The sequence below is a fragment of the Epinephelus moara genome, chromosome 20, assembly GCF_006386435.1.
Source record: "Epinephelus moara isolate mb chromosome 20, YSFRI_EMoa_1.0, whole genome shotgun sequence".
NCBI classification, from domain to species: Eukaryota; Metazoa; Chordata; class Actinopteri; order Perciformes; family Serranidae; genus Epinephelus; species Epinephelus moara.
The window spans coordinates 26713407-26822617 of record NC_065525.1 but is presented as its reverse complement, the minus strand read 5'-3'; the positions used below and the strand labels follow the sequence as shown (position 1 = coordinate 26822617).

Genomic DNA, 109211 nt, shown 5'->3' with positions numbered 1-109211 from the left:
TGCATTTGAACTCTGCTCAAGCGGTACTCAGGGCACACTACTCATAGACTGGGGTGTTTAAATAGCATGTTTTTAGCGAAAATGCATGTGTTTTGGAAGTACTTTGCATACAACCAGACAAAAGAGACATGGATTATACTGCATGAGGTGTGTGAGAGTTTGTGAGCGGGTGTTTTGATACAGTTTTGCTGTGTTTTTAACACGATCCCCACTTATTTCAATTCATGAAGTTGTTCGCCTGTGTTTGGATTCTCCGTTCAGTGTGGTGGCATGCCAGGACAATGAAGTTTTCTTCGTGAATTAAACAAAACACAGGGGGTGTAATTGTTACACAAATGGTCATTTTTGGGTCAGGTATCCTTTTGAGGTAGTCTTTAATTTCCTGTCTAACAAATGTGCAATTGACAACACTGTATTTGATTTCAAACATTTTTTTAAATTGTTGAGCTCTGAATTAGATTGTGCACTGTGCAAACATAAAACAGCCACATAGACAAGACATGATAGAAACAGAAGCATATTGTATTGAGCATTTAATATGTATGTGAGCTCAGGTATGTTTTGACTTCAGCCGCAACACCAACACCACCTGTAATCATGAAAACATGTATCTTATGTAGATTAAACAATGTGTTAAGTTGAACCCAAACAAGGTCTGATACATAAAGAGATGTTGTGGAATAGTGGACAGTTAATAAGAAAGTTGTTTTCACTGAAATGGGAAGTGGGAGAAGTTGCAGTGAGCCGGCTCACTACAGTAGAGGAGTCTTGATTGTTCCTCAATTGTAAGAAACAGGTTTTCTGGGCTCCGCAGACGATGGACATGCTGCCCACCTGACAGCCAACAAGCCCTGAGCGATGCCCCACTGAAAGGAAATGCAGCCAGTAAGTCAAGAAGCTAATGGACCAAATACAACCGAGCACTTCAGAGAGAGCCAGATAGAGAGAGAAGCATGAAAAGACGAGGTCACACTGCAGCAAGGTGAGCACTCGAGAAAGATTTCGATTTTGCAGCTTGTTGAATACCCTCTCAACAATTAATGTGATTTCTCGCAGCTCAGAGGGGGCAGAGAGTGGAAGACAGCAACAAACCAGAGATTTTATTTAACTTATTATTCGATGTCAGATGGAGTGCAGGGCAGACACTGGAAGGCGAAAAGCTCAAACTGTGTGAAAACCAAATGTCTTCCAGTGCAACCTTTTACTAAAAAGGTGCTAAAACTACCACTTGTGTTTAAATGCAGGCGCTGCTGCCTTTCAACTGAGTCACTGTGACAGGAAAATGAGAGATTTCTGAGTTATTGACACTTCTCAGCCATTCTGGACCAATCATTATGGACTGAGGTTCAATGCAAAGCACATTAGATTAATAGATTTCCACAGACACATCAACGTCTGAACACGACCACTCTCCATCCTTTCTAATTTAACAGCATCAACTGTTGCAGAGGAAGGACTTGTTTTCTTTTCTTGCACATTTACATTTTAGGTACAAAATTAATCCTCAAAGTAGAAAAAAACCCTTCCTTCTGTTTACGCTCTCATTTCAGTGTGATGTCTCGAATACTGAAGTTCTACAGTTTGTCACATATTTTCACTTAATTAACTCACTATTTACATACCGAACCATCGCCGTAATGAGGCAAGACAACTCAGCACATTTCATCAAATAAACTCAACTTGCTTTTACAGTGAAATACTCAAAGCAACAAGTGACATGTACGGGACAATATAACACGTAAAATAGGAGAAACTTCAACTGTAAGAAATAAGAAAAGTGAACCCCACATCCACACACATAAAGTAGCACAGCAAACAGTGTGAATCTGCAATTTACATATCAATAAACCCTCATTCTTTCAAGAGGATTTTTAAAAGTGGAAGTTGGTATGTGTTAAATTCCCAAACAAGTATTTATTTATATATATGATATAAAAAATAAGCTTAAAAAGCCCAGAATTAACTAAAGGTCATTCTTAATATGAGTCCAAGAACTTGTATTAGCCCAGTCCATTTTAAGGAGTTGACGTGGCCCCCTGTTGAAGGCAGCACACAGGTGTATTGCATACAGCCAGTGATTAGACTGAGATTGGTTATTTTCACCAGCTTGTCCATTGTTGCCTCATGTCTGCTCTGATGAAGGTCTAATAATCTAGCTCAACAATAAAGTGAAATACTGCATAGATGTAAGTGTGTGGGAATCTTTTTCTACCAATCTGGACTTATTTGTGTTTCCAGCACCTTGCCAAGACCGAGCTGGGTGAAGCGGTGGCTATTCTGCATCAGAATTCAAAGCTAAAATGTATTATCAATATTAGTATTTAAGATTTTACAAGGTCTGTGTCCATTTTCAGTGTGTTCATGACTCTGTTGTCCTGAATACGAGGCCTAGTGTATATTATCTGAAACAACCCAGTGTAAAAAGTTAAACAGGGAGAAGCATATTCCTCTACACAGAGCGGGAGGAGTGGAATAAAATCCCAAATGAAATTAAATCTGCTCATTTTCTGATTTTCTTTTTTTTTTTTAACCCTAAAACTGAATGCTGAGTAGCCAGTATATAGTGAAACATCCTTTACAGAACAGTTTAAAGATTTTGGTCTGGTTTCCAAATTTGAGTGTTTTTTTATTGTCTGTCTTTTATGACTGTGTTTTTATTAGTTGTATTAGTGTAAAATTGGATATTAATAGCTTATAGCCAACATGTCATTCGCTTTTCCTGCCTGCCTGCCTCCCTGCCTAGACTTCAGGACCCACAATGGAAATAAGTTGTGTGACTTTACTGCAACACTCTGAATTTTAGTGCTGTATGCACAGTACTAGATATATGTACATAAAATAAATCAGTATGTATTTGAATGGTTTGCATGGAAATAAGTGCTTAAAGTCTTTACCATATAAATGTCTACCAAACTGTAGTATCAATCTGAAGCACAATAATCAACATTAGCACAAAGTTTCCTGGTTTCTGATCAGACCAAGTCCTGAAGAGACTTGGTCTCATATGAAAATATGATTCGATGGGTTCATACAGCAGAGGTGCAACACACTGAATGAAAACAACCTGCACAATGTATCAATTCAAAGTAGGACTGTCTCCAGGCTGATTATTAAAATGTTGTAAAATATTGCCGAGGCAAAGAAGAACTGCGGGGACTTTCCCTTACTAATGCAGGCCCTGGGCATAATCCTTTCTGCTGCAGTCAGCCTGTCAGCTATATCTTTCAGCCGAAGCTGTTTTTCACAGAGGCTGCCACTGGGAAGAGGCTATACCTCTAAATGCTCTGACAGAGTTGCACCTTTGGTTTATCCTCAAGAGGCTGCACCTGGATGCTGACCACACTGCTGCTGGGTAACCTGTCACTTTCACTTCAGTCTGACATCGACTGTTTAGAGCCGGGGGATGGTAGAATTATGTGGGGTGAGGAAAAATGAAGACAAAATGTTTTTTAAAATGACTGACACATGACTAACCCTGTTAAAGTTTATATTTTCCAGATGCATTACTGTCATCAGGGGTTTAATCAGTGTTTAGTTTAACAGTGCTTTTATTTAAACATGTACCTTTTGACTGCACTTTGCTGTGGATGAGTCCATAGCAGAGCTCAGCTGCAGATCTTTATTGCGGTCACGTCCCGCTACAGGAACTGTGAGGATCCATCACACCAGAGCCGGATCTTTACTTAGCCACTCTTAATGCATAATCAGTATTCATCCCAGTCAGGCTGATCATTTTCACTTCTCCTGTGTCTATAACTGCTCCCATATTCACATCAAAATGTACCTTGACACACATAATAATCAGCCCTCTAACAAAGCACGTATGGAGCAGTTTTATGAAGAAAAGATTTGTCTAAATCAGACTAATTACAGAGGTCAGTTTCCACATTAGTTCAAAGCTGAGACAGACATTTATCTGAAAAGCCTCTTTTAAAATTGATAATGAGTGGTGTTTTACATGTTAAAAAATCTGATTAATACTTAGCTTGTCACAAGTTTTGGAGGAATTTAGCAATGTCATCTCCTATTTATAAACTCACAGTGGTGGGCCAAGTTACTGAGGTGAAGTTTTCAGGGAGAGACTGATGATTAATTCACAGAGGCGTAGCCGTCCTTTTTGAAGAGCAGGGCATAGACTCAGTTTGTACAAACTAAATGTTCCTTTTTAAATTTTAATCAGCAACATTACCTGATACAGACCAACTGAATGCTTATTTGGCTCATTTGAGTTTGACTTGTTCGCCCACTTTGTAGGCCAAAGTTTATCCTGTACCAAGTCATATTATTAATACAGTCTAAATTTAGTCATCATCAGGTAAAGCTCACTGTACAGGCTGTAGCCCTTAATGACATATCATTCATTATAAGGAGTTATGAAACTCCTTATAATGAATGGCGTTCATTAATCATTACACCCTCCATTAATTATACAATTAAAAGTCCTGCACAGAGTTACTGGAAATAAGTGGACTGAAACAAAAGAAAAAGGAAATATGTTGAGATAATCATTGCTGTTCTCCCTACTGACCGCCAGGGGGCAGACTGAGTGTAAGAGTTGGTAATGAAATCAAACCATTGGCAAGTCAGTACAAGTGAGTTTTCTTTCTTTATGGGTGCCTCTCCATGATCGCCTCCTAAAATCATAGAACATGGTGTGTCTGTGGTGTGGTGTGTTTTGATTGACATTACTTAAGTAGTGGTTTCATGGTGTAATAGTTAGCACTCTGGACTCTGAATCGAGCAGTCTGTTTTCAAATTTTGGGGAGACCTATATTGTGAAAATCAGCTGTTTTCAAACTTTTTAAGTGACTGATATTTCTGATATCTGGCTGCCAAAACTTAGAAGAGTAATGCTCATATTTATTTTGGTGCAAACACAAAAGCAAGTTCATGCACAGGGTAATATAAAACAAGATAAAAATCTATCCTGAGCTAAATTGCTGTGCAGCAGTTGCAAGTTAAAGGAGTGCAGATAAAAAGAGAGCAGAAAACTCATGTAACAGAAGGTGTAAATTCACACATACCAACGTTTAATTAAGAAATATTCTCGGTACATGTACAGAGTTCACACACTTAGCAAAGTTTGATTGAAAAATATTTATAATATATACAGAAAGAGGCCTGTAGTATACTCAAAATTTATTTTAGGGGCACTCGCGATGAAGGCTGAAATGACTTTATGACTGCATGACTGAATAACTGACTTTGTTTTCACAAGATTAAACTTGAGGGCAGCAGCAAGGACGCTGATATTATGGATGAAACTAGCTTTATTATTTATGAAATGGTGAATTCCTCGGTGCACCAGTCTTGCATGACTCAGTCTTATATGACCCTTGGGTCAAGACCAACTGCGGTCACACTTTCAAAAATAATGCACTCTTGAAAACTTTTAAGCCATCATAAAGCTGGTGCGGCCTGCATGACATATTGTCAGCACTTTTGTATGTTGTCAGCACTTTTGTATTTTGTGATGATGATATGATATTTTCAGCTGCTCACATCAGACTAACTGATAAATGTTCAGCAGCTTTATTGGAGCTCATTTCAACAGTTTAAATGACATTTTTTGATTCTTCTTGACCATGTCATTACCATCAACAATAGACTCATACGATTCATGGTGTAGTCCCCATTATAAGGTTTATTTATCTGTATTTTTCAGCGAGGATATTGACTAAATCTTTATGTATAATTCATAGAGTTATATAAATCATAACTAATGACAGGTTGGCTCACACCTCAAAGATGACAAATTGTATTTACTGTACAAATAAAGTTACCCAGCAATCACCACTGCGTATCTGACAAAAATATCAAAGAAAGTTAGAAATTAATCATTTAATTGAATAGGTTTAATAGTATAAATAATAAATTTAAAAATTCAAATTCAAAAATAAACAGGTTTATTTCCAAGGTGGTGATCTGAATCACTTGCAAGGGCCCGCTCTCTCCACAGGCCCCTCCACCACAGGTGCCCCAGTGCAATCGCCCTGCCTGCACTATCTATATTTACGCCCCTGGGGTCTCATTTATAAAACAATGCGTAGGATCCATACTGAAAATGTACGTATGGACAAAAGCCAAAAATGGCTTGCACCAAAAATATGTCTCCAACATGTTAGTAAGCATAAGTAAAAGTTTCCGCCATCAAGTCTGTTTTTATAGATCACAAGTTTTGCGTGGGAAGTGGCGTACGCCTCTTTCAGGCGTGATTTTGTGCGTACACAGTGTTTTTAGATGAGACCCCTGGTCCAGTATTGGTCTGATTTTAAATCTCAGAATAACCCCCAACACAACTGGTTCTTCCTTCTTCCATGTAGCCCCTTGTGAATATCCTGTGTGAGAACAGAAGATGATGTTCCTGTAAAAACTCCCTCTCTCCGTCTGTCACGTTTGAGAAGGAGGCTCGGACTGTTCAGATTACCCTCTTTAACTGGTCCTTCTTTCCTTCGCAATTGGCACTCTGTATTTTCAAAAAGGGCTGTTGCCATGGATGCATTGTTTCCCCCTTTTTGACAGCGCAAGTATTGACAAGCCTTCATCAGAGGCTTCATCTGTATTCTCCTCCTTGTTATGTGATGGAGTGAAACGCCTACAGAAGATCTCCAGCTCTTGAGCGAGATCAAAACTAGTCAAATGATGTGTCATATATTCATGTTTCTGCAGGGGTAGTCACGTCATTGCTCATGTTTTAGATCAAAACCAATGCAGAATATTTTGCACTTACTATAGGAAGTCAGAGATCATGAATGACTAAATATTGGTATAATCACCTTTTCTTGCTGTAATCTTTCCCCCTCTTCATTAGAGCTCTCTTATTAACCTGCTTCTAGTGTAAGTGCTGGGGGACAAAACACACCCCTCATTTCATGCGATAGTGTATTTAAAAGTTTATGTGAAGTGAATATGAAGCTTCAATCGTCAGAGTGAGACGAATCAAGTTAAGTCTTTTTGGTACAAAATTCCCTCTTTGTGTTTTTACCCCTCCAGTGCAGCTCGGCAAAGAAAAACTGTCCTGGGAAACACAAAGAAGGAAAAAGACTTTAACGCTGGAACATTCCCACCTGATTTGTCTGACTTTATATTACCTTCAGATAGACTTTTGAATGTACTTTTGCACGTCATTTGCACAGAATTGTCCCTCATCGCCTACACTGGAAGTGCTTTAGGAGGGAATGCTGTAAAGTGAATATTGTTGTAAGACAGACTGGTCTTTTAGGTCGTATAGAAAGGCAGGCAGCCCTTCATTTTTCATATACCTTCAAATTATTTATCTAGCTTCTCAGTTAAGCTGCGGTCTCTTTTTCAGTAATATCAAATGTGATTTTTATCCATCCATTATGTGTAACTGCTTCAGAGTCACAGGGGGGACTGGAGCCTATTCCAGCTGACATTGTGAAAGAGGCAAGGTACACCTTGGACAGGTCGCCAGACTATCACAAGGCTGACACATCCATTCACAACCATTCATACTCATGTTCACACCTATGGACAATTTAGAGTCACCAATTAACCTGCATGTCTTTGGACTGTGGGAGGAAGCTGGTGAACATCCTCACAGAAGGCCCCAAAGTAGATGATGGGCTCGAATCCTGAACCCTCTTGCTGTGTGGCGACAGTGCTAAGCATTACATCACGATGTCACCCGAAATGTGATGTCTTTTAGTTGCAGATTATTTGTTATTTTGGCACAAAATCATTCTGATCTTGACATAATGGAAGAGAAGAACACTCCATTCAAACGTGACAGCTGTCAGCTAATGGACATACATATCAAATAAACAAATTGCTTCTTTCTTGAGTTTATTTATTTGTTTATTCAGACAACATTATTGTGGTAGATTTGGAGACCTCTGCTGAATTGCTATCTTGGTCAAAACTGAACCTGATTCACCACACAGACCCAATAGTTTTGCATTTAAAGCAATGGTACAATCATAAAAGTCTTGGAATATCACAAATGATACACGGGAGCAAAAAGATACAGATATCCATTTCCACATTTGGATTTTCTAACGGTCTGCCATCATATATTGGTGTTTGAGGTTGTTTTTAATAGAGACATATGACAGGTCATTGTGATTTGGTAGTCAGGCTTCTGCTTCTCAGAGTTGCTCTTATCTAATTAGTGGCACCAGCTGATCGATTTAACACTGAGAAGTAATCTGTCTGTGTCTTTATCTGTTCTGTGAAGCACTCATGTAAGTAGCACTGATGATAGTCAAGGACTGAAATATTTGCTCCTCTTTTTTTGCATTCTTTATCATTTTTTGCACTTCGAGCACCTTTTTCTATCTTAAATAAATTTTTGCATTTATCAAGTGTGGATCTCTTTGTGTCTTTCTAGCCCAGTTACATTGGTGTGCAGATACCTCCTCTGCCGTCCCTTCTTGTTTGTCTATTGTACCAATGCACCCAAGACAAACTTATGACTTATGACTTCATTTTCCAGACACCACTATCAAGGTAGATTTGGAGGCCTGTCTGACTGGATGTGAGATCAAGTGGGATGTTGGGACATTTCTGTAAAGTAGAAGCAAAGCACACCCCTGCGCATGATGAGCAAATAGTGTAAACCCCATATAAATCTTTGTAGCGTCAGAGATTGGACCTGTCTATCACCTTGTCTCACTTCCTGTGAACACCTTTGCATCTGAAATCCCAGGTGACATCTCTGTCTGATGAGTAAGCCTCAGATGATGATTTCTCTTTCTGCACAGATATGGACTCGAGTCAGGGGCTTTCAATCTGTGTATGATTCAATCTCACACAGACAAATGGAAAAGCCTAGACACTGTCTGTTGCTGCTGACTAGGCAATCAATTTGGAGTATTCAAGCTGTCATTCAGACTCTCCTGTTAATTTCTTGGGCCCATATTTTTCATACTTTTCTTTATTCAACCAGAACTTATCAGCTGAAATGGAACAATTTGAAAAGTGAGGGCATGATTCATAGATTCATTCCACTTACATCTCTTTAAATCTCTGTCTTTTACTTAGCGATTGTCGTGACCACAAACCTGAAGTGTCAATATGATGCTGATTTCATATCATAAAAATATAACCACAGCACTAGAGATGACACAGCAGAATCTCTGGAGACAGAGCAGGACTACTTCCAAGCTGTCTGCGATCTTCCGGTATACAAATATGGTCATTTGTAAATTTCATCAGAACTGTATGTCTTGGTGATCACCACACAAGGGCAGTAGAGGGCAAGACAATAGGCCATGTTGCCTCTGGCCACAGGCACTGTGCACCGATCCAACCATGAGTCATGCTGGGTTTATTGACTGCAACTAACAAAGAGGTTTATGTGAAAGTTTAGTTGTATTTCTTATGCTCTGTACCTCTAACATTTCACAGATGAGACCACCACATTACTAAATCATTTCAGTAATGTCGGGAGGATTCTGCTACTTGCAGACTGTAGATGTCAATAATAAATCTTTCTTCATTGTCCCAGAGCAGGGATTTGGAGACCAATTACAATAAGCATGTGCATGTTGTTTGGGCAGAAAGATAGATAGAAAGGAACTCTGCTACTGACATCATGACTGAAGTCTTTGACAAGAATACAAAGTTAATGATAACGTCGCACAGAGGCTCTGACAGAGGGGACTCCAGAGCCCTTAGGCCCCTGGACCTTGGCCTGGTAGGCTCGGTCCATAATATACCCCTGGCACCATCATATTAAGTCATTTATTATAAGCAATATTATTATTATTATTAAATCAAACAGTATCTTAGCTACCATTGAAAACACTGTGCTTATGTCCTCTACTTTTACTGGAACTTTAGGGGAAGTTTGTGATCTGGGCATGTTTACATTATAGAATAACAAAGTAACACTTGGTGGGATATTTAATAGTCTGACTGCAGTATTATTTATTATTAGGTCACCAAAAACCAATCAGAACTTGTTAGGGAGAAGGCTTCAAAATAAAGCTGAAACACTTAATCAGACAAATGATTGAAAATTGATCAATAACTGTTATGATAACCGAAAAATCATGTTTTTTATGTTAAAAAAGCTTCTAAGATGTGAGGATATGGTTCTTTTTGTCACTGATGAAAGTAAATTTAATACAATTTTGGTTTTGAACCATCAGCTGAACAAAACAAGACATTTGAAGACATCACTTTGGACCGTGGGAAATTATAACAGGCCTATTTCACGCTTGAATTTTACAGACAAAGCAAAAAGTGCGAAAATAATTGTCAGATTAATCAGTTATAAGTTATTATTAGACATAAGTTGCAGCCCTAGTATAAAGATTTTCATTTCTATGGCCAAAGAAAATGTAATTAAACAGGCAGCTGAACAAATTAAATATAAAATGCTGATAATATTGTTATTCTCAAGTAAGATGGAATTTATAACATTTATATTAATAATAATAGCAATAATATTTAAGTGTTATTATTATTACCACAGGCTTTACTTTTTACTCTTCCTGTGCTCAGTTACTGCACTTCAGTGTAAACTTGCACATCAGTCCAAATGTTGTTTCCTCACAGCTTCAGACGTTGATAACAGTGTCATCAGTGACGTCAACGATGGTTGTAATCAGTCACGTGAGCCGCGCAGGTCTGGATAAAGCGCTGCTCGGGACTACACAGGCTATTCGGGTTCGTCCATCCCAGTGTGAATTATTATTTTTTTATAATAACAAATTTAGACAGAGGTAAAATAAAAACAAACAGACGGAGCCAGCACTGAGGAATAATATTTCTAATCAACAGAAATCTCGGTTTTTGTCTCGACTCATACTCGACAGATCATCTTTCAATCGAGATGTGAGTAGATTCTTCTTTTATTGAGAATAAAAACAAACGACGCCCACACACCCAGTTTTTATAATTCAGCTGTTTCACGTGTTTATTTTATTTTTATATGTTGTGATCTTATTCGTGATTGTGTGTGTGAGCGCTACAAACGGAAACCTTTGATGTAACCTGTTATTTTGATGTCGGGTGGTTTATTAGGACAATTGACCGACACGGATAATATGTTATATAATAATATTGTCGTCTTGCTGGATGCATCACAAGCGTAACTGAATGCTTTATAGTGAGCATCGCAGCCTGTGCGTGATTCCCAGTATTTACAGTGCGCCCATTGGTTACAAAGAAGTCATATGGAGGCTTATTTTATTGCATCCCGAGTAGATGTTCCATAAGATGGCTCCTTGTGGTGTGGGCATATGAGAAACCCCCTCTGTACTATTGTGGTTGCTATGGTCAGTTGTGTTTTTCAAAGGAACATATCCTGGCTTTGTGGTGAGCTAAACCAAATATTCCCTATGCACAAAATGCAAGCGTTGCAAGCTTATCATGCAGGGTTCCTTAGTATTTTTCCAGCACCACCTCAGAGTATTTTTCTCCTTCATCTTTCTGCTCTATTTATCTTGGGCGTGTGTGGTTTCCTCGTCAAGCAGCCAGGGTCCCCCCCTGTCAAACATAAGGAATGCAAATGGCTGATGAGGGTGAGGGTTGTCTTCATGGCTAAGAGGGAACAGATGCTGAGTGAAATGTTGTGGTGGTTCCCTCCCCAGATCAGACTGCCCATCCTCCCTGCCCTCCTGCTGTTAACACAGCCCTCTAATCCTTGCACAGCCTGAGACTGACTGTCCAGCAGCGGCTGCCTCTGTCTCTGGGGCCGTAATTATAACAACACTGTGGTGCTCAAAGCAAAAGTCAAAAGGCCTTTATTTCACATCACAAAATAACATGCAGTGTGGAGAGAGGGTCAATTATTTTTGACGGTTTCATGTCAAAATCCTGCCTTACTGTGAGGAGGAAAATGTTGAAAAATAAATGTTCCTTGCAAGAAATATCAAACGGCGTGGATGAAAAAATGATAAAAGCTCCCATCATAGCTCCAATATGGTGTTTAATCTTATTCCAGCCAGCATTTTGACATATTCTGTCACAGTTCAAGTTTTAAACAACTATTATTTGTACCATTATTTGTAATTTTGTCAAAATTCCACCTGGCAGTCCTGTCTTTACAAACTAGTTCTGTGTGGACAAGTAGTGATAAAAATCCAGAGAAGTGTGTTTTAGATTACAGTCAAGACTCAAAGGTTTCCCTACATACCAAATATGACAGCTCCAAGGAAAATAGTATAAAGTGATGAACAGTTTTTATCAATGGTGCACCCAATAAAGGCATATTGCAGTATTTTAAATGAAGTCCTGGGGCTAGCAGATACAAAATGTGAGGTGTGATGTTCTCAGACTGTGTGGGGAAAATCTGCTGCCCAAGTGGTAAACAAATTTCTGACAAATCTGTCATTTCTGCGAAGCTGTTGATTGGACTTGACTCATAAAAACAATAGTGGATGTGAACAGGGAAGTTGGCCCGTTCCCTAGTAAGAAGAGGAAATCCGCTATGTCCTTATTTGTGTGGCTTTTATGAAGAAAGCTGTGGTGAATGAAAAAAATTGCAGTTTCTGGGGAGACCGTGTGTGACTCACTTCCAGTCCTGGGCGAACACAGGATTGCCTGCAATAAGTGAGGTAGTAGGAGGAGAGTTGAAATTATGTGGAAAATGAAATATCATGTGTATTGGAGCCAGGTTTATTTATAGGCTTTTTTTTGCCACTGAAGCAGGTCTCACAGGATTTTATAAGTCTTTCTAGACTGATGTACTGAACAATCAAAGTGATGCAACACTGTGTGCAAACAAACAAATCAAAGCACAGAACACATGACAGCAAAGGGCTCGTAACTAATCGTCTAATCTAGTGCGGCCTGCCCAGTAACATCAACCTTAGACACTAATGGAAAACAAAGTGGAAATTCACAAACACATTGCCAGGGAAAGACTGTGAGATGAGCTGCCAGGTCAGAACAAAAAGAAAACAATATGAGAGACAAAACGAAAGCTTTAGTTCATTTTTCGTTTCACATTTTACACTCTGTCTCAGACACTCTCTGAACAGAGTACTTCTGTGGTACAGACACAGGCCATTAGCCGACTTGTATTCAACTAGAGCAATGTTTCCAACTTGTTTCAGCATCAGAGTGAGAAACGTTCAGTCTTTCAGTTCAGCGTTCACTTTCAATCTTGTTGCTATGGTGAGGATTAGATATAATTTTAGGCCTCTACGTCCTGTTGAGTGGGAGGAATAGACGCAGTGGATGCACTGTGGTTGGAACTGGAGATTACATTTATATTTAATCCAGAACCTTCCAAGTATTATACGACACATCTGCCATGGCATCAGCTGTACATATTTAGGAACATTCACGTAACACCACTTAGAGCAGGTGATTTACGGACTGGCTTAAGTGTGTGTCATGTTAAAAAAGAGGTGGAGCCACTGAAAAATGATCAACTTTCTTTGGCTGTTAGGTCAGTAAATGATATGGATCGTAAACGTATAACAAAAAATATCCTTCTTGATTTTCATTCTTTATCATAATCACTGTGTTTATGAGCAGCCTGGTGGAAGCTTAACATTCGAGCAAAGTGGTTCCCAACTAGTAGGTTGTGGTCCAAAATGGGGTCATGGGAGCAGTCAGAATGGACCACAAGTGGAAAAAAAACACCCTTTATTTTTAAGTGCAGTACTTTTCAGCAGAGAGCTTTTTTGAAGTGTAATTTTCTGCTGTAGAGTGAGTGACTAATCAACAGCAACCTGACCGAGACCGCAAACTAGCTTGATGACGTAGCCAAACACAAGTATACCACTGAATATACTCAACTGTGTGGACCTTGAACTAATGACTAAGGAGAAATCTGGACGCTGTGGCTGGACCAGTTGGGATTCTGGATAGTATGCCGCCTCAAAATCATAATTGCCAATTCTGTACTACATTATTATTGTGACACTTGTCTTAATGAGTGACCTCAGTCTGCAATAAGATCTGATTGGTCCATTCAAGCCATTTCTCCCACTGTCTTGTAAGATATCCTGATTAAATGTACTATTATTGCAAGTGTAGCACACAGTGTTCAGGAGTTCTTTGTTCTATGATAGTCAGGCCCATGGTCTTCTCCTGTGCCCCTGTTGACCCTGAAGCGTGCAAAAGTTTTGCTTTTTGGTGCCACTCGTCACAGTGCTAGAAAAGTGGAACAAGTGGAGCAATGTGGAGAAAGAGCATAGCTAAGCAGCCACTTTAAATGTGCATCTATTGTGAAAACAACATCTTGAAAGCGTTTCAATTCCTGGACCTTTTTGTTTTTCCAAATTCGATTCTACAGCTCATGCCATCATTTTAATCAATTTTGAAAACCCCAGTGAACAAAAGCTGCATGAGAAAAACAAGTCCCGTCTTTTGTAAGTGCAGCTGCAATATATACATGCATAGTTTGTCATCTAATTAAATGCAGTATTGAATGAAATTAGGAAAAGATGAAAACTTTTCTTGCAGTTTGGCATGCTGAGTCATTGGCAATGCCCACAAGGCTCAACACTGCAGAGCACAAATAACTGGCAACAAAACAGCCGCCAGCTAATCGGGAAAACACTCATAAACACATGGAGGCCAAAACACTGCAAGACCATGAGCAACCTTGTGATGATGAGTCAGAATTTAAAAAGACAGCTTATGCAACAGGAAATATATATGACTGAACTTTGGTGGGGCATTTCTTTTGGATGGTCTTATGGTTTCTGGTAGGCTCAGAAACGTGCTTGCTGCTATAGATCATCCCACTTTTTCCATGTTCTCGTGTTAGTGGTGCGTTCCATGCCCTAAGCCTGTAAGCAGTGCTTAGCGTTCTGCCCCATCACTCGGCCACACGAGGGAATGGGACACAGATCCATTAGCTTTAAAGCCAGTGGAAGCCAAAGTCCTAAGTGGGTGAGATATGGTCACAGCTTCTTGTGTGCCATGGTCCCTAGTAGTGATACATCCAGTGCAGACGAGGCGACTAACTTTATGCTAACTCCTTCGCATCCCAGTGGGAGAAATAATAGGCAGCTGTTTATCAGTTTGCCAGCGAGTGTGGAGGAACTGCTGTGAGAGATAAAGCAGGCTCTTCAGCTGAAGCACAATGAGCTGCCCCAGTGCTGAGAGGGCTTCCAGGGCTCAATGCTTTGTGATAAAGCTATAACAAGCTGACTCACAGGCGCTCCCTCTATTCTTTTCTTTTACACGACATTGTTGAGCGCAGAATATATGTCGTCTGAATATTACCTTGCTGAGAGCTCCGAAAAAGCTCTTTGCTGCACTTCAGTGCACCCTGTCTTCATTTCCCAATGCACACTTATAGTTCTGGTACTTTTCCTCTCTGCACATTTTTCTTTCTTTTTTTCTACAAAGGCATGTGTTTTATTTTACATAATCGGTCATGGCATATACCAAGGTCATTGGTCTTAAACCCTCCCATATTTCTTGTTGAAATATGGTGTTTTTGCAGACAGGAATGCACACTAAATGCTTCCAGATGCTCTCATTATATTTTGTTGTTTCTTCAGTATGGCATGCATTTGTAATATAGGTTATGTCTACTTTACATGCTGCATGGAGTCTGTAAATCTGTGTTTAATGCAACAATTGGAGCAGCGGGACGATAATTACAGTGTGCTCAGAGACTGATTTTAAAGATGATGCTGTTTTTGCCAGGATATTCTGCTCAGCCAGGTCATTTCCTGGTGGCAAAGGCCCATTTTCTCTTGTTTTTAAGCTTTTAGCAATATGATTAAAATGCATAATGAAAGCCCTCCCCCCTGTCCTCTTCTCTTTTCAGCCCACAGTGTGGGAATGGGAAATGATGGAGGATAAAGGGCCTCGTGTAGCCGACTACTTTGTGGTTGCCGGCCTCACCGACTCATCCAAGCCTCTGGAGGAGGAGCTCCACTTTGATGATGCCGGTCCCAAGTCTGTGAAACCAAAAGCCCCTATCACCGACGTAGCAGTGGTGATTCGCTCCCTGGGTGAAGAAGTACCCCCGGGGTTCACCTGTGTTGAAAGCACCCCCTCAGGCCTCTCTGCAGAGCTCAATGGAGCCAGCCTCAGGGGCCCGCAGATATTCTTGTGCTTCAAGCGAGGCAGAGATAAGCCTCCACTGACAGATCTTGGGTAAGCAGTAATCCTCAGTCACTGACCCTTTACTCACCCAGCACCACTAATCACTTCTCTGCCTTGGGTCACTATAATCTGCTCTTAAACACATCCTCTACTCTGACATCTCTTCAATGAATACATTATCAGAGCACTCCAGTAATATTTCCCAAGAAAGTCTTGTTACAAAAGGATCATATACACACCACTTAACACTGCCTTGTGTCTCAGGGTTCTGTATGAGTGGAAAGAGAAGCTGAAGCCTGGATGTCACATCGTCCAGACCACCCCCTCAGGTCGCCCTGCCAACATCAGCAACTCGTCATCCCAGCGCATCTACATCACCTACCGCCGTGCACCGAAGAGTCAACCCCATACCTCACTGGCTGTCACTGATGTCTGCGTCATCATCCCCGGCAAGGGCGAGACGCCCCCTCACACCTTCTGCAAGGTGGACAAGAATCTCAACAGCAGCATGGTGGGAAAGAGCTCTGAGAACACTGTTATATTTCTAGTGTGTCTGTATAGTAATGCAGGTTTTGACTGATCTGTGATGTCTCTTCTCATATTCCAGTGGGGATCCTCAGTCTACCTTTGTTATAAGAAGTCTCTGGCTAAGACAAACACAATCGCATACAAAGCAGGTAAAGTGGTGTGCAGAATCTCTATTATGAGCTAAACCAAATTCAGAAGGCTCAAATACATAATCAGATTGAGGGGATGTCAGTTTCAAACAAGGTGACCGTAAATTAACGACTGTGCTTGTGTGCATTTGTGCAGGTCTGCTGTGTAGGTATCCTGAAGAGGACTACGAGTCCTTCCCACTGCCTGAGTCTGTGCCTATGTTCTGCCTGCCTATGGGGGCAACAGTCGAGTGCTGGCCGGCACACACCAAACACTCCCTGCCTGTTTTTTCCACATTTGTACTGACGGGTGCCTCTGCAGAAAAGGTAAAACCCCTTCCTTACATTAGCCTTACAGAAAAAACATGTTGTTTCTTATAATCTTTCATAATCACTTGCCTTTTTGTGCATTTGCAAAACACAAACAAGCCTACAGCATGCCCACTGATTTTGCCAAGGAAACCACCACTCTGTTCAGAGTCCTGCTAACTTTCATTTACATCATCATTAATTAGGCAGTTCTCCCAAAGTTGGCATCAGTTTTCTGCCCTTAAATACATAAATTCTCCCTTAATTGCCTAATTTCAGCCAGCCTCTCCATCTTTATCCCCCCTCTGTCTCTCTCTCTGTACTTTAGGATCCCTTATGAATTAGTTTGTTGATGAACTGCAGTGGTTTTTCTAGGAATACCAGACAATCTTAATCAACCTCTAAACTCTGACTGGAATCAAAAATGGTCCAAAGGCTGTGTTTGGAATACTAAAACGCTTTAAGTCTTTGAAAGCAATGCAGCATAAAAGATTTTTTTTGCAGCTCATCTTTTGAATAATGGATAGCTCATGCGCCACTTGGGCTGGTGCATAAGTTTTAAATGCTGAATGCCTCAGTGCTCACTCCTTGCCTGCAACCTCTAGTCTGCAGACTAGTCTCCTGGCACTCTATGCCTGGTATGATTTGTTTATCTATTTGGGAGGAACAACTTCAAAGGACTGAGTGTGATTTAGCTGATTTATTATGATGAAAATTCTCCAGTGGAGCTGCCACAACAGCTTACCTGAATAAGTTCTTCCAAAGGATGACTGTGCTTTGTGTCTTTGTTAAGTTGCTTCAGGATGTTTGTGCGTGTACTCCTGGATATTCTTTATGCAGATCATCACACTGATATTGTGATCCTTTTGCTTGCAGGTGTACGGAGCAGCCATCCAGTTCTATGAGCCTTACTCAGAGGAGAACCTGTCTGAGCGTCAGCGCTCGCAGCTCGGCCTGCCAAGCTCTGATCTTGGACCCGATGGGACCAGGAGTGTTTACAGCAACAAGAGCATCTGTCTGCTCTCCCACTGGCCCTTCTTCCAGTCCTTCAGAAGCTTTCTTACTTTCCTCTACCGATACTCCATCTCTGGACCGCATGCCCTGCCTATTGAAAAGTTAGCAATGTTTTACAGACCCATCCTCTCTGGTTTAAAGTTTAAAGTCTATTCTTAGTCTTGCCCTTACTGCCTTTTTAAGTGGTTCTTTTTTTACCCACAGGCACATCTCTCACTTCATGCAAAATGTGCCATTCCCCTCTACTCAGAGACCACGCATCCTAGTGCAGGTAAGCTTAAAATGTGAAATTTCATGAGTGAAGTAATGACCTCAGTTCTGCATGGCTGCTTTATTTGGTTTGACAGGAATTTCTTTAACCACGCTGTAGTCATGAGCTAAATCCTCCACCCACTGACGCTCTAATGCTCTAACGCTCTCCTGTGTTGCTTCCACAGCTGTCTCCGCACGACAGCCTGATACTGAGCCAGCCTGTGTCCTCTCCGCTGCCTCTCAGGTAGAGACACATCAGTGAAATGCAAAACATAAAGACATGCTGTATTTGCTTCAGTCTTAATTTGGTCCATTTGTGTGTCCAGCGGTGGAAGCCTCTCCACGTTACTCCTGAATCTGGGCCCGAAGAATGCAGCCACTCTGCTGGTGCTGGCTGTCACAGAGCACAAGATCCTGGTTCACTCCCTGCGTCCAGCTGTGCTCACCAGTGTTACAGAGGCCCTTGTGTCTGTAAGTCTTTTGTTCTTTTCCTTCCTTTCCACTGTTCCTGATAAAACCACTAAACAGGGTGGTCTTTAATGTGATTATAGCTACAATGGTGGATGAGCTGCAGCGTCAATGAACCAACTACCTATAATCACATCAAAGAGGACCCTCTGGTATTTTAAATGAGTTCTCAGAAAATGGGAGGAACTATTTCTGACTAGCTCCCGGTTTAAAGGTTCAATGTGTGGGATTTAGGGGGATATATTGACAGAAATAGAATATAATAGTTCTATAATTGGCATGTTTTCTGAAGTGTGTAATCATCTGAAAATAAGAAGTGAGTTTTTGTTATCTCAGAATGAGCCATTTATGTCTACATAGGGAGTGGGTCCGCATGTACAGAGATCACCTGGTTGTACCGGCATGTTTCTACCGTAGCTCAGAATGGACAAAGCAAACAAAAAAATCACCTGGTCCCTTTGTTTTGAAGAGGAAGAGACCTCTGTGGATAATTTGGTTCACTTCCTGAACGATGAACACTAAAGGAATTCTAACCAGGAGAAGTTTCAGCTGGTTGCAATCTTCAGTCCTCACCGCTAGATGCCACAAAATCCCCCTAAATCTTACACACTGTTCCTTTAAATCTCTGCACTGACTCTATATCGATTATAATGTATTGATCTTCCCTTTCAGATGATCTTTCCCTTCCACTGGCCATGCCCCTACATCCCCCTGTGCCCTCTTGCTCTGGCCGGTGTCCTCAGTGCACCATGTCCTTTCATCGTGGGTGTGGACTCCCGGTACTTTGACCTCTACGTGCCCCCAGCTGACATCAGCTGTGTGGATCTGGACACCAACACAATCTCCCAGTAAGTGGCCTTTTAACTGCAACCGCTCTGTGATAGATGGCCACCTTCAACTCGAAGACACCCCCTTCAGAAATAAAAAATTCTAATGGTTTAACTTTTAGTAGGTCTAACGGTGAAAGTTCTCCCCAAGGTTATCGGTATCACTCAACCTCTTATGTAATGATAGGAGCTGGAATGTGAAATATTTTTACTTGACATAAAAGCACATTTGGGTCTCCTTCATCAACCCAAAAGCTGCGGTGAGATTAAATTGTCAGTGCTGATGTCAGTGAATTTGTCTCCCTCCTTGTATCTCCTCGCAATGTTTCTTGACTGTCCTCCCGTGTAAATGAAAACCGTATGGTGTGCTTTCAGAAAAGACGACAAGAAGGCTCTAACGTGGAAAATCTTGCCCAGGAGAGCCTGCAAACATCTCCTGAACACCCTGAATAAGCTCTATCAGCAGCTCACTGAGGGTGAGTCCAGTTTGATGCTGTGTCATTTTATCTGTGGTTTCATGAATAATTGATGTCAGCTGCTTGATTCTGTTGAGTCAGCGTGTACAGTCAATTTTACAGGAAAACTCATTGGATGCTTACAGTGTTATAAGAAACCAGCTTTGTTGGTCGATGTTTAGTGCATCCCAGGAGAAAGGAAGTGTAATTTAATCTGTATCCACTTCTGCTCAACCTGGCTCATCTACATATACTTAGATTACAAATTTACTGTGATTCGGTCGATGATGTATCAGATCTATTGGAGTCTGTCTGCTGCAGAAATGTCTGCCTCCACTGTCATGTTTTTTTCTTTGTGATGGTTAAACATTGATGCAAAATAAATCCCAGCCTAGAAAGGAGCTCTTTGATTGCAACAGATTAACATTTACCTTTGATGTTTTCTCCTATCACACTCCATTTTAGCTGAATTGAAAATATAATGATGCAATGTCAGGTGGTCTATTTTTGGCTGGTAATACTGAGGCATTCAAAAAAACACCCAGAAATTAATTGCTTGCTGTTAGATGTTTATAATAGTGTTCCAGGGAGGGTTTTTTTTTCATAACCACGCTAGCGTTTTCTTTCCCATCTATACCAGAAAAATAACAAATGCTTACAAACCTTTCTCTGGCACTCACAATAATTTGCAAATATTTGTTTATGTGTTTATATATTTAACATAATCTACTATTGTGTGCTGTCAGGTGGTCAGCTGAACCGTGAAGATGTGCAGATGGAGCACACAGTGACTGACAGTGAGCTTAACGGTGGGAAGAGTCTCCACACTCTGGAGCTGGAGATCCAGGAGGCCTTCCTGCGCTTCATGGCGGCCATCCTACGAGGATACCGCTCCTACCTCCTGCCCATCACCCAAGCCCCCTCTGAGAAGACCACCGATGCCAGCTCCCTCTTCGACATCCAAGGTACACTTGAGTCTTCATCTGTGATGTTATACTGTGTGTAATAGACCTTTTTCACGGCAGACATTTTGATGTATCATTGTAAGAAAGACACAGGTGTATTAATAAGAGCTGCATTCCACTCAGGGGAGGCCTTGGTATTGTGCTTGCTGGCTTGCACAATACACCTAATGGAGCTGAGTCATCGTTAATGTTATCAATTTCACCTGTGCTTTTCCCACTATGACAAGTCAAAATGTCAGCTGAGAAAAAGGCCTGTCACAAAAACACCCTGACAAGCTATTGTTGCCGTGCCTTACGTGATTCAGTGCTATAGGAGGTCAGGGGGTTAAGATCTGAGTGCTGCTGCATCAAAGTTTGGCCTAAATTACTGCTGTAATGACTCTGGTGATTAAGCTTAAGCTTCACTGGAAATTAGGCTTGGATGACAAATCACAGACAGCGCTATGATTAATAGCACAATGTCCCTGCACATCTGTGTGCTCTTATGCAAGCAGAGCAGCAGAGAACAAACTGTCTCATACAACAGTATTCATTTCCTGTAAATGTTGGTTAAGTCGACACGCTGACCCCGCAAACATTCTCATTCCTCAAACAGGTTAATGTCCAGTTTTATAATCTGATATTAATGCCCACTTGTCATGCTTGTCATTACATAATGTGCTTTGTTTTGTAGGCTTCCTGAAAAGCAGAGACCGCTCCCACCAGAGGTTTTACTCCCTCATGACCAAGACTCAAATGTTCAGCCGTTTCATAGAGGAGTGCTCCTTTGTCAGTGATAAAGACGCCAGCCTGGCTTTCTTCGATGAGTGTGTTGATAAGGTGAGGTTTGCAGCTAATCCTTACTATGGATTTTCTGTGTCAGAGACAATTCATCAGAAGAGCTGCATCATTTTGCTGTGTAGGAGCAAATGCTCCAATAAATGTATTCAGTCTGGCCTCCGCCCGTTTGCAGAAGAAACAAAGCTGAGGCATTTAGAGGGAAGATTAATCACATGCTGTCCTTTCAATTAAGATGTCTTATTAGGGTCTTGGTTTAATTTGAAGGAGCTAATAAGCAAATAACAGGGACTAATATAAATAAACAAAGAGTAATTAACACTCTGTCTCCCTTGAGCTGCTTATTAACATCAGTGCTATCAGCTTTTAGCATCTATAATGTCCCCTGTTCTTCCAGTCCTTTTTAAAAGTGCTTTCCTGTCTTCTTTTTTGGTATTTCTATTATTGTCATCCTCTTCTTCTGCTCTGATTTTCTGCCTTTTGTCTTTTCTGCTGCGCTGCTTGTCATCACTGGCAACTGCCTGGTAGCTATTCACCACTGGCGGCAAGGTAAGCTACCAGAGCTTGTTTTGTAGTTTAAACCTCTTTTGTTTGTGAGAGTAAATTAGTTTTTTTTTTTTTTTTGCACTCATTTTCTTTTTTTAGCTGTAGTGGAATCAGGTATGACCCCAAAGTAAAGTGTTTTCCATTGTTTCTTTGCGCATGACTCAGGTCAGAGCGTTTTGTGTGAGTGTGTACTGAATAAATCAAAGTGAGGGGAGTGCGGCTAAAAGTGCAGGAGAGGTCTTGAATGTGAGGAAGTGCATTAGCTGTCAGTGTGTGTGTCCGCAGTCTGCTTTATTGAACCAGGTGCCATTAGATTGAACCACACAAAGAGGTTATGCAGAATTGTGAGAGACTGTGATGGGACGCTGAGATAGTGAGATTAAGTATTTGTGCTTGCCTTTCACTGCAGTGACTGTGCACTATCCTGACATAATTGCAAAAATAGAATGAGAGTAGAACGGACATTAAACTGTTTGCCGTGGTCGTTTAAGGAAAATGGGGATTGTTGTCAGGTGTTATGGTGACGACATGTCAGTGGTGCCATAAAGTGCGTCACACTCACTAGTTTTAGAACCTTGTTTGGGCCTATTCTTACATCTGTTCTCCCTATTAAACAGGGAAACACAACAGTACGCCAACCATTTTCTCCCTGTCAATAAACTGTTAGCTCATCATAAAACACACTTCATTCTGACAAAACCATCTCAGTTAGTCTTGTTAGTCATCTAGTTAATTAATCCACTGTTCCAACAATCACCAGCTCTGGTTTGGCCGAAATAAACCCTCCTTTCACAGAGTTAGATGTGACAATATGCTGATCTGCATGCTGTTTATCCATCTGGTCGCTGCCTCTTAGCTGTCCACTGAACAGTGACTCTCCCATGTTCTTCTGAGGCAACTAGACCTACCCTATGTCATGTTTTAACAAACATGCAATTAATAGAAAAAAAACAAAACAGTTATAGTAATATTTTAATGGATTGCTTATTTGAAAATATCCTTTTCCACTGCTCATTCGGTTGTTACTGCAAGTTGGTTTGCTCAGACGCATGTTAGCCTTCTACAACAGTTGCAATGGCATATAAAAACATAATAAAAATGGCCATCCTGCTACAGTGATTTAAATCGGAATATCTGGTCTACTATCATTCTATTTTTATGAATGTAATACAAAAGAATGACAGAAGAAGGCAGGTGTGATTATCCTTTGTCAATACGTTGTGCTTTATGTTGTTAATATCCCACAGGATGTTGATGAATCCTGCTCGTTGTCAGTAAGAGCGTTAGTCATTCAGTGATTTGACAGCTTTTATTAACACAAGCTGCCCACGCATGTTTTGTAACACAAAAAAAGACAAAACATCGCCCTCTCCTCCAAAAAAACCCTCTGTGCTTGCAAACTTGTGCAATGAGGAAGTCACATACATCCTGCATAAACAGTGGGAGCTCCTGTACGTGCAGTCGCTGCGGTTATTATTGAGAAGTGGAAGCATTGATTCATTCAGCGTCAGTGCTGCTGAGCTTGACAAAGAGTGTGTGATTGAGAAAGACCTATTGGGTGTAAGAGGAAGGGCAACAAGCAGAGAAACACTGAGCAGAATCGAAGTGAGGGCAGATAGGTCAGTGAGAGTTAGTTGACTGAATCATCTACTTGACTGAGTGGAACAAACCCTGTAACGCAGTAGCACTGGGGAGCTCTTCAGCCGCTGCCACAATATTAACGTTTTTGTGAAGCTCATGTCCGAGATAAGCTGGTAATCGATTCCGATAAGCCAAGTGAATGCACATGAGCATAGCAGGCTTTTTATGATCTCCCAGACAGCTATTCAGTGGTGATTTTCTCCTAGAAGAGAACATGGCTTTACTTTGCCATGCAGCACAGAGGAATACTGCTGTTGTTCTCAGACAGTGGAGATCCTCACATGTCTCTCCATGCAGCAAATCAGCTCTGAGCTGAAGAAAATGTAGCAGTTTAGTATCGAGCATTGCTGCCAAAGCGGTACAGTTTAATGGTTTCATGTCCCAGGAGTAACGTGGCATCCATTTTGTCCAGGTCACTGCAGCCTGGATTCATTTAGTCTTGGAGGATTCATAGGATCAAGCCTTTGCCTTGGCAGTGCCCTTTGGTAGATGGAGTAGGGCCATATTCCTGATGGAGATGGACTCATTACTGACATCTGTTTGTCCTCACTGACCCTCATATCTGATCTGGTCTGAGGACTCAGACAGTTTCAGATGCCCATGAGCCCCGAGGCAGCATTAGCGTCTATAGATTTATGTTTAGAGAAAAAAATGAAGACCAGAGTGAAAAGTAATGACAAATGTGTTTTTCCCTTGAAAACCAGATGGACAGTGAGCGGCCAGAGGAAACCAGACTGATCGAACTGGATGAATCCCACCGCAGTGAGCACACGGTCTATATCAACCCTCCAGAGCTGCCTCCACTACCAAAGGGAGAAGAGCATCCTCTGTGCTATAGGTACCACACTGCAGATCAATGTCTTAATGATAGCTACAAGACAGGCTGTTTCTTTCTTTTACTGCATCTCACAGAGACACACTTCAAGAGCACTTCTCACCGACACTGGGTGCACACAGCAGCTCCCGAAGGAGAGACACAGCGTAAATTGTCTCTGTTGTTGAAGAATTTGTCACTGCTTTAGGGCTTTGTTATTATTTTGAGCCGGAACACATCACTTTAGGATTCTTATGTCAGTGCTCGAGCTTCCAGGATGTTAGAGCCGAACCATTGTGCTTGTCGTTTGGCTTGCCGGTGTTTATGTGGGATTGATGTCTATTTCAGTTTATGTATATGTGTATATGAGTGAATATATATGTCTTTCTGCAGCTACTCTGGGTTCCCTGTGCTGAATGCTGAGCTTCTGGAGCCACTGGAGGGGCCAAATCCTCCATCAGGAGGCATGGCCTCACGCCACAGCAGCCCTGCCAGCCCCACGGCCATCTTTAGGCGCTCTAAACAGGTCAGCCGTATGAGTAGTGAGATTTTCTTGAAAACATACTCAGTCTAAGAAATGAATCATGATTTATTTTTCTGGAAATGCCACATATAAACCCAAATTTTCTGTCTTCTGCTAGCTCTTTCTGTTTTGAAACCATATAATTATTAATAAACGCAGATATGTTCAATTAATTCTCACATCTGATGCTTATTTGAGCCTGTGTTTCTATTTTTAATTTAAGAGCTCTTTTTACTGCTGCACTCACTCTGCATAATGATGGATAGGGTAATAAATGTAAATGCAAATCTAGCTGCGAGAAGATAAATTATCTCAACATGTGATCTTCTTTTTTTTGATCTCAGGAGATCAAATCAGCTCAAAGGATGGCCAAAACCCATTCATCTATGCCTCAGATGTGGTCCAAGTGTCTGCTGCGCCACTGCTACGGCCTTTGGTTCATCTGCCTGCCAGGGTTTGTCGGCACCTGCCACTCAAAGGTGCGCGCTCTGCGTACAGCTTATGATGTGCTGAGGAAGATGCAGGACAAGAAGCTGCAGGCTCCAGATGAGGTGGGAAACTGCGTCAGACAACCATGTCACTATATACATGTTCAGTGGTGCAGATTGATTTTTAAATCCTGGTGTTTTTTTGTCCTAGGTGTGTTACCGTGTGTTGCTGCAGCTGTGCGGGCAGTACAGCCAGCCAGTCCTTGCTGTCAGGGTGTTGTTTGAGATGAAGAAAGCTGGAGTTCAGCCTAACGCCATCACCTATGGGTACTACAACAAGGTGCGTGCTCTTTATATGTACTGTACAAGCAATAAACAAGCTAATCTGACTCTAAATTAGACAGTTTGAAAATGTATGACCACATATGTTGAACATGTTCTTTGCTGCAGGCAGTGTTAGAGAGCACCTGGCCCTCCACCACCAGGGGAGGCTACTTTTTGTGGGGGAAACTGAGAAACGTGATCCTGGGTGTGCTCCAGTTCAAGCGAGCAGGGAGGAAACAACAGACACTGAACAGAGACCCTCAGCTTTCAGGTAAGAATACTAATGTCCAGACTGAGGGATGCATTAAATATATATTTTTTGCTGACATCTGATCTGGTACCCCCTGATTTCCATGTTAATTTTTGCTGTAATTACGCTGATGTTTTTCCTTTCATTAGCAATACTTCCACAATGTCTGTCGAAATATGCTCCCTACAGTAATTTATTATGTTTTAACAAATACACAGAAAGTTAGATGTGAACTTAGATTTATTCATTTCAGTTTCTTCATCATATATCACAATATAGCCAGAAATGAAATCACGCTCTTTACACTAACACATTTATCATCCACATATGAAATCACTGTGATTTATTAGCTGTAACATATTTTTAAACATATCACCCAATGTCAATATGATAACTGACGCAGTATATTGTGCATTCCCACATTGACTGCCTGCAAATACTAAAACCAGTCATTGTTTTATACCCAAGACTAATCAGGGCCTAAGTTGTTTGAGACTGCATTAAGTTGAGTGGTAATTACTTTTCAGTTGGGCGCAAATTCAGTAACTAAGAGACTGAAAGTCAAGGAGTTTTCTTACTTCTTCTCTTACTGGTTCTTAAAAAATAGATATGCAAATGAGTGTGATCCTGTGGGAGCACTTGTTTCTTCCTTACCAGTCTCAGAAGGAGGTTTATCCCAACTCCAGCCTCCACCAGCACATGCCGCTCCCAACCTGCATTTCTGTAATGACACTAATTAAACAGAGTGAAGAGGTTTTCCTCCCCAGCAGTCACTACACACAGGTTGCTCCCTAATTCCCACAGCAGCCCAGTTAGACTCTCATTACCATAATGGCATGTTGTGCGAGGGGGTCTGATAAAAAACACCATGCTTTACATCGTATGCTCCGACCTTGGTGTTGTTTTTGTTGTTCATTTTGATTTTATTCTCTTCACAAGAAGGATTTTATTCAAAATTCCCCAAAATGGTAATGTGATCATGTTGAGTAGCATGATCTTAGTTGTTTCACTAAATAATTCTCCTGAGAATGTACAATTGGTGAAATAAAAAAATGTGCAATTCAGTGTGATTTATTCAGCCCTCGTTTTTCTCTCCTTTGAGTTAAAAATACAACAAAAAAGTGAAGCCTTGATTATCTTTCGGCACTCTGGCATCCTTTTCATGTCGTTCAATCACATCGACAGCTATGTGACATTCAGAGCATTCCTGCATCTTTTCAGTAACGATTACAGCAGCGTTCAGGCATTGTTTGCACAGAGCCCTTATAGCAGCTGGGCTCTTATCCTGCTGGTGCTCTGTCATTTGTTTTAATCATCCTCATCCCCTTTCTCTGTTATCTCACTTTAGACGGCAGTGATCTTGACACAGTCAGTCATGGCAGTTTGGACAGTGCTAATGACTCTGCCGAGCGCACTTCCATCGACACTGACTTCACTAAAATGGACTCCAGCGATGATGGATTCAGTACAGGTAGGAAACGACTCTTTCTTCTTTGAACTGTTTCACTCTCATCCTTCAGTTGTGTCACTGCTGCTCCTCGTGTTTCAGCCTCTCTCTGGAAAGAAAATCTCAGTTTAATTTGATTAAAGTCACCACTTTAAATGTGGCCAACCCACATGATTTATTAACTTCAATTTTGCATTTCTCTACTTAAATGTCACTGTACTTATTTAAATTGTTTTGACACTACTGCACACTCTGGTTTCTGTCAATCACTCGACACCCACAGAAAGAGTCTCCAGTACCAAGAAATGCATCAGTATTGTGTCTTCTATATGTGAAAAATGTCAGAGCAGCTCATCTGAACACACAAAAATATGAATTAACAAATAAAAAACACTATGAAGATCATATTTTAAATATATATATAAATATATCATAAAAGAATAACAAATGTTAACAAGGCTAATTCTATTCCAATGGCAAGGCAGCTTTATTTGTATTTATTTCATATACAAGAGCAGTTCAAAGTGCTTTACAGAGCAAAAAAATATAAAACATCATACAGGATACAGAAATGAGTAAAGCAAAAAAAGGATATAAAAGGTAAAATTAATTAGTAAATGATTTACAATTTTAAAAAAGTAGCAAAAGTGCAGACAAGAAGTGCAAAGATAAAAAGATGTAGAATTGGGTTTAAAAATAAAGTTGAAAAAGGAACGTTTTTAGCTTTGACTTAAAAATGGTCAGATTCGGGGCTTATCCAACATCATCTGGGAGGTTATTCCAGGTTTGTGCTGCATGATAACAAAACGCTGCTTCACCATGTTTTGTTCTGACTCTTGGGACGGTCAGTAGGCAGGCCCCAAATGTCTTCAGGGTCCTAGAGGGTTCATATGTCATTAAGGCAATGGCATTAAGAAGTAACTGTGGCAAATGTAAACTAAGCAATCATCAGGAGGCACATGCATCCATAAAATCTTTGCAGGCGATGGGTGATAGATAGTATTTTTTGTCTTTTTGCAGTAAATGTAAACTAGACTTTGACAAAAAATGAATTTGTTGCCTTGATGACACTTTGTTGGTTTCATCTTTTGCCCTTCATCTCACATTAAGACAAATGTCCTGCAGATAAAGGGCAGTCGAGACAACAGGGCTTACAGTGGCCCGTCAGCAGGATAAAGCTCTTGCACTAACAGTATCATGGACTCGAATCTGGCTCACATCTTGTCTCATTTTTCTCACCCCTCAGAGGGAAACAATTGAATAAAGCAGAAATTGCGTGAGAGTAAAATAAATCACAGTCGAGCCGGTTTGTACGTCTTCCTGCGGTTTGACCTTGTGAATATGATGCAAGTTTTCAAAGACACCATTCCTTTCCTGCTGCTCCTGCTTTTCTATTCTGGGAGCATTGTGCTGTAAGCTGTAGGGAATGTCACCGGGCTCTGTTCAAGAAAAACTCTCAGATCAGTTGTCACTTATAAAGCAATCCACTGAGACTAAATAGCTGGGTTTTGATTCACTCAGCTCTTTCTGAAAGAGGGAACTAAGCTAGGTAGGAAAAATACAACCAAATAATTCACTGGTTTTCAGAGGAGTAAAGCCTCTTATCTTTCCAGGTGGACAGTCAGACCAGGGTTACGATTCACTATCCAAAGAGGAGGAGCGGATGTGCAGCAGAGAGAGTGACAGCGTGCCACCGGTCGAAGACAAAGGGCCGAGGCAGTCCAGTGAGTTATGGATTAGCTTCTATCTCTAATCTTTGACACTTAGTACAGTTTCTGCAGGAGTGAATCACCGCTTACTGGCAGCAAAATGAACGTTCTTGCTTTAAAAGAGTATCATATGGCAGTGTGGGTGTAGTGTATTCACCCGTCCATTTGCTGTTATTTTTAGGTGTTTTTGAGAAACAGATTCTGTTGATGGATAGATGCGTTATATAAGCAGGTGATTGTTTGCATGACAGGATTAGTCTTGAATTTTTTTGTTGCTGATAACAACATGTCGTTGATGCAATCTCTGTTCCAGTCTCACTAATTGATGTGGGTGTTTCATCCCAGGCTTAATTGCACACTTAATTTTTTGGGACAAGACAGCCATATTTTAAGATTAACAGCTGTCCCTTAAGGATACATGCAGCTGCCAATTTTACCCTAATTCACCCCACTGCAATAGCGTCACGCTGGCATGAACAGCTGCACTCCAGCAGCTGATGATTTTCTCTATTAAGTGTAAATTTTGCATGAATACAATACTGATTTTGGAGATTTTGATGATTCATTGTCATTTAAATCTGCAGCGTCTGAGATTGAGATTCCAGTCAGCAGCGTTTCTCCTTCTTCTGGAAGCTGCAAATCAACAGATGTCAGTGCAGGTAGGTTTAAGAGGATTGTCAAAAAGCCATCATTAATATATGTAAAAGCTACAGATGGAGCTAAATGTCTTGCCACTTATATTTTTGTCGCAGGGGATGGCAACAGGCTGCTTTCCAGTCCCTCCAGTGACGCCATTCTGTGTGGAGTTCTGCCAAAGTCAGAGAGGCCAAAATCTCTGGACTTGTCTGGTGGACAAGGAAGCCTAAGGCTCACCGTCCCTCACCTTGGCTCAGCAAAGCAGCATCACCTAGCTGCTGACAGACTGCACGGGGTAGAAGAAGAGGAGACAGAGACTGATAAACAGAAACCTGTGGTGGAGAGAAGCGTCAGCTGCAGCGGTGCAGAGGAGAGGCCAGGTGTGCTCCTAGAGAGGAGTATCAGCTGTAGTGCTGCGACTGTGAGCAGAACAGGTGTCATTGAGAGGGGCTTTGATCCCCTGTCACTGATGGCAGCAGATGCGGTACAAGAGTGTGATCAGGAGAACAGCGGCACAAACAGGGCCCGCCGTGACCTCGCTGAAGAGATCGAGATGTACATGAATAATGGCAACAGCCCTCTGAGCAGTCGCACACCCAGCATGGACCTGCAGAACCCCTCGAGCCCTTTGTTTCGCCCTGCCTCATCTCCTCACACCTCCCCGCGACCCTCCACCCTGCTCCGCTCTAGCACACACCTCCCGTTGCCTGTGAAATCAAAGGAGAGGCTGAGGCCGTCGCCGTCTCTTCCTCTGGGTGTCTGTACAAAAGACAGGGAGAGACCTTCCTCCTTGGTGTCACCATCCTCACCTACTCCCTCCTCCTCATCGTTCTCCATGGACTCACTGTTTACCCCGACTCTGGACATCTTCAAGAGCAGCGTCATATCAGCAGGGAAGGGCGTGGCTGAGAAGGCCAGTCGCCTCTACTCTCGTCTGTCCTCCCAGACTTCATTAACACAGGTTGGTAGTGCAGCATTTTCTCCGAAATAATATTCCCAATATAACTGCTACCATGACAACAATGATTTTTTTTCTTCCTCCTCTCCTGCAGGATGCAAACTGTGACCGGATTAGTGTATCCTCACTGACCTCAGGAGAGGCAGACTGCTCCTCACTGCTTGATAATGACTCCTGTCTGGACCCAGATGGCTTCACCTCCCCCCAGCATGGCAGCGTTTCCCGGCTCAGGAGGAGCCCAGTTGTGGGTCATAACAACCTGGGAAGCCCCAGCACGCCCAACAGAGTGTTCAGACACAACTCCTTCTCTGGTGTGTTGCACATCCTTTAATCTGTCTGCTTGGCAAATATTTCTGGAACGAAGCTGCTTGTTCTAGTTAGAACCTTGAAATGTTTGCTTGACATGAACAAAACAATCCACATTTATTTAGAGTAGTCATCAGCCTTTATGAAAGCATCTCCACTGTGTAGAAGTCATGGCTTACAGCTCTACTTGTTAAATTTCTGTTTTAACTGCAGCGTTGTAATGGTTCCTAGCAGAACACTTTTTGACGATCTAAATTTAGAGTAAGAGGGCTCGGTAATGGAGAGCGTTGGGTGTTGTTCTGTGCGAAACTAGGCCAGCAGGCGTGAGGGCTGATTCAGTGTGTAGGCTGTTCTGCACCCAGCCACAGGCCCTAGTCTATACATAAACACGAGAACATGCACACGTGCATGCACACTCACGTGCACACTCTCAGACACACTAATGTGACACACAGATTTGCTAAACCTGCACTGAAAAAAGGAGAAAAAGACCAATAATTGTTCACGTTAAAGAACAAGTTGCTGCTTCTTTTTGTTTTTCCACTTTTGCTGTATCAAATCCAGATACAGCTTTGACAGTTGTATGAAATCTTGGCTTTGTCTCGTGTGTCTAATTGTATAATCCTCCCTCATATCCAGGTGGTTTGGCACTTCCTTTTAAACCCCCTCACACTCCAGATTCCTCCCCCGACACCAGCCGCTTCCAACCCACTCCCAATTACACCATGGAGGTAAGCTACTCTCGTGTAAAAATCCCTTATCAGAGGCTCATCTGTAGAATGACTCGCACTATCATGATTGAGTGTTAAACTATGTTTGCTGCTTTTGTTATAGGTGCTGATGTCCAGCTGTTCACTATGTAAGACATGTGACTGTCTGGTGTACGATGAGGAGATCATGGCTGGCTGGACAGCGAACGACTCCAACCTCAACAGCACTTGTCCGTTCTGCGGCACAGCCTTCCTGCCTTTCCTTAATGTGGAAATCAAAGACCTGAGACCACAGAGCAGGTAAATGCTCCCATCACACAGACCGGTGTGTACACTGCATATATTCACATAAAGTACAGAAACGCTTTGAACAATTATTCAGCAGCTTCTATCATCTCACACTGAATTTGCTGATAATATGAGGTCTAATGTCTTTGATCTCTGGTGCTAGAGTGTCTATTGTAAAAGTGTCCTGCTAGCTGGCACTTTTCTGAAAAAGACTGACACACACACACACACACACACACTCAGACACAAGGTCTTTTATCCCTGCGGCCTCTTTAAACAGATCCACTCTGTGTCTCCCCTCAGGTCTTCTAAGGAAAGTAATCCTGTTACTGAGGAGGTCACGTCGCCGTCCCTCAATTCCGAGGCCAAAATGTCTGTGGCAGACTGTGCAGCTCAGTCATCTGCAGCTCCCCCGCAGGAGCAGGAGAGCAGCAGGAGTGCTGGGCCAGCGCCAGTGACAGTGCCCTACCTGAGCCCTCTGGTTCTGTGGAAGGAGCTGGAGAGCCTGCTGGTAAATGAGGGCGACCAGGCCATCTCCTCCCCGAGTGTCGTCGACCAACACCCAATTGTCTTCTGGAACCTCGTGTGGTACTTCAGAAGGCTGGAGTTGCCGAGCAACCTGCCGGCTCTCATCCTGGCCTCCCAGCACTGTAGCCATGGAGACCAGGTAAACATGCAGGTGTCTGTCAAGCTCCCCCACAGACCGCTGTGTGTAGATTGATCCATAAACCGTAAAGGCAGCATTTATCAACTCTGTTAAATACACTTTTCCACTTTGCTGGCATGAGTTAGATGCAAATATCAATACCACTCTCATATCTGTATGAAGCCGGGCCAAGTGAGTGGTATTGATCTTCTCATCTGATTCTGGGCAAGAAAGTGTGTTTCCCAAAATGTCAAAGTATTCTTCAAACCTCCTACTTGTGTGGAAAAAGAATCAAACTTTGGTGACTCCTAGTGGTAGTTTGAATAATAGACAAAACAGAGCAATGCATAAAGCTTAGACAGTTAGAATTTTCACTAGGAACGTCTCTTTATTTTATTTTACTTTTTGCACGTATTAAAACTAAATAAAATTAAAATTTTACAATAAGGGCTGTAACATACAGAGTAAGGGATTAATATGCCATGTGTTTTACCCCTTACAGACTCCTCAGAGCGTCTCATCCGAGGACAGTAAGCAGGTGCTCGTGAGGATCATGTGGGACAACCTGAAGTTGCACAAAGACAAAGTTCAACCCTGCTATGTCCTGTGGAACACACATTGTAAGTCACTAAAGCGTTTACTTTAACTGAGTCTGAGGTGTAATACGGTTCAGAAGGTGAAATTATTTTCAGAAAATGATTTTGCCGGCAAGTTTGATCAAGGTCAGATATTTACATGTAAATTGAATAATGCATATGAAGTAACTAGAAAATCATGCATAATTCAGTGCAGGCCTCCCATTAGTCATGCCACCCTTAACAGTGCTATACTTTCAGAATTGATTTGGAGCGATGGAGATGAATGAGCCTTTGATCAGGGTGACTTTTATCTCTTGTTCTTTGCAGGTGCAAACTCCCTGGTTCGCTCCGGGCTGTGCGAAGAAGGCCAAGTCTTCACTGTGGAGCTACTGCAGGGTTTTGTGAGGAGCATTAAGAAGAGTGATGTCTATCAGCCCATGAGCCAGATCATCCAGCTGCTGGGGCCAGAGATGGGCTTTAAGAGACAGAGGTGAGGAAATAAAGAGTTTAGTGAGAAGCTGTTTGTAAAAGGTGATACGGATGGAAAATCTAATCGATCTAATTTCGTCTTCTTTTCCCTCTCTTTCTGAAAAAGGAGCCTGTACAGAGATTTGTTGTTCCTTGCTTTGGTGGCTTTGGGAAAGAACAATATAAATATCAGTAAGTACAAAAGCATCCTGTTTTTATGCTCGCTGTTTGTGCAAGGCTCAGTCTAACACTTAAATCCAGAGTGAAATATCTCAACAACTGTTATATGGATTGCCATGAAATCTGGTACAGCTATCCATCGTGCCTAGAAGATGAATCCTACTGACTTAAGTGAATCCCTGACTTTCTCTCCAGTGCCACCAGCATGTCAAAGTTTTTATTTATCCTATCGAATATCTCAACATTTACCAGATAGACTGGCACAAAATGTCTCTTCTAAGTCTGAAGATGAGCATCAGCTGGAAACTTCACTTTGAATAAATTAAAATATGAACTGCACTTCATGGAGCTTAAGTGTGCGGACCTTTCTTCATGTTTTTTACAGACAATTATGCCCCACACAGGATGAATTATAATCATGTTTATGACTCCCTGACTTTTCATCTAGAGCCATTACCTGGTCAAAAATTTTAATTTGTCCAGAACTTGGCTTTTAAAACAAATACCTGCATAACCTACTATGTTCATCAGCCTCAGCTGTACTTTGACTTTAATGCTTAAATAGCAAATGTTAGTATGCTAACATGCTAAACAGAGATGGTAAATATTACATCTGCTAAGCGTCAGCATGTTAGCATTTACACTGCGAGCCTGTTAGCATGCTGACATTTACCGCTGCACTTTAGTACAGCCTCACGAAAGCACTAGCACAACTAATCAGATCTTTTACTGTGCTATTAAAGCTATTTATAGGCATTATTTACAGATTTTTATTCCACATTTTAGCTCTTTGGTGTATTTATTTGTTTGTATGTTGTTGTATGTTACCGTGTTTGTCTGTACACCAAGCTGATTTTAGCTAATTGCCCCTAGTGGGATAAAAAAGTTGTCTTGAATTTGAATTGAATAGTCTTGCTCTTTATACAGAAGCTAGAAGACTTATTTTCTTGCTTTACCAAACAGTGACACATTATCACATTGTTCACTAACCTTTACCTGTCTACCTCTTTGCAGATGCTTTTGACCGGGAGTACAAGCTGGCATATGACCGCCTCACCCCCAACCAGGTTAAACTGACACACAACTGTGACCGTCCCCCCGGAGCAGGGGTCATGGAGTGCAGGAGGACTTTTGGGGAGCCCAGTCTGTAAAGTACTTCTCTTCTTCCGTCCCATTATGTTTTTCCTTCACGGTCACTGCTGCTGGGTTTCTTCTATTTGTTTGTTTGTTTGTTTTCGGACTGCTCCTCAGACTCAGGACCAGCTCACCTGACTGGAGCGCAGAGCTCTCAAGCACAACGGGACAATGACACTTAATGTAAAGCAACTGCCATGAGTTTCTAGTATACTGTTAGAGGCGTGGAGTGACGGCCTTGTGTTTGTAAATATTTAGAAAATCCACTGTATTTTCAGTATAACTCCAGTAAAATGTTTGTACAGTTATTATACAGTCTATTTTATGACTTTGTTTCTGTTGAAGCTGTGAGTAAGTACGTAAAAGTAAGTGTATGATCATCATGTTGTCCAAATTTGTAAGTGGTCCTGGCGACCTCGTTCAAGACTGTTGTCGAGTGTGTGTATACTAAGTACATGCTTTTAGACATTTGTGTTTTTACAAAGCACTTTGACAAGATGAGCTCTTGCCACTCATTTTCATTTATGTAACACTGTGGCCCAGCCACCTACGCTTAAGTGACTTTTTATTTGGCAGCTGCAGAACTTACTGCACTGTTTAATAGTCCCATTACATGCAGTTAATGGAAGCAAAGAAATTCCTCTTCATCTGCACCCTGCTAACATAACAGGACCATGCTCATATGCCTGAATACACTAAATTAAATGGTTACATAAAAAAAAAAATGAACTTCTGATTCAACAAGGGAGAACTCAGTTAATGTAAATGTATAATGTTTGTTTATTACTCCTTTTTTTGTACAATGTACCAAAATAACCCAAAAGGGAATCTCATGATTTATTTAGTTTTTTTTAAGCAATACCTTTTTTAATGTGAGGACTTATGAGTTTTTTGGGACCACCAAGGATAGATGTCCTTAAAAACAGTACAATCAAACTAATAGATGAATAAAAACTGAAAATAAATGTTTTCTGTTGGTTAAATCGACACAATTTTTGATAAAGAAATTAATTTATTGACACAGTAATGCATCTATAAAAATGTACAGAGTATTTGATTCTAGTATTTTGTATATTTCCTTTTGGTCTTCACTGTATGGTGTACATGTCAGTTTTGGACATTTGTATAGCAATGCACTGTTTAATGTGAAATACAGAGCAAAAAAAAAGGACATTATAAATCTCTTTGGACAGATGATGGCGCAGGTTTCTTTGCACTGAGCATATTAAAAGATTAATTTGAAAGGTGTTAAGTTAGGAGAACAGCTCTGACCTGCCCTGCTTCAAAATCACGTCCAAAAATGAGTGTGATGGTTCACTGTGTTAATATTGTCTCTCACTTTTAACTGACAAAAACCTGCCTACATTCTGTTTGTACGGTACAAATGTGACGCAGCTTCACAGTTTATTACTGGACTTCACCACAGTTATTTATGGTGACACGATGCTGGATTAGACGAGGCTGTGTGCTTGGAATAAACACCAATATCACAGCATGTATATTTGCATTTTATTCACCTTATAATGTGTGACAAAAACAAACAAAAAAACACTGATGACCAAAACATTTGATGTCTACATGTTGTTTACACAATTTGTCAATTAAAACAATGTTTATGATGTATTATTTATCATTTGTAACACAGATACTAATTTGTATGATTTTTATATGAGAAAGAAATCAAATTTCTTCCCTGGCTGGATCTATAGTTTGCTTTCATTTATGAATAAACACGTTTATTCTACGGATGTCACGTCTGATTATTTCCAAAGTGCTATTGCCACGACTGACCTTTTTATTTATTTATTTTTTTATAAAAACTGATTAAGTTCAAGCAAGCTCAGGTTCTCTATTAATAAATGTTATAAAACGGTTGTTGGTGCACAGATTTGTACAAAATTTACATGTAGAAACTTCATACATTTTCCAAAATGTTCACATATTCTAGATTTCTAATTGCATTCTAAAGATGCTGTTTTGTAAACAGTAAAAAAATGTTCATATCCCTGTTAGTGTTCATTCTTTTACACTTACCTACACTACTTCAGACAGTTTGCATCTCCTGATGTAATCAAATAATTTATGTAAAAGCTGCCATTGTTACTAAAAATAAAAAGTTCTAGAAAACAGAGTCACATGACTTGGACTCGAGTCACAAATTTGATGACTTTAGACTCGACAAAATAAATAAATAACACCAGTGACTCGTGACTTCAACTTGAAAACACTTGAAAACTTGATACCTTCCCCCCAAGCCATTTTGGGAAGAGAGAGTTATAAATGTTTGCCCAATATGAGATGAGATAAATACAACAAGACAGGACAGAAACATATAAAATCCATTCTGCTTTGGTTGCTATATACTATAAAAGTGGAATGTCAGCACTACTTCTTTATGATTAAGTTCAGTCACACTTGTTTTAACAAAAAAAAAAAATTTTTTTTTTAAAAATCACAATTTTTGTAAATGTAATGTATTATTACTATGTTGTTAAGAAGGCATTACATTTGTGAAGAGCGCATCATGACTTGTTTAGGAACCAAAACTCAGAGTTTAGGATTTGGGTCTTGACTTGGGACTTGAGTGCAAAGACGTGAGACTTACTTGTGACTTACAAAACAATGACTTGGTCCCACCTCTGCTAGAAAATGTTGTCATATGTGTACTGTTGCTTTCATACCAAACACACGTCAGCTGCAACAATGCAGAGCAACTACAGCAGCTTTCTGCACAGTTTCTACAGATATCCACACCCATGCTCATGAGATCAGTCCATGTACAGGTTAACAGTTGTGCTACAGGTCACAAGTGAAGACAACGCCTGCTGTAGAGAAGGCTCCAGCTCACACGTTCAGATAGAAACAGGGCAGATGATGATGCGATCCTCCAGCATCACGCTAAGCACCAAGAAGATAAAGTAGAGCAGGAACATGGTGAAGCCCAGTAGCTTATTCATCCTCCACTTACACGATGCAATGGAGATGATGACAAAGAGGAGCATGATAAAGAGAAGCACGATGGCACAGAAGAGCCCGTTGCTGCTGACGGCCACTGGACCAAAACCGTGTGCGGATGAGTAAAGGAGCCATGGCACTGGAAGACTTTTGAGACAAAGAGACCAAGAAATGTAACAAACAAGTGTTCATCAGTATTTTTTTTCCTTAAAACGTGACACATCAGGTTTGGAGCTCACCCCACTGTGATATCAAAGATGTTACTGCCCACAGAGCTGGACACAGCCATGTCCCCCAGGCCTTTTCGTGCAACAATCACACTGGTAATGAGATCAGGGATGGACGTCCCTGCAGCCAAGATAGTCAGGCCCATAATCTCCTCTGAGATGCCGATGGTCTCACCCACCTACAAGAGCACACAAACTAGGGTTCAGAGCAGATAGAAGCTACAGACATGGAAAATTACTTTCATGTTTTAGTCAGCACGACTTATTCTTACTTTCAAAACATCAAACTTTTCTAAAAAATCACAATTTCTGATGATGACTGAATGGAGCCTGACTTGAGGTTCAAAGCCAGACTATCAACACCAGATCTAAACTGATACAATGTAAATGGAATATGCCTAGATACATAACTCCCTCCCTGCTACATTGCTTTGATAATAATGATGTTGATTTATTTATTAAATGTGGCCTAGAAGAAGGTACTTTATTCCACTGCTGCCTTTGGAGCTGCCCCAAAATTTGTGTAAAGGTCAAAAAAACTATATCTGATATCATATTGGGTTGCCTGTCTGCCCTCGGGCATTTATACTCAGACTACCTGAATTAATACTCATTGATTCATTTTCTGTAACCACTTATCATGTTGGGGGTCGTAAGGGTTGCTGGAACCTATCCCACCTGTCACGGGCGAGAGGCGGGGTCAACATGACTGAGGCAAGACAGACTATCACAGGGCCGAAACATAGAGAGAGACAACCATTCATGCTCACATTTACACCTACGGCCAATTCAGAGTCACCAATTAACCTGCATGTCTTTGGACTGTGGAAGGAAGCTGGAGTACCCGCAGACAACCCATGCTGACATGGGGAGAACATGCAAACTTGACACAGAAGTGTTCCCCCACCCTGTATTTGAAACAGGACCCCTCTTGCTGTGGGGTAGCCATGCTAAATACTGCAACACCGTACCACCAAGGATTAATACCTTCAGGTATAAATAAAGATAATCACTTTATGCTCATGTCATACTAAACATTGTCCTGCAACTGCCTGGAGAAGCACTGAGGTTTGTTAACTGTTAAGTCATGGAAAAACTGACTTATGCCGGTGAGGGGAAAATATAGAGCTTTTTTATAATTGGGGACAATTTATTAAATATCAAAGTTAATCACTAAAATGTCTGCTGGATACTTTAAAAAAGAATGTTGTAATGCATAAAGATAATGTAAAATGAATCAGTATGATAGCTAAATAAAATTGCAATTTTTTGTTTTGTTGCTATGTGTGCAGACCTTTATATGTAGTATATTTGTTGTGTTATTTCTGAAATGCCAATAAATAAAATAAAATTAAATTAAATTAAATTAAACAAAATAAAATAAAATAAAATAAAATAAAATTGAATTAAATTAAATTAAATTAAATTAAATTAAATTAAATTAAATTAAAATCACAATGATTGCGCATACAATCAGAAGACAAGATAACACATTTGAAATTCCATCTCTAAATGTTACTACAGTAACTGACCTGATGGGCCCACCACACCATGAGGTAGGAGAAAATAGCAATCCACAGAATGGAGCCCAGGAAGGTCATCGCAAAGAATTTTCTGGATTTCTGTCAGACATGTAAAAGCAAAAACCAATCACTGAGGCATTAAAGAAACCACAGCTGATCTCAGAGACGCGTCTGGGTCTTTACCTGGTTGCGAACATCTGGAACTGTGAGCCACAGAGGAAAGATTACAGGCAGCAGGAAGACGTAGGTGGCTTGTTTCCGTGGCGTGTCGGGCCACTCTAAAGACAGAGGTTCCTCTTTCTCCTCTTCGTCACTCTCCTCTTCATCTTCATCTTCATCCTCATCGTCATCATCTTCCTCTTCACTGGACTCATCACTGTCTTCATCGCTGTCATCTTCATCATCGTCAGAGCCTCCTGACCCACCGTCTCCTGCTGGCACATCGTCCTAAAGTGTTGGGGAAAGAAATAATGGAACGACAGTAGAAGCAGAGGAGAAATAAAAGCAAAGACCAAAGAGGTGTTTTGCCTGAAGCTGCAGCTCTGTACAGTGACTCTTACATAGACAGCTATCAAAGATTGACTTCTGGGCTTTTTGAAAACCACCAGGATACGGTTGGAGAGTACCTTCTTGTCCTCTGGTTGCTCCTTCTCCTCTTTTGCTGGGGCTGGGGCTGGAGCAGCCTCTGGCTCTTTGGTCGGCTCAGTTTTTCCTCCACCAACTGTGAAAAGAATCCCAAAAATGTGGTGCATTTCTCTGATGCATCTGACTCATTAGGTTATCTGAGAGAACTCCCATGTCATGTTATATGCCTTTAGGACCGATCATGTCCGGAGATACAGTGAATGTGTTGCTAGGACTTACGTGATTATGAGATCATCTTCATGCCGACTGGACTGAATGAGCTCACTGTCTTCATCTACACTACCCTGTATCCAGTTCATATTTTACTACTGGTCATCCACTTGCAGTGTGCAGCAAAGCAGCTATTGATTATGCTAAAGTTAAATTTCCCTTTGGTTGCAATACTAATATACTTGAGGACATGTATCATTGACATCTAATCTCTCTGCTGTCACAGAACCTGTTTGACTCACTCAGGTCACATGCTGAAGTATTTCGGCTGGCTGCATGCTTTCTGCAACCTGGGTGACGATCAGCTTTCAGACTCATGAGCAGTCTCTGAAAGCTTAACGACATGATCAGTGGATGACCATCACACCCCTCCGTGTTACCTTCACTTTTGTCTTGAGTTTTGCTCTCTGCCGTCCGTTTAGCCACATTAGTCAGTGTCACAGCCTTATCCTTAAATTTCCCTATGAACAATCAAACAATCAAAAACAAACTTAGAAGAATTCTGTGGTGAGTCACTCAGTCATGTGATAATTACAGTAATTTCACAGTCATATGGAGGACAAATAAGCAGAGTTAGGCATGGAGCAAGAATACTGGCAGTGTAACATCAAAAGCAACAGCATCATAACCCTCACTGCAGCACAGAGCAATGTCATGAGAGGAGGAGTGAGCTTGTCAAAGGAACTGCACACAAGAGACACTGCACAGTATTAGACAAGACAGGATCTGACTCTCTCTGGAAACCCATTATACTGTACATTATTTCCACTGCTCCTCTGTCTATCAGAGAGATCTATTTGTTTCAAATGGACAGAGATATTTAAAACAATTGCAGGAATATTTTGTTCTTGTTGATTAAATGTCTCAGAGTGAATACACCCATCTCAAGCAAGCATAATTTTTAGCAGAGGTCGATATAACCCTGCAGTACACAGTATCAAAACATCCATTTTGATATTACATTCAAAGCATTTCTTTTACTTTGGTGGCACAAAATTAAATAAGCCACAAATATTTGTAATGTTGCTTTGGAGTGGGTTGAGAGGGGCTGACGGCTGTGATCCAGATTTCACAGGCTCATTCAGAAGCTGATTATTGTGCTGCAGTCGTGGAGTGTTTGCTGCCTGGAGGCCTGAGAGACGAGCAAACCAGGTGCCAGGGCCACAGGTACACAAATTGGGACATATTGTGCTGTGGTCTCGCCTCAGGCAACCAGAGAACAGGAAAATATGAGCATTGCTGTGAGATCCCAGTAATCCCAGTAAGGATCACCGCAGCATGGTGCACCATTATAGAGCTACAATCAAAGAAATGATTTAGTCTCCTTTGTCAGGTTTACATATTTCAATTACATATAAAATGTCCAGCAAATTAAGTAAAGTAATTCTAACATAAACCAAAACTAAAATGTATGTAAATAAATCAAATAAAACTGTGGTGAATACACTATAAACAGTTTGTGTAGCTATAGTTCATATAATTTACCTAATTTCCTTAATTAAAGTTTATGTAATTACTGTCAATGGCTTTATAACATATCAGGAAAAACCTATGGTGGAAAACTATGGGGTGCCTTTTGTAAAGTGTCTCACACTGAAATTAACAGCAACATTTTGCCACATTTAGCTTCAAACAACGTTTAAAAAAGTGGTGTGAATTTTTTAAAGTCAACATTTATATTTAGATTTAACATTTATATTTAACATTTAGATTTAGATTCAACATTTATATTTAACATTTAGATTTAAATTAAACATTTAGATTCAACATTTAACATTTATATTTAGATTTAACATTTAGATTTATACTCAACATTTATATCTAACATTTAGATTCAACATTTAACATTTATATTTAGATTTAACATTTATATCTAACATTTAGATTTAGATTTAACATTTAGATTTAGATTCAACATGTATATTTAACATTTAGATTTAGATTTAACATTTAACATTACATTTAGATTTAGATTTAACATTTAAATTTAACATTTAATATTTGGATTTAACTGTGGCATTATATTTAACATTTAACATTTAGATTTAGATTTAACATTTAGGTTTAACATTTAATATTTTGATTTAACTGTGGCATTATATTTAACGTATTTCAAATATTGTGTGGTAAAAAGTGAAGAAAAATCCACACCACTTTTTTTAAACGTTGTTTGAAGCTAAATGTTGCTGTTAATTTCAGTGAGCCACTTTACAAACGGCACCCCATAGAAAACCACTGGGAAAGCTGTACAGCACCATTCTTTCACCACATTGTTTAACCAGCCTTCAACACACCGTGGTGAACAGACTAGATTATTTTTTGTTATCTGATTCAACAGAAATATTAACATTTTTTGGGTATGACTCTCACACAACAGAAATCCCTTAATAATCATAAATGACATAATAATCAATGTATAAACCAGTCTTTTCTGTAGCTTTATGTGTCCTAAGAATCTTTTTCATATTTCACTGTGAGCCTACAAATGGATCCTCCATAGACTGAGGTAGGTATTTATCTGCTTAGTATCAATCTGGACTTAGTGCTGTCTTCATTTGGGACGCTTTGCTAATCCATTTCACTATGAGAAGGACATAGTCCCCAGAAACTCATTACAAGAGCACTTTTAACGACCAAGCACTGGGGCAATCAATGTAGTGGTGATGATGTGGTACTCACCCTCACCTAGAGGGTCTAACGTGTGGATCATAAGTTGGAAGATGGTGTTTCTCATGGTGCTGTTGTGTAGAGAAGCTGAACTTCCCCCGCGCTGAAGGGATGGCTTCAACTGGGGAAAAGAGATGGCTGAGGTCACGAGAGCTGCTCACAATAACACAGTGACTCATCAGTGTTAGACAATCATGTAGTAGTGGAGTCAGGCTTGTGTTTTTTTCTTGAAAATGTGCAGGCACTTGAAGGGAGGTGTCTTTTCTTTGTGTAGAAAGCTTCTATAGGATGTAGGATACGGTAGATAAATGAGGAGTGTGAGGATATTGCTTTCTGTGTGTTTCTTCTTGCAGTTGATTGGTTGTTTGGTTGACTTTTACCTTCAACCGATTCTTGTCTTCTGAAGCAGGAGGGGCGTTATTTTCAGCGTCACCGTTTGCCTGCGTGCAACAATGTTTTTTTTAGTGATAATCATTCATTGGTAGAAACAGACCAAAGTTAATTCATATAGAGCTTGAATATCAATATATACAGCATACTATAATCTTATACATTGCTATGTCACACATTGCACACTCTGGGGGTCTTATTAGTGTTACACGTTACATGTCACCCCATCAAGACTATAAAACACAGTATAATATGGTTATATGTGATGTGAACTTGCATTTTCAACAGATAAATAACTACATTTGCTCTTGAGGAACATACATCCAGCAGTATATCCAGCTCAACAAACACCCTGAGTGTGTGCAGATCCTGTAGCTTTACCCTTGTGTACAATAAGCCTCAATCACACTTACCAGGGTTATACGGTCACACTTACACAGTATATGTTGATGCTAGAGTTTGTAGAGGATTAGTCTGCTGTGGCTGATCAGCTTTGGTTCACCCAAGGTCTCTGCTGGTATCTTTTCACTCTTTTTACAAGATTTGCATAAAGCCCCCGCAGGTGGGAGTAAAGATGTCATAAGTGATGAGTAATGTGACTCTCTGTTTGAGTACAAACACACTGCGTGTAATGAGTATAGAAGAATACGAAACTAAAATAGGCATGAGTGAAAGGGCTAGTTTCAAACTTGAGAATATTTATCTGTTTTATGGACTGCCACTCTGACAGTATTACAAGATAACACCAGCAAAATGGTGTCAGTAAATTGTTTTGAGGTATCACTAAATCTGCAAATGTGTAACTCATCAGTAGATATAAATTTGTCTTCATCTGCTATAATGTTCTTTAAATCTCCATACCTTTGTTCTCACTTACATACCACTGCCAAAACTTTGGGCTAATACTTGCAAACTGTTAGTAACTTTCAGAGTTCCTTCCACATCTGAGAAAACTCTGTGATAGACATACCTAATAAAAGACTCATTGTAATTGTTTCATGTAAAGTCTGATTTTAGACCAGTTGTGTTCTGTCACAGGAGCGCTTACCTTTTCAGGTTCTTCCACAGAAATAATTCTGACAATGTTCTTGTTTTTGAGGATCAGGACCTTGAAGGCCTGCTCTATTTGCACATTGAACTTCATGAAAGTCACATAGAGTGTGTAACAGCCGACCAACATCACGCTCTCCCACCACATTATGATATTATCCAAGAAGAAGATGATGAGTAAGATGAGGTCAAATATGTAGAAGGATACATCTCTGAAAAGTGGCCACCAGGTTAGATGAAGCACCTCCCGTGAAAACAAAGCACACATCCCAATCACAAACAAAATGTTGAAAACCGCCGAGCCAACGATGGTGCCGATGCCCACATTGCTGTGGGCGATGAATACTCCTATCAAGGAGGTGAAGAGTTCAGGAGCAGAACCTCCAGCAGCCATGAAGGTGGCTCCTGCTACATCATCAGAGATTTCTAACTTGTCTATGATTACCCCGAGTGCAGGGACAAAGAACTCATCACACACAATAGCAAGTGAAATGAACATGTACATCATTCCAAAAATGTGGAGGATGACCCAGCCTCGTCTACGGTCTTCAACAGAAAAGATATCTTCAGGGTATTCGCCCTTCATATGTGGAGCTTCAGCAGGAGAGGCTGGGGTGACAGTGGTCACAGGAGGAGTTGGTGTGGGCATCTCCCGTGGAGGCTCAGGGGCCACGTAGATGCAATGCACAATAGTCCGGTTTGTAGTTGGCAATGGTGGAGCTTCAGTGGGGTTGGATGCTGTAAAATCTGTAGTTGTCTCCGAAACAGTTACCACATGCATTTCTGGAGTTGTTTGATCTGTGGGCTCTAACTCGTGTGTTGCAGTGAGAGGTTCCTCCAGCCCCGGAGTCTCTACTGTCGCCTCCTCAACACCCTCTGTTGAACCTTCTCCAAAATCCTCCCCAATCTGAGGCATTGGCAAAGGCTCATACAATCTGGCACTGATGGTCAGCTGGTAGAGGGTACAGAGAAAAACCCCAGAGAGGAGAAACAGAACCCTGCTAAGCTGCAGTCGCTTCCTCCTTGTACAATGCATTTTCCTCCAGAGCAGTGATGCTACTTGCTATGGAGAATTAAGCTGCATGAAAGGGCTTTGGTTGAGGACAAGTCCAGCTCTCTCCCCAGCAGACCATGGGGTGACACAATCTAAAACTTCAGCGGCGTGATTCATGTCATCCTCACTTCCTTGCAAAGCCCAGCCTATTGAGAATGAAAAGAAACATCGGAGACAAAATGACATTTAGAAAGCACGTGGCACAACAGTAGTGTCTGTTTGAAAGCATGTTACATATTCAGACAAAGCATCTGATTATTAAATAAACAATATCTGTCATAGCATTTCTGACAAGCCCATTTAGAAGCTGTTATGGCTACTTTCTTTGCAAATTGGTGGTTTCTCCAAAACAGAATAAACAAAATGAGTGACAGACGAATATAATTGACAAATAAAAAATAAACATAAAAAGACAAACTGCATAACAACTAAAATAAACATCATGTAGTGAGGAGTCAGGCTAATTACCACATAAATCAAAAAAAGGAGAAACAACACAATGCATTTTAATCCCAGGTGCAGACTTACCACAGAACTGATGTCTTGCAAAGGGAGGGATGCAAAAATCTCCAAAAGCAGGTTTCCACAGCTGGTTATTGTGGCACAAGTAAAAGTCCAAACTGTTGCCAGTGGCCAGGGGGTTATGTAGGACACAGGACGAGTCTTCACAATGGATCAGCATAATACCTAATAGCCTACCTGAAGACTTCTAAGAGGATTATGTGCATTGTCCCACTCTCACTTTATCATGAGCCTATACCTTACTAATATTTAATTTATTCCAAAATAAGAGTGGTGCTTTGGTTTAATGCTATTTTGCTGCATAGCTATAGCATAGAAATAATCTTATGATGGCTGACACCTGGAGATAATATTGATTATATACCCAAACATGACAAGTTGAAGTGGAATTAACTTTATAGTCCTGCCCAAAATGTATAATGTGAATAAGCCAACAGCAGTATTGTTGAAATTATGGCGTCCTCTGGTGATCTTTTTTGTGCCGACTGTCTCAGCACAGCAATATGAAATATCCCATTTAAAGTGTGGACCACATAGGATCTATTTATTCTAAGCCGGTGCACTGCTTTCACCCGGATGGAAGTAGTGATGCACACCATATATTTATGGCTTGAAAAACGTTAATGCTGAAAGGAGCACATACTTTTAGTCGACTAGGAGTAACTTTGCTAGGAATATTCCTAGGACAAATATGTGGTCACTGCCCAATAAATATTTCAATACTAATAAGGTAAGAGAGGTGTCCCCTGGAATTATATAAAAGTTTTACCCTGCAACGAAATTTATTTATTTTATTTTATTTTATCCTTGGCATCGTACTCTGGAAAATTATGGGAGGATGCTCCAAATTTATTATATACATTGTATACAAAGGCTTTGCATTATTTTATGAGCATGTTATATTAGGATTTTTTTGCCTATATGACAGGAAGCTTGAGGAAAAGGCATTTATCACAAATCTAATAATTATTTTTGCCATATTTTATTTTTCTAAGTGTAAGTTAACAATTCAAAGGCCCCTGTTTTTTTAAACAAAGATTCAGAAACTTACATTAATATTCGTGTACCAATAAAAAGGCCATTAAAACTGCACTGGCATGCTAATTAGAAATAGAAAGAAATATGATATAAGATGTTGTGAATTAATCTCTTAGAAAAATCTTTGGACTTTGCACCTTAGATTTTATTAAAAAAAAAATATATATATATATATATGTATATATATATATATATATATATATATATATATTAATAATTGTTTTTATTTTGTTTTATTTTCGTTTAGTTTAGTTTAGTTTGGTTTAGTTTAGTTTCAATTTATTTTATTTTATTTCATTTTATTATTCTGCCTAAACCCCTTGACATGTTTGTTTGATTTTGTTCTCTGGTTAGTCTTCCTGTCAAAATGAGCAATATGTGCAATTTGATCTGTAAGGTTTATAAAATAAATATAGAAGAGTATATATAAAACCTATATTTTCAGTTGGACTTATTGAAAATTGTTCGCTTTGACTCATTCAGTATTATTATTATTATTATTTGATCAGTCGGTCCTCTAGTCCTGTCATGAAGCGAGCAAATTAGGAACTATTTATTGTGAAGTACACTGTTGTCACCCGGACCGAAGCAGTGGTGCACATTACAACACAAACACTGGATGGCAAACGAGACGTTGAATGGCACGTATATGTTTAGTTTTTGTCATATTAATTACTTCCTTCACAGTTAAACTTGTGGATAGTTGTGTTCTCACATTTGTTAAATAGAAACCAGAGCATTTATTCCGCTGGGTCTGTTGGTGTTACGGTACAGAGTGCTAGCGTAAGTTAGCTTAACAGGTAGCCAACATTAGCTAACAGTCCTCTGTTGTAACAAGTTTTCTTTTTTAGCTTTTACGTCGTTAATGGTCGCTGTTTGTTAACAAGCCCTTCAGTGACATGAAGAAACGTCACGTATCATTACGTTAGTTAACTTCTTATCTTCTTTATTCCTTTCCTTCAGTGGGAGCACATCGGAGGGTGATTTAAGTCCATTGTATTTTGGTAACATAAGCAGTAAACCATGCCTACCGTGGTCTTAATGGACGTGTCTCTGTCCATGACACGGCCAGTGTCTCTGGACGGCAGCGAGGAGTTTCAGAGGAAGAACCTGGCTGTCCACGGATTAAATATGTTGTTTGAACACATGGCCTCAAACTACCGCTTGGAGTTTACATCCCTGATGGCTTTCTCTTCCCTCTGGGAGCTCTTGGTGCCTTTCACCAGAGATTACAATGCATTACAGGTAAGAGGTGCTTCACATGAGAATGCAGTCTGAAAAAAATCAAAGTATATTTTCTTCTCCTGAGTCACTACCTGAGTTTGATCTCAGAAAAAAACGACATCTGACATTGAAGAAGAGTTGGGGATGATTTGATTGATGTATTCTTCTGTGCAGGAGGCTCTGAGCAACCTGGAGGACTATGACAAGACCTGTATTGAATCAGCTCTCAATGGAGTTAGTAACGTGGTACAGCAGGAGTGGGGCAGTGCCTGTCCCTGCCAGGTAATTTGGCAGGTCTTTTACACAATATCATCACACCTCCTGAATTTATCATTGGTTAAATAAAGCTTGTGTGCAATTAGATAAATTTTCCATAGTGATTTCAGCCATCTGTACCCATTTATTGTAACACAGGGTGATATTAATGTCCCTTCTTTATATATCCTATAGGTGGTGCTGGTTACTGATGGATCTCTTGGTATTGGAAAGGGTTCCCTCCGTCACTCCCTCCAGACACTGAAGCATCGTGCTGATGACAAGAAGTTCCCACTTCCTTTCCCTTTCCCTACCAAAATGTTCATCATGGCTGTAGCCAATGCAGAGGAGGTACAGACGGAGTCAGAAACTAATTTATATTCACTTGCATCTTGATCTGAACATAGACAGGACCCTGACACTATGCACCCAGAAGCAACTGACCTTAAACAAGATCTAAGTTTATGGCTTTTACTGGGCCTCAATGTCTAAGATATTGTCAAAGAAATCTTAGGAGGAGAGAATGGCCGTTTAACAGTCGTTACTACTTTGTCAGTGGCTGTGATTTTATATTGACTCATAGAGACTATAGTGGTTAAAGGCTATTTGTTTCACTGTCTAGTTGATGTAATCAAGACTGCAGTTTGGAGTTGTGCATGTATTCTTCCCTGAATTGGGATGTAAGTGATCTCCAGTGGACAGAAATGCCTGCATATCCTTTTACAGTTGTTTGAGAGAGTTACTGTGACAATTGCAAATCAGGCAACGTGGGTTTTGCATGCCTAAAGAAATTATTTACTTTGCATTCACACATTTAAATGTTTTAACTGTAACATCAAAGCAGGTAAGCATCTACATAAAATTAAAGCTTATGACAAGTTAGAAGCTAGCTGTTACCAATGCAACCCCTTGCCTTGTGTAATTGCAGTTACAAATGACTGATGCCATGGACAACTTGGAGGAGCTACTACGTCTAAGCGGAGGTGACGGACAGATCTTCACCATGGAGGGACCACTTTGCATGAAGAGTGTACAGGCTATGTTTGGGTATGACTCTTACTGAGGAAAATAATGTATTTGTCATGATTGATGTGATTACTTGGGAGCCTTTGGTCATTGTATGTCTTTGTATGTCCTCAGGAGGCTGATCGATCACGCATACTCTCCCTTCCACGCTGTCCTGCACTGTGGGAACTTGTCCTCAGATGTTCAGGTGTTCCCTCGGCCTGAGCCTGTTGTGATGGATGAAGAGGTGGAACCCATTCCACGTGCAGTCAATACAGGTACCCAGGTGCATTCAAATTTCATGATTCAGAGTTAAAGTAAAACAATTAATTTGTTAACACACCTCTATTCTGTCATACTTGTTTCAGATTTGGAAATTGTGGGCTTCATTGAAGTCGCTGACATTTCAAGTCCTCCTGTTATATCCAGACACTTGGTACTGCCTATTGCCGTAAACAAAGGTCAGTGTTAAAAACATTGCGTTGTTTTACAGAAAAACTAAACATCCTATAGACAAATAAGCTGTATAGTCTAGGGCTCATTGCTTTTGTTGTAACTGATTTTCACAGTAAATATCATGATTTTCATTAAAGGAGCGGATTGATTTAAAGGATGCATGCAGGATGCATCATGTCAGCATGTCTCCACACTCGAGAAGTTGTTCCCTGCTTTAAGAAAACACTGTTCACTACAGTTTACAATCATCCATATCCTTTTGCAACAAGGACAGTTCAGATTGTGCATCAAGGGGAAAAAAATAAAGGAGAAGATGCAGACAAGCTGCACCTGAAAAAATAAATGAATAAAAAATTGATTCTTTAAATAATGTTTGTGATGCAAATAATTTTTCAGGCACCCCATTTTTTTACACAGATAATTGTCACCTTTAATATTCAGAGTAAACACAAAAACTGAAGTCAGTGATCCCTCAGTACGCCACCGGTCAGATTATGGTATTTTCAATGTATTTTATTTTTATTTGATTCCAGAGGTGGATGACGTCGGCACAGGAACCACAGATGAGCTTGAGGAGGAACCCTCTGCCAGTCAAATGGCAGGCAAAAGTCCAAATTTTTGTGTCCTTTTACATGGCAGTCTTAAAGTCGAGGGCATGGTGGCACTGGTCCAACTGGGGTGAGATGAAACAGAGACATTTATATTTAACATATTTGCATTCTGTTATGTGAACAGTTCAGTGCATTTGAATATTAAGATACCTGCAGAGTAAAACAAGTTAATATATTTCATGAAATGGCCTAAAATCCAGTTTGCTTTTCTCCAGACCGGAGTGGTACGGCATGCTGTACTCCCAAGCAGACAGCAAGAAGAAATCGAACCTCATGATGTCTCTGTTTGAGCCCGGTCCAGAGCCTCTGCCTTGGCTGGGCAAGATCACACATTTGGGACCAATATCAGGTAACTCTTCAGCGACACATGTGAAACAAGCACACAGCAAGTTTGACAACAAAACAGAGTCTCTTTAGCATACTGTTAATATACTCCATAGTCTCTAATTCCTGAAGGTGTAATATAAAGAGCATGACATGTTTGGATATGAAATGTTAAACAGAACTTCTGACACACTAACCCTTGTACATGTAAGTGATGTGTTTTTCCTACAGACCAAAGGCCTCTCTTGTCTGAATCAAGCCGTTAATAATTTACAGTTTTCATTTGGCCAGCTTTGTTCGTGATACTGACTTCACTCTGATGATTAATGACTTTCCTGGTGTTTCAGAGGCTGCTGAAAATCCCTACGGAGAGGATGATAGCAAAAGTCCTTTCCCTCTGCAGCCGCAGGCCAAACGAAGCTATGCCCAGAATGTCACTGTGTGGATTAAAGCCAGTGGACTACAGGTACAGTAAAAGCACTGTATGAAAGCACTGTTGTTTGTTGAGGTCTTTGGAGGAATGACGGTTGGTTTCAGTTGGTAGGGGTCTTACACAGTGTGCTTGGTATACTTTGTGTTTGCAAAGTGCACATGCTGTGATACCTAAGAGACTGGGGGGCTGTTTTCTATCAATGCAGTGCATGCAGGACCTTTGACAATTAATAGTAATCACAGTTTTAATTTAAAATAATTAACATTAGAGTATAACACAAACTGAGATTTTATCACATCATTATTAAAATTATATATCACACTAAGATTGTTTAGATTATTGTTAGTTAATAGGCTGCCATGAGGTGTGTCAGGCTGATAGGCATGCCCTCTTTGCAGTGAAACTTGTGGTCTTGTCACATCAGATGTATGAGTCCTAAGTGTCTGACTTGTAACTATCGTCCACGTCAACACCCAACACAGAAAAGGCAAACATGGCCATCTAAGATCAGCCAAAGTCTGTTGTTCATTGTAATTAAACCCAAAATTCAATATATATGGTGTTGTATTGTAGATACACAATATTTTAACCCTCACACGACAACTGGTGACATGAACGTTCTAAATATGGGAATCTTTCCTATCTGTACCATCCATCATGAACATGGCACTGTGGTTAGTGATATACAGCTGGGGCTTGAACCATGTGTTTAAATTGACTTTTAAATTATTATTACTCAGTTTTTTGGTTTGTTTGTGGTCATTGTTGGCTTGTTATTCTTGCTTAAATCCTACAGACTGATGTGCAGAAGATCCTGAGGAATGCAAGAAAGCTGCCAGATAAAACTCAAACCTTTTACAAGGTAAGTCTGGCTAAAATTGGCTCTGAAATATGAACTTAATTTTTCATAATTTAAATTACTGTTTTGTGTGTAAAATCCATCAGGAGCTGAACCGTCTTCGGAAGGCTGCCCTGGCTTTTGGTTTCTGGGAGCTCCTGAAGGGAGTCGCTGATCTGCTGGAGAGAGAGTGCACCCTGCTGCCAGACTCGGCACATCCGGACGCCGCTTTCCAGCTCTCCCATGCCGCACAGCAACTCAAACTGGCGAGCACTGGTGACTCCCAGTATGCTGCCTTTGATCACAACATTGCTCCCATGCACACTGACTTTTCAAGCTGAATGAATAGAAATGGACTAGAATATAGCAGCATCAGCCTGTGTGGACCAACTTTGAGCTGGATGGTGTTTAAAAAACTCTTGGAAGGAGCTGCGTCAAGAACCTACATGAGTCAGACTGAGAACTTACACTCCCTTGACGCTGCCGAGACACGGCAAAACGTACATAATGAGGTGTTGTAACATGTTAGCATGTACATATGTTTTTTACATGTTCCTTTGTAGGATGTTTTTCACAAATTGACCAGATTTAAAATTCATTTTTATTCATAACTCCCACATTTTCAGGAAATCTGTGAAATAACTGTTCATCTTTGCATTTCAAATTCAGGTGACTGTCTAAATGACGAAATAGCAGAGTAAGGAACGGTGTCAGATTCTACATAGCAGGTTACTATTGAGTGGAAGGGACATAAAATGCTCTCTGTATTTCAGCTGTCACCAGTGTAATTTTCCCTGAGTTTTTGGGGATGGTTCAGAAATCTGAAATGACAACTAATACAGTATTTGTTGAGAATGTTGTCGCTTTCTTCATTCATGCAAAATTACTCTTAAATGATAACAGCAGCAATGCCACTGCATTAAAGAAATCTCAACCAAGATTAAAGGGGGAAAAACAGTATCACACAGGATGTCAAGTTCTATGGCTTAATACAACTCTCCTCTAATCTACAAGATACAAACTTAAATCTGTGAGAACTCATTGACCAGTAAATGAGGCGGTCAATGCAATGATGAAATATTGCATCATCTGTAGTAGGATGTAGGATGTTAAACATTAATGAACTCATTTTAGTGAGAGCAAACACACTGTGGGGAAAAAAAACAAAAACCTCATAAAAACTAGAACAGATTTGACTGGAGCATGATTTATGAGTATCATTTGAAACATGTTATCCAGACAAGCAGGCAGCCGAGGTGTTTGAGGGGTGTTGTTGCTGACTCTCAGTGTGCTTTTCTTTTCTTGGAGCGGAAACGCCTCTTCCTCTGCTTGTAAAGATGACGAAAGTTGATAAAAAGTCCTGTAGAGAGGAAACCAGAAGGTTCATATCTCAACAAAAATGCTGATATTAGATAATAATACTTGCTGAAAGATATAAATGATTAACGTTTTATCTGGGGACTTACCAAGAAACATGAGAACAAGATAGATGTGCAGGACGTAAGAGAAGCTGATAGAGGTACCGACGGCTTTCGGCAGAGGAATACTGAAGAGTTTGGTCTCGTCAAAGATTGGAATGGACTGTATCACAGCAACAGCTACACGGGATTGGGAGATGAAATAAATTTTAGTACTTTTATGTGACAAATTTTTTTAATTCAGAGAGAGGTAAACAAGCTCACCTTCAGCTATAACACCTAATGGGTACAGAGGTATCCAGACTGTGTAACGCAGCCATGTGAGATTTTTCCACTCTGTATTGAAGCAGCCCAGCATGTAAAATGGATACCTGGAATTGGAGCATCATGTGAGTTTTGGGGGGGAAACACAAGGTTGCATCAATAACTGTCCACATTCACAACAATGTAGCCTTTACGACTCATTATGCTGATTCTTGTAACAACTGCTGCAGCCATCTGCTGCTCAGTAAACCTTAACTTCAAACCACTGAAACCATGTCAGGTTGAATCTGTGATGCTGCTGCACTGAGTAGATTTGCATGGTGCCCTTTTGCTGATAGTGGGCTTGTTGGTGTGTCAACAGTTAATACCACAGATGCCACAATTATTTTCAAAATCAAGTTATCCTGTTTTTTTCTTGTTGATTGTTTGACCTATAAAACATATAGACAATTGTTTAAAACACCTTGGAGCACAAGGTGATGTCATTAAATGTCTTTTTTGTGTCCAACAAACAGTCCAAACTCCAAAATATTCAATTAATTATAATTTCCAGATATGCAACAAAATCTCTTGTTTAAAAATGTTTGGAAAGTACCATCTAAGGGTTTGCATTCATTATGGCATGCATTTACAATATTGTTAAAACCGTCTATGTCTTACTCATTCATTCATTCATTTTTTATTTCTGTGTCATGCCATATATTTGGCCCATCCCTGATTACAAGACACCACTTTTTTACAAAACGTACATCTTCCGGTCTTACATACAAAAAATGTGGAAAAAGAAAAAGAAACACAGACAATACATAGGTTTATATATATATGTAACATTCGTACTGACGACAAAATCCATAATTCAGCAGAAGTTTATGTCCATTGTTGTGATTCAGAATATTGAATTTGAAAATTATCATCAGACTTTGCTACAGTGCATCCACAAGACTGTTCACAACAAACAATGACGAGACAGATGCATGCTTACCTAATGATCTCAATGGCGCTCCACAGATAGAAAACGAAGAACACAACTGGCTTGTTGTGCATTTCTTCCAAACTACCAAAGATGATGAAGAGGATAAAATTCCTTCCAACCACCTGGTAAAAGAACAAAACCCACAAGAGCACTTAATATTAAATAAGTACTTACACTTTATAACTCAAGTTTTTATTGGTTTGAAAGGCTCAATACATGGCATACAAGAATACAAGGCACAGATTTTTTATGATATGGAGGTGGACTCCAGTACGCAAAGACAAATTAACAAATAAGTTTAGAAGGAAAGAGAAGAAAACAAACTAACAAACAAAAGTAACTTACACTCCAAATGTATTGACACTCCCTCTGTAACATGCATTATTTAATCGCGCAAAACAGGTGAATCTATGACATAGGCTAGGCAGAATCTGTAGGCAATGAGACAAGGTTTTGGTGTGAAAGTGTTAAGGTTTCCGGTTTTATTCTGAGTAGTTTTGACCAATCACGTTTGAGTGGCAGGTAAACAGTCCGTGTGTAGAGGCAGTATGCACTGGTTGAAATGCATCCCATTGGCTATCGTCTGACAACGATTTAGCTTCATATAAACTTTAAAAAAATAAAAATAAAAAAAAGACTTGCTGAATTGACAGGCACATGGAAGAGGATGACTCAGATATTAGTTTTATTGTTAGATTTTTCTAGTGTGTTTTTAACCTATCCTTCACTTTTACTGTTTCCTCATTAATTCTGACATTTATTGTTAGTTTTATTACACTATATTCCATTTTATTGTCATTATTTCTTGTCATTAGCCCTGCGATAGTCTGGCGACTTGTCCAGGGTGTACCCCGCCTCTCGCCCAATGTCAGCTGGGATAGGCTACGGAAATCGAACGACTGTATATTCCTTGTCATGTTCCAGCTCTTTTATGTTCAGCACTTGGAGTTGCATTACATGTATGACTTGTGCTATATAAATATATTTGATTTGATTTGCTATTCACTTGCTACATCAGATCTGAAATATTGGCCGTTGCCCCCAGAAACTTATGGTCACCAGACCAATAACTGATGGCTTCTGCATCAAACAACTGAGCACTCCATACCTGTATAAGAGCTGGAATAACACCTGTGTGGACGACACCAAAAGCAGCATTGAGGACCTCTACTGCTGCCAGGACCTGGCAGAAGAACATCACGTCCGATATGGTGTGAAATGTGTCATAGAGAGAATCTGAAATGAGACCGGTGTTACAAATGGTAGGTCTTACCAGGTTTCAGTAAACAAAAGAAGGAAAAGCCACAGCTGTTGTACATTTCCTCACCTTGGCCGAAGATAAACAGTCTCACGGTCATGTTGACAAAGATCCACGAAAAACCAAGAAACTGCACCAGGTTGTACATGAACAAAAATCCTGTTTTCAGGCTGACAAACCCTGAAAGAAAAAGAAAACACTGAGGCAACTGATGCACACAACTTGCTTGAACAAAAGTCTACTGCCACAAAAAAATCCCAAAAGACTTTAAAACAAAATCTGGAGCAGAGTTGTTAGACTAGCATGCATCTTAGGGCAGGGTTGGAAATTAACATTTTTGTCTACCTGCCACTGTGGCTGGTGGATTCCAAAATCTACCAGTCACTCAACAGGTTAACATTGTTTCTCGTGGCTGGTGAGTGAAGCAAAATTAGAAGCCACTTGTATGTTTTCCCAGCATTTTCCCAGCCCTGATCTAAAGAGATTTGTACTCACCTTCGTTATTATGCCTTGAAGCCCTCAGCCTGTTCCTTTTCTCCTCCTGTTCAAAGAAAAAAATAGAGAATAGAGTTAAATCTTTGTCTTTTTGTAATAAAAGCTTAGCGAGTGAGTATATTATTTAATACATCTGTCATATACAGGTTAGCGCATGAAAGTGTCCCTGACGTAAAATCTTCACCTTTTCTCGGATCTCCATCTCAGCATCTGACTCGTCCAGCCAGCGGTCAAAGTCTGGTGCCAGAAAAACTGGTTTGCGCTCCTGTAGCGTCAGTCTTTCCCACCAGCCTCTCTGCTCTTTCTGCACTGTAATATTCACCTGCCGCTGTGTGGACTTGTGGCTCACCTGGACATACAGGTTTATTTAATGAGCACGGCCAGCAAGAGTAGATGCATAAGTAAGTAAGTGCAGAGTAGTCGACATCGAGGACTGATATTCACATGGACACATACCTCTGACTTCACTGGTAAATTAAACTCCAAGCTGAACTCGTATTCATTTTGTCCTTTAGCACCATGGCCCTGGGCTGCGAACAAAATGTCACAGATATGTCACAAATCAAGAACTTTTAAAAATATATTTCCACAGTTAAATGAACATGAAATGCACATCACCTCTAAACTGCAGCACTTTTTCCTGTATTTTGACGTCAATATTCTGCGAAAAGAAACAGAGAGGCAGATGATGAGCTCACTTCCTCCTTCAGGGTGATAAGTAAAGCATTATATTACAACTTATGCAGTGTGCACAAAACAGCTGAACGGAGACAATAATAAAACATTTAAAAGACTGATTAGTAAGACTTTAAAAATAAAAAAAATATTAGAACCAGAACCATTTCCTTGTTTGGAGGCACTTGAGGAAACAAGTTTCACACCAACTCCATCTTGAATCAGGTCTGTTAACTGTATAATAAGGAGTAAACCACAGCAACATATAGAAAATAACCTTTTGGTTATGATGCCAAACAAAAGTGTGGTTCTTCCTGCAGCTTGAAGGTGACATCTTTGTGTGAAGCAACTGCCATTTGCCCTTACTAACCCAACCTCTGGGTTAATTATGTTTCAAGGATATGTTTAGGGCTCTCAACCCATGCAACTGACTGCACACACATTTTCTTATAACCATGATGCCTACATATTAACAGGCCCCAACTGAGAGCTTTGTAATTATCAACTATTACCTAAAATAATCTCTATTTGTCATCCAATATGCAAAATGTGCAGCTACCCAGCGGTGTGACACTTACAGGAAGCTGCACCCTTCATTTGCTTGATTTAACATCTACCCTTAGAGACATAAAGTAGTGCCAAAGCTGGCCAGAGAGCAATATCCTAAGGAAAAGTGAGTACAGACAGTTTGTGTTAACCCAACACCTCCTGTCCTACACACGCGTTAGCTCACCTGTGCGTCCGTCAGCTCCACTCGCAGGTAAATTTCCTCGTGGCGTTGAGCCCAGTAAACGAGAGGTGTGAGCGGCATTGTTCCGGTTTTTAAACAGCTTTGTTGTAAACAAAAAACAGGCTGGACGGACAATGAATGAAGTCATCTGGCTACATGCTAGCCGTCATAAAGCTTCAGCAAATACCCAGAATATTCTGCGAACGCGCGCGCTCGCCTTCTGTCGGCGCAGCGACGTGCTCGCGCAGGAGACGGAGCCGTTAGTCGTGCTGGCTTCTGATTGGCTGGCGGTGAGTATTTACGGAAGTAGGTAAAGCTAACAGGAGCTACACGGATGTTTTTCGTCTTTTCCTCGTTAATATGCTAATATGCAGACAGACGAGCGTGTCACCTGTCTTAGAAATGATTTGTTGAAGTCTTGCGGGACGTTTAATGTTCTTGTCGGCGTGACAGGAAGCGTAGCAGCCTTGAAACTGCCTCTTTTGGTCTCACAGCTTCTTCCGCTCCCTGGGGTGAGCTGCGTCGTATTTATTTTAATTTTAATTTTATTTAAAGCTTGTTCTTCGTTACCATTTCTTCTGTCTACCTCTGTTACTTACACACCAAGTATATAGCCACGCACCCTCACTCATTAGCGTTTCTGTACCTGGCAGAGTGCACATGAACTCACCTTAGCCGCAAGATGGCGATGTTGCAGCAGTTAGCCAGCTGTATGAAACAGCACAGGCGTATAATCTTGTTATTATAGTCCTGTTATTGAGCTACAGTGTTGTTATTTCACCTTCTGATGTTGGTGTTTTCATTTAAAGCCTCACAAAGTACAGTGGGATTAAACTAACAAAGCAGTGTCTCTGGCCTGCTCATCAAAAGAGGCAAAAGCTGCAAAATGAAAATCCTAGGCTGTCAGTGTGACACTAAAAAGAGAAGTGAACGGAGGTGACAGCAAGGGAGGTGTCTGTATTATAGTGTGAGATGTTTTGCAGTACTAAAAACAGTGTTAGAAATGAAAGTTGTACTGAACAGATCTGAGAGATACTCAGCACTGTAACCATCCTTTATATTTGCAAGGAGCGTTCAGCATGAGAGAAAGAAACTCAAACTCTGGGAGTTAAACTAAATATTGAATGTATCTTATTATGATAATGCCCAATAATAAAATGACACATGAAAATTGCAATTCAAAACCACATGTGTAGTGTTATTGTGCAACTCTGACCACACAATTCTGCAAAAGCTGCTAAGGTATACTAAAGTTTAAAAGCTATAAATGGTGTCTACGATAAAGATCAGTTACTTGGCTTTTTTTTTTTTTTTTTTTCTCTGCTTACTTTTCCACCTCCACAGCACTATAACAATACTGAAATGTGCTATCTTGTTTCATGTTTTAGGTGGATGTAAGAGTGGTCACCACAGAGCATGCCAAGCACTTCTACAATCCTGCAGAGGTTTCAGTAAAAGTCTACAGTGACAGTGATGAATGGGAGGTAACACTGAACTTGTCAAATGTCTCATTGTAGCCGTTACAAACTGACAGTCTATAGTTGAGGTTCTTAAACTTGGTACCACTGATAAACTGACTGGATTGTGGAAGATTACTAAATTCATATTTTAATAACAAGTAAAATAGGTATGACATATGTTATTAGTTGTACAAAGGCTATTTTAAGCTTGAATACAATGCAATACTCAAAAATCACATTGAGTGAATTTAAGTGCGGCATGAGTTGTCGACTTGACAACTTTCCAGTTGCTGAGGTCAGGAGTATTTTGAGACATAAAACATGGTCAAGGGCCAGAAAAGATTGAGAAACGCTGGTCAAAAGTATCATGCAGCCCAGAAAGGAAATGGGGAAATGAGCGTGTCACTGCTTGCATTCCTAACAGCACGTCTCTGTTTTAGCTGTGGACTCAGAGATCTGACCCTGTGCTACACATTGAGCTAAGGCGCTGGGCGGACCTTTTTGTTATTGCCCCCCTTGATGCCAACACTCTTGGAAAGATTGCCAGTGGCATTTGTGACAATCTGCTGGTGAGGACATGAAATTGCTATCCAGTTAGCTACAAAATATTATGGCAAATAATAATTAACTAGATGATTTTTCTGAAATTATTTCCATGTTGATTCTTCTTTGTCATTGGCAGACATGTGTGGTAAGAGCCTGGGATATCAGTAGTCCTCTCCTCTTCTGCCCTGCAATGAACACGGCTATGTGGCAGCATCCAATTACAGCCCAGCAGGTTTCCAGGTTGACAGAGTTTGGATATGTGGAAATTCCCTGCATTGCAAAGAAGCTAGTGTGTGGAGATGAAGGTGGGTTTTAATACCAATCAGAAACTGAAAGATATGAAGCATCTACCAATATTTACTTTCACTTTATGGAATCTCAACTAGGAGAAAAACTCCTGCACATAGTCTAACTTGCAAAAGTAAAAATCTTAATGCTGCAGCGTTTCGGTACCTACACCCTCATCAGGCTAATGATGATAATTACCTCATGAGGGTCTAGTTTCCGAAATGTTGCGGTATTAAAATCATTATTTTTAGTTAGACAGTGTGCGGTAGTTTTTCTACAAGTTGTGTTCTGCTTGTCCGTCTCTTACGCACCTGTTGGAAGTAGATGTGCCAAGTATTCCTTTGTTCTGACTTTATTGGATCTCAGAGAGCAGGACCGTGTTGGTTTAACCAAAACAATTCAAATACATTGGAAACATGAAAGTAAAACATAACCTGAATGATTCTAGCATCAAGTACTTCCTTTTTATAGATTCTGACTGCATCACTTTTAAGTTGTATTATCACCATAACTGTTTTTAAATATGTACGTCAATGAACAAATAATTCTTACCTCGAGGCGTCCTCAAGGGCATTAATTGTAAAATTAGTAGAGTCAGCTAAATACAAGATGGAGCAGATGTAGGCAGATGAGGGAATTACACTGAGAGTGAGTAGACAACTAGTGTGTAGCAGCACAGGATGTATCACACGACATCATTGGTCTAGAAGCTAGTAAAACAGGCAAAAGGCAAAACTTGTACAGCAACAGGACGAGCTCCCTCGCTCTGCATACTGCCACCTAGCCATTGATACTTAGCAGAAAATGGATGGATGCATGGATGGTATCATTTTTTACAGAGTAGACAGTGTACAACATATGACCCCAGTGAGCTATGTCTTGACTTCAGAGGACTAACTGAAACGCAATCAGATTTTTAACGGGAACAAGTTATGATGCCAAACCAGCCAAACAACAAAATAGCTGGTGTTGTGAATGCCCTTGTACAAAGATGGTACAAGCAGTTCTCATGTTGTAACGTCTTGCAGTATAGAGTCTGTGTGTCCTGAAGGGTTCGAATGAAGTTTAATTTGCACTCGCTAACCTGTGTGGTATGCAGCCTGTGGAGATTCTAACGCATGGGGTGTGTTATCATTTCACCTTGTCATCCCCTTCATAACTTTAATTCTTTGCATTCATTTACCCTGTTATTAAAATTTGCGGTTTGTTCTGTTCAGTTTAACATGCTTTAACATTAATTGCTATATCTATGTTATATCTGCCATACCGTGTTATCTTCTGATTGATACTACTTACCATTTTAGTTTGTCAATTATCTTGTGCATTTGATTAGAACATACTAAAAACTCAAGAGTTACTTTTAATCATGCGTTTGTATATGCAATCCAATACAAATACTTATTCCAAGGGGAATATCAGCCCTAATAATTAGCTCCTACAATTAGCTCCTACACTTGAACTCCTTATGCAAAGAGTCAGATACTGCTGTCCTTAACTTACCTCTGTTTCCAAGGAATTGAAATGAGGTTGGCCCAAGGGGTAGGTTGGGGAACTTTTCTCCTGATGACAGCCATAAAGATTGATAGGATTGTTTGATCAGTGATTTGGGTAAATCGGTTTCAAACAACACAGTCACGTACCGACTGGTATTCAAGGACGAAATTCTTGTCAAGAATATGGCTTTAGGGAGAATATACCTCTGTAAAAGTGGTACTTCAAAGATATCAACAGGCTGTGCTTATTTAACTCCTCGTCTTTATAAATGCCATTCTTTGTCATGTGGTGAAAAAATGCTGTGTCTTTCTGAGGAAATTTCTACAGAGCGTAAAATGGGAAAAATCACTTAATACAGCTCCGTCAGCAGGAGTGGTAAAAATGTGCCATTGAAGATTCTGATCTTAGTTAAAAACAAAGCGAAATCAGCTGCCTTCAAGGACTATAAAAGTAAACTCTTTCTGCAGTAGCTTCACTGTCAGAGCCAAACACTAATAAATATCTTTTGTGGAAAACTTTTTCTTTGATTCAGTTATAGCAGGAAGAGTTAGGTTGGTTTAACAGCACAGCATCAATCTCAGCATCGATCGTGCTGTGTCCCCTTGATGCACTAGTGTGACCCACAAAACACTTCAATCACCCAGTATAGATTTAAATGTTAGATATTTTGATATGCAAATCCTGGGGGTGTACGAGAAAACGTGTTTACTATTACTGTAAGTATGGAGCATAAGTGCATGAGAAGCGTGTTTGTGTCTTCTCAGTATTGTTGCTTAAAGGCCACAGACTGCTAATTTAATCTTCCCTACAGAAGATGGTTGTGTAACTCTGCCACTCTTTACTTTGTTGCAGGTAAAGGAGCCATGGCAGAGGTATCAACTATTGTCGGCGTCATTAAACAGTACATTCAGAAACCAGATGAGTCATCTCAGAAAACATACACATGACATATTGTACATTCAGCTGACAAGCACACAAACAAATATAAAATAAACTCAGTGACTTGTCTTCAAAAGGAATGTGTATCCAAGCTCTGCGCACACATAATGGACTCACACAGTTGCTTTCATCTCTATTAACCCTTCTTGTTGGGATTGCATGGGTGTTCACCAACCGTCAATGGCTGGCATATCACTGACTCACCCTGAGTTTGGCTGCAGGGCAACATGCACCTTTACCCCCTCTAATTAGTACATGGACTTTGGTGAGATCATGCAATTTCTAGCGTAACTCAACCCCAATGAAACCTCTGCAGCCTGATCAGCCAGGGCAACAGAAAAGACTTGTGTGGGGGTGTCACATAAGCTGTCACTGTCCGTTATGAACACGGTTTGGTGCTTGTTTTTACATGTATCATCCAATCATCATTACATAAAACCGACATGACTGATGGCTTGTTGGAGAGAGAATGCTGCCGATCTAGTTATTTAAGCCTCTCCTCTTTTCTGCAGCGACGCATAATCCCCTAATTACATTGGAATGTGTTTTAGTATATATCTTATATTTCCAAAGCAGCATTTAATCAGTGACATGTCATCAAGCTTATGGATAAGCTGAAAAATGCATTTCAGTCATTGACAGTCGTCCGTCCACACTGCCACCCACACTGATGTCAGGTGTGGCCATCTTACTGTGTTTTGTGAATTTACTGTATAAGTGCATAATAGCAAATTAATTGAGGGTCAGATGTTCTACCTGCTTAAAAAAAGTTGATGTGAATTTCTGGGCTGTTGACACGCTATTGTGTCTCTGACAACAGAAATGGAAAAACGCTGTCATTGTCAAAGGTGAAAGAAATGTGGATTAAAAACAATGTTTCAGCTGTTTGGATGTTTTATGTTCTAGATTTTTCTAGATGTCAGAGTGCCTCACAAAATAAAAGATAAAACAAGTTTGGTATCCCATCATGAGATTAGGTTTCACTGGCAGTACGTGGCGCAGTTTGGGGAATTTCAAACATTCTGTTGTTGGAGAAAACAAATGTTGCACTGTGCTTTAAAGGGGAACTACACCCATTTTCCAAATTTATACATGTTATTCCTTATGTCTAAAACAGTCTAAAAATATAAATTAACTTGACAACTCTCCCAAATCTAAAAGCTAGAGTACTAAAACTCAAATTTATGATGCCATAGGGTATGAAGTCTGGAGCTGCTCCATAGACGGTGAATTAGGACAGATGTGATAGATGACACGAGAGAAGCCAGGGGAATGTTCTGAGTATATTCATGCATTTTTCTGGGGAACTGGGAACACTACAGTACAGTGAAGCTCATTTGGATATAAAAAAGAAAACAAACATTCTTTGATACCCTGTGGCGTCACAACTTTTAGACTTACCTCTCTGGTTTCTGGCTTTAAGAGAGAGCAGCTCATGTTCACAAATATTGATTGAACTTTCCAAGCCTATGGAAATAACATATAGGAATCCTTAATTTTGGTGGTGTTCCCCTTTAAAGCAGCAGCGGTGTACTCTAGAAAACTGGTGATTATGCAATAAAAAGTCACTAAATGTATGCGTGTGAAAAGTCATCCATTTTAGTGTCAACAACATTCTTCTTATAGGAGTCTCTAGAAGCTGTCATGGTTCCTATGGGGTTAATTATGTGAGACAAAGCAGCGGAAGCTCTTTTCCCACAAGACACTTTGACAGACTGGCTTTACTGCAGGACACATAACATAAAAGTGTCAGCTGAAGTATGGATGTTCCAGACTCATGAACCATTGCGTTCATTTTACTTGAACGCAATGGTTCTTGTGCAGCAATATCTTGTGACTTCAATGTTTTAAAAGATATACCGTGGAGAGATAGATGTATTTTGCAAAGTGCTTTTTACCATGACTGAGCACCAGAGGTCAAACCTGATGAAACCCATGGTTCATACAGTGTTAGACATGTTTATCCCTGTGAAAAACCCCCATCCCCTAACAAAGGAGTCTGGACTGTGTCGAGAGACGACAGACAAGAGAAAGTCAAAGCGAACCAGACAACGGTTTGTTTATATCAGTGAGTGGAAGCAGATGGTAACAACGGTCTCACTTGTAATAAACTAAAAGGAGCTAAACCCTGTTGGTGGCAATCTGATGTAGGACAAGTAGTGCTACATGGCACTTTGAGATATAAACACTCAAACATATTCACCGAGACCCAAAAACACAAAAATATAGTTTCAAAACAGATTCAGATTGACAAACACTATCTCAATCAGCAGTGTTGGTATAAAGTTTATTATTAAGATTCTCACGGTTATACAGCTTTCATTGTTTTACAGTTCTCTTTAAAAACATGGATGGTCCTCCTGATATTACGCATCACTGGTGAATCATTTATCTTTGTCATCAGATTGCTATCATGCACTCTTTTCCAAAGAAGTGAAAAGCCTCTTCCCAGAGAGATTGAACCTCTCCTTTATGAGCAACATGTAGACACATGTAGAAGTTTTGCTCTCCTTTTCTCTCCAGTTATATTTTATCTGTATGTTTTTATCTCAGTTTATGTCTGTTCCCACCAAATCCAAGGGAGGCAGAGAAAATTTGGTTTGCAAATCGCCGGGGGCATTGAGTCGAGCTGTCGAGGTTACAGCACATGGAGGCATGTGAATGGCTCTCCAGACGAAACCTATCCATCCCTGAACCATAACTTGTCCTGCTCCTATTGGCTGTTGTGTGATTCTGTTAATGATGCCAAAGGAGCATTACATCAGCCACAGCGGCGAGGGGAGTGTCACCGAGACCTTGACAGCTCTGCACAAGTGTGCAGCCTGCAGGTGTGCCTAATGGGAATAACACCATGTTCTCACAACTACGGGCAAATAATCAAAACTAGAGATATGTTGCAGTCAGAAGCTTTCAAGACTAAACATGCTACTTTTCTGTGCTGCCACTTCAACAGCCTGTTTATCAAGAGTTGTTTACTTCAACAACTCACTGAACAGTTGAGGAAAAATATTGTGCTCTCAGCTCTGATGTGCAAAAACATACAGGAACTGTGAATCCCACAAATACTAATAAAAGCACAGCTGAAAATGAAGGTTAATGTAACTAAACATTAAAAATGATAAAGCACCATGTGTACAAGAGACTCATCCTGCAGCAACTCAATCTCAGTCTTCCTGCATCCCTGTCAATAGTGATTAACAATCATTTAATGATGTGTAATAATGAGCTCAAAGTACTTATCAATCACAAACTAATCAGTATTATTATTGTAATGAGCCCAGTGTCAACTAACTAGGACGCTCAGATATTTGTAACTTTAATTAATCCTGCAAGAACAACTGGTTTTAATTAGAAAATAGAATTGATAAAATCTATAACAGGAGGTATAAAATAGCAGATCAGACAGGGGAGTGTAAAAAACTTATTTTGCTGCTCCATTTAAAAGCTTCCTAAAACTAGTTCAGCCAAGGTTAGTGTGTACATATGTAAGTTACTGAGCTGTGTAAAGTATGTAGTGTTTACATGAGAGAAGAGACAGTAGAGATGTGACTTCTGTTTGTGCAGTGCAAGTAAATACTGCAAAAAAAAAGCTTGTTGAAAGTTAATTTGAGACGTTGTCTTTGTTTAAACTCTGTGATTTATTTGCTGTAATAATCCAGAACGCACACAAACAGCTTAATTCAGCACACACAAAACAGATCTTTATTGTTGCATGTGTTATGATAGACGGCCATAGGGTTAACTTGACAGGTCAAGTTAAATATTAGTTTCAGCTGAAGTGTGGCATTAGTGGATTTGTTAATTACATTGCACATGGAAAGCTGCTGTGGAGTGACCCGAAGTGAAATATTACCTGAGCAGCATGTGATTTAAAAAAAAAGTTAAAAGGGACAGACTTCGGATTGTTCACCATCTGCATTGCACAACGCATTCCATAGTGTGTATAGACTGTACTGTACAGACGTGGGTACACACATATGCATTACACGTATATGATATCTTGTTCTCTGTGTCAATATGTATGTAAACTCAAGTGTACGTGTGTCTCATGTGTCTGTTGCAACTGCAGCAGTCTCTGGGCTCTACAGTTTCTGGCCTCTGGGGATGTTCACCTGTGTTTCATCAGAAAGGGCATCCTGAGAGATCACCTGCTCTATTCCCTGTGTCACCACAAGTCACCTGATTGACTCTCAGGTGTTTAAAAGTGGTAAACACACACACACACACATAGAAACTGCTGTCTTGCACAGTGTTTGACATATTATACTTCACATATTTATTATGTACTTTTTTTACACACAGTAGCAATTGTAAGGTTGTATCTTCTGTCTGTAGAAATGGAAATAATCTGCAGTGAACTTCCTGATAAAGGTTCTGTGAAACTGACATGTTTGTGTAACAGCTTTCTGTGAAAAATGTAGCTCCTACATTCACACAGGAAAGACAAGAAACAATTGAGCTGTTTTATTTTTGATCTGTGCTCCTTCCTCAATCCTGATGCATTTATCACTCTCTTTGTGTGAATCACTGTGACATTATAACGTCTTTCTACTTTAATACTCCTTTGGTTGGACAGTTCTACCCATGTTGATTACCCCACGACAAAGACAAACTCTTCTTTGAGATCATCTGTCTACCTTATAAAGGTTTAAGATATCTGCTGAATGTTTGCCACTGATTATTTTTATGTATCTGTGTGCATTAGATATTCACCAGAAGGAAGTTCCACAGTGGGAAACAACCAACAAGACAGGTTATACTGCTGGTAAATATTTGTCAGAGTATCAGGAAATAAGAGGCAGCGGATCACTCTAAAAGAAAGAGAAAATCAGTCTCTTCATTCTGTATAATCATTCACTAACTTGGCGACCAGCGGCGGGTCCACAGGTGGGATTCTGGGTGGAGAATTTCTGACCCTTTTCTGAAAACCCTCTGCACTGCCTGTGGGTGTCTATTTGCCTTTCCACTCCACAATAAAGTATGTGTTTAATGCATCATTTCAGCCCCTGTATGTGGGTGATTTGTGTTGCTGTATCCATATGGCACACTGTCAGTCCCTTAATGCATTGTGTTGGTTAGCCTAAAGCTGTAATACCATGGTAACTGGAAATAGGGGAGATGTGAAAGCGCTCCGTTGGGAAAAAGCTCCAGCTCTCTCTCCTTTGTCAAACCCCCTGACGAGCGTCTCTTTACCTGCGAGGCCACAGGGACTGATGGAAGCCACCAACTTGTCTAGACTAAACTGTGGCGGTCCCACAGGACACACAAATTAGACTCCAACTCACAGGTGAAGAGGGACCGGTATGATGCAAGTGCAGCGAGAAATGAACTCATTCGGAGGGTGAAGCGAGCAAGTGGAAGAATTCAGTTTGACAGTAACGTAGGACCACTACAAATCAGCTGCTGAATCAAACATTACTTTACTGTATTACTGTAAAGTCATCAAGGTGCATGGGCAAATGTGAGACATGATCAATAACAAGACGTGACACGCAGTCTGTCTGAGGTAATGGCTGACCTGATTTTAACTTTGGTCAACCAAAGTCAACCATTAACTACATTAGGATGAGGTCAACAAATGGTGACTCGGTGCTCGGGCCCTCCTTCACTTTTCACTTTTTGTTTATACCAGCTATTCATGTCAAAGAAGTTATACTATGCTCTTATTTATTTTTAATCCAACACCTCATCCTTTTTATTTGCAGGTAGTTTGAGGTTTGGACTTGTATTAGTATGTGCAAATGTACATTTTTATATTTATCTATCCATGTTTTATTCACAGTGTGAATTCAACAAAACTTTGTGCTTAGCCTATGTGGACTGTTGACGGTGTAGATTGGAATGACAATCAAGTCTATCTATCTATCTATCTATCTATCTATCTATCTATCTACACACTGACAGTCTGGCTACAGCACTGTGCCTGCATGGATTTCAGCAAGCCTAACTATGGTGTTTTTAAGGGGAACTCTTGAATATGCTGCCACTAGTGTATCATCAGACTATTCTTGTTATTTGTCTTTATAAAGATGTTAAAATCCTTGACTTTTCCTGCACTTTACTCTCCATCAAAAGCACCAAAAGCTATGCAGAGTGACTCCATTCATGTTCATTTTGTTGCAAAAAATGCCTTAGAATAATGGACTCCCAGACTGCAAAAATAACATGCATGCATGATAAGAGGCTCCCTTAACCCTGCTGCTTAAATTCCATTGAGTGAAATAGTAGCTAGATAAGATTATTTATTATTTTGGGGGGATCCCCTGGAGTAGCCTGAAGAATTTAGGGATCAAACTCTGCGTTTGGGATCAACAGAGAAAGGAGTGAGAAGTCAGGCTGGAGAAATCAATAGCACACACTTGTGTTATCAGTCACTGAATGAATAAACCCTAAGTTCACTTCAGGTGGCATCAGCAGCCAGCTGGCAGCCGGACACTGGGACGCAGCCAATAAAAGTGACAAGCGGGAAAAACGGCAGAAAACAAGCCATGGATAGACAGAAGGGTGTGACTCCGCCTATTGATCAAAGACCATCCTCCTCCCTTTTGTCTTTTCTTCAGTTTGTTAACTTCTCTAAAAGCCGCGTGGACTTCGGCCGAGCCGCTCCAACCCTCTTTACGCAGGCCTTCATTTCATTTCGTGGGATTTTTTAGCGCATCCGGACTGACCCGGTCCACGGACAACACGCAGAGACCTTTCCTCCTCCTCCCTCTCAAGTTGTGTTTCATGGAGTCTTTGTGGGAATCATTGATTGTCAACACAGCAGCGAGGTAAGACAGCACATTAACAGCTACAGTCTTCATGTGTCCACATTAACAACACGTTATGATCCAAACAAATCGGGTCCAACAGAAACACACGTGGGCGTCTCTTCCATGAAAGCATGACATACTGTGAAACTATTTCATGTAGCCAAAGCATCGCACGGGTTTGAAACTGTGTTTTTCTTGCCCACAGTGTGGTTTTTAGCTTTACCGTGGTTTGCGACGCTTTCGCAGCCTGTATGGAAATGACTCGCACTGTGAGCGAGCCCCAGCGCGCAGATTATTTTCATATTATTTGCGTTTTGTTAAACTGAGCTGGCTGTTCATGCTGGCTGGACAACAAGGCTCGTGTGTTCTCATGTAACCCCCCTGATAAGGACATATGTGCGCCCCAGAAGCTCCAAAAAAAAAAAAAAAAGCACAGAGACGCATTTTCTCAGTAAGTTCCGTTTTTAAGTTCGGACGTGAGTCATTTTTATTGGTTACTTTGAGACTCTGTCACGTGAACCTGCTGTCACCTTCCAACATGTCCTGACCTGCAGACTTGAATTAATCATCGAGGCAATTATAGCCTGTAACTTTTACACAGACTACAAAGAAGTGACTTTTTTACAGTCTTTTCCCACGTGTTTGGAGATCAGCTTGTCAGTTTGGACCGTTTGCTTTCGGAAGTCACACTCTCCATCACCCCTGCCCTACACATCTGGGAGTGCGGACACACACACACAACACAGTCTACACACACTCACACTTGAGAGTGCGGCTTTCAGTCCGTTGAAAACAACCCCCTGAACAGTTTCCTCCATGCACACAAACCACACTCCTCCTCGCTACACGCAGATAGGCCATCGCTCTGTACTTCTCTGAAAGGTGTCAACAGGATGAACTGATAACATCTGTGAGCACTACGTGGCTGTCTGTGTGCTGCTGTCTGAGCCTGGATTTGGTTTTAATGAGGCCTGTGTGGGGTTGCAGTGAGGGTTTGGTGTTAATATCACTCCCCCCCCTCATCACAGCCTGAGATATTATTGGCATCATTTCATTTTTATATACAGTGTGTTTGTGAGATGTAGGCTGTGTGTTGAATGGATCTGATGCAGCTGTTTCAACATATATTGGCAGATGTTATGCTCTGAATTTGGCTGCCTGTCAAAAGACAACAGGGGTGTTTTGCACTATGATCTGTTAGTTTTAGGGGGTACACTGGAAATGACTGTCCACCAGTGGGAAAAGAAATTTAGTAACACCACCTACAGATGCTGTGGTGTACTAGTTGGCTAACATTTAAACAGCTTATTGAGATTCAACATTCAAGTGTTTCACTTTGTCTGTAGATTTTTATATGTGTGACAATACATGAACATGCCTACATATTCTCAGATGAACTGATGACTCATAGTTTGATAAATAAAGTGTTGATAATAAATAATAAAAGTTAGAAGTAATTAAGTCTTTTGCAGCCTGGCCAGTTCATGCATGTTCGTGTGGCAGAGTTATGAATTTATCACGTGATGAGGTCATCTTTCCTTCTCCTCCTACACCAAGCTGACACTGTCAGGCAGATAGTGCATGTGCACAAGTTGTTGCGCTGTGTTGCATTCAAGGGCCTGGTGGAAAAGCAGGTGTTAGGAATTGGAGCATGCATAAATATTATGATTGAATGATTCTCACTGGTGTTGAAGTTCCCATGAGGTGTTCATAGATAATAAAGAAGCCTACAGTTATTTATAAAATGTAAGCTGACATAATCTGTTGATCAATCAGCAACTAGTCTGATAATTGATTAATCATTTAAGTTAATTTTCAAGCTGAAATGCCAAACACATTAGTTCCAGCTCTCAGTCTTAAGGATTTGCTGCTTAAATGATAATAAACTGAATATCCTGATTAATGGTCGGACGAGAAAAGCTTTGTGTTGTGTGTCTAATTTTATTTATAGTGTGTTGACCAACTTGACAGGAACGTGTGTCCATATTATAAGAAGCAGAGCAGTGTATGGAGTATTTGTGGCTCAGCTGTGATGGGCAAATATCTGTCAAAGAACATAAAAAACCCTGTTTTTAAAAAAAATGTGATTAATTTGTGAGCACGGTTTATCAGACTGAGCATAAAAATTAGTTTCCACCCATTTGTAGTATAATAGAATATTGCACAACATCCATTAAAGCAGTGCAGAAATGATTAATCCAGATTCACTGGATGCAGCGTGTGAGGATTTGCTGTTGTGTTTTTTGTTAAATATCATATTAAACTAAATATTTGTGGCCTTTGGATGGTTGGTTCAATCACCATGAGTACTGGAAAACTATGATGGTCACTTCTTTAAAAAAAAATTGTTGACAAAAAACAGCACATTAACTGAAAGGGAAAATAACTGTTAGCTGCAGCCCTACATGGAGAAGTGTATGGAAAAAGGAAGTGGGGTATGACTCAGGGTTTGTGGCAGTAGAAAGCAGAATAGAAACATAGAGCCCACTGTGGTGTTGAGTCGCAGAACATTAACACAAGATGAGAAGCGCATGTCAGATCAGGCGTCAGGCGATAATAAGTTCTGGTTTGATAACAGTGAGACTGAAGCTCTTCGTTGTGACATGACGATTGTGACATCTGAAATGAGCCGTGAAAAAAACAAAAAACACATGAAATATGACTAAAAATACAGTATCACGGTATTTCAGTACCGCTGTCATTTTTTATATTCACAGACGTGGCCTTGAAGTAAAGACTCAATCACACGTTAATGTTTTATCACACCATAACCGGTTGTGCTCGAGGCTTCATCATGAGAGCTGTTTTGTTTGTTGCAACATTTGGCAACTATCACATTGTTGATCTGTAGGAAACTGATTCACTAGTATTCCTTGCATAAGTGTCAAGTTATGAATCGGCCTCACACATTTTTGCTTCTTTGCTGTTTGTTGCGTTATGCTTCCACCTATGTGCACCGGCTGATAAGGGTGTATGTGACATACATGTGATAAGCCACAAGATTCTCCAAAGTTGATAAAATGCCTCCAGCTAGTTGTTATCTAATGATGACTTCTTTATGTGTGCTAGCTGTTTGGGTTTGTGGTGTGCTGCCTGATGTTTGAGGTGGGAGTTTATTCAAGAAAAAAAGATTATTTGAATCAATCTCGCACAGATTTTAATCAATGAATGCTAGTTTCTAATTGTTGTTTTTTATATTCGTAGGTCTGGAGCCATATCATTGCAACACCATAACAAAGTTACTACATGATGAGCAGCCAGCCGATGCACACCGTCGTTGACCCAGTGTTTCGAAGCAAGATGCCATTATTCGACGGGACCATAGCATCCACAGGACTGTCAAAGCCACCAAATATGTCTGGTTTTCTGGGTAAGCAGGCACTGCAGTACAGCGGGGCCTACTTCGCTTATGATCCCAGAGGAAAGGACGGAGCAGGATTCATTCCTCCTTGGAGCAACTCAAAGACCTCCCTACTGGATGGCAGAAGTCCTGTGAGTCACGTCTCTGGCATGGAGGGCCCGAACCACATCATTTACAGGCAAGACAGCAATTCTTCAGAGGAAGGCCATTCTTCCTCTCTGCATCACGCCCCGGTAAAACAGGGCTTTACATTATACACCAAAAGTCCTGGGGTCAGCAGTCCTACAGCTGCCGCACCAGCGGCTCTTGGAAAACAAAAAAACAGAGGTGAAAAATCATCTCCCACATCTGAAAACCCTGTTTACTTGGCAGTTCCTAAGCCAGTTTATATGCATAACCCCTGCTGTAATGAACTGGGTTGCATGTTAGGACACAGATACAGTGTGGAACATGGCTCTCCGAGGATACCAAACACTGTATATGAGCATGATTGGATGCAGACTGATGCTCACTACACTGACAGACTGCCCGTGCAGAGGAAGGCACAAGACACACTGCTGCAGCAGAAAGGTTTACAGTTTGAGCCCAGCTCAGAACCACTAAAGAGGACTGTGGAGACTTACAGCCCAGGTAGAGCAAGGACTTTTCCTGCTGTGATCGACCCAAACTACAGCAGCTACCCCTGCACCCCGACTCGCACACTGTTTGGTTCTCTAAGTGAGCAGAGCCAGCGTTTACAGACTTCCCCCAGAGGCTACCCCAGCTTATACTCCTCCCATCCCACATATGAGCACATGACCTCAGAGGTTTATCAGGAACATTCTCCCATGTCCAAATATGGCCAGCTAACACAGCACCCGATGTTTTACTATCCCCGGGCAAATGTGGAGGTAGAAAACAGGACACAGTGTAAAGATATTGGTAGTAAGCAGAGAGAAGATGTGCCTGTTATTCTCAAACACACACTCTCAACCCCCCGGGAGCATTACATAGTGCCTCACTCGCTTCATGGTGAAATTCCTTTGCCCAGCACTGAAACATTGCCAAATCATGCCTTGATGAGAGGCTTTGACTACGCATATTATGCAGTTCCAAGATTTCATTTACATGCAAGCCAAATCAGAGCCCCCCTAAAAAGGCAACGTGCATCACCTAGCTTGCACTCTAGTCGCATTAATGTTTCCCCATCCAGCCAATACACGGAGCATCCGTTGGCCTCTGCAGCCAACCTACATAAGGACAAACCAAGCACAAGCCTGTGTGTTGACCAATCACATACCACCTCACCACTCCTACGTATAGACCAAACCAGTCCTACTAGACGTGTAAGTCAGTCTAGCGTCTCACCATCCAGCATACAAATAAACAGATTTTTCCCCCCACTCACCAGCATGCACTTAGAGCGACCTGTCCTTCCACCGACTGCGCTGAACATGGACAGAATCCTGGACCATTCCTCCTGTGTGTCCCAGAAACAGCCAAAAAGCCTTCCTGTCTCCCCAGCAGCATGGCTGCCCCGGTCACCGCATCACAGCTCAGATCAAATCCACGCAGATGTACCTAATGGCGCAAATGTCCGAAAAATTATTTATTCCCCTGCTGTTGCACCAGGAAACAAACACAAGGACCCTGTGTCCAGTTCAGGCAACGCTGTTCTCAAAGCGTGTCTGAAGAGAAGTATCTCTCACTCATCTTCACCCATCAAAATAAAAGAAGAGGATAGGGATGTATATGAAGTGGAACTCATTAAGAAACGACAAAAGGTGGAAATGGGAAAAGTAGAATTAGGACATAAAACCGACTCTCCTCCCATGCCAGTCATTGACACTGTCTTCAGTCTGGCACCTTACCAAGCCTACCTGCAGGCCTCTGGAGTGTTATTTCCAGGCAGAGTACCTCAGAGGACTGTCCAGTTACCCCAGCACCATGAAGTCAAAACCAAGCCAGATCTCAAAGACAAAAGGCCAGATCGAGAAGAACAGCAGCCCGTTGTCTGTCTGGTTTCCAAAAAAAACTGTACAGATACTCCACCAAAGAAGCCTGCTGTAGAAATGCTTGAACCCAAAAATATAAAAGTGGAAAACGTAGATCCATCAGACACAGACAAGTCTGCAGAGACTCCTGTTAGTCAGAGGGACTGCAGCAAAGTAACGATAAAAAAGGAGCCTGAAGAGACCGGCTCATGCAGCAGTGGGCCCATGTTGGTGATAAAGAAATGTGAACCTGATGAACTTGAAAGTAAACCCTCATTAGCAGATAAAAAAGAGACTTCACATGAGTCCAAACCTGGTGAGGTGGCTGCACAGATGAACTCATCTTCTCATGGTGATGCATGCACACTGAACAAACAGGTGGTCACAGTGCAACCCAAATCCATTACTCCACCTCAGCCACCTGAGAGCAAACGAAATTTCAAAAACATTCCCCCTCAGTGTCTGAAACTTTCCACCTGCAATATAATTCTCCGTGATGCAAAGCTTTCCAGCCCTGCTCCAACCTCAGAGAAGCCACCTGCAAAGAGGATAACTGAATTCACACCAAACCTAGAGCTCCAAATCCCTGTCCGCAAGCACTTCTTTGAGTTGCACAGCTCCCTCTGCAAGCTGGTATCCAACATTGTGTCGGCCTCTTCAGAGCAGGAGCTCAGAACCTGGTTGTCTCAGCTGGAACTGACTGAATCGTTATCTCCTTCAACCAAAGTCCAGAAAGTTTCCTGTTTGTTGGGAGTAAACGCGCGGGAGGTGTGGCTCAATGAGGAGATGAAGTCAGCGCTCCATCAGGTCCTGGAGAGGTTGCGAGAGTACACCGCCCAGGAGCGCTGTCCTTTCCCACACGTCATGCGGACGGGGGCGGTGTTCCTCCCCATGCTGGTGGTGAAGGAGCTGCTGTTTCCGACGGTCCAGGGCAGCTTCATCGACCAGGTCCTGCAGGAGCACAAAGTGGAGCTGCGGCCCACCACGCTCTCCGAAGAAAAGATCCTCATCCAGCTCCATAAACGAGCCTGCTCCTCCAGGCTCAGGAAACTGATGTCCCTCAAACACCTGCCTGACATCTACGCTGATGTGGTCAACCTTCTGTATCACGCCTGTGTCTGCAAACATTTGGGTGAGTGCGTGTTCACTTTAGAGTTACTGAGATCGTGTTATGTGATTAGAAATGAAGGAAACAGGCATTGCAGTTATGTAATGTCGGTTACAGACATCTTAATTTAGTCCTTCGTCCATCTGTTTTCCAAATGAATGTTGTTCTGGGGGTGGCATTATGGTAATTTGTCCCTTTTTAAGTGTCATCAAGCCAGACAAATTAGAGGTGTTTCAGTAAGCATAAGTTGTGTTAATTACCCCTCATGGGGAAATGCTGGACGCAACTACGCATTTGGCCAACACTGAAGTAAACAAATGCTCATGAAGGAGGCAGGAAATGACCAAATAATGGACAGTTATTTTAGGGGCGTGCATACACAGGCATGCATGTTTTTATAAATATCACACAGGTTATTTTTTTCAGTAACTACAGCACTTCTTCATGAGCAAGATTGCAATGCATGTTGTCAGTTAAGTAAAGTTTAATCGGTCAGGCAGCTATAAAAATGTAGCTCTTCACCTCAGTCATGAGCGAAAAGTAAAATGTAGGTGTAATAAGGGTTCCTACTGTTATTTCTGAAAGATCATAAGACTCACTGAGATGGTTCTTATGATAGTGTTTCAGATAGAGGTTCAGGAAAATGTTTGTTCCATGCACAAATACTTAGAAAGATTATACCTCTAGTTTGACCATGTGATATGTGCAACATGACTGCCCAAGCAACAGTGTTTCCTGCCTTTCCTCGCATATTTCTGGAAATCCCCATTGGGTAGATGGCATGATTTACTGATTCCTCTGGATTTTTTATAACGCATCATATTTTGACTGTTAACTGTATCTTGGTTTTCCCTCATGCAGCCTTTAGTGATCATATTTTTCTGCATTTTTGGCCCTTCTGTGAAGAACAAATCACAATAAACGAGAAATATTCAATATAAAATTATTTATTTTTTGCAGAATCAACCTCACCTGATGTCCAAAAGAGAGTCCAGGTATACTTGTTTTTTATGTTGTCCCTCAATCTCACTACTCTTTTGCTTTTTCTGATTAGAACGCAGGACACCTTTCTGCTAACCTTCAGAACTAATCACAGGAAGTTGCATGATTTCATCACACTTGTTATAGTGGGTGGAGGGAATGGAGCTGGGCTATTTGTGGAAAAATGAGGCTCTCCTTCATGATTTCTGTTGGATTGTATTGTTGGACCTTAAAGATTGTGAGGCAGGCTGCTGGATCACATTACCGGAGGAAGGAAGTGACAGCCTGCTCCACACACGGGGGGATTAACTGTGGCACATTCTGAGCAGATCAGAAGATGGTGATCATCATTTTTTAACAGACCAGGGAACTGGTCTGTTAAAAAACCTGCATCTCTGCCGTTAAGTCTTAAAGAGAAGTGAGACTAAACAACTTGTGTGGGAAAACAGGGTTTAAAAGATAAGGTCAGCAATATTCTATATTTTTGTTATTGTCAACTATTCCCATGAAAAGACCAAAACCAACAATGTGTTTCTGTCTCTTGGTACTTTCTGACTTCCCCAGCCTGTATGTGGATCTCAGCCACAAGCCCATTTGTTCCTACTAAATACTGTTAAAAAAAAAAAAAAAAGGGTCACAAATATTTAATTTATTTATGTACCCTTCATTTAACCAGGAGAGTCCCACTGAGATTAAGATTCTCTTTTTTTAAGGGAGACCTAGCCGAGACAGGCAGCAGCATAAATAAAAATAGTTACAGATCAGAAAACACAAAAGAGACTAAATTAAAAGGAACTAAATAACAAGCTCCGGAAATTCAGATTTCTAGAGAAATTAAGAGTTAGTTTCGTAACCAGGTAAATATAGAATGTGGCATCTTGAGAAATCCGCCTCCAATGCTTTTTAATATTAGATTCAAAAGCATCAAAAAACAGAAATAACAAAGTACGTGTTTACTGTAATCTGTGCTTTTCAACATATAAATCAGCAACGTTACAAAAAAAAGCATTTAACAAGACGATTCATTGAGTTGCAACATATTGTGTGCAGAGGCTGCAGAATACACAAATACCCTTTTTCCAATATCTGTATGAGCATTTGGAACAGACGGCATAAAGTCCTGAAAACACACAGAGTACTATCTGGCACTTATCTGTGTGATAAAGACACATAGTTAGATTTGGAGCAGTCTAAGATTTGCCTTAAAGGTGCACTAATGACAGAGCAGGCCATCCTACCTGAGCGTAGTACCCACAGTGGTGAGTCAGAGCTTTACAGTTTGTAATCAGAAATATATTTCGTTTTTTAAGAGGCTCCATGATTTGCTAAAACTGCCAGACATTGTAGTTTTTACAATTGTTATAAATACTGGATTTGTTTGGATTATTTCCAGTTGCACATTTGGTGTCAGTGGTGTAGTGGTAGTTGATGAGGTGGGTGTACGACTAGGTGGAGGAAGTGGGTATACTTCTCCATATATTCTAATAGATTAGATATAAACAGACAGAAAAAGAGGTGGGTATATCCTGTGCGTATACCCCCACTACATCAGTGTTTGGTGAACTCGTGAGTATATTTGGCTTCAGTATGGTGCACATGGGGTTGACTCAAACTACAGTGCTGATGTTCATCATTATGAAGGAGCATGTCATCCAGTGCAGTGGTTTGGATCACTTGTGTGTTTTAAATCAGCTACATCAGGCTTTGTTTGCACAGAACAATTCATTTTTTGTTCTCGTCTATTCATGGGATTTGTTGACAATAACAAAACTCTGGCACACAGTCTGCTACACATGCAGTTTCAAGAGATTTAACTGGGAACGTTTCGGTACAGAGACCTTCAAGAGGTTATTTTAACCTGATGGAGGTCTCTGTTCTCAATAAATCTCTTCTAATTAAAAGTGTAGGAGACTGCGCGCAAGTTCTTTGTTCCACTAAAGTCAGCCCGTGATCATCTCAGACACACCTGTCCTCCTACAGGTGTGCAGAAGTTTTACTTTTTACTAACATATAAACTATCACCAGATGTCCTTTAAATCACCTTTTAACTTTGTGTCCTTCGACAGCTATTATTGTATTTGGCACATGCATTTTCTAACCGAATTGAGCTTAATCGAGTTTCTGTTCACTGCTGACTTTATTAACAGTTCACATGATTTGGGAGCACTTGACTTTGGTATTGAACATTTCCCTTGTCTCACTCTGGCCTCACCGCTGTTTTATCCCTGACTGATAGCACCCCTTGTAGCAGCTGACTGTTTTCCCAGCCTTCGTGTTTACTCCCACAGCCTTCTATTCTGTCTGTGTTTAAAAGGGTGTTTCATGGTTGAGGATCATGCTGTCCAATCACCAGGTCTGCTGATATTAATAGAATAGCTTCTCATTGTTCTTGTGTGCTGAGTAAGCGCTATGGGAGCATTGATTTGTCAACCTGTATGGAGGTGTTGGACTTTGTGGTTGCTGGCTTGCTTTTTGGGAACCATCTGTTGGGAAACAAAGTGAATGCATTTATTTTATTTATGTTTTTTTTGTCATAAATCCTGAACGTCCACTTGGATATGATCCCTCCCTGATTACTAAATCAATTCTATAACCTCTTTAACTTGCCTTCCCATTTTGTTAACAACCTCATTTTTATTTCTGGTATTCATTTGACCTCTCTTGATTGCCGTATTCCTTGTATTGCAGGATTAGATGTGGACGTTCCTGCGGACAGAGAAAAAGATGAAGGTTACGAGACCATCAGCTGTAGGACTCCGGTACTTTCAGACATCACTGCCTCACAAGCCTCACCCTCAGAGTCACACCCACAGAGACATGAGGAGGACCAGGAGACAAAATCAGATTTGATCAGGAATAGAACAACGGGCAGGATTAAGAGCAGTTCGAGGCGTTTGTTTTTGAGCAACAGTTTGTCAGATGAGGACGAGGCAGAGAAGACTGTAAGTGGAGGCGAGCTGAATGCACTTAGTGAGGAGAACTGGAGTGGACATCAGTGTGAAGGGACGGATAATGGAGGCAGTGACTGTTTGGTTGCAGAGCAGGATTCTTTGCTCATTCCCCTTAGCACAACCTCTGAGAATTCATGGATGTGCCCTTTAACCTTGGACAATCTCCATCCATCTCGCAGTCACACGGAAGCAGAGGAATACTCCAGCCTGCAGCCTGTAAGAGCCAAATCTCCAGGTAAATCCAAGAGCTGCTCAGGCATGATTCTCAAACTGAGGAGGATGTTTAGCGAAGGGCTAGACAGAAAAAAGGCCTGCTACCAAGCAATCTCAGACTCAGGGACGTTTGCTGAACCTTCCCTCTCACAGATTGATGACAAGGAGGGAGAAGTGAGCAGTGAACGGGACCTTCACAGGCCCAAAGTAACCCACAGGTGGCAGAGAACAGGAAGCTTCTCTCACGCATTAAGACCTCTCCGCAGCTCTTCGAAAAGAAAACACAGATCGCTCTTAAAGATCAAATACTGCCCCTACTTGTCCGCCTGCCACAGCGCCGAGCACAGGAGGCGCTGGGCTACTTGTCCGCCTGCCACAGCGCCGAGCACAGGAGGCGCTGGGTGCTGCGCTCGGCTGTCCAGAGGGCTCGGAGGGCCATGAGGTTGTACTACCCAGACCTTGTGGGTAAAAGGATTCGCCATCTGTATGAAGAAGACGACAAGTCAGAGGTGTGGTACAGAGGGGAAGTGCTGCGTATCCATGAGGCCCACACCAACCCTCTAAAGACTATATTTGAGGTCAGGTATGACAGCGAGCCAGAGTGGAAGTACTACCTAGAGCTACTGATAGATTATAAAAAAGGCTGGCTGAAAATCGAAGACTAGTTCCGCCATACAAATGCCGAGGTGTCAGTTTTGCTTTTGGTCACATCACTGAGTGCAATCATTTTTTTTATTGTTTCCCTCAACTGTCTATTTTTTTTTACTCGCCAACAACAGGCCGATGAGTCCTAAATATCTGCCTGGCCTCCTCAGGAATGAAGTTGGACAGGATATTTTTTTGTAACGAGGTCAGCTAAACATTCTTTGTCACTTGATAGCTGCACAGTGCATAATTAGGGACTGACTGTAGCCATGGTGCAACATCCTGTAGATGTTTTATTTTAAGCGCTAATCGTCTTTGACACATCTGTCTTTGGCTTTTCTAGTTTGTACACGAATGAGATTGTGGTTATGCGAAAGACCTCACTTAATTTAAGTGTCCATTAGATTATTTCAAACTTCCATTGTGAGTAATTAAATTGGGTATTTATTATCTTCATTATCCACTTTCCTGGTTTGAAAAAGTTAGTGACTGGTAGATTTTCTATTTTTACTTTGCCAAACCAGCAAATGACAAAGACATTTATAAAAGGTTTTACTGTCAACAGTGCCAGCCACGTGTATATAGGTTTACAGTAGAGTCATTATTATGACACATTTATTATTAGCAGAGTGATTTTTACCCTGATGAATATTGTTTTTATTGTGTGTAAGTGAAGCTGTACAGGCATTTATGTAGTTCTGTTTCGCTGCTCGAGATGTCCCCATGTCATAGTGTTCGAATCACTGTGAACCTTCAAGACTTTCACCTCAAGTCATGTTTTAATTTTGTATAATTTCCTTAGACGTTTGCAGATGAGTTTGTTCAAAGCATTATTCTCACCGTTGTCTTAAATAAATGTTTGTAATGAGTCCGTGTTTTATGTCGTGCTGTTGAATTGGTTTTTGGACTACTCAGTGAAGCTTTTTTTTACTCACCTGTGTTGCATGGGATTTCTTGAATATTAAGGTAACGTGAACATATTGCTAAACCCACTGAGATTACCAGCTAGACACAATCAATTACACAGTGACACAGTGAATGTGTTTTGCTTCCCATTACATCAGTGTAGTTGCGATGCTGTGACTGAAACACAAGAAAAGTGTCTTTAAAAATGAGCACTTCATTTTGTAAACACTGCCTTTGGAATGTAACCTAAGATATGAGACTTGAAGTTTGAATGACAGTGTCTTTGTCCCCATCCTGTGGCAGAATATTTAGTTGCAAATTCACTTTTCAAGTTACCATTTAGGTGGAGACTGTTTTTTTCAGTGATGGGTTTAGTTTGTACATTTGACTACCCAAGTACACAGCGGTTATCTTAAGGACACAGTTTAAAAACACATCAAATATTGACTGTGGCGACACGTTCTACTGAAGGAGTATGGATACTGCCACAACAAAAACATTGTGTCCATTATCAAACAACCACCCATGCCAGAATGATGTTTGCAACATTTTGCACTTTAATATTTTCTCCAAAACAGACAACTAATTTTTCCCACATTTTTACACTAATAGGAAATAAAACACCTTTGATAGCATAAAGAAAAAGATATGTAGAAAAGTATTAAAAGGGTTTTTTTTGGATGTCTCAGTTTAATGTAAGTAGCTGCTTCTGTTACTTCAAACGTTATGTCGAAATGTTCATGAACTACTAGCAGACACAATGAAAACAGAGTGAGCCCTGGAGAGCATATTAGCCTAATGATCACAGCTACAACTGGTGCGTTACTGCAAGACAGCTTAGAGAAAGTAGCCCATCTTTTGTTACTATCCATTCACCCTGTGTCATCATTGGTTTGTGACTCGAGAGACAAAATGAATTCAAAAGTGACATCATACAACCAACCACCTGATCTTTTTCATACAGTCTGCAAGTATATGTTGTTTAAAAAGAAACATTTTTGCCTAAAAAAGAAAAAGTTACCAAATGATTCCACGCAATTCTGGAAGACACAGCTCTGCCAAGGTCTGTCGTACACTACATTGCAAAAATACATAGCGCAGAAATGCATCGTGGATGTTTGGGTAGTTCATATGATTGAGACCAAACCTACTCTAATGACTCACACAGTACTCCCAAAAATGAGATTTCTCATGACATTTATTCAAATAAACAATACAGTTTATAATTTGCTAGGATAAAATAATAAGTTTGAACACATAAGAAGCATTTGGGAGAGAATTCCCCAAAGATCTGAAACTGGGTTAAAGGATGTGTTTTAATGAAAGCTGACACTTTGGTGTCATCTTCTGACTTGCATCAGTGCCTGTATATTCATGTCCCCTCCAGTCAATCTTGTTAAGACTGCCATATTGCAGAGACATGAACGAGCAATTACAAGCAGAGAGCTTGACAACCAGAGTAACCACCACATAGAACAATGCAAAACCTGGAGGGGCACTGACATTTCAATGTCGAATCCTCAACCCATGTGCGAAAAATACAGTCTTTAATGCAAAAGCATAACAGCGTTATAAAACAGTCCTACAACCTTTAGAAGTTTGCCCTATATTCCTCATCTGCCTTAGGATCACGCAAGTCCATCTGTGTAGCTTGGTTTAAAGCTATGTTCTGCCTCACTGCAAGGCGAGAGATCTTTTTCAAGGAGGTACGACCACTACCAGGCCCATACCACCCAAGTGTTCCCTGCAAGAGTGATGCAAATGCCTGACCCTGTTTGACAGTGATCCAGCTCAATTAGCAGCAGACAAAGCTGTGCTATCAGTACATTCTATTACCCTCATTCAATCCCCAAGGTGCAAGCTGAGCTTTAAGAGGGCTATCTCAAGCCACGTCGGGAAAGAGAGAAAAAAAGAAAAAAGAGTGAATGTCACTCAGTTTGGCTCTTGCAAATAATTAGTAATGGTTTTAAATGTTAAACACCTCTAAAAACAACTAAGAGGGTACGGCAAAGGGTTAGAATAGAGGGACAAAGGGCCGGTGCGTTCTACCTCACCTTTGAACTGTAAAACCTTTTCTGCTCTTTGTTTTCTATCTCAGCCGTGTACTTCCACTGAGTCCTTTATCTGATCACTTGGCAACTAAGAGAAATTCTTTCTATCAGTCCCCACTAAGAGTTACTGATTAGGTGCAACTTTGTGCACTGCTCTGAAGAGACTGAGGATGACGGGACGAATGCCTTATTGCCAAAGACATCCAAGCTCCCACACACTACGGAGGGAGTAGACAGACTCGACCTACATGGCGCAAGTACACCTTTCTCAGTATTGGTAAAGAATAAATATTTCAAAATTTCAAAATTATGCAAACACGTGCCACTCTTGCTCTTTAACTCCCATGCATATGGACTATTTACAAATTGAAAAATACAGACTTGCTATTTTGTTCATTTGATGTTTTTTTTTCTTCTTCTCCCCCCTGAAATGTCTTTGCCCCTTTGCAATCAACCTATCAACATTCAGCCACTCAGACAAGGATCTCACCACATATTGCAGACATGGCCAGGACAATTAAAGCTGTGTTGAAAACATTTTTCACACTAATGGGAAAACAAAAGTCAAAATCAAAACAGAAAAGATTCACAAGCAAAAAAAAACAAAAACAAAAACAAAAAAAAAAACAAAGGAAAAAAAGATAGTTCAGGGGAGGTGTTACAATACAAGCCAAAAGGATGTATTTGTTTAAGATGGATTTTCTGCTTTCTCAAGACTCCACTCTGTTGCTAACAATACTGTAGTACACGTTCTTTTTATTACTCTACCTTGTATTTAAATATAATTTATTTTGAAGATTTTGTTAAACAACTCCAGGAAAAAAATGATGCAAAAGTGGTTGGTTTGCCGAAGGAGAGGCGGCAGAAGGCCCGTGCTGCCCTGTTAAATTGCATCAGCGCTCTAGTTTGTCAAGATACTCAAGAGTCCGTTGCATTGGGACGTGTCCTCAATCCTCAATGTACTCCCACAGGTCCTTCTCATAGCCTTCATGCACGTGCTGTAGCAGCACTCTTCGCCTGCTCTCACAGTATCTGTAGGGAAACAAAACACTTGTTGGTGTCCAAGAACAGACGAATGTATCAGCGGCAGGCAGTGATTATGATTCTTTCTTCACTGACCTGTACTTATCTTGAACTTTCTGCTTGATGTCCTGCAAGGAATCCTGGGAGATATCCCGCTCTAGGTAGCCAGACAGCACCTCAGTGGCATTTTCCAGGTCTGCCTGGTTGTTCTGGTGAACCAAAAAAAAAAAGATAAATATTTTTCTAACAGAACTGTCAGTTATCCATGATAATGCCTCCTACACTTCAGAGGATCTTGTCTCAGGCCCAGCTCAGATTACAGGAAGTTTGGGCTGATTTCCTCATATTCGCTCCTCCCAACAATCGAGTGACTAATTCAGTCTTGGGCCTTTCTCAGTGGACTAGATCTGCTGCCAGAGAGAGGAATGCTGAATAGAAATGTAGCCAGGATTTCGTGGGATATCCATTTGCCCACTAACAAGGTTTCACAAGTAGTTATGACTGAATGGAAAAGACAAATTTCTGCCAAAGGATCAGCCAACCTGATTTTGGTGAAGATGAAGTTCATCTAGATGTGGTGAGTTTATAATTGCAGTGCTGCCTTTATGTGGCACTACAAACACAATTCCATGATGATTGTACATTCCTCATTTCAGGACAGTGATTACTGTCAAGATTATCAATCAACACTCAAATTGCTTTGCAAATTTTATTTGTAGATATAATATAAATATTAAAAGTAATTTAACTCATGCACCATCTGCTCTGTTACGCCAAGAATTTCTGTTTTATCATACCTCAAAAATAATGGACTGGTTGTTCTTCTTGAGGTAGAAGGCAAAGACGTAAGTGAACATGAGTGTGGAGCGGCACTGGCACAGCACATCCACGGCCTTCTTCAGAAACTGCACCTCAATCCAGGACATGTTGTGCTGCTGCATCTCCTCCATCTTCTGCTTGACCTGAGCATAGAGCTTGTGCTCAAAGCGCAGGCTCTGCATGTGGTTCATGTAGCGGTTGCAGTAGAACAGGTACCTCTGCAAGGCTGCCCTGGAGCGCTGCACACACACATCATGGAACTGGCATTAACTCAAGCATGCTCAACTTGATTTGTACTAGAGTGCAAATCTTAAAACTTGCTGGGTGCTGTATCATTAGCTACGTATAATGAAATGTCTACATTGTATTCTGCAGGTGTGGGTCCAGCCCACTCTTTTTTGGTTTGACTTTTTAATATTGTACAGCAGGATTACATCACTTATTGGCACTTGTTTGATTAGTTGGAATGGATTGTATTCTTTTAAAACATATTAGGCACTTTTGTGCCAAATGATACACATTTTTTACAGGATTTCTTGTCAGAATTTTGTGCATCACCCAGTGCAGTGGGATGGAAACCATACTTTGGATGCTGCTGCTGTGTGATCAGAAATCACAGTTGCTTGGGGTGTAACGGCATGTATATTCATCCCAATCCATTCAGTACAGGTTGTTCTGTTTAGTATGCATCATCCTCGGTTTCGTACTCCCTGTGGCCCAAACAACTGCTGTCAAAATGGTCTATTTATGTCTACTACTTGCATGCACGCAACAGAAATTCTGCAGAGCAAGTTTTACCTGGAAAGCTTTGGCAGCGCACTAATTGTTGTCGATCAGCTGTTGCATGCTAGTTGACTTTGGCCAGATAGCCAGGTTGGTCAAGCTCCACTGAACGATTTGTGCCAACATTATTCAACTCTATTCTGGTGTATCTTTAGAAGCATGTTAAACATTTCATTTATGGCAGCACCACCTGAATGTGTCCATGAGCTGAATGACACAAAAACAGACTACAGGTCGATTCACGCAGCCACTGCAGATTTGAACCATGCCAAAGTAATAATTGATGCTACGTAGTGTTTCTTGCTGTGTACATGTGACCAAACTCACATATACTGTTCGTCGTAGAGAATACCAACTCAAAGCACACAGTTGAAGTACTTGCAGCCTGCTACAGTGTGCCGTCATGTGTGCATTTTAGTCAGCCAGTTGTGCCTGCCCTGAATGAACGCAGCTGCAGTTCAGGAATTATCAACAGGTCAGAGACTTACATTAAGTATGTTATTTATTTTATTTATTGACAGTTTGCCTGTATTTAAGCGCCTTAAGCCTTATAGTAAGAATTATGGCCAATGAGCCACCTTTGAATGTTTGCATACACACACAAACATTGTGCTGGTATGTGGCATGTCTGCCAACAAAAAAGAGCGTGCAAAAGATTCTAAATGTATCGATATGAGTGAAATTTATTACCTCTTGAGCATCTCTGGCTGCCTTCGCATCATCTTCATTGTAGCGATTGCAGTTGTACCTGAAACATCACAGCCAGGTCAGAACCATCAACAATGTTTTCCAGAATACTGTAACAAACATCAGTACTACTTGTCACTTCTTTATGTTGTAATGCTTTGTCACATAATACTGCTGACATGAGATGTGTATTTAAACATGAAACGGCATGACATGAAGATTTGCACTTGCTATCTGAATAGTTATATTAGCTTTCCAGTTACTTTAAAACGTTTTTAATTATAATGACAACAACACGATAAAAAAAGTTAAAGTATATTCAAACACAGCACTAGAAGTGACACCATCATCATTTACTAAATAAGCCATTAGCTCTTACCAGGCTGAGCCGTGGGGTTCCCATGGACCCAGGCAGACCCAGCAGAACTCAGCTTTGCAGTTCTGGTTCCGACACACCATGTGATTGCAGCCACCATCTTTCTCAATGGTCACATGGCATTTTGGACACTCCTGTTGTGAGAGTAAGGATTTTTGTAAGTCTTTGTTCATGGTCAAGTGTGTATTTAGGCTCATGGAGCAGTTTTTGCAGGTCTCTCATAAATCTAGAGTTATGTCCAAAACAGTATGATGGCCTGCTGGCTTGGGACCATTGTTTGACTGTCATTCAAACAAATGAGCTGTTAAGCTTGTGCCAATACTTGTCAACATCTTTACCAGTGAATGTACAGTCCTTCAGTTTTTCACGTTTTCAACATCTTATTTTTCAGTATGATCAGTATTTCCACAATTTAAATTTATTTGTGATCATACATTAATTACCTACAAACACTAACAAGACAAGAGGGTAAAACCAGCAGACCACTCTGTTTCCATACCTTAGTATTTGCTGCAATCCAGTTAGAAGTTTCACTGTCATCATCGCATTTCTTAATCCATTTTCTCAACCACTACAAAAGAATTCAAATATGAATAAGAAATAATCACACAATGAATACTAATCTTGATAGGACTTCACTCAAGATACTAAAGGAGTAGGTTAACATATCTGTAAAGTGTAAACATATTCCCAGTGGCTTACCTTACACTTGACAGGATCATGCCAATTCTCTCCACAGTTGAAGCTGCGCCAACAGAAGGAAACACATCAAATTTACACAATGTTTAAAAATGACTATTTAATGTGCACAGTCAACATTCGTGTACTGTCGCTACCAGTTAATGATAATCGAATACACTGTCTTGACACAAACCATCTTACCAGAACTGACGGCCACACTTGCACCTCACTGGCTTGGCATCTGGGTACTGGACTTTGACAACATGATGGCAGTCTGGTGCAGGGCACCACTTTAACAGTCGATTGCACTTAAAGGAGTGATAAAAGGTAGAATATGGCTTAAGTACAAAGAAGGTCCCTGCTTTTCCGAATAGTGCATAAAGGATAACCTAACAACTCAAAAAGGCTTCATATTCCATTTCAACAAACTATTAAGGAGGAAAAAAAATCCCAAAGCTTACCTCTACAAAACTATTCGTAATTAAATGCTGGTACTTCAACTTCACTTTTGAATCTGTTATGAGGCGCCTATAGGAGAGGTCAAATCATTTATTAGCCTTCATTACATAAAATCTGTGATTTTGGTCAAAGCTTCCTTCCTTCATATTCAGTGTATAACTTCCAACAGACAATGCATGAAACAAAATGACGTCACACAATTTAAAATTTTCCACAAGTAAAATTGTAAATTGACATTAGGGTAAAAATATTCATTTGTCTGCTGACATTAACATTTTGTCAATAACACATTTCATTATTTCAAAACTACAATTTTAAGTGCAGGCTACTGAGTAAGAGGTACAAAACTCCTTTTTATTCAAGTATATATTGACCCTAAACTGGTCAGTGAAAACACTATTAGGTCTCCTGCTAGCTGGTCAGATCAGAATTTAGGTTAAGACAATTACTGTCAGCTTAAGAGGTGCTACAAGAGATTAGTGTCCATGCTTTCAATGTGGAGGTATATTTCATTGCATGACAGGCTGAACATCAACACTGTAAAGTAGATAAGTAGAGGAATAATAAGGGAGCCCTGCGATAAAAAAAATTCTTTTAGAAGGGAGAATTTCAAATAAAATTTGTTCCTGTTGTTTCTTCTTAAAGATTTACAGTTTCTTTTCTTGTTTAATGTACTGACAAGCTAGGGTCTGACTTTGACAAAATCAAACCTATTTTAACACTGCAGATGTAATAATGCTATTTCTCAGGTAGTTATCAAACTGCATCTGTCTCTGTACACTGTACATGTCACAAAAAGTGCACAATAAAAAACAAGAGGAATCTATTTTGTTTCCTGTTCTTTTCATTACCCCACTGGGTCAGTCACACGCTTGTATTGTCAACACTGCTGTCCAATATGCAACAAAATATTAAAACAAATACAAGCACAAACAGATACTCACATGACTGTGTTGTCATCGACCAAAATGTCACAACTATGAGCAGGACAAGAAATGGTCTGAGGAGAGATCACAGAAAGCAAATCATTAGTCAGACAGCTATTACAAGACTGACAGCAATCAGGGAAAATTCTTAGTGGGTACCTGTCCCATTCCTTCTTCTATGATTTTGGTGGTCAGGTAATCTCCCCAGCACTGCATGCAGAACTTGTGTCCACACTCCAGGCCTGTAAAATACTGGAAAAGAGAAAAATCTTGTTAATAAGACAAACAAGACATCACATGATTGCATGCGCTTCTGGTAACCAGGCAAGCCAAAGCCATCAGAGTGAGGTCATTCAGAGGAATCAGTAGGTGACAGAACAATATTGGTTTAAAAAAGGTATACTATGCAAAAATGTATAGACTCATACAAAAGTAATGCTTCTCAATCATTAATTATGACCCACTAGATTTTGTTGAGGACAGCGCACAGGTGACATCCGGACTTTATAAAAAGGTACCAACCAGATGCCAGACTGTAAGCAGCACGCATCCAAAAGGTAGCTACAAAAATGTGGACAGAGCGCCAAAAAAATACAACTATAGTAAAGCGAATCACCAAACAGACACAACTCGGGTTGGCTATCACTTTCACTGGCGACACTGGAAACAGTAGCCAACAATGCCGACATGGTATACTTTTCAAAAACTGATTAAAATAACTGGTGGATAATTTTGTGTGCTCCAACCTCTCCAACATGCAAACAACTTGATATCACAGCTAAAACAGTAAACCACCTGGCTGTGATAATATACTTTATCCTCTGATGAGAGAAGGAATGGGGCTGTTAACTGCAGTGTGCCTTTAATTCTAATCTTTCTGTTGATAAACTGTCAAATTGTTCCTGGATGATTCATCCACTGCCACAGGCAGGATTGTGTTGTTTAAAGTAGCCATGCCCATCAATATGTGATGGCCACGAATGGATCAACCTGCTCCATTGTAATGTTAAGGTATGTTCTGGCATCAAGGCATCTGCCTGCAGGTATTGATAGAACAGAGCTTGCCAACAGAATGGCCCTCAAACAGTTACTCCTCCTCCACCGGTCTGTACATACAGCACAGTGCTGTATGTAACCATGCATGATTAGGCCACATCCACATAAATCAACCCCTGGCTTCAATTAACTTTGACTACAAGTGAAATTTGCAGCATTGAGTGGCACTTGGTAGAGAAGAGCTGGGTCAATACGGGATACAAACTCTACCATCTTTGGGACACACTTATTTTCTATTTCCTACTGAAAGGGTACAGCATTGCTACAAATTGCAGTATTTGCTGTATTTCACTTCAGATATGTGAGGAGGACACAGAAGCTTTCAATTTTCAGTTTTCTGTCACAGTTATGTAACACTTTTAAAATACTTTTCCCTTCCGTTCTTTGTAATAATAATCCTTACTTAAAATTGGAACAATTTCCAATATCCTAACCCCAACTAGCAAGGCCACCAACTGGCATAGGCAGATGTCTGATTATAGGGTGCAAAGCTAGCTAATATCCTACTTTAAAATGACCGATGTGTAACACAAATAATCTTTTGATTTTAGCATTTATCCCTTTTAAAAGGTTAAGTAAAATTAACTCATCGTACTGATGAAGAATTTGAACAATAGTTAATCCTGTGAGTTTAATTCTTGACATTGAGCCACATACACGGACTGACTGTGGTTATAGAAGATATGACAAAATATTAGTCATAGCACATAGCCATCCTCCTTTTCTTTTGCTGTTGAGGCAGTTAACTGGGTCTGAAAAAAAAACAACTTAGAGAAGGATTAAAATGCCACTCACTGTCTGTGACAATGCCTTAGCTAGGGGTCCTTTTGCATTCAACAAGTTACAGTGTCCAATCTCCATTGCGGTATTAAGCCAAGTCACAGCTTCAAATTTTTTTTTTTTTTAACACTACAGTTTAGACCTGAAACCACTTTCAGCTAGTGCAACACAATGCTGGTGTCACTGTGGGACTCACGGAGTTGGGGAAGTTCAAATAGCAGATCTGACATGGCATGTCCTGTGCCGATGATCTAGTGTTGATTGGAGGACGGATCCGAGGCTTCTTACTGGGGTTAATGACATGACACTCAGAGAAAAGCTTGTCCAGGTTACCATCAAAGTACCTGTAGTCAATTGAGACAAAAAAGAAGAACAACAACAAAGTGTTAAGAAATGAACCCTCACTCTATCATACTTGTTGGCTGACAAGTTAAAGGTGACACATAAAGAATGATCTTCAGAGGCTCTTACCTTTCCATGAGCTTTTCCTTGTCCCAGTTGAAGTGACTGAGAAGGATGCGTGTTATTGTTGCAGGATTCTAAAGGAACAAAAAAAAAAAAGACTGGTCAGAAATAAACCTGAAATTGACATTTATCTACTGCCAATTTTCAAACTCCACTTTAACAACTTCTAATCAGGGGTAAAGTTGGCATGAAAAGCCACTTCCACAACTCTACGCCTTCTTTCAGTCAAACTTTCTTTTGTGGAACAACAGACAGTTTTTTGGTCCAGGTTTTCAGAAATGTATTAGTACTAGACCAGAATGGTTATTTAAAAAGGACTAACTGAAATGAAATGGGTTTATTTTAAATCACTAAAAATAATTATAGATTTAAAAGCCCTTGCTTACATTGCATAAATAAATTCATTATTACTTAAATTAATGCACTGCATTAATAAATGCATTATGACTGTCCACTGATGTGGGTTAGGGGACAAAAACACCTTGTGGACAGAAAAACCTTTCATTACATTAGAATCCAATAAAATACCACCACAAACTACAGCCATAGAAACTACCACAGTCAACTCCTCCCTGACACAAAAAGTAGTATTAACTGCCAGGGCTCTTCTACTGGACTGCATGACACTGAGGAGTTTGGATTTTCTTTTCACAGCAGTTGCTGGACAATAGGCAACTACAGACAACAATACTTTCAAAGACTTTTCACAGGCAAAATGGCAACCATTTATGATGCATTAACCAGACAACTGGATGACATGATTTTAAAAAATCTTACAAACAAACAAAGGAAAATAAAACAATTACAGTGCCCCATCCCCTGTAACTGGACAGAAGTGCACCATACCGTGCAGCACTGCAATATCCGTGATGATATCCCCAATACAGATATGTCACAAACAAACTGTTGTTCCACTGTATGAGGGTTTTCTCAATAAAAGTGATTTGACACATTACTTATGCACACTATTCTTGATGTTCTTACTGACTACCTTTATCTGAAATAAGAAAATATTAATTGTGTGAATATATTCTTTGCATGCTGTTTTTGAATCTAGCACCATATTTTAGTGTGTAGTCATCACTGGGTGGATTTATACAGATTTATGGATTCATGAATTTATTACCTACAGCTGAAGTCAGCTTAAAGTAATACCTGAAATTTTCGGCTTGCCAAAACCACATCTGAAAGTAAACTTGTTCATTCGTGCTCTATCTACACGTGTTGTGCAGTATATAGAGCTAGACGCTGTTGGCCATGCTTTTCAATGTACAAGGCTACTCTCTTCAGAGCTGCCAGAATATCCTCAGTGCATCTTGACAAAAATTCTACAGGACTACGTTTATATAATAACATCAGTCATATGTTGATCTAAGACCAGAACAAATACCACAATCTACCCCAAATTCTTGACTTGAATGCACTGTGTGAGCATGTGAGCAGAGTGAGTATTTAAGCAGAGTTGAGCTGCTGGTTTCAATGATCACTTTTGATCTACTCCAGATTTTCTATTTGCTGCCTCCCATTTGTTCTCTGCTCACACTGATAAAAAAAAAACAACCAAAAAAACAAAAGTCCAAGTTCACGATTTTATGCTGCCCTGCAGTTAAGTTAAACAATGCAAAGTGAAATTAAGAGGTGGCATTAAAAGTCAATGGAAAGATGCAAATAAATGTAGATTGGTCATAGGTGGTGTCTGCACAAGTCACAGATGTTTCATTGATAGCAAATGATTTGTGGCTAACCCCAACAGATTCCAGAGATAAAACAGGAATGGGAAAAGGGAGGGGAAAAACTGGAATTTCTGTTAAATTTTAAAATCAGTCTAAGTCTGCCCTGTCATACAAACACGTCTGTGTGTAACATAAGAAAAAAACTGTTTTGCATTGTGTTTAAACACAGCTTGCTTGTAGGAACGGTATAGTGAAATACAACAGAACACTGATGCCACAACTTTTAAATCACAAAAATCGACTCCCCTCTCAATTCCACACTGCTATCAAACTAATCCTGGTAATAAAAGCACCAAAGTCATATTGATACTTTGGTAAAAATATGACTTATAAAGTAATTTACACTCTTTGCTGCATGAATAGTAAATTGGGACTGTCGAGCTACCAAAGTCACCACACTGATTTGTACCAGGTGTCACTATGGTTACAGGCATTCAGGGGTTTCCCTGGTACACCTGGGGATGATGATGATGAAAGTCACCTTCAAAGAAGAATAGTAAAAACATATTTTGTATTATGCATGATAGAAATGCATAAAAATAAACATTTTACATCACATTTTGAAATTGTGAAATCATGATGGTGCAACAGCAGAGTACACTACCTATGTCACAGTGCCATGGTTCAACTGTTTGAGCAAAGGGATTGTCTCAGCAATTGCAAGATTAGATAAGGAAACTGTCTCAATGTACCTGTTCATACACACAATGCTTGTTTCAGTCCATCCTGATGTAAATAGGGGTGGGATTCACAAAATAATTTACGACACAATACTACTACAGTAGGGTGTTCAATGATGTGATTGATGATATCACTGAATCATGATGCAAGCGAATGTGTTAAGATATAATTTGTGTAGCTGAAGAGGAAAATGTCCCTAAAGATGATCAAATCATTGTTCTCTAAAAGCAGCTATCAATCATGAACTACTTATTCAAAGCATTACACACTGCTTTCACTTTTACAAACATTTATTAAAGATTCATACACTCACCTGTACATGTCTGCTATCAGCTAAATGTCAAACAGACATAAGCAGGTGGAAAGCTTATCAACCGCAAAGCATAACGCTTCCTGCATATAAACATCTGTATTTAGGGGAACCCCGGTAGCTCACCACATAGAGCACATACCATTTAGGCTGAGTCCTTTTTGCAATGGCCTGGGTTCAAGTACGGCCCAGGACTCCTAGCTGCAGGTAGTCCCCTTTCTCTCCCCTTTCATATTGGTCTACTTTCTATCAATAAAGCATGAAAAATGTCCAAAAATATCTTAATATTACTGCATGTTATTAATGTGCAATTCAAGCTGAATACACCTCAAGAAAATATCACCATGATGGTACCAATGTATCAATATCATATGACAAAATAAAGTAGTTGCTAGTTTATCAGGTACACGAAGCTCAAGCTTATTCAGTACAATACAACTGCACAGCAATTAATGCTACCTTTATTAAGATTAAAATAATGTTGAGAGAGAAGTTGTTTTGTTTTATTCTTGTTTTACAGGCTGTAGTCTGTGGCACTGTTGAACTGTACTTCTGATGGGAGTTCCTTATAGTTTGTCTACTCGTACTGATATAACTAAGGTGGGAAGGATTAGCAATTACTCTTAGTATTGTCATCGACAATTGTTATGGAAGTTTTGCCTGTTATGTTAATCTGAAGTTTGCAGTGGAGCCTCTACAACAAGGTCTCTACAGATGAAATACATCCATCAGCCTCTTGTAACTTTACCCCTAAAGTGTCGTCAGAGGCCAGGCAAAACCCCATTCACTCTTAACATGTGTAAGCAAAGTCACTTAAGACATTTAGAAGAAAAGTAAGTTCAAGTAGTTAACTATCCTACTGTCACATACTCCCCACTGTAATCTTAAATTCAGAAAAAATATGTGGCTATTTAACTACAAAAGTTATTTGCTGGTGGTGCCAAAAAACAAAAAAATAAGTAGGTAGATCTAAATACTATTTTTAGAAGAATCACCGTATCAGTTTCTGCTGTTAATAACTGCCATGCGGCTGTAACGTTACTGTATCCACTGTACTGGTATTTTACCTACTTTAGGTTATGGGCTTGTTTGAAGTGAAATAATAATACTCAGAAACTTTTTGTTGCATAAAATACAACGCTATTTCTCAAAAACGTAATACTGGCAGGTCTATCAAGACCACTTTCCATTTTATTCTGTACCCAAGTGTAGCTAAGTGAAAGGAAATGGAGGCCCAAGATAACGCTAAGCCGAAGGGCTCCACTGAGTTTCCCCTTATATCTAATTTAAAATATAGCCGTTGCCGGATTACAACGTTCGCTCGTGTAATCCATCCAAACTTTTTTGGAAGTCACGATTAAATTCCTCGTTAACGTTAACGTAAATAACCTAACGTTTTACCGTAACTTGCTAACCAACTCGATGACCAAGCCTTTCGTCCAACATAAAAATAACGTCAACGATTATGTTACTTTACAAATTTTATAACGTTAAGTTTAAATTGTCTGGTTAATAACGTCCAACTGTCGTCTCGTGGGAGCTGGCAGTAACTCAACACTAGAGACATTATGCTTTTCCAATAATGTGTTGGGTTAACGGTTACAGTTGGCTAGTTAGCAAGCTAGCTAACTTGCAAGCTAACATTAGCTTAGCAATAGCTACTGCCAACTTCTCAATGGGATTAGACTACTTCCTGGCACCCAATTCGTACGAAAATTGATATTTAAATGTACACATTAAACGTTGTCCATATCGTCATTTAAGCGACACCCACACAAAAGAGAGCTACATTGAGAAAAAAAAATCATTTTAGTATTGTGGAAATCAGAGCGCTGTTGTCAAAGTGCCAACTTCCAGCAAGTAAACTACTCCTTACAATGCTAACGGCTAAGCTAACGTCCAGGGCCTGTTTATGCTTCACCCAAGCCTGGACCCCGGTCTTTCCTGACGCCGACATACCAGAATACCTACCTGGATGACCTCGTTGACCTCCCTGATACACTCCACCATATGCTGGAGGATCTGCTCGGCAGTCAAAACCTCGAAGCGGTAGTCCTCCTCCTCCTCCTCGCCGGGACCGTGGCCACCTCCACCAGTCTCGCCGCACTCGTCTCGCTCTCCACCGGCCACCACGGGATCGACCAACTCCACCTCTCCGAGCTCCAGGGTGTCGTCCTCCGGCTCCTCTTCGGCGCTATCCTCGCTACATTCCTCCTCTTCGTCGTCGTATTCATAGTTATAACCCTCGTCTGAGTCCATTCCTAGGGTGGTTATCAACTTGTGACAAGCACACCTAAGTCTACAGTGTGTGAAATGTTGATTGCGGAACAATACGAAAACCAAAATTATCCGAGCCTGTTTTTCAGCTGCAGCGAAAATAACAACAAAACGTCGCCGCTGCTAAGCCAACAAAGAGACACAGCGTCACTAACTGACGACGGCCTTACGTCAGATGGACTGTACAGGAAAATGTCAAAAAACATTTGTGTTTAGACGACACACCTTTGTTTTAATGTAACTATATTTAAAAACACATTTTAAAATATACAAAAAATATTTATTACACGCCCGATTTAAACAATCGCTGTTAAGGTTATCAAGTTAACACGTCCCTGTAATAAAATGTAGACCAGGCCAACTGCTGGAAAAAATATTTTAAATCATTTTTAAAAAATTCATTATTATTCATTCCTTGCCTAATGCTTTTCATTGTGTTTTTGAATTTGTCATATTTTATCAGCCAGTATATGCCATCTTTATTTTTGTAGTCCACCTCAGGCTAAACTATGCTTTGTCTCACACTTTTAGTCTACATTTATTTCAGTCTTCACATCACTCCAACTGGAATGACGTCATTTCTCGTAGAAAAGCTATGTCCCTATTAATACTAATTAAAATCACATAAAATCACAACACAGACAAACTGATACATTAGGATTCAAAACACACAAACAAAATACACCCACACTTTGTGGCTCTAGTCATGTGACTGCATGCTCTTGAGCACCTGACTGCCGCAGCTTGACAGTGCAGTTTGCCTTTGAATGGAGAAGTATCACAAACTGTCATGGAGGTCATGTGCATGGTTAGTTGTGGACGATACACTCGTCCACATTTTAATTTGCTACTGCTAATTATCCTCCAGTTCGGCCTACACACAGTAGACGGAGTGTGGCCATTGCCGCAGACTTTCACCTCCTCAGCCGAGCGGTACCCTCTGAGCCCTCAGGCTCTCTACTTTGTGTACGGAAGTCAATCAGCTGCACAGCAGGGCTGTTCTGTTCTGGATGCTGCTTTCAAGAGATACTTTTCTCTTATTTTTCCAGACTACACTTCTGGTAGGTGACAAAAGGGAGGTGAACTAAAGACTGAGCTAAAACGAAAGTAAGATGTTAGTCCTTGCTGGATCTGAAAGGTCCAGTCATACCATTAAAAATAGGCTAGTAAATATTCACAGAAGTACTTCTATGATACTTAAATAATTTGATTTATTTTGACACCACTATATTTAACAATTTCCTAGGATCAGAATTCACTGTGCTATGTGTACTAAAACACATAGGCTACAATGTAATTAAATATATGTAAATCCTGTCTCTTTAAATTCTAGTGTCAGAATTAAGAGTAGCCTATATGAACTGTTGATTTACATAATAAGATTGCATTATGGATGCTTAATATGTAGAGCAAAGTGCCCACTGGTTTTGTTTTGAATGTTCTGTTTGTCAGGTTGGCTTTTAAAGTAGATCAATGGGCTTTGTAGAGACAGCAGTTCATCAGTCAGTGTAGGCCTGCCTACTCTAACAACCCACAATCACAATGGACCGGAGTAACACAGCTTCATGTTTGTGTTTTCAAACATACCATAGCTTATAGAATAATGGCAGCTTGAGTGTAACGTTGTCAAAATGGAAGTCCACAGGCAGTGTTTGCACCTCTACTAAACTTTAACCCAGCAACTCGTGACTGTAATATTTGAACTTTTATGACCAATAGGAAATGGTGTCCTGCGATTCAGTGACGGGAAACCATTTATCGTTGAGGTCAGTGTTGACCGTGATGATTGTGAGGGTTACCCAAATGAAGACTCCTCTGAGAGATGTAAGTACCACACATTTAAGAACTAGAGAACCACAGGTTTAGAGGGCACATTGGCTCCGCTCAAGTCCAATGAATTATCTAATCACTCCTATTTGTGTTCCAGACAATCTGAGTGTCTGTGCAGGACAAGCATCTCTGAATGCACAAACGGTGTGGGGTGCCCTAAGAGGTGATTATAGCCATTACATTTGTGAAATATACTCTGAAAAATAAACAAACTTGTCAACAATCAGCTAAAAGGGAAGAGCTGTAGTCTCCATCAAAGCCTTTTGAAGAATTTGCACAAGATACCTAATGCAACCAAATATGTAATGACTGATCTGATTGCTGATTATACGTCCTCTGATTAAGCACAGGTCTGGAAACCTTCAGTCAGCTGGTGTATGAAGATGATTTTGGCACAGTAAGTCCGGATTTTAAAATGCTTAAACTCATTAGGCCTCTAAGTTCATCACATCTCGAATACACAATCTCACCTTCTTAAGAGCTTGATTAATGTTTGTGGTGGAGGAATTCAAATTTGTTTCCCTCTTGTTTCCTCTTTTAGTATTTTGTTAACAAGACTGAGATTGACGACTTCCCCCGGTTCCAGTTCAGGGGGATTTTATTGGACACTTCACGTCATTATTTACCAGTGAAGGCCATTTTAAAAACTCTGGTAATAATCAGATGACACAACCTGGACATCAGCCTTCTGTTTCATTGATCACTCTTGTCATCAGTGGTAATAATGTATATCTTTCTTGTTAGGATGCAATGGCCTACAGTAAGTTCAATGTGTTTCACTGGCACATTGTTGACGACCCCTCCTTCCCTTACCAGAGCAGCACCTATCCAGACCTTTCCAGTAAGGTATGTCATGTGGATGAAGAGCTGAGAAAGGATCTCACTTCAAGTGACTGCACATTCAATATAATTCGAAAATGCACTTAAGAAGATGAAACATGGTTGTTGTACACTATCCTAGATTTTTTAACTGAGCCCACTGCATGTGGCTCCAAGAGGTAGGAAAGTTCGGAAAAGTTACATCCACCCTGAACAAAGGCTTCTGGCTCTGATTCAGGGGGCTTTCCATCCGATGACTCACATCTACACGCAGTCAGATGTGAGAAGGGTGATCTCACATGCCAGGCTGTGGGGAATAAGGGTCCTTCCTGAGTTTGATTCTCCCGGCCACACCTTATCTTGGGGAAAAGGTAAAATTTAATAATACAAGTTTTTTTCCCACATGATCCCAGCTTCTTGATCTTCACCATTAAAAGTACCTGGCTTTATGCCTGGTTTGGGCTAACAGGAACCTTGTCTGCCAAACCTGCAAGCCTGTAAGACTATAAATGGCAATAAGACATGTACTGAATCTTGAGTTTGACTCCCTGCTTATCTGGAGGACCGTTATGTCTACATCAGTGGTAACAAATGTTTGCACTCAACACATAATCCCAGAAATGTATTTAAACAAAATCTCAAACTAAATCTGATTTATTACCATTTATTCCCCAGGGCAGTCTGACCTGTTGACTCCCTGCTACAGTGGGAGCACCCCTTCAGGTACTTTTGGCCCTGTTAATCCAGTGTTACCCTCCACCTACAAGTTCATGGGGAGACTATTTAAGGAAGTGTCATCGGTCTTTCCTGACTCCTATATCCATTTAGGAGGGGATGAGGTGAACTTTGCCTGCTGGTATGTTGAAATGTGGTGACTCATATAAATTATTGCTGACTATTTTTGACATGGTTTTACTCAATTGTTTGTTTACACTGTTATTGAATTTTTACTCATAGCTGTACATGTGTTTTCAGCTGTTCAGGTAGTTGATGTAAGGATGCCTTTTGAGATTACAAACAAGGAAAAGACTCCTACTGCTTGTTTCCACAGGAAATCCAACCCTGATGTCCGAGCGTTCATGCAAAAGATGGGATTCGGAGCAGACTTCACCAAACTGGAAGCTTTCTACATGGAGAAGTAGGTTGTAAAGGGGAGTCTAAGCCCTGTTTCCACCAAACACTTGCGGTATGGTACCTTTGGAAACAAAAGTAACCCTTCAGACATGGTACCTAGACCCTAGGTTTGCTTAGCGTTTCCACCGCAAACAGTACTCTTAAGTGTGGGCGGGGGTTGTTGTCATTCATTGCTCCGTCCAGCACTCATTGTATTTCCTCCTTTATCAGTCTGCACCTCGTTTATCGTCCACAGAACGAAACTGCACACCAACATTTTCAGAACAAAATAGAACAGGCTGCGGTGAGAGGCTCTCTCCATGGGATATTTAAAAGTCAACTCATACATTGAGTAACGTAACAATTTAACGTTCCACCTTAGAAGTTGCTGGAAGTCGGCCCTGTGAATTAAGTTATTTCTGTACAACTCCAGCTGCTGTGAGAGGCAGCAAAACATCCTTTCATTTTATAGTTACAGTCTAATAAAACTCTCCACAGTATGAACAGTGGTTACATAAGCTTCAAAACCAGCCACAACTCAGCCCTGAGCAGAGTGGCCGTCTGCTATCGACCAATCAACGGACTGCAGTGTTCACAGCTCCACCTTTTAGTACCAGATCTGTGTGCTAGGTACCCCAACAGAGGGCTGACCAAAAATGGGGAACGGTTCCATTGGTACCATCCACAATTTTTCACAGTGTAAACGGAGAAAAAGCGTACCGAACTGAACCATACTGTACTGCTAGGTGGAAACGAGGCTATATAGTGAAGAAAGCTTTTGGAAATACACCAACCAACATGTAAATGTAACATTAACGTCTCTATTTCCAGCATTATGAATATCACTTTGGCTCTCAACAAGACGTCTATTGTGTGGCAGGATGTGTTTGACTACCATGAACAAGTAAGTACAATAAGTAACACCTGTATGAAAGCCTGTAAAACTATTTTTATCCAGTGGGGTTCATATCTGCCTACATACTTTTTAGACCAGTGGTTCCCAACTGGTGGGTTGCGGTTTTAAAGTGGGTCGCGGGTCCATTCTGAATGGACTGCAAGTGACTCACAAATATGTCAAATTTGTAAAAAAAACAACAAAAAACAAACAAACCACAAAACACTGAATTCCTGGCACAAAGCTTTTACTTTGAATTGCTGTTTCCTGCTGTAGAGTGAGTGAATAACAGACAGCACTAATTTACATATTAACAAATATCAAAATTTGATATGCAAACATTTTTCATTTCACTGCAGCACATAGTATCGCTAAGCACAGATTCAGGCATCTAAAACAAGCACTAGTTTTTGTCATCATTTATTTTTTGAATATTATATCAGCTATTTTATATTGTGTCCAAATATCTGCATTCACTGAAGGAGATATTTAAACTCCAATTTGTAAAACATGTAGCATTTATTTTATCATATTTTTAACATCTTTGTTATTGATTTTTTTTTTTATGTTTAACAAGAGAAATCTACTCTTTTCAGTATACAGGCTAGTTATACAGTTACCCTATTATAGCTATAATCATTTAGAATAAACGCTTATGCAGGCATCCATGTACTCTAACCTAATATGTTTTTTACAGATAACTAATGTTGACCTCAGCAGGTTATATGATTTGAACCAGCCAACCAAATTTTAACAGTGTATTGTCTGATAAAGACAAGCTAATGTATCACACGACCAGTTCATGTAAGTCTAATAATCCATAGCATTGTGTTGCAGCGCAGCTCTTTATCAGTGGTGGAGGTATGGAGAGATGGCTGTTACCTGTGTGAAGTGCGCAGGGTGACTAAAGCAGGGCTCAGGGTGATTCTGGCCTCTCCGTGGTATCTGGACAAGCCAGGGCCCACACACAACTGGGCCCGCTACTACACTGTGTGGCCCCTTGCCTTCAAGGGTCAGAAAAGAACCTGTGTGCTGTGGCTTGTTGAAGTTGTACTGTCTGCTGTGGTTTTTGTCTCTATAGGTAAAGCTTGGTTTCCTATAAAATATCCTCCTGAGACCCTGTGTCCTCATATGAGGACATCACATTTTGCGTTTACTACACCTTTTACTTCATTCTGCTGAACTTAGACCTGTTGTCTTCGTTCGTGGACACCTTTTCTTGTGCCATCTAGTGGTAGTAACAGCATAATACATTAATCCATATAAAAACAAGATGGCAGCCATCTCTGCCAAGTCAGTCTACAGCTGATCCTGACACAGAAGTGGACAAGGTACAAAACCTGATCACATTTTATTGTTGATTTTAGCAACAGTAACAAGCTAAGACACTGTTAATTAGGAAGTACTCATTTGAAGACACTGGGACTTTATCGTCATCTTGTTTGAGGACACTGGGACTTTATTATCGTCTCATTTGAGGACAATGGGATGTAGTCTCGTTTGAGAAAATTGGGACTGTATTGGCATCTTGTTTGAGGACATTTGGACTTTATTATTATTGTGTTTGAGGACATTGGGACTTTATTGTCATCTCATTTGAGGTCACTGGGACTTTATTATTATTGTGTTTGGGGACATTGGGACTTTATTGTCATCTTGTTTGAGGACATTGGGACTTTATTGTCATCTTGTTTGGGGACATTGGGACTTTATTACGTCTCATTTGAGGTCACTGGGACTTTATTACCGTTGACAGTGTTTAGTTTTCCATATTTAACAGGTCCTACTGATCCCAAATAGCTAGGAGAAATTGAAAATGCATACCAAACAAAAGTTCAGGTCTCAGGAGGATATGGGATATAACAACAGCCAAGCCTTGTTGAGTGTGAGTGCAACACAGAATGTTTGATTTGCAGTCTTACCACTAGGCGACAGTAAAGACTGTTGTCCATGCAGAGACATGCAGTTGTGTGTCCTAATTCCATATGATTTACAAATTGTATACAGAGTGCACAGTACAGAAATTTTCATGGCCTTGAAATCAATTTACTTTTCAATCACTTTTCCAGTGTGAAAACACTACAAACACAAGTAGAAAAGTTTGAGAAAGTATGCAGTATGGACTTGGGACACAGCTACAGAGAGGTGTGATTGCTGTGGTACATGCTCACAATGCTGTGTGATGCCCCGTGGCTAACATGCACACTCTCCCACTAAACACAGAAGTTAATCATGTAGCCACTGGCAATTATTTCACAAAGCTCTCTGCATCAAATTAAGAAAGCAAATGCGCAGAACAGATATCAGTCTATCAAAAGCAGACCAGAGTTGTTTTAAATTCAGATATAAACCAATAAAGCATGTGTCATCATGGTGCATTACTAAATAATCCAGCTAAATAATTGTAATTTGGGGTATTTCTGCTGGTTTAAGAAATGTTTGCAGCTCTCTGATAAGTAAAAGATGCTTTGCCCCATTGGAGAGGTACAAATTATTTCAATCATGTCTTAGTAAAAGACTGTCCTTATTGATAAAAGCTCATTAAGGGGTTTTTATGTTGTTTAAATGTAAAACATTATATGTAAACAGATTATTCAATATCAAGATACAGCAGGCAGACAGGTCAGTTGCAGTTGTTTGTCACCCTGCTCAGATTCCCAAGGACACAGTGCTGCACATCTGGAAGGGCACCCCAGCTAGTTATTACGAGGAGCTCAGCAAGATGACCAAAGCTGGCATGAGGGTCCTGCTAGCTGCCCCGTGGTACATCAACCACATTTCCTATGGCCAGGACTGGCGCGACTACTACACCGTGCAGCCACTGAACTTTTCTGGTGTGTGCATGGCCAAGTAATATCACATTATAATATAATATATTAATCTGGCTCAGTTTTGTGCTGGTGACGGGAGCATGTAGAAGCCTTTTTAAATACTGACTTGCTGAGTTTTGACTTGAAGTGGCGTGATAACGTTGAAGTGAGGATTTTGATTGATAGCAAACTTATTACCAGCCTATCTTTAATTAAAACCCATCATGTTATTAAAGCAAAGCTTTTCATCATACCTCCACAGGATCTGAGGAACAGAAGAAGCTGGTGATAGGGGGTGAGGTCTGCATGTGGGGAGAGTATGTCGATGCCACCAATCTCACTCCACGTCTTTGGTATGAGATTAAAGAGAGAGCTGAAATCATAAAGCTAATAACATTACTAAAAAAAGTGCAATAACAGTTGCATAAAATCAATCCAAATAATCACTGGTTGTACCCAAAATCACAGGCCAAGGGCAAGTGCTGCAGCAGAGAGACTGTGGAGTGATGAGAAGCAGACCTCCAGTGTGGACAAGGCCTTTCCTCGCTTGCAGGAATTTCGCTGCAAGCTCGTGAGGTACTGTAAAGAGCTTATATTGCAGGCATAACTTAACAAGACAGCGTTCTTTCTCATTATGTTTGCTTTATTATGTTATACTGATGTTTCTGTTTCTTCTCAAGGCGTGGCATCCAAGCAGAGCCTCTGTATGTCGGACACTGCAAACATGAGTACCAAGGTCTTTGAAGATGTTGGATGGATGTTGGATTTCAAGGTTTTTCTGGACAATATTTGAACTAATTCAGTTCATTGTTGCCTTCTTTTAAAGTAAATTATACACATTAAAATGCTTTCTCAGGGATCTTATTATATTTTCTAATTTTATTTTTTGTAATAATCATTTGAGTATTTTTTTTTATTTTAGATTTGCATATTCAGCAGTCAAAATATAGAAATGTTAACAAAAATCTTGTTTGGAAGAACCCAACGTGTTGCACTGTAATGCCATGTTAAATTGTACTTGATGACTGCAAAATATAAAATGCAATTTTAAACTGCCAGTATGCTGTAGCTTGTGGTCTTGCGCTGGAACGTAATAAAATATTGTTGATGTGCAGACATTGTCACAGGTTTTTCTTCTTCTGAAAAGCTTTTCCTGCAACACTTGGAACAGTAGAAAATTCTCACTTAGAGGAAATTAACACGAAAATTTGTCCCTACACATGATTTAATCAGGCAGGTTGTCAGTATAATCCAAATGCTAACAAAAATAGTAGTGACTCTCACATTATCACAAATTTGGCACAAAAAAGGAACTCTGCAGAAAAACCTTTTGTCGGGGAAAAACTGTGTAAAGCTCAGGAGGACAGATGGAAAATACCTTCTGCAGGATGGACAGGTGCCATATGTACAATCAAGTTTTACAGTAGTAAAACTGAAATTTAGAAACACTTATATAATAGACCAGTAATAATTATTATCAAGTGTAAAAAGTTAAGTGTCAGAAAATAGGAAAACACTTTGGGAAAAATGAAAGCGCAAGATTTAAAGCAATATCCAGATGCCAGGTTAAAAAAGCTAATTGAGATGCCTCTCTTCAGTGGACAGGGAACTACTTTCCATGACACCCTCAGTAAGGTAAAATTGGAGTATTCCCTGGGAAGAGAGCACAGGAGAGACCTTTTTCCAATGCATGCAGGTGTCTTTTCAATGAAAATAACAAATTATAACAGTAAAAAAATATTTGAAAGAGCCTATAGAGACGCCTCTCTCCAGTGAACAGGAGACATCTTTCAAACACTGTCCATGAGGTCAACTTGGAGGGTTCCCTGGAAAGACAGTGCAAGAGAGAACTTCTTCCAAGATGTGCAGGTGTTCCTCCAGTGAAAACAAGAGAAATTATTAGAGTAAAAATAAAACTGAGAGAGCCAAATGAGACACCCCTCTCCAGTGGACAGGAAAAAACTTTCAGAAACATTATCACTGAGGTGAAATTGGAGTGTTCCCTGGGAAGATAGCACAGGAGAGACCTTCTTCCATGGTATGCAGGTGTCAAACAGCCATTTGAGAAGTTTATTTATGGTTGCAATTAGATTTCCTAATGATTATTTCTCAAGGTGGTGTGTAGTTGCCTGTTGTAACATAGTTACTGCTTGCCTAGGTATTGCATATGAAGCCAACAATATAAATGTTCCAGTGTGACGCATAGCATCTCTGACTCATCAGCTGTGGATTTACTCAACTGTGATCTGTTACTCAAGCCTGTGAGCTGTGAGCTCAGTTTTATGACACAGTTGAAGGGTGTTTGTCTCCCTCTAGAGACCAAATGTGGGACTTCCCAGGGTACCCCCAGTGTTCTGCCACTGCCATCACCACTGAAATCAAATTACCAGAAAGGTTTTAGTGTATCTTAATTTGTGACAGACAGGTCCTTCACACCAAACTGAGAGGAACCTGTTTCTATCTTCCTGTTACTTCTATAAATGAGCAAATGCATTTAGATATGGAAATATTTTATTTTTGTTCAGTGTAGGCCAGGGTTGTCAAACTCATTTTAGTTCAGGGGCCACATACAGCCCAGTTTTTTTTTTTTACATGACCTCTAGGGGCTGCTAGCTGTGCTTTTACATTGTGGAGCTGGTTTAGCTTTATTAACGTGGTATTTCTGAGAGTAGACTATTGAATATGATACATCATTTCACATTTAAAATTTGCCTGAGTACAGATTTAGAGCATGTTAAGCTCTCATTTTAATATTTATTGGGAATGTCATAAGCCAACATGAAAAAAAAACAAGGATATAGATAATGGTAGGAAAAAAGTACCCAATGAACTATAAGAAAAGTAAATAATTTCAAGTTCTTGTTAATTTATTCTGAATGTTTTATGTTTCATGTATACCAAAGAGTATGAGCTTTATTAAGAGGACATGACCAAATAAGCCTCTCACTTCCTATGTCAGCAACAACATGGATTTCACAGTCTCACAGATGTTGATTTGCCTGTTGAATTGAGCTGACATGACTTTGATACGGACTGAGACAACTGATTTTCTCATTGTGTGGATTACAGTAGTGGCAGCAGATGGCAAGGCGGGGCGATCCCTGGTAGCCATAGTGCTGACACCTCAATCCTTCCACTTCATCTGACTTGGGGGTGACCATAAGAATTGCTGAAGTGAATTTACCAAAGCTTAACCATGCAGCTACTTGCAATCAGGTAGACATGCTGAGTGCAGTGTAACAGAAGCTTATGCTGTTATAACAGAGCAGGTATGAGATTATTCTGCCAGTACATTTAAATGCCTTTATTCATTAGAAATGGGGAAGTTTCCATTTTTGGTTTGTAAAATAAAACATTTTTTAGGTTTATTTTGATGAGAATTTTGTCAAATTATAAACTGTATCATCATAAAAGTTGATTCATTTAGGCCTAGGCAAAAACAAAAATGGCTTCTCACTCTTAATTAAACTGCCTAAAAGGGCTCTATTTATGGTGCTCAAACAAAAGAATATAAGAAAGCCCACTAATACTAAACTGTTAAACAAAACTAAACTCAACTTTATTTTAAAAAAGACCATAAAGAATTATGACATATGTTTGGGCCACTTAAGGCAACTGCTCCATGTGCACACAGAGGACGCCGAAAACTTTAAAAGTTAATCTCACTCTTTGACAATAGCTGTCATCCAAGGATTATACAAAAAGCTGCTTAGTCTGATACAAAGATTTGTGAACGAGCATTCAAGGACATCCTCTGAAGGACAACAAAAATATGTCTTGCATGTGTGCCTGTTGCAGTGCATGTGCCTCAAAAGTTTGATGCACTGCAACTTCCTACAGCAAAAAGCACAAGTATTTGAAACTTAGATGCAGAAAGGTGACGTCACTCTTTAGTGAATGAACAGCCTATCTGTCTGATCTGCCAGGCAACAGATCTGGGGTTTTACTAGTGACGTGGGTTCAATCACCTGCCGGGCTCTGTCATCATAAATGCTCCCGCTAAATACATAATCGTCCAGTTGGCTCATGGCAGCAGGCTGCTAAAGATTGGTTGCATCGGCACAACAATCACAGGGCTGAGGGGTGAGGAAACGTGACAGTTATCCCTGCCTGATAAAAACCTCAAAGCAGCACTTTGCAGATGGCAGCAGCATCTTACCCGTGCCAACAACTGGAGACCCAAGAAAAGACAGAAAGGACTAATATCTTTAAAGTTATGCTTTGATTATGTGTAACTCATTTAGGGGACATATATCATATCAGCGTAAAGTTAGGCATTTAAACAGCCGTAAGTGTGGCAGAGTGTCCGAGTTTATGGTCTTTTGCAGATTATTCCATGTATAAGGAGCACAGCAAGGGACTGGTATTCTTCCTAGTTCAGTTTTGACTAAGGAAATGTGAAGCAACAACCTATTCTGTGAAAGAGTACAAAGAGTATGTGAGGTCACAGTTAAAAGGGACGAAATATAGGGTGGAAACAT

At 40.4% G+C, this 109211-nt stretch overlaps 8 protein-coding genes across 12 annotated transcripts; 5 read left to right on the top strand and 3 right to left on the bottom strand.

The window, feature by feature from the left end:
* The first annotated feature begins 10612 nt into the window (after nt 1–10612).
* Nucleotides 10613–37033, top strand: dennd4a (DENN/MADD domain containing 4A). 2 transcript variants are annotated; one of them, XM_050073205.1, is made up of 31 exons: nt 10613–10803; nt 15710–16041; nt 16255–16501; nt 16598–16667; nt 16804–16973; nt 17832–18070; nt 18174–18240; nt 18407–18465; nt 18548–18692; nt 19362–19537; nt 19892–19992; nt 20718–20936; nt 21610–21755; nt 22242–22262; nt 24605–24738; nt 25108–25240; nt 25582–25788; nt 25877–26005; nt 26116–26260; nt 27588–27710; nt 29300–29410; nt 29980–30054; nt 30148–30992; nt 31084–31300; nt 31935–32026; nt 32130–32305; nt 32597–32960; nt 33442–33559; nt 33845–34007; nt 34113–34177; nt 35180–37033. In XM_050073205.1, the coding sequence occupies exons 2-31, from the start codon at nt 15731–15733 to the stop codon at nt 35314–35316; spliced, it is 5205 nt and encodes a 1734-aa protein (XP_049929162.1). In that variant the 5' UTR covers nt 10613–10803; nt 15710–15730; the 3' UTR covers nt 35317–37033. The 2 variants fall into 2 exon arrangements, with proteins under 2 accessions (XP_049929162.1, XP_049929163.1); XM_050073206.1 differs by lacking the exon at nt 22242–22262 and having other exon boundaries at nt 35180–37032.
* Nucleotides 36220–46002, bottom strand: slc24a1 (solute carrier family 24 member 1). Its single transcript, XM_050073207.1, has 9 exons — nt 44965–46002; nt 44266–44268; nt 43907–43966; nt 43539–43647; nt 40631–40725; nt 40188–40451; nt 40014–40103; nt 38494–38660; nt 36220–38401 (listed from the first exon to the last, which is right to left on the bottom strand). The coding sequence occupies exons 1-9, from the start codon at nt 46000–46002 to the stop codon at nt 38152–38154; spliced, it is 2076 nt and encodes a 691-aa protein (XP_049929164.1). The 3' UTR covers nt 36220–38151.
* A 2140-nt stretch (nt 46003–48142) lies between these two features.
* ints14 (integrator complex subunit 14) lies at nt 48143–53581 on the top strand. 2 transcript variants are annotated; one of them, XM_050072991.1, is made up of 12 exons: nt 48143–48221; nt 48544–48825; nt 48979–49086; nt 49255–49410; nt 49988–50106; nt 50200–50342; nt 50433–50525; nt 51054–51198; nt 51347–51480; nt 51803–51921; nt 52685–52750; nt 52834–53581. In XM_050072991.1, exons 2-12 carry the CDS (start codon nt 48604–48606, stop codon nt 53065–53067), a joined length of 1539 nt encoding a protein of 512 aa, XP_049928948.1. In that variant the 5' UTR covers nt 48143–48221; nt 48544–48603; the 3' UTR covers nt 53068–53581. The 2 variants fall into 2 exon arrangements, with proteins under 2 accessions (XP_049928948.1, XP_049928947.1); XM_050072990.1 differs by lacking the exon at nt 48143–48221 and adding an exon at nt 48228–48363.
* hacd3 (3-hydroxyacyl-CoA dehydratase 3) lies at nt 53310–58756 on the bottom strand. Its single transcript, XM_050072992.1, has 11 exons — nt 58543–58756; nt 57753–57795; nt 57591–57664; nt 57319–57483; nt 57135–57180; nt 56709–56819; nt 56490–56617; nt 55391–55503; nt 54409–54515; nt 54193–54324; nt 53310–54086 (listed from the first exon to the last, which is right to left on the bottom strand). Exons 1-11 carry the CDS (start codon nt 58618–58620, stop codon nt 54010–54012), a joined length of 1074 nt encoding a protein of 357 aa, XP_049928949.1. The 5' UTR covers nt 58621–58756; the 3' UTR covers nt 53310–54009.
* A 53-nt stretch (nt 58757–58809) lies between these two features.
* On the top strand, nt 58810–64153 carry ppcdc (phosphopantothenoylcysteine decarboxylase). Its single transcript, XM_050072993.1, has 5 exons — nt 58810–59051; nt 59928–60023; nt 60440–60568; nt 60682–60850; nt 63180–64153. Exons 1-5 carry the CDS (start codon nt 58908–58910, stop codon nt 63272–63274), a joined length of 633 nt encoding a protein of 210 aa, XP_049928950.1. The 5' UTR covers nt 58810–58907; the 3' UTR covers nt 63275–64153.
* A 5588-nt stretch (nt 64154–69741) lies between these two features.
* c20h15orf39 (chromosome 20 C15orf39 homolog) lies at nt 69742–82119 on the top strand. Of its 2 annotated transcripts, none has more exons than XM_050073488.1 (4): nt 69742–70036; nt 73223–76484; nt 77421–77455; nt 80130–80267. In XM_050073488.1, the coding sequence occupies exons 2-4, from the start codon at nt 73265–73267 to the stop codon at nt 80133–80135; spliced, it is 3261 nt and encodes a 1086-aa protein (XP_049929445.1). In that variant the 5' UTR covers nt 69742–70036; nt 73223–73264; the 3' UTR covers nt 80136–80267. The 2 variants fall into 2 exon arrangements, with proteins under 2 accessions (XP_049929445.1, XP_049929443.1); XM_050073486.1 differs by lacking the exon at nt 77421–77455 and adding an exon at nt 81000–82119 and having other exon boundaries at nt 69746–70036; nt 80130–80955.
* Nucleotides 82120–83336: 1217 nt separating this feature from the next.
* arih1 (ariadne ubiquitin-conjugating enzyme E2 binding protein homolog 1 (Drosophila)) lies at nt 83337–97420 on the bottom strand. Its single transcript, XM_050072773.1, has 14 exons — nt 96958–97420; nt 92269–92336; nt 91994–92141; nt 90121–90213; nt 89980–90035; nt 89038–89104; nt 88778–88884; nt 88598–88640; nt 88395–88466; nt 87899–88029; nt 87523–87580; nt 86028–86288; nt 85327–85439; nt 83337–85239 (listed from the first exon to the last, which is right to left on the bottom strand). Exons 1-14 carry the CDS (start codon nt 97243–97245, stop codon nt 85155–85157), a joined length of 1590 nt encoding a protein of 529 aa, XP_049928730.1. The 5' UTR covers nt 97246–97420; the 3' UTR covers nt 83337–85154.
* Nucleotides 97421–97985: 565 nt separating this feature from the next.
* On the top strand, nt 97986–105844 carry hexa (hexosaminidase A (alpha polypeptide)). 2 transcript variants are annotated; one of them, XM_050074073.1, is made up of 14 exons: nt 97986–98324; nt 98983–99087; nt 99191–99256; nt 99444–99490; nt 99635–99745; nt 99838–99939; nt 100151–100283; nt 100588–100768; nt 100964–101050; nt 101857–101929; nt 102758–102932; nt 104993–105083; nt 105199–105306; nt 105411–105844. In XM_050074073.1, exons 1-14 carry the CDS (start codon nt 98054–98056, stop codon nt 105472–105474), a joined length of 1614 nt encoding a protein of 537 aa, XP_049930030.1. In that variant the 5' UTR covers nt 97986–98053; the 3' UTR covers nt 105475–105844. The 2 variants fall into 2 exon arrangements, with proteins under 2 accessions (XP_049930030.1, XP_049930028.1); XM_050074071.1 differs by lacking the exon at nt 102758–102932 and adding an exon at nt 104574–104754 and having other exon boundaries at nt 97988–98324.
* Nucleotides 105845–109211: the final 3367 nt, after the last annotated feature.

Bases quoted from the DNA above. Each gene is read 5' to 3' on its own strand.
- dennd4a (XM_050073205.1), top strand. From the start codon at position 15,731: ATGATGGAGGATAAAGGGCCTCGTGTAGCCGACTACTTTGTGGTTGCC. The intron at 16,974-17,831 runs GTAAAACCCCTT...TTTTGCTTGCAG, and splicing joins CGGGTGCCTCTGCAGAAAAG to GTGTACGGAGCAGCCATCCA. The intron at 18,071-18,173 runs GTTAGCAATGTT...TTTTACCCACAG, and splicing joins CATGCCCTGCCTATTGAAAA to GCACATCTCTCACTTCATGC.
- slc24a1 (XM_050073207.1), bottom strand. From the start codon at position 46,002: ATGCATTGTACAAGGAGGAAGCGACTGCAGCTTAGCAGGGTTCTGTTT. The intron at 38,661-40,013 runs GTCAGTTACTGT...GTGCTCTTGTAG, and splicing joins TGGTGTGGTGGGCCCATCAG to GTGGGTGAGACCATCGGCAT. The intron at 38,402-38,493 runs GTGAGCTCCAAA...TTGTCTCAAAAG, and splicing joins ATCTTTGATATCACAGTGGG to TCTTCCAGTGCCATGGCTCC.
- ints14 (XM_050072991.1), top strand. From the start codon at position 48,604: ATGCCTACCGTGGTCTTAATGGACGTGTCTCTGTCCATGACACGGCCA. The intron at 50,107-50,199 runs GTATGACTCTTA...GTATGTCCTCAG, and splicing joins AGTGTACAGGCTATGTTTGG to GAGGCTGATCGATCACGCAT. The intron at 52,751-52,833 runs GTAAGTCTGGCT...AAAATCCATCAG, and splicing joins AAACTCAAACCTTTTACAAG to GAGCTGAACCGTCTTCGGAA.
- hacd3 (XM_050072992.1), bottom strand. From the start codon at position 58,620: ATGCCGCTCACACCTCTCGTTTACTGGGCTCAACGCCACGAGGAAATT. The intron at 57,796-58,542 runs GTGAGCTAACGC...TTCTTTTCGCAG, and splicing joins TGGAGCTGACGGACGCACAG to AATATTGACGTCAAAATACA. The intron at 54,516-55,390 runs GTAAGCATGCAT...CTCCAATTCCAG, and splicing joins AGCGCCATTGAGATCATTAG to GTATCCATTTTACATGCTGG.
- ppcdc (XM_050072993.1), top strand. From the start codon at position 58,908: ATGCAGACAGACGAGCGTGTCACCTGTCTTAGAAATGATTTGTTGAAG. The intron at 60,024-60,439 runs GTAACACTGAAC...TCTCTGTTTTAG, and splicing joins GTGACAGTGATGAATGGGAG to CTGTGGACTCAGAGATCTGA. The intron at 60,851-63,179 runs GTGGGTTTTAAT...ACTTTGTTGCAG, and splicing joins GCTAGTGTGTGGAGATGAAG to GTAAAGGAGCCATGGCAGAG.
- c20h15orf39 (XM_050073486.1), top strand. From the start codon at position 73,265: ATGATGAGCAGCCAGCCGATGCACACCGTCGTTGACCCAGTGTTTCGA. The intron at 76,485-80,129 runs GTGAGTGCGTGT...CTTGTATTGCAG, and splicing joins CTGTGTCTGCAAACATTTGG to GATTAGATGTGGACGTTCCT. The intron at 80,956-80,999 runs GCGCTGGGCTAC...CGAGCACAGGAG, and splicing joins CACAGCGCCGAGCACAGGAG to GCGCTGGGTGCTGCGCTCGG.
- arih1 (XM_050072773.1), bottom strand. From the start codon at position 97,245: ATGGACTCAGACGAGGGTTATAACTATGAATACGACGACGAAGAGGAG. The intron at 92,142-92,268 runs GTAAGAGCCTCT...AATTGACTACAG, and splicing joins AAGGAAAAGCTCATGGAAAG to GTACTTTGATGGTAACCTGG. The intron at 90,214-91,993 runs GTGAGTCCCACA...TCTCTTTTCCAG, and splicing joins ATTTGAACTTCCCCAACTCC to TATTTTACAGGCCTGGAGTG.
- hexa (XM_050074071.1), top strand. From the start codon at position 98,054: ATGGAGGTCATGTGCATGGTTAGTTGTGGACGATACACTCGTCCACAT. The intron at 99,491-99,634 runs GTAAGTCCGGAT...TTCCTCTTTTAG, and splicing joins ATGAAGATGATTTTGGCACA to TATTTTGTTAACAAGACTGA. The intron at 105,084-105,198 runs GTATGAGATTAA...CCAAAATCACAG, and splicing joins AATCTCACTCCACGTCTTTG to GCCAAGGGCAAGTGCTGCAG.